The sequence below is a fragment of the Ostrea edulis genome, chromosome 1 (assembly GCF_947568905.1).
Source record: "Ostrea edulis chromosome 1, xbOstEdul1.1, whole genome shotgun sequence".
Taxonomy (NCBI): domain Eukaryota; kingdom Metazoa; phylum Mollusca; class Bivalvia; order Ostreida; family Ostreidae; genus Ostrea; species Ostrea edulis.
The window spans coordinates 66,966,630-67,105,575 of NC_079164.1; the positions used below are offsets into that span (position 1 = coordinate 66,966,630).

General features: G+C 36.2%; 6 protein-coding genes across 9 annotated transcripts in view; all 6 read right to left on the bottom strand.

Annotated features, from left to right (window-relative positions):
• Nucleotides 1–3,814, bottom strand: part of LOC125646609 (carbohydrate sulfotransferase 5-like) — an 11,440-nt gene extending 7,626 nt beyond the window's left edge. The window contains exon 1 of the mRNA XM_048873013.2: nt 3,765–3,814. The gene's annotated coding sequence lies outside the window, so the exon portion shown is untranslated. The remainder of the gene's footprint in view (nt 1–3,764) is intronic.
• Nucleotides 3,815–18,373: 14,559 nt separating this feature from the next.
• On the bottom strand, nt 18,374–31,201 carry LOC125646588 (cytochrome P450 1A1-like). Its single transcript, XM_056157463.1, has 7 exons — nt 30,625–31,201; nt 25,962–26,171; nt 25,639–25,768; nt 24,701–24,963; nt 19,862–19,989; nt 19,514–19,700; nt 18,374–18,900 (listed from the first exon to the last, which is right to left on the bottom strand). The coding sequence occupies exons 1-7, from the start codon at nt 31,177–31,179 to the stop codon at nt 18,892–18,894; spliced, it is 1,482 nt and encodes a 493-aa protein (XP_056013438.1). The 5' UTR covers nt 31,180–31,201; the 3' UTR covers nt 18,374–18,891.
• A 9,269-nt stretch (nt 31,202–40,470) lies between these two features.
• LOC125646578 (steroid 17-alpha-hydroxylase/17,20 lyase-like) lies at nt 40,471–54,205 on the bottom strand. 2 transcript variants are annotated; one of them, XM_056157458.1, is made up of 7 exons: nt 53,876–54,205; nt 52,892–53,381; nt 47,350–47,559; nt 47,047–47,176; nt 45,941–46,203; nt 43,482–43,609; nt 40,471–43,333 (listed from the first exon to the last, which is right to left on the bottom strand). In XM_056157458.1, the coding sequence occupies exons 2-7, from the start codon at nt 53,057–53,059 to the stop codon at nt 43,120–43,122; spliced, it is 1,113 nt and encodes a 370-aa protein (XP_056013433.1). In that variant the 5' UTR covers nt 53,060–53,381; nt 53,876–54,205; the 3' UTR covers nt 40,471–43,119. The 2 variants fall into 2 exon arrangements, with proteins under 2 accessions (XP_056013433.1, XP_048728923.2); XM_048872966.2 differs by lacking the exon at nt 53,876–54,205 and having other exon boundaries at nt 52,892–53,620.
• Nucleotides 54,206–58,112: 3,907 nt separating this feature from the next.
• LOC125646576 (steroid 17-alpha-hydroxylase/17,20 lyase-like) lies at nt 58,113–89,389 on the bottom strand. 3 transcript variants are annotated; one of them, XM_056157448.1, is made up of 6 exons: nt 88,820–89,389; nt 65,819–66,028; nt 65,496–65,625; nt 64,296–64,558; nt 59,182–59,309; nt 58,113–59,019 (listed from the first exon to the last, which is right to left on the bottom strand). In XM_056157448.1, the coding sequence occupies exons 1-6, from the start codon at nt 89,372–89,374 to the stop codon at nt 58,806–58,808; spliced, it is 1,500 nt and encodes a 499-aa protein (XP_056013423.1). In that variant the 5' UTR covers nt 89,375–89,389; the 3' UTR covers nt 58,113–58,805. The 3 variants fall into 3 exon arrangements, with proteins under 3 accessions (XP_056013423.1, XP_048728909.1, XP_056013416.1); XM_048872952.2 differs by lacking the exon at nt 88,820–89,389 and adding an exon at nt 69,451–70,051; XM_056157441.1 differs by lacking the exon at nt 88,820–89,389 and adding an exon at nt 69,442–70,030.
• Nucleotides 89,390–115,392: 26,003 nt separating this feature from the next.
• Nucleotides 115,393–123,557, bottom strand: LOC125646575 (steroid 17-alpha-hydroxylase/17,20 lyase-like). The gene is made up of 6 exons (XM_048872936.2): nt 122,905–123,557; nt 120,845–121,054; nt 120,521–120,650; nt 119,023–119,285; nt 115,832–115,959; nt 115,393–115,688 (listed from the first exon to the last, which is right to left on the bottom strand). The coding sequence occupies exons 1-6, from the start codon at nt 123,070–123,072 to the stop codon at nt 115,469–115,471; spliced, it is 1,119 nt and encodes a 372-aa protein (XP_048728893.2). The 5' UTR covers nt 123,073–123,557; the 3' UTR covers nt 115,393–115,468.
• A 2,683-nt stretch (nt 123,558–126,240) lies between these two features.
• On the bottom strand, nt 126,241–131,127 carry LOC125678193 (carbohydrate sulfotransferase 4-like). Its single transcript, XM_056157516.1, has 2 exons — nt 130,297–131,127; nt 126,241–127,259 (listed from the first exon to the last, which is right to left on the bottom strand). The coding sequence occupies exons 1-2, from the start codon at nt 130,371–130,373 to the stop codon at nt 126,458–126,460; spliced, it is 879 nt and encodes a 292-aa protein (XP_056013491.1). The 5' UTR covers nt 130,374–131,127; the 3' UTR covers nt 126,241–126,457.
• Nucleotides 131,128–138,946: the final 7,819 nt, after the last annotated feature.

Sequence of the window (138,946 nt, forward strand, 5' to 3'; positions counted from 1 at the left end):
GATCAGGTGCCTAAAAGGAGTAAGCATCCCCTATCAACCGGTCACACCCGCCGTGAGCCCTATATCTTGATCAGGCAAACGGAGTAATCCGCAGTCAAAATCAGAGTATAAAGAAATATCACTTCATTACAATATATCCCTTTGTAAACAATATTTCTCGTGTATACTATTTTTAAGCTATGTGCTCTGTATCATCTCTATCTCTCTCTCTCTCTCTCTCTCTCTCTCTCTCTCTCTCTCTCTCTCTCTCTCTCCTGGATTTAAACACTGATCATACGCAGTACAAGCTCTTGCATGACGAATCAATTGACAGATGCAGGTGACAATAGAATATCGCTACATAAATTTGGGAAGTTGATCATGCAGAAGCTGTTCAAAGTCATCCCATTTGTCACGAAGTTGAGTTGTTAGTTTGCCGTTAACATCCACATGTATGTTCAATAAATATCTTAAGTACGAAGCAGATGTGGAAGACTCTGTTGTGCCTTTTATTTCGAGTTCACTGGGATATATCGAATCGACATATGAATAAAAATTATCATTGTTAATAGATAAAACGCCGCTGATATATCTAAATGTCGAGTTGAAGGCCACACTAAAGGATTTTTTCTTCTCAAGTAGAAGCTTTTAGATAAATTCGGCCCCGTAAGAGTATAAAACAGGTCTGCTAATAAAGGAGCACAATTTGTGCCCATGGAATTCTACACCAGACTTTTGGAAGACCTGATCATCAAAGAATACGAATATATTGTCATTGAGGAACTCCAGCATCTTCTTAATGAAAGATGAAGATAACAAACAGTGATGAATCTCATAACTCCCACGAAGAATACAAAATAAAGAGTTTGACAAACACGAGCCCTTGGGTATATAAGAGGTGAGATCAGGTGCCTAGGAGAAGTAAGCATATCGACTTTAGAGTACTTATACGTATAATCTGAGTGTTTTTTAACAAAGTAATCTTTTGAATAGTTGATCACTAGATATGAATATTTCCCTTTTTACCATTTTTGTTGAAATGTCTATGGTGTCATAATGCTATCGTGAGGAATGGCCGTACAAAGTGTTGAAAAGTCATACGTTTTGATGTCGTTGATTTGAGTTTAATTTGATAACAAAGAGCTTTCTATTTAACAAATAGGACACTGCTACATGTAGTATCTTAAAACAATTAGAGAACTCTACAGAATATTCATCAATACGCCGGTTTCGAGAGACGTCCGAGTTATTTCCCTGTGGAGAACTCTCGTACATAGTAAGGCGCGAAACAATTTGTTTACACGAGGAAGTGGGACAAATATTCATCACTGCGTAAGTGGATGTACTCAGTAAGTTTCCCATACGTTGTTTGATCACCCGAATTCGACTGATACACAAACTAAGTAAGAGATAAGTATTTAGTTAGTAATTAAATACATATAATTCTTATCATATTACGTTATTTCGTTGGTCATAAGTACCATATCTAAGATATTACTTGCAATTTTTTTCCGCTTTAGTAAAACATTTCTTTCGATAGTATTTTGTGTATCCCACATTTACATATTTAAGGAGAAGCCGCTTTTAATACTTTTCATCGTCTTCCTCGTTGACTGTAGGTCCACTCTGTCCCACTTAGGCATTCAAAGTTCCACTAAATGCACCTCCTATACAGAAGAGTTCGTATCTCAAAACTGGCGTATTAGGCATTCCAAATGCGTAATTGATTGTTCTCTTTAGTTGAATTACAAGGATTTCCCAAGAAAATTACATACGAGTACTTTCCATTCTACATAAAATCTACTGAACGCAAATGAGTATTAATTGTAAAAGAAAATGAGATAAAATTTATTTTTGAATATTTACATTTTCAATATTTTGGCCTTTGATATCTTTATGAATTGTTATGATTTCTCCATAAATGCCATGCAGTTGAGAACAATTTACGTATAAATCTGATTAAATATAATGCATCTATATTGACAGCTGCGAGTTCTGCAGAAATGAAGATAAACATTTGATTGGAAACACTGTTGCACCCTTATGGCATATTTCATTCAACTTTTAACCATTGCACCTTTACTTTGGCGTATAATCCATTTAAATCTGCACAGTAACGGTTCCTGACCAAAACGCACAGCCATGCCGTTTTGTTGTTGTTTCATTCTTACATATATGTATTCCTACGCCCCATTTCAAAAACGTTAATTCAAGCTTTTTGATGGGAGAAACTATTTGTTTTTCTATCTTAAAAACATAATTAAATGATAAGAAATAAAACTTATAATTCTTTGTTTGATGGATGTATCAAACGAAACATTGGACGGAAATTTTTTTCATCAATGCGCTACATTTGATATTATAATTTCACGTAGAGTGATGTGGAATAAGTAAACTTTCTACACCTACCACTAAGTGATGTCAAATAAATCAAATTTCTATATTCTATATTTTAGACACCATATATAAACATCCCTATCTCTGAGTGATGTGAACTAAGTCAAATTTCTATATTCTATATTTTGTACACCGTACATATACCTGCCTACTCCTGGGTGATGTGAAATCAGCTGAATTTTTATAAATACATCTGAATGATGTGAAGTAAGTTAAATTTCTATATTCTGTATTTTAGACACCGTATATCGACCAAACTACCTCGGAGTTGTGTGAAATAATTCAAATGTGTATATTCTATATGCAAGGTGAAGATAACGAACAGTGATCAATCTCATAACTCCTACAAGCAATACAAAATAGATAGTTGGGCAAACACGGACCCCTGGACACACCAGAGGTGGGATCAGGTGCCTAGGAGGAGTAAGCATCTCCTGTTGACACTATATTTTAGACATCGTGAAGATACCTGCCTACCCCTGGGTGATGTAAAATCAGCCAAATTTCTATACCTACCTCCGAGTGATGTGAAATAAGTCAAATTTCTATACTCTGTATTTAAGACACCGTAGATCGATCAAAATACCTCTGAGTGGTGTGAAATAAATTTCTATATTCTATATTTTAGACACCGTATATGGACATACATACCTTTGAGTGATGTGAAATAAGTCTAATTTCTATACCTACCTCTGAGTGACGTGAAATAAGTCAAATTCTATATTCTACATTCAAGACACCGTACACATACCTGCCTACCCTTGGGTGACCTGAAATAAGTCTAATTTCTATACCTACCCCTGAATGATGTGAAATAAGTTAATTTTCTATATTCCATATATTTTAGACACCGCATATAGACCTACCTACCTACCTCTGAGTGATGTGAAATAAATCATATTTCTATATTTTAGACACCGTATATAAACTTAAGGTTCTATATTCTATATTTCAGACACCGCTTATAATAGGCCAACCTCCCTCTGTGTGATGTGAAAAAAGTCAAAATTCGTACATTATAGTAGACGTGATTAACTGTACTTTAATGAGAAAAGAGTAATAACTACTATTTTCTGTTGTTATGTGTGAGATTGAATTTCGGTAAAATGAATTAACCAAAACTAATTTCGTCTTCCTCAATACAGTTAAGATATTCATGTATGAAGGTACAATTAAGCTATATTTAGTACTTATGACAGCGACTCGTTGCGCCACGAGTCCTAACGAAAATGAAAAATAGAGGGCATTCCGAACTCCACCTACTTCTACGTAATCTGAACTAGCATTAGTCCTCTGGGGACTTGCAGATTCCTGAATATTAGATGGAAGAATATGTAGAAATTTACAAAACAACACTTAAAACATTGTAGATATTGTTACGACTGTACTTGTAAAGGTGACTACCATGCGCCCAGGCTCTCTGGTGCACTTCTGAACTTCGAGCTGCCAAGAGAGAACGAAAAAAAAGCATAAAGGCAGATGTGTTGAACTGAATTGACTCTCCATAAGATTTTTTCTCAGTCATTGCGTCTGAGTGTCTAAACTTGCTGTACAGTGTAAGAAGAATTAATATTCGAGCACAATTGAGGAATGGGTAAGGATTAGAAACAGTTACATCGTATTCCAAACAGACTATTACGAGCAAAGCCCGATGCAGTAATTTCGGAACATCAGTGTGAGGAAGTGCTGGAATATCAACGAAAAATATATCTGGTTTGGAATAAGCAGAAATTTAAAATCTTATGTCATGTTTTGTCCCATAAGCAATACCAACAGGAAACATTAGGCAAATACTCATTCAAGAGTAAACCTTGGTGAATACCATGCCGGGGTCCCTCTGGAAAGAATGTATATTGATTTTATTGGTCCATTTGTAAAATGTAAAAACAGAAATAAATATATACTTAAGATGATTGACCAATTTACAAAGTGGTTTTAAGTTTACTCTGGAAATCCAGTTGCTCCTAGATATTTGATTAAACAAAAATCCGACCAACTCCATAAAAGGTGAAGATAACGAATGTCAACTCCCATAAACAATACAAAATAGATAGTTATATCCAGGGGTTCGTGTTTGCCCAACTCTCTGTTTTGTATTGCTTATAAGAGTTATGAAATTGATCACTGTTCGTTATCTTCGCTTTTCATAGTTGGGCAAACACGGTCCCTTGGATACACCAGAGGTGGGATCAGGTGCCCAGGAGCAGTAAGCATTCCCTGTCGACCGGTCACATCCACAGTGAGCTTTATATCCTTATCAGGTAAACGGAATTATCCGTAGTCAAAATCAGTGCGAGAAACACTGATATTTGTAGATACATTTGTTAGTTGAAATTTTCATTTGCCCGGAGTCAAAATAAGTGTGCCAAGAACGGTCTAACAATCGGTATGAAATACGTCAGACAGTATTTGATCCAATGATAGGTTGTATTGGTAAACTAGATCGTTTTAACGACCATAGAATTTGCAAAATGCTGACTTTAATCGAGAATGTTAAAACCCCTGTACCATCAACTTGTTTGTCAGTAGCTTGCCTAGATTCAAAATCTGAGCACATGCAGAACAAACTCTTGCGTATCGAATCAGTTGAGAGATATAAACACCATATGCAGGTGATAATGGAATATTGCTACATGAATATGGGAAGTTGACGATGGAAAAGCTGAAATCATCCCGTTTGTCATACTGTTGAGTTGTTAGTTTGCTGTTAACGTCTACTTTCAGTAAAATATCTAAGTATGAATCAGAAGTGGACGACTCTGTGGTGTCTTTTATTTCGAGCTCACGGGGATATATCAAATCAGCATATGAATGAAAGTTATTATTGTTGATAGACAAAACGTCGTCGATATATCTAAATGTTGAATTGAAGGACACAGCAATAGATTTTTTCTTCTCACGTAGAAGTTTTTGAATGAATTTTGCTTCAAATGAATATAAAAACCAGGTCAGCTAACAAAGGAGCACAATTCGTGCCCAAGGAAATTCCAACAGACTGTTGGAAGACCTGATCACCAAGGACCACGAAGATATTGTCAATGAGAAACTATCATATTTTTTATTTCAACTTGATCGTACTTGTGCGTGGAATCAGAGTGGTGTTTAACAAAGTAATATGAATATTTTCGTTTTCCATTTTTGTTGAAGAACGAACTGTCTATGATGTCAAAAAGTCTAGTCTTTAATTTACCGTGAGAATGGTCGTGTAAAGTGTTGAAAAGTCATAGGTTTTGATGTTATTGATTGGGAAAAGTTTTTCGATTTCAAGTTTACTAAAAGGTCTCTAGATTTTTTTTAGAATCCACATATGATCAACACCACTTCTGGCATATGTAGTCGCACTGTAAGGTTGCAGTTTCTCCTTCAGAGCTGTTAATATTTTTGTGATGAGCAAAGATAGGGGCTAGGTAGAGCAAATACTAGATCCAGCAATGTATCTTTGTTGGTAATGGTTTTTATGTAGTTTAGGAATCCAGTATAGGTACGGTAACTCATATCCATTCAAACCATTGACTGGGATATTAAATGTGCCTAAAACTGATGCATGGTTTTGAAGAATTTCATCTTTTGAAAGGGCAGTTGGAGTATAAGTAGAATTACCAAAAGTGAAAATAATGCCATGTTCGTTTAAAATACAGTTGTAATAATGAGCCTTACAAACAAAGACAATGTTGTTACAAGCTTTGTCAGGTGGAACCAAAACATATTCCTTGTGTAACCTATCTAATTCTTTTATAACTTCTGGTTTACTAAACACAGAAGGATAGATGGTACGTACTTTAGTTTTAATATGTCTACTGTGGGATTTTAACATTCCTCTTATGCTTTTTACCCATTCTGACAATGTATTTTGGCTATATTTAGCTCCAAAACTTCATAGTTATTTTAGATTTCAAACATTTCGTTGAGCATCACTGAAGAGATATTATTTGTCGAAATGCGCATCTGGTGCATCAAAATTGGTACCGTATACGTTTTACATAAGTTCTTTTTCATATTTAGCCCATAGTTTGGCATAATCTTCGACAGAATTCATAATAGAGATAAAGTTCTATCGCCAACTGAAAGATCTAGGTTCTCTATATTTAGGACCTTTTTAGAATAAGTGATTTGATGTCTTCATTTTCAACTATATCAACGTCATCAGCAATGACATGTCCAGCTGGACTATAGTTGAAAGAAGATGATGAAGAAGAACACGTAGGTCAATTAAGTATGATATCGTGTATATCTAGGCACTGCAAAGTTTGTTTATAATTAAAAAGTTTGGATGCAATAGTAGAAGTATATTTGTAGGAGATACAGGGTGTAGAATTAAACTTGAAATAAGTTAGAATACACGATTGAACATTTTTATGACGAAGAATGTTGCTTATGTTGACGGCATCTATTCCTTTGTTTGTAAATTTGAGCTTAAGGAACTGACGGCATGATTTGGAAGGAAGATCATTCATCACCCGTGGTGGTTTAAAGAGCATGTGATTGGCAACATTCATAATCATAGAGTTCAGTCTATATTCAGGTGTTGAAAAATCTAAGTATAGACTAGCTGTGGCTTTTTGAAAGAACGTATGTAAAACTTTCAATGGAACAGAGTAAAGTTTTGTACGAATATGATGTGGACCTAATTGTCTGTTGACGTAAGATAAAAGTGAATCAAACGTGACATCATTTATACTTGGTCTTTTATATGAACGATGTCCATGACTGGGTTTCCGTCGTTGAGTATTGGGAAATAATCCCATCACATTCACATTATTTCCTTGTGGACAAGTCAAATTTCCCACATCATATACATATCGCCCTTGGTCTGGTTAAGCGATACAATGGAGTGATGCTTTCAGCCATTCGCTGCTTCATATCCAAGGAAGAAGACTGGGGCGGGAATTTATAACACACAGGTGAAACAATCATTGTCACTGTGAAACTGGTTCTACTCCCATTGGAAAGATGCTTGTAGAGGAAATTAACCAACCCTTTAACATCATGCAAGGAATATCGCAACAAAGAGCCCCTCCGAATATGTAGAAAATTAGAGGTGATTCTATCTAGTTGTCATCAAGGAGCAAGGCAAAATCTCAAAGATCCTCATACACGCCATAAGAAGAGATACAATATAAACACAAATGTTTGCCAACGTAACAAACATTAGGGAGAGGACTGAAATAGGTTATGCCTGCTGCCCAATCCCATTCACTTATTAGTGAATAAAATATTGTTTAAATTAATAACATTGATTCCAACAACTCCATATAGGTTTTGCTCCATTGATGGTTGAGCGATACAATCGAGTGATTCTTCAAGTGATCCGTTCTTATATATCCCAGCAGAAGAAAAGACTGGGAATAACATGTACAATTGATAACTGATGCAATCTATGCCTCTGACAATTGGTTGTATTTCCAATGGGATGATGCTTGATATGGAAATTAACCAACCTGTTAATTTGTCATGCTAGAAAGGTTTCAGCAAACAAAGACCCCTTCCGAAAATATGGAAAAATTAGAGGGGATTCTATTTACTTGTCATCAAGCAGCAATCTGAAAGATGCTTATATAAGAAGGCGTACAATAAAAAAACCCAATTTTTTTACAACTATGAAGTAGGAGACATATGAGAGTCAACGAAGCTCAGGAACCCATGGCTAGGACCTTTCCCCAATGCCTAAAAAAGCTGTACTATATAGAATACAGGATAGAAGAGGAACAAATTGATAGTCCTGACAGACGTAAACTAACAGGAAATATACCTGTCTATATGGCTTAAACGGTTCACACATTCAGCCCTTCAACCGACTGAAGTTAATCTGGAGACCAGGAGCAGGGGATTAAGCCGGAATCACAGATTATGTTGTCTGGTAGTGATGTAAAAGCTAGTGAAGACAAACGGGATGTTGATTCACCGAACGGTAGTACAGAAACTCAATATCCTCCAGATGATGGCAGACGAGCAGCTCTGTCTTCGCTAACCTCCAACATGGTTGGCTGATTTGTATACCTGAATACGTTCTACAAGTATCTGTATATGAAACTATGATTGACACATTCCTATATGTTTCTTTTTCATTTTTACTTTATTTTCTGAATTTTAATGTTTTGTGTCAAACAGGGTTGATTTTTCAACCATCATCCAATGTAGAATGGCCAAGTGACATGTTTTTCTGTTATCTTTTTGAAGTCAGCCGTTATTTTTATTTTACTTTTTGTTTTATAACTATCATCTTAAAAATAAAAGGGAGGAGGAGTGTTGCGCAATATTTAAAAAAATGTATACGCTTTTGAGTAATTCTGTAACACGTTAATAGACAACGATTGGGTTTTCATAAGGAAGACTTTTAGCTCAGAAGAGCTTAAAACTATCTGATCATGCACATTGACCATTAATATTTATACTGATCACATACATTATTGAATATTAGAGCAACATAAAATTCACTTTTTATGTTTAAATTAAAAACCCAAACTTACCAGAATACCAGGCAGTGTTATCATACATATGTTTGAAACTCCAAGAATTTAAATATTTATGCAGTGCAATTCTTGTGGATACCAAATATTATTTTGGCAACACTGCCATGATTGAATTCCAAATATTTTAGTTATGGGCGGGGGGGGGGGACATTAGAATTGTTTAAATGTTTTATCCAAAATATCAACAAAATTGGTAAATATCTCTATAATTGTTAAAGATTTAATAGAGTTTTAGCGGTCTTAAGAAGAAAATGTTACAATGAAGTTACCGAGGCACGATTTGTCTTAAAACAACACGGTGTATGGATTATGTACGCATACATATGAATCGATTTCTCTCTCATTATCACCAGTATGTGATCATCTTCACCCATATGAGACTAATAGAATCCTTCATTAGCTCGAGTGTGGGATAGGGAAATTCCACCGAGGGGACAAGATTCGCAGCCTAGGACTAGGCTTTGCCGAGTCCTGGACAGTGAACCTTGTTCCAGAGGTGGAATTTCCCTATCCCACACGAGTAAATAATGAAGGATTATTTTTCTCACATTTTACCTACAGTTTAGTGCATACATGTATATGTAGGAGCTTTGAGAAAATTCTAAATTATCAAAATCCTCATTTGAACTTCAATGCAAAAATTAGATAGGCAGAAAGAGCATACCCGAAAATGGTTTACACTGTAAGAAAGCTATACTACATTAAAATTTAAAGATAACAATGCAAAATATTTTTACTTTACTGTATACTGAAGTTTCAATTTCTGATTGTTATTTGCATATGCCATAAAAGGTAATATTTAAAGGTAGCTATCTTTTAATCAGGTAAATGGAGTAATCCGTAGTCAAAATCAGTGTTATAACTCTCAAAAAACCAAATCTTTAAAATGTTTATTACCTGAAATTGTCATTAAATTAAGAATATATTTCAAAACAATCACCCGGTCGTGGGTTGAGCTCACTACTTCTCAGTTCTCAATTGATGATTTGATTTTTAAATTTTAGTCATGAAAGGTGAAGATAACCAACACTGATCCATCTCATCAATCCCATAAGCAATACAAAAATGAGAGTTGGGCAAACACTGATCCTTGGACACATCAGAGGTGGGATCAGGTGCCTAGGAGGAATAAGCATCCCCTGTCGACCGGTCACACCCGCCGCGAGCCCTATATCTTGATCGGGTAAACGGAGTTATCCGTTGTCAAGATCACTGTATCAAGAACGGCTTAACAATCGGTTTGAAATTCGTCAGACAGCATTTGACCCAGTAATAGGTTGTATTGGCAAATTAGATCGTTGTAACGACCATATAATTTGCGAAATGCAGGTAAACGAAGTTGTCCGTAGTCAATATGATATGTTTACCTGTATCTATAAATCTACTTCTTCCTCTTAACTGCATCGGTGGGGAATCTATACATGATGCAGGTTCGTTTTGACTATGTCATTTGAGTGTAATCGAAAGCAAAACAAAACGGCATCTTTGATTACAGCTCGGAAGTAGTAAATGCAAGGTGAAGATAACGAACAGTGATCAATCTCATAACTCCTACAAGCAATACAAAATAGATAGTTGGGCAAACACGGACCCCTGGACACACCAGAGGTGGGATCAGGTGCCTAGGAGGAGTAAGCATCCCCTGTTGACCGGTCACACCCACCGTGACCTTCATATCCTGATCAGGTAAACGGAGTTATCCGCAGTCAAAATCAGTGTGCCAAGAACGGCTTAACAATCGGTATGAAACACGTCAGACAGCATTTGACCCAATGCGAGGTTGTATTGACGAACTAGATCGTTATAACGACCATAGAATTTGCGAAATGCTGACTTCAATCGAGACTGTTGAAATCCCGGTACCGTTTGTCATACAGTTGAGTTGTCAGTTTGCCGTTAATGTCTACTTTCAATAAAATATCTAAGTATGAAGCAGAAGTGGACGACTCTGTGGTGTCCTTTATTTCGAGCTCACAGGGATATATCAAATCGACATATGAATAAAAGCTATCATTGTTAATAGACAAAACGTCATCGATATATCTAAAAGTCGAATTGAAGGTCACAGCGAGAGATTTTTTCTTCTCACGTAGAAGTTTTTGAATAAATTCTGCTTCATATGAATATAAAAACAGGTCAGCTAACAAAGGAGCACAATTCGTGCCCATGGGAATTGCAACAGACTATAGTGAATCTATAGTGAAAGTAAGCTAGACTTTCCGATCCCATTCAGGTGTAAACATGATCCAGTAAAAGATCTGTAGCTGAGAGGGGAAGTGGATGGCCCCAGATGAAGGGTAGATTTTAGGAAGGGCAGACTTTTTGGATTTTGTACAATGTTTAAATCCCTTCGCACGGTACTCTGATGGTGTTTGGGTGGTGCAGATTTAGCCCACAGGAGAGAAAATCAAAACGATAGAAGGTTCTCTGGTCAGAGCCTGATTTATATGCCAGTATACATGGCTAATATGTAATTTAGAGTAATAATTTTTTTAGCTATACCTATATGAAATACAATTTTGACATAAAATGGAAATAAGATTTTTTACTAGTATGTCATAATCAACTTTGATGAATAACCTTACCCGCATGCTTCAAACAAAAAAGCTGTTAGCTGTCACCTTTGGTATCTTGCACGAACAATTTAGTCATTTCGTAGGTACGACTTCGTTTTCTCATACATACTAATTACTAAAGTCTTATGAACGACATAGTTATCGTGCACGCACGACTTGGTTATGTCGCATATACGACTTCAATCTGTAACACGTATGATTTACTATGTCGTATGTACGATTTAATATCTGTACTTACGTCTTAGTACCTCATACGTACATGTACGACTTAGCAAAAATATTTTCATCTCTGATCTTACCAAACTTTCAATAGTGTTCAGGATAAATTCTTCCACAAGATCGCTTGGATCAACAGTTTAACGAATGAACCACTGAATTTCATTCTTCATAGTAATCAAGTTTTGTGTGATTTGTCTTTCTCTGTCCATAAGCCCCTCTCCATAAGCATTTAAAGTCTTGTACATCATCTTTTTCCTTTTTGTCCACATTTGGTCCGGCGATGTGACAAAAAGAACATCATTATTCGGCCGAAAAAAATATCGACCAATAAACGTGGCAGGTCGACTAGCCGTCGTACTTGCAGTTGGCTCTTTTAGAAAGATATCTCGAACGAGTTCCGATGAGCTGACGATAAGAAATGTTTTCCCTAGACATGTAAACTGAAATAGATCCCCGTATTTTTAACTCCATTTATCGAACATAAGGTGGACTTTCCCCAAATCCAAATCACACAGCACACCAAGAAAAGGTTTACCCGGGGGACCAGGACATTTCTTATCTTTTTGCCATCTTTTCAAAACCGAAAACATAACGTATAGACTCCCTATAATAAATATCATGTACAAAACGATCATTTTTGTATTATCTTCCTGTGCCCTATATTCGAGGTAGTAGGTAACATTCTCCATATTCATTATAGCACATAAATTCATTCACCATGTAATATCAGTTATGGAATATCTCTGGTTGATTTGGAAAGATGGACAATTATGTTCTACGTATCTATGATTGATTTGTGTTTTGTCACGTATTCAATATAACTACCTTTCATTGATTTTGATGAGCGCACCACTCTCATAAAATACAACACATCATAGATTATTTGAAGACAAGATCTATCACTGTGCTCATCGATGCAAATAAATATATATGTATCATTTTCAAATTACCAGCCTAATGAATATCTGATTTTGACACCGAAATCAGTGCTTTAAAGTTCCACAGAAGGGTTGTCTACAAAAAATGCATTTACTATTGAAATATTTTTATACAGGATATAATATTATGTGCAAAACGGCCATTATCGTGTTATCTTCCTGTGTGATATATTCGAGTTAGCTGGTAAGATTTCCCATATTCATTGTAGCTCAGAAATTCTTTCACCACGTACTACCAGTTATGGAATGCTCTGATTGATTTGGAAAGATGGAAAATTATATTCTACGTATCTATGCGAGCAGCGAAGTGAATAAATACATCATTTTCAAATTACTAGCCGAAGTTGTAATAAATACCTCTGATAGAAAGCTAAATTTGACATCGAAGTCAGAGTTACAATGTTCCACAGAACAAAAATTGTTTCCTATTGAATTACTGTTAGTATATAACATATCGATCAATACATATAATTATTCTGTAATTCAGTCATCTCTAACAATTTTGTGACCTGGGAGAAATTACGATCCCGAAGGATTTTCTTGACATAATTACACTATTGGAATAACATTTTCATGCCAGTAATTTTTTTTTTAGATTGTTTACTAAGGAGATGATCAAGCTCATCTACATAAGGTGAATTGCCATCACAAAATAATTAAAGCCTCTTTAAAACATTTTATACGAGCTTGGTCTCCGTATGATCAGTTTTGAAAATCATGACAGGCTACTGACAAACAAGTTCAAATTAGTTTTGAGAGTCAGAATACTTTCAAAGTCTTCTACATAAGAAGAAAAATCTCTTTCTGTGACCTTGAACTCGACATTTACATGTATATATACCATGTTTTATCTATCATCAATAATAACTTTTATTCTTATGTCGACTCGATATATCCCAGTGAACTTGGAATAAAAGATAACACAGAATCTTCCTCATCTGTTTAGTACTTATGCAAGGTGAAGATAACGAACAGTGATCAATCTCATAACTCCTACAAGCAATACAAATTAGATAGTTGGGCAAACACGGACCCCTGGACCAGAGGTGGGATCAGGTGCCTAGGAGGAGTAAGCATCCCCTGTTGACCGGTCACACCCACCGTGAGCCCCATATCCTGATCAGGTAAACGGAGTTATCCGCAGTCAAAATCAGTGTGCCAAGAACGGCTTAACAATCGGTATGAAACACGTCAGACAGCATTTGACCCAATGCGAGGTTGTATTGACGAACTAGATCGTTATAACGACCATAGAATTTGCGAAATGCTGACTTCAATCGAGAATGTTAAAACCCCTGTACCATCAACTTGTTTGTCAGTAGCTTACCTCGATTTAAAAACTGACTATACCCAGAACAAGCTCTTGCATATCGAATCAGTTGAGATATATAAACACCATATGCAGGTGATAATGGAATATTGCTACATAAATGTGGGAAGTTGACGATGGAGAAGCTGAAATCATCCCGTTTGTCATACAGTTGAGTTGTTAGTTTGCCGTTAATGTCTACTTTCAATAAAATATCCAAGTATGAAGCAGAAGTGGACGACTCTGTGGTGTCCTTTATTTCGAGCTCACAGGGATATATCAAATCGAATATGAATGAAAGCTATCATTGTTAATAGACAAAACGTCATCGATATATCTAAAAGTCGAATTGAAGGTCACAGCGAGAGATTTTTTCTTCTCACGTAGAAGTTTTTGAATAAATTCTGCTTCATATGAATATAAAAACAGGTCAGCTAACAAAGGAGCACAATTCGTGCCCATGGGAATTCCAACAGACTGTTGGAAGACCTGATCACCAAAGACCACGAAGATATTGTCAATGAGGAACTCTAGCATATTTTTTATTTCAACTTCAGAGTATTTGTGCGTGGAATCAGAGTGGTGTTTAACAAAGTAAGTTTTTGAATGACTGATCACTAGATATGAATATTTCCGTTTTCCGTTTTTGTTGAAGAAGCAACTGTCTATGATGTCAAAAAGTCTAGTCTTTAATTTATCGTGAGGAATGGTCGTGTATAGTGTTGAAAAGTCATAGGTTTTAATGCTATTGATTTGGGAAAAATTCTGTGATTTGAAGTTTACTAAAAGTTCTTTAGAATTTTTTAGAATCCACATTTGATTAACACCACTTCTGGCATATGTAGTCGCACAGTAAGTTTGAAGTTTCTCCTTCACAGCTGTTAACATTTTCGTGAGGAGCAAAGATAGGGGCTTAGTAGAGCACTTACTGGATCCAGCAATGTATCTTTGTTTGTAAGGGTTTTTATGTAGTTTAGGAATCCAGTATAGGTACGGTAACTCATAGTCATTCGACCCATTGACTGGAATATTAAATGTGTCTAAAACTGAAGCATGGTTTTGAAGAATTTCGTCTTTTGAAAGGGCAGTTGGAGTATAAGTATGATTACCAAAAGTGGAATTAATGCCAAGTTCGTTTAAAATACAGTTGTAATAATGAGCCTTACAAACAAAGACAATGTTGTTACTAGCTTTGTCAGCTGGAACCAAAACATATTCCTCATGTAACCTATCTAATTCTTTTATCACTTCTGGTTTACTAAACACAGAAGGATAGATGGTACGTACTTTTGTTTTCATGTGTCTAATGCGGGATTTTAATATCCCTCTTATGCTTTTAACCCATTCTGACAATGTATCAAGTTCTTCTTTTTCATATTTAGCCCATCGTCTGGCATAATCTTCGACAGAACTCATAATAGAGATGAAGTTCTGTCGCCAATTAAAAGACCGAGGTTCTCTGTATTTAGGACCTTTAAGAATAAGTGATTTGAGGTCCTCATTTTCAACTATATCAACATCACCAGTAATAACATGTCCAGCTGGACTGTAGTTGAAAGAAGATGAAGAACAAGAACATGTTGGTGGATTACGTATAAGATGGTCTATATCTAAGCACTGCAAAGTTTGTTTATAATTAAAAAGTTTGGATGCAATAGTAGAAGTATAGCTGTAGGAAATACAGGGTGTAGACTTGAACTTGAAATAAGTTGGAATACACGACTGAACCCTTTTATGACGAAGAATGTTGCTTATGTTGACGGCATCTATTCCTTTGTTTGTAAATTTGAGCTTAAGGAACTGACGGCATGATTTGGAAGGAATATCATCCATGGTCCGTGCTGGTTTATAGAGCCTGTGGTAGGCAACATCCATAATCATAGAGTTAAGTCTATATTCAGGTGTTGAAAAATCCAAGTATAGACTAGCCATAGCTTCTTCAAATAACGTATGTAAAACCCTCAATGGAAAGTTTTGTACGAATATGATGTGGACCCAATTGTCTGTTGACGTGAGGCAAAAGTGAATCAAACGTGACATCATTTATACTTGGTCTTTTATATGAACGATCTCCGTGACTGCGTTTTCGTCTTTGGGTATTGGGAAAGAGTCCCATCACATTAACGTTATTTCCTTGTGGACTAGTCAAATTTCCCACATCATATACATTATCATTGCATCCATATGGAAATGCAGTGCCTAGGGTCCTGATCCAGTGATCTTCTCGTTGTCTACGAAAATGGGTGCTTAATGTAGGATTGTTTGTGTGATGGTAATTTTTTTTCTAAAATCCTTACCCTCATGGACAAGATGGAGTGGTCCGGTGCATTAAAATGCTTGTAAAGAAGTTGGTTACCACCATTATTAATTTGAAATCTGTGCCCCGATATTCTTTTATTAAGTGAACCCTTGGTTTCTCCCACATAAATTAAGCCACACAGGTTACACTCAATGGCGTAGACAACGTTAGAAGATTTACAAGTCAGATTATCAAACGTTTTGGTACAGAAACTACGTCCAGTTAAATTACTACTAAATGAATTTTTAGTGATCAGTATATCACAAGTTTTGCAATTTTTTGCAGAACATTTTGAGGTTGAACACATGAGGTCTGAAAAGGAATTATCAAATATATCTCTTAAAGGAACATAACAGTCTTTAATTTGGGTATAAGAATTTTGGTTTCTGTACCAAAGCTGACAATCTGACGATTGTACATACGACAAATCTTTGATATCTCGAAGGATAATCCGAGGGACACCAACCGATCTGTAGGAGCTTATATATTTTATTGAACATAGATGTTTATAGAAAACTAACAACTTAACTTCATGACAAACGGGATTACCTTAGCTTCATTGTTTTGGGTCTCGGTCCCTGTTTTTGATCATGACATACAAGTAACAATAACCTGTCTTGATCCCTGGGTTCATAATATTTTAACAAATTGCTATCTACACTACACAGATATGCTTGCATATATGATTTGTTTGAAGGGTAAATTGTTAAGTCGTTCTTTGTATACGGGTTTTGACTGCGGATTGCTCCGTTTATGTGATCAAGGTATAGGGAAAACGGCGGATAAGACTGGTCGACAGGGAATGCTTCCTCCTCCTAGACACCTCTCTTTTCTGGCATATCTAGGGTTACAACTCTTGCCCAACTCTTATTATTGCATTCCTTATAGGAGTCATCTTCACCTTTCACACCTACTTTGCTGAGACAAAATTTGTCTGATTTACATGGTGTGCGGATTGTGTACGCATAAGTGTGTAACGAGCTTTCTCACATTATCACCAGTGTGAGAATTTTTCACTCATTCTGAGACGTCAACAGTTCCACAAATTTAGACCTATGCTTACCGCCCATGGCCGTATCAGTGAGGGTTCGTTATCGTGCCAACGTCTGTCATGACATGGGACCTCCGTTTTTAAGGTCATATCCGAACGACTCGTAATTCTCAATTCTAAATGCCGAGCTTTTGGCAAAGGAACAATCATTACCTATTTTAACATCTTAGATTTGACGTGGCCATGGCACGAGCGGGGCTCAAACTCACGACCTCGCGGTTACGAATGGAAAACTCTACTTCTGAACTACCGCGACCGGTTTTTTTGCCTTATACTGATGCAACGTCATTGATTGTGACGTCATATATTTTCTATGATTTACGGTACACACAATCGAATCGCGATCGTCCTTTTCCGTAATGGGAAGGAAGACACGCAGTAAATTGATACATTTATTCGCCGGAAGCGTGCATGTGGATGATATTAAAAAGCTTGAACCGAATCCCTAAATAATGTGATATTTAGAAGAAAGATTCACCATATATTCAGTTTTGATATCATTAAAGTTTAATTCTCTCTAATACAAAACATATAAGTGAAATTGATAGTAGTAGAATTCACTATGAATTTGTTTTAGCCCCAAAGCTTGAGTTCCGTATTGTAACGTATATCTGTAAAGTTTATTGTTATTTCGGATTTCCAAAATTTCGACTTGAGCATTACTGAACAGACATTATTTGTCGAAATGCGCATCTAGTGCATCAAAATTGGTACCGTATAAGTTTTACATTCATGTACACACAGCAACTAACTCTGATGGTGTCAATCTACAAACGAGGTTTATTGTGGTTACGGAAAAAAGCCGAATAGTTACGATTGGCGTTGGTTACACAGTGACGTAAGATATTTGGTATTGTTTTCTTTAAATTCAATTTGATAGAGCTTTCTGGTGGACAATTTTGCGTTTTTAAGGTTACACTTACAGAAGTTCAATTCAGGATTTTGATAGTTTTGAATTTTCTAAAAGCACCTGAATTTATCACTAAATTGTAGTTTTAACTAAAAATGTGAGAAATCCTTTATTTACTCGTGTGGAATATGGACATTCCTATTCCACACTCGTACTAATGAAGGGTTTTATTATTCTAATACAGTTGAACCGTGTTTGATTACGTGAAATATAAATATACATATATTGTAGAATAAGATTTAATATTGCGGTGACCAGAGACATATACCATGGTGTGCTATGGTATGAAATATATATGGCTCTGCAATGATTTTATGGAAATTTGAAATTCAAAGCAAAATTGATCGTTCTTCTATACAAATGTTTCCAATTGATACAATTTATCAAGCAGATTATTATTTATTACACTGATCATGACCACATTCTTCACATTTAATTATATGGTCTTTATAGCTATCTAGTTCGTCAATACAACCTATCATTGGGTCAAATGCTGTCTGATATGTTTCATACCGATTGTTAGGCCGTTCTTGGCACACTCATTTTAACTACGGATAACTCCGTTTACCCGATCAGGATATAGGGCTCACGGCGGGTGTGACCGGTCAACAGGGGATGCTTACTCCTCCTAGGCACCTGAACCCACCTCTGGTGTGTCCGGGGCCCGTGTTTGCCCAACTATCTAGTTTGTATTGCTTATAGGAGTTATGAGATTGAGCACTGTTCATTGTCTTCACCTTTCATTAGACAAACTATAAAATACAAAATCTAAGAAAATATCAGTTCGCTATATATCAATACAATACACAACAGTAATTGATTTGAAAATTTACCACTATATTTATTTTATGAATACAAAATTCTACTATTCCTTACGTCAATAAACAATTGGGTTTAAGAAAATATCAAAAATATAGAGGACATACATGTAATTTAGAGATACACTGTGTAGATGTTTTATTTGTTATCTGTAAACTTCTTATGAATATGGATATTTGTATATACATTTGTTAGTTGATATTTGTATTTTCCCAGTATATATTTTCTTTGGTAGCAGATGAATTAATATTGGTAACCTATACCTGTATTCACAACAAATATTCATATACATATTGGTAATACTTGGAATAGAAAGGATCTTTTCAAGTTATTTTTTTCTTCCTTTGTCGTAACTGCCAGTGATGGAGTACAGGATTTCGGATTATTAGAAAAAGGGTTAAATTAGATTATGATATACATTGTATATCAGTAAGTTTCCCATTATTTCTCCGGCAGTCAAAAATTGTAAATAATATCTAAAGCATTTTGTCAATTATAATTCTAATAAATCATTTTGACCTATTTCCCCCTTTGAACGAAACGAACTTTGTACGGCTTGGGTTGCAGAAGCAGTCCCGGCTCCATATCCTTTGGCAGAAAGTCTGGAAGTTCACAACCCTCAGGCTCCAAGATTGTGAAACTCTGCATAAGAGTAGCCAGGAAGAGAAAAATTCTGGACTTTGCGAACACCTCACCGATACAACTTCGTTTTCCGATTCCGAAGGCAAGCATTCTGAGTTAAAATAGATTAGAAATATTGACATTCAAAGTATGCCAAACACTGTTTTCGGTATGGTTGTGTTTTTTTCCATGAAAATCTTTAGTTTACTTTTATTGTTGCTATTCTTTCGATAATATACAGTGTATATATGAGTTACAGTAGTTCACATGTACCTTTTTCTGACAGGGTCAGTAGACGGCCTTAAGCTGCCATCAGGCTGTAGAAATCTCCCAGGCTTAAATGAGAAAGGCTCGTTCCATTCCCTATCGCTATGATGGATAGCCCATGCATTGACGGTAATCTACGAAGAAACATAATTGGAGTTATGAATGATTGATTTTAAAATGTTGTGGAAAGCCTCAGTCACACTGGCTCGCACGTATTTTGAATCGTGCGATTGATGGCAAATTTGCCGAGGCACGATTAGTTTGCAATGTTTGCCACGATATCCACCTGCAATGGTATACTGCGATGTGGTAAAAGCTCATCGTACGATAGGTACTTGATAACCGTATGACTGGTAGTAAGAATGGTCGCGCAATCACGTATGATTGGAGAAGAACAACCACAAGTTCAGTCATTGGTATCGTACCACAAGTGGTTACGATCAGCGAATGACCCTACGATCAACTGAGGCCACCTGCTACGGCTTGCATGATCGATCACAACAGTCGAGGTGGTTGTTCCATTAGCTTTGCCATCAGTTTTCACCTAGCTCTTGAACAGTAAACACTGTCAAACGCATTCGCCATGCCTCCCAAGAAAGGAAATGATCATAAGAAGAGACAGGCAGATTCAGAGCAAAAACCCAATGTTTTGGAAACTTTGGCAGAGGTTATTCCTGTACCGGCAAAACACGTCGTCATAGAAATAAAGCTGTAACGACAGCATCCTGTTGTTGTTGCTGTATCTGTAGTAGAATCAACATAATACCGTCATAATAATATACGAGCGTTGAAGAAAATGATCAATACTCCAGAAGCCACTCCAGAAATTCTAGACTGCGAGCTACACTGATCGTGAAGTTGTAAAAGAGGTGGCATCATCAATCGCCAGATGCTAAATCAAGTTGTACGACCAATCGAGCGAGTTTTGACCCACGATCCCACGATTGGTAGTGCGTCCATGCACGACTGATGGTACGATCACGCAGGACCTGTTTGCGATTTTAAGTAGTATGTTTGAATTTTCCAACATGACCATTGACCTTCTGCAACTGATTCTCTTCTTGCGATCACCCACGATTATGGGGATCATTCCTGCGCTCTTTCTACGATTTGCCCACGATTCCAAAAAAAACTCGGTCGTACCTAGGTCGTAACCTGGTTGTTAGCTCGGTGTGATTGGGCCATACGTAAATTGACTCAACAACATGAACATTGTATAAAGTGAATTTTCAGGTCGAGATGTCATTTCTTCACTTTTTAAATTTCTTATGACAAATTTATGTCTATGTTGAAAGATAGGATTGATCGTGTTCTGTCATAATGTATGGAACTATCAATACAGACAAATTGATAAATGGAGAAACGCAAATTTACTTTTCTTAACAGGGACGAATTGCTGAAGAATAATGAATGTTCCAGTAGAACGGCATATTTTAATAACTATATATACTATATATCTCAAAATCGAAGGGTTTGACGGTACATCATAATAGTACACATGAATCAGTATAGCATTTCGAGAAAATAGACATGCTTTTTGCGAGATCCTGAATGTTCTTAAAAATAGTGGATAAGTTATAAGCGAACTCAAACTTAAAAAAACACCACAGAGTCATCATCATCTATTTCGTACTTAAATATTCTATTGAGGATAGATATGCTAACGGCAAACTAACAACCCAACTTTATGACAAATGGATGACTTCAGAATCTCCATCGTCAACTTTCCATATCTATGTAGCAATATTCCATTATTACCTGCATACGGTATTTTGTCTCTCAACTGATTTTATTTGCTAGATCTTGTTCTGCGTATGATCAGCTTTTAAATCAGGTCAAACTACTGGAAAAACAAGTTGGTGCTGCAAGGGTTTCAACAGTCTTATTTAAAGCCAGCACTTTGCAAATTCTATGGTCTGTGTAGGAGTTATGATACTGATATCTTCACCTTTTCATAAGAAGTAGAGAAAGGTGAATACCATAGAGAGGTTTACTTTGTTAAACACCACTCTGGTTCAACGCACAAGTATAAAAATATGTTGGAGTTCCTCATTGAAAATATCTAAATAGTCTTTGGTGATCAGGTCTTGCAACTGTCTGTTAAAATTCCCATGGACGCGAATTGTGCTACTTTTTTTCTGACCTGTTTTTATATTGTTATGAAGCAGAATTTATTCTGCAGGGGATGCTTACTCCTCTTAAGCACCTGATTCCACCTTTGGTGTGTCCAGGGATCCGTGTGTGTCCAACCTTTGTATTGCTTATAGGAGTTATGAGATTGATCGCTGTTCGTTATCTTTACCTTTCATTCAAAAACTTCTACGTGAAAAAATCCTTTGCTGTGGTCTTCAATTCGACATTTAGATATATCGACAACATTTTAACCATTAATAATGATAATTTCATTCATATGTCGATTCGATATATACCTGTGAACTCGAAATAAAAGACGTCACAGAGTCGTCCACTTCTGCTTCCTACTTAGATATTTTGTCAGAAATAGATATCAACGGCAACCTAACAACTCAACTTTATGATCAACGTAATGATCTCCGCTTCGACATTTTCATCTTCCCTTATTTATGTAGCTATGTTCCATTATCACCTGCATATGGTATTTATATCTCTCAATTGATTCGATACGTCAGAACTTGTTCTGAGTATGATCAGATTTTCAATTGAGGCAGGCTACTGTTAATGATGCAGTGGTTTAGACAGTCTCGTTCAAAGTCATCATTTCGCAAATTCTATGATCATTATAACGATGTAGTTTGCCAATAGATCCTATCATGGGGCTAAATGCTGTCTGTCGTGTTTCTTACCGATTGTTAGACCGTTCTTGGCACACTGATTTTGACACCGTTTTACTTATCAAGATATAGTGCTCATGGCGGGTATGACCGGTCGACAGGGGATGCTTACTCCTCCTAGGCACCTGATCCTACCTCTGGTATATCCAGGGGTCTGTGTTTGTCTAACTATCTATTTTGTATTGCTTATTGGAGTTATGAGATTGATCAATGATCGTTATCTTCACCTTTCAAGAAAAAACATTCCTTAAGCCTGTTTACATACCAGTTTGACATAGGGTGTAAACTATGGTATATATTCCAATATAATCTTAAGCAGAACTTTGAACTCCTTATGAGGCCCCATCGTAGCCACAAAGATCATGGTGTGAGCAAATATATTACAAAACAATTCTTACATAGTTAATATGACCCTTGTGGTGTTTGACAATATTCTAAAAGAATTTCCTTGACCTTGGAACTCATGGTGTGAACTTGAAGCTTTCAAATTCGTTTTGCTATTATTGATTCAATGGTTCTTGACTAGAATATTTTTAAGCATCCCACCCTACTTTTTATGGAAGAGGACATGATGCTACATTTGAATACACTAAATTCTTTTTCTCAAGGATCTGTTATGTGGTTTGTAATGACGTTGATATCGGATTTGCTGATTCAGCATTTACGTTTTGTTTCATTTTTTACGGGTGAGTGGAGTGAGTTATTTTTTGAGCGAGTATAAAAGTGACCGGTTCGGGCGTTCGTGTTCAGATTGGGTACGGTAACAACATCAGCCAGGTGCAACGTTTGCAATTCTTACTTTTACTGAAAATGGTGATTGCCCAGATTGATATGGACTTGCAGTAAACGGGTAAGAATTGAATAAGGAAGGATTCTCTTAGGTGAGCATGTGTTTATTGCTAGCTGGTAAGTGTATCTTGTAGGTATTTTGGTAGTTCGCGAGTAGTTTAGTTTAGCAAGGTTTTCGATGTTTAGTTTATTGGCAAGTTGTTAGTTTCAAGAAATTAATATCAGTGCACGAGTAAATACAAAAAAGTAATTTAGAAGGACAAGGCATGTGAATAATACGAGAGTCAACTGTATGGAAGACCAAGCGGATATTTGACAGAGTATAAAGGGCGTGGTAAACTTTCATTAAGGATGACCGAGAGTTGGAGACCTTGGAGTCCGAGGCTTACGGTCGGAGTTAGCATCTGGTAGGAAACCTGGCGGAGGAGTGTTCGTGGTTCAGAAAGCATGATTAGCACGGGTTGGTGGGAACCAGAACTCAGTTCCTTTCAGGGTGCATTCAGTGAAATAAAACGAATTTTGAAAGTGACTCAAAATATAGAGACGCATTATTAAAACAAAAATGATTTGTATTTGTAAAAATTGAGTCTGTCGGAATTTTTTCTAAATTTTTGCTACTGTGAATATCGAGTATTACTCAGTGATTTGAAACTTACAAAATTTGATAGTTCTATGTATTATAGATTTTAATAGAGAATTATGACATTAGCCAATAGTTGTAAAAATAGTATCAGATAATAGCAGTGTTATTTGTTTATCATTCAGGCTTGTTTCGTGTATGAATGGAAAGAAGTGAGAGTTAATATTCATCTTTTGTTTCATTTTGTTTAATAAATCAATTCAATTTTGTTTATTCTAAAATTTATTATTTTTCCATATCAGTCTAACAAAATCTAAAAGAAATTATTAAAAGCTGAGAATAAATCAGAAATGCCCGCTTGAGTTTTCAGCTTTCAGCTCGAGTAAGCTACAAAGCGGGTGTTTGAAATATTGTTCTATTCTACGGTAGAAAATATATTCTGAAAACAATTGGAGCACAAAAATGTAATGAATGTTGTATGTGTATTTCAATGAGAAAACAAAATGCTTTCTGAAAAGGGGGCAAATATTACGGTGAAATATCTCATCAATGTCAACCAAAAAATGCTTCGCTTAGAGTGACTTACTTACTCCACATCCCCTATAACATTATGTGTAATGGAATAAATTGTAAATTAGTATCAGTCTGGAAATTTGAATGACGTACAATTGTGTTTTTATCCACAGGAACACCGGCGATATTTGTCATCTCTGTTGTGGTATGGAGAAGAATTGGAGAATGTGATATATAACGAAGTGTTTCCATGGTAACCGATTCCACCAATGCACAGTGCCGCCTGTCGGCCAAATTTGGTTTTCTAGTAGCACCGATCGCATTGTCAACTTCTGTTTGGAGTGACTTCTGAAGATCCGGTCGTTTTGCCAATATATGAATCATGGATAGCAATGTTCCTCTTGTGGTCAAGTGACCTGGAAAAATAAATCAGTCCCTAACTTGTAAATGTATGATAATGTATGGGCTAACCATGACGGTAGTACATGGCAATAACTGGGAGAGTATTGTATGATGATAACTGGGACGGTAGTGTGTGATGATAACTGAGACGGTAGTATATGATGATAACTGGGAGGATAGTGTATGATGATTACTGAGTTGGTAGTTTTTGGTGCTAGCTGGGTCGGTAATGTGTGATGATAACTGAGACGGTAGTATATGATGATAACTGGGACGGTAGTGTATGATGATAACTGGGACGGTAGTGTATGATAACTGGGACGGTAGTGTATGATGATAACTGGGACGGTAGTGTATGATGATAACTGGGACGGTAATGTATGATGATAACTGGGACGGTAGTGTATGGTGATAACTGGGACGGTAATGTATGGTGATAACGGGGTCGGTAATGGATGGTGATAAATGGAACGGTAGAGAACTGTGATAGCTGGTAGTATTGCCCATGTCTGGAATGATTGTTCATGTGCATTAATTGAGATAGTCCAGACCAATCCTGTCACTAGCTTTCGTAAAATCTTCACTTATAATTACTATATTGCACATTTTTCGTAAAAGTTTAATATACATTAATCTTCCTTGTATAAAACCGTTTGCCGAGATAAAAGTTACAATATGATGGCACCTACCAGCCCCGATTAGGTCCACGATCATGGACCAAAGATGGAAGTCGCTAAACCACTGATGTCCGGATGGATCTCGTTCCAAGGTTTTGTTCTTTAGAAATTGATATACGCCTTTGTCCCCTGTTTCTTCTTTCTTTTTAAGGGGAAATTATATTTATTGAATAACAAGAAAACACTCCGTATTCAGATCAATTCGATTTTCATTTCTACGATTCAATTCAAAACATTTTATCTCTCTTGTTAGAACTCATTCTGATGTATGATCAAGCTATCACAAGGCAGGCTGCGCACAAATGAACACAGAACAGATAAGTTTTTCAACTTACCGACATACTGTCTAACATGTCCATTAACTGGTCTTTCATTTTCAACACATTTTTAAGTTTTGCCGAATGTGGGAGCGGTAAAAACCGAAGAAATGGAAGTGCACCGTACACAATATCATGCCCCATGTTTGTGATTTCGTTGAACTTGTGATCGAATCTCTTCATCAAGGATTGAAGTTGACCGTGTCTACCGAAACTTCGTCCAATCAGCTAAGATAAAGATGCATTTATTTCTGCTAAATATATTTCTTGATTTATCAACCTAAGAAATATAGCTTAAACATGGGAAATTGTATTTTTGCATCAAAGACAAATTTTGTTTGGTGTGATAACTAGCTAAGTTAGTAAGTTAAGTAAACAACAAGCTAACGATACTACACTCAACACTCCATGATTTAACCTTACTCAGTAAACAACATGCTAACGGGATTTTGCACAACACTCGATGGTTTAGCGTCACTCAGTAAACAACACGTTAACGGTACTACACTCATCTAATTCGATACGCAAGAGCTTGTTCTGCATCTAGTCAGTTTTTAGATCGAGACAACCTACTGACAAACAAGTTGATGATACAGGGATTTCAACAGTCTCAATTGAAGTCAGGATTTCGCAAATTCTATGGTCGTTATAACGATCTAGTTCGTCAATACAACCTATAATTGGGTCAAATGCTGTCTGACGTGTTTCATACCGATTGTTAGGCCTTTCTTGGCACACTGATTTTGACTACGGATAACTCCGTTTACCTGATCAGGATATAGGGCTCATGGCAGGTGTGACCGGTCGACAGGGAATGCTTACTCCTCCTAGGCACCTGATCCCACCTCTGGTATGTCCTGGGTCCGTGTTTGCCCAACTATCTATATTATATTGCTTATAGGACTTATGAGATTGATCACTGTTCGTTATCTTCACTTTTCACTCAACACTGCATGGTTTAACGTCACTCAGTAAACAACACTCTAATGGTACTACACTCAACATTCGATATTTTAAAGTCACTGTAACAACATGCTAACGGTACTACATACACCATGGCATTCCATAGTTTAACGTCAATCAGTAAACAATACGCTAACGGTACTACAAACAACATTCCATGGTTTAACTGACTGTAAACAACACGCTAACAATGTTACACTCAACACTCGATAGTTTAACGTCACTTTAAACAACACGATAACGGTACTACACACACCAGTCCATGGTTTAACGTTACTCAGTAAGCAACATGCTAACGATACTACACACAATACTCCATGGTTTAACGTCACTCAGTAAACAACACGCTAACGGTACTACAAACAATACCCCATGGTATATTGTCACTGTAAACAACACGCTAACGGTACTACATACACCATGGCATTTCATGGTTTAACGTCAATCAGTAAACAACACGCTAACGATACTACAAACAACACTCCATGGTTTAACGTCACTGTAAACAACACGATAACGGTACTACACACAATACTCCATGGATTAACGTCACTCAGTAAATAACACGCTAATGGTACTACACCCAGCACTTGCTGGTTTAATGTCACTGTAAGTAACACGCTAACGGTACTACAAACACCATGGCATTCCATGGTTTAACGTCACTCAGTAAACAACACGCTAACGGTACTACAAACACCATGGCATTCCATGGTTTAACGTCAATCAGTAAACAACACGCTAACGGTACTACAAACAATACCCCATGGTATATTGTCACTGTAAACAACACGCTAACGGTACTACATACACCATGGCATTTCATGGTTTAACGTCAATCAGTAAACAACACGCTAACGTAACTACACACAACACGCAGTCATTTAACCGAACTCTAAACAACTCGCAGGTAAGCTCTAGATAGAAGTTCTGTCACGTCTAGTCACCCCAACTCAGTGACACAAAAACATTTGGTTAATCGTAAATAAAATTCTTAAAACATCACCGTCAATGATATCATGTCGTTGGTCTAACAATAGCATAAAACAAAAACGCTGTCACGCTAATGGAACTACATATAGCGCGCTCTAAGGCTATTAAAACAAAGCGCGTCGGACACAACTTAACAGAGGATGTAGTAGCTGGTGTAATCAAACGAAGTCATTAACCTGACACAACACGTTTTAAACTAGGTACAGACTCATATAACAAACTGGCACGGCACACTGTTGCGCTGACACAACGTGCAAAGAATATACATGTACATGAAATCTTCGTGAATTCACAAATCATGACGTCGTACCATCCCATTGTGAGACACTGCTATTGAGAACTAGCTGTCGTTTGTCAAAGCGTCATTGTGCCAGCACAGAATTGTTACAATTCGCAGTTGCGTACAACTTTACACATCACACCGTTGTTCAAAACAACAAAATACAACGTTGCGGTAGTACAACTGAACATAACTCACCGTTGTGCTACAACAAACTTACAAAACGCAAAGTTTGGCTGATAATTACTATACGCAACACACCACTACCATAATATATAATGCTCTAATCGTCGTCAGTTCGTGTTTTACCAGCAACCTTTTCAACCACGAGGGGCTTAATAACACATCGTCGCTCCAACAATACACCTCTCCTTTTAACAACGGAACGCTGTCCCACTGATACAAATTTACATAACACAATGTTGCGTATTCTTTTAAATAGAGATAACTTCTAATCACATGTTGCCGGTAAATACAAACTTCATTGAAATCGCTCATGGACTGACAATAATTTCTATAAACAACACACAACATACCAATATCTGTTATACACACAGCATACCTTCACGCTTGTAGAACTCACGCCAAGCTTTTCCCAGCGGTGTTGGCCGGGAAACGCTTGGCGTGAGTTCTACAAGCGTTATCTATCAATAACGCTACAAAAATAAAATTTGCTTTCGAAAATACATATGAGCATGAACGGAGGCTTCACGCCTGCGTATTATGTAATCTGCATATAAGCATGCCGGCGTGAAGCGTTGCTGTTCATATTCTCATGTATTCTCAAACATGAAATCTATTTCTTGTCGTTCCTTTCTGCTTACAATTCTGTAGGATATTCTCAGCCGTTAAAGAATAGTACTATATTGATCAAGATTCATATGCACATTTTTCACAACTACAAATCATTTTAAAATAAGGTAATTGATATTACAGTAGATAAGAATATCAAAGGTAAAACATGGGAAATGTAAATATAAGTACATACTAAAACATGGGAAATGTAAATATAAGTACATACTAATACGGAAACCATGAATGTACATAGCAAAATCTTTGTTTCCATTTCCCAAATTATCCGTTTTGGGCATTTTAAGTCTACCTTGCATATCTATATGTGACAGTAAATCTTTTCACTCCAATATGATATGAAAGTTTGATATCGATATAAGAAAATAACAGAAATGCTAATGACATCACCAAATTCTCGGTAGCCATGCAATGCACAATCACTGCTGCGCAATCAGCTATAAATTATTAAAAGTGATTTATTTAGATACGTGTTGCTGTATAAATATCGAATTCTATCTTTTGTACTGATAGCGCATTCGAAATATTATGTCTTTTACACTAACGTTTTATAGTAATCAAATTCTTGAAAAATATTGTAACAGTTCGTTCAAAAAGTAGGCGGACAAATAGGGACGCTTTGAAAAAGAATTGGGCGGACATATAGTGACAATTTGGTCCAAAATTGGGCGGGCATTTAGTGCATACGGACATATAGTGATAGTTTGGTTCAAAATTGGGCGGACATTTAGTGCAGGCGGACATATAACGACAGTTTGGTCCAAAATTGGGCAGACATTTAGTGCAGGCGGACATATAGTGACAGTTTGGTCCAAAATTGCGGGAACATTTAGTGAAGGCGGACATATTGTGACAGTTTGGTTCAAAATTGGGCGGACATTTAGTGCAGGAGGACATGTAGCACAGGCGGGCATACAAGGACTCAACATCGGGTAGCAAGTGCAGATTGTCATATTGTACTTTGTGTATTACTATCATCCGGTCAATCAAAAAATTACCACATGCCAATATATGAAACGGTTATAATGAAATTGACAATTCAATTACAAGATTATCGCTTATCGCAAGATTTGAATTTCATCGCTTTCAAACTTTAAAAACTACGCAAAATATTTCATTAAAACACATTTTAAGGTAGTTTTATGCACGAAAGGAATTAATTTTGGTGAAAAAATGAAAAAAGTTTACTAACATGAGTTGTGTCCTTTAATAAGTGCGGCTTATTCGAGAAATAAATAAAAAGATACCCAAATAAATGTTTTAATTTCAAAACGTAATATATGAAGTTTCAGTTGTAATGGACCTTGTATATCAAATGATAATCGAAAGGTGAAGATAACGAACAGTGATCAATCTCATAACGTCTATAAGCAATACAAAATAAATAGTTGGGCAAACACGGACACTTGGACACACCAGAGGTGGTATCAGGTGCCAAGGAGGAGTAAGCATCCCCTGTCGACTAAACAAATCTTGAGAGATAAATAATCTATTTACGTCGTCTAAGAATATATTCATTCTTATCCTTTTAGGAAAAGGTTAAAGAAAGCATTTTTCATTCGGCAACGATGCGCTTCCGTAGATCAGAAAATCAAAAACTGAACAGCAAAATATTATTAGTAAGACTTTTCTTACCAAATCTTCAATAGTGTTTAGGATAAATTCTTCCACAATATCGCTCGGATCAACAGTTTGACCAATGAACGACTGGATCTCATTCTTCATAGTAATCAAGTTTTGTGTGATTTGTCTTTCTCTGTCCATAAGCCCCTCTCCATATGCATTCAAAGTCTTGTACATCATCTTCCTCCTCTTTGTCCAATTTTTGTCCGGCGTTGTGACAAAAACAACATCACTATTAGGCCGAAAAAAATATTGACCAATAAACGTCGCAGGTCGACCAGCCGTCGTAGTTGCTGTAGGCTCTTTCAGAAAGAGATCTCGAGCGAGTTCCGATGAGCTGACGACAAGAAACTTTTTACCTACACATGTAAACTGAAATAGATCCCCGTATTGTTTACTCCATTTATGGAGTACAACGTAGAGTTTATCCAAATCCAAATCAAACAACACACCTAGAAAAGGTTTACCTGGGGGGCCAGGAAATTTCTTTTCTTTCTGTCTTTTTTTCAAAACCGAACACACAAAGTACGAAATCACTATAATGAATAATATATACAAAGCAGCCATTTTTGTATGATCTTCCGGTGCCCTATATTCGAGTTAGCAGGTGAAATTCTGCATATTCATTGTAGCACAGAAATCCATTCCCCATGAACTACGCATATATGGAGTGCTTAGATTGATTTCCATAGATGGACGATTATATTTTACGTATCTATGATTAATTTGATTGATCAATTTTCAAATTACTAATATATGTTGTACTAAATATCTTTAATAGAAAAGTTAAAATATGACACCGGAGTTAGTGCTTCAATGTGCACCTATGGGTCGTCTGCAAGCCGATACTTCTGAATACAGTCTGTATTATCTTTATAAACCTGGTGAAATCGTCTACTAATGGATTATTTTTAGCATATAAGAGATCGACGAACACACAATTATTCAGTAACTAAGTCGTCTCTATCCATTTTGCGATCTTGGTAAGAATGTAACCCCCTATGTATTTCCCTGACCTACATATAAATACGCTATTTGAATAGTATTTTTTTAGACCATTGAATTTAAAGATTGGTTTTGTTTAGTAATGAGATAATCAAGCTCTGCTGCATAAGGTGGAATGCTACACCAATCTTTCATATAAATCAAGGTACTAGCTCTGAATTTTGTGGATATTTTTAGGAGTAATAAACAATAACAAACGTTTTGTTTGCAGATAGGTACAAATTTCGCTTTGATCTGATGCATGATAGGAATATGTAGTAAAACATTGAAAAACTCATAAAGATATAGTATTTTTAAATGAAAAAAATATCTATGAAAATTAAAAAGGTTTATTACTTTTTGATTCACTAGCTAAAATCAAGAAACATAGCAATTGAAAACGATGTATTAGACAGACATATTTCAAACATAGATTAAGACTAAATGGACAAAATTCATGATAGTGTTACCAGAATAATAATAAAAGCCCAATCAGGAAAAAAAAGATGATCAATAACACTTTAAATAGAAAACTGCATTCCATATTGTGACAAAGGTATGATATCTCAGGGCAGCATGTGTACTCTACAGGGTCTTTGCGTTTATTTAGGTACCACTAGAGGTAAACACGGTGGCATCAAAACTGGAAACACATACCAAGTCGTATCAATACACATGTAAACTCCGACAATGTTGATAGACGGCAATTTCTCCCAACCAACCTAATTGAAATAGCTTCACAAATCGAAATTCGCATCGCTCCCTGTGCAAGACCCGCGTTTCTATGCTCCCCGAACTGCAGATCAGAGAGAAATAAGACCTATTCTATCTGAGATCTTATAATGTAAAATTTATACAGTACCAATTTTGATGCACCAGATGCGCATTTCGACAAATAATGTCTCTTCAGTGATGTTCAACCGAAATGTTTGAAATACGAAATAACAATGAAGTTTTAGAGCTATTATAGGGAAAAACAGTGTGCCAAAAAAGTGAAGTCAAATTCGTCTAAGGATAAGAGATATGCGTGAGGGAGATAATCCTTAATTTTGAAATGAATTTCTAAATTTTATAACAGCAATTAAATATTCATCCGTATTTTCAAGCTGGTAACGAAGTACTTAGCTACTGGGCTATATATCAAATTACATATCAGTGTGTCATATTGTAACTCTTGCCATACCGTTACAAATTCATCCATAAACTAAGATATAATGGTCGGAGGCAGACTGGCTTTCATTTACAAGAGCACCATATATATTAAATTTGTGAGTAGATATGGTGGTTATATGGACTGGAACACCAAGAATGAATTTTAAATTCCACTCAGTTATGTATCATATATGGTAGAGGGGTTTAAACAGTCTCATGAAAGGTGAATATAGCGAACAGTGATTAATCTCACAACTCCTATCAGCAATACAAAATATACAGTTGGGCAAACACGGACCCCTGGACACACCAGAGGTGGGATCAGGTGCCTAGGAGGAGTAAGCATCCCTTGTTGACCGGTCACACCTGCCGTGAGCCCTATATCCTGATCAATTTATCCGTAGTCAATATCAGTGTGCCAAGAACGGCCTGACAATCGGTATGAAACACGTCAGACCAGCAGTTGACCCAATGATAGCATATCGCAAATCATATGGTCGTTATAACGATCTAGATTGTCAATACAACCTACATGTATCATTGGGTCAGCTTTTGAAAGCCGGTTGCTCCAAGGTGTTTGATATAAGAAAGATCCATATCGGTCTTGTTCAAATGATGAGGCTGAACGATACATTAGAATGATTCTTCAAGCCATCTGCTACTATATATCCCAGGAAGAAGACTGGGACCGACATCTACAACAGATAGCTGATGCAATTCTGTACTATAGAGAATGTAGTTTAAAAAGAGGAACTAAAGAGGTTAGTCCTGCCAAACGTAAAGTTTTCCCGGACATAGTCCTGTCAATATGGCTCACACATTCAGCCCTGCAACTGACTGAGTTTAATCTGGAAAACAGGAACAGCGTATTAAACCGAAATCACATATGTTGTTGTCTGACAGGAGGGGTGTGGTTCAATATCAAAATAAAGAACTCTATATATTGCTATTGAATAACAATGAGCGATAACATATAGAATAACGACTTAATATAGAGGTGGTTGGTTACTTGATACCGGACTGTGGACATTTGTTCCGTCTCAGTTGGTTGCCCTCAACCGGTGATATACACGTCACCTCAACCTGTCTTGACCCCTGGGCAATGATATTTCAACAAATCGCTATCTACACTACTAAGATATGCTTGCATATGATTTTGATTCGTAATTTCTTTTGTTCCATTACTTAATTTGGACTTTTAATCCTTAAAATTCACTATAGAAAGAAGCTTTAATTCAAGTATTGGTATTTCTGATCTAGCAATTCTTGAGAAGTTTTTAAACTCTCCACCCTATTTCTTAATTATCCCCCTTCAGAATGGGTATGATCTTAAAAACTCTTATTTCCTTAACACAAGAATGCTTTTTAACATGTTTTGTTGAAATCATTCTGTGGTTCTGAAGAAATCAAAGATTAGAAGTTAATAGACAACGAATGGATTTTCATAAGAAAGACTTTGAGATCAAAAGAGCTTAAACTATCTGATCATGCACATCGACCATTAATTATTGAAGATACCAGTTAGCGCAACATTGAATTCGATCACTTTTCATTTTTAAATCAAAACCCACACCCGCCCGAATGTCAGGTGGTGTTCTCCTCATCAACTATGTTTGAAACTTGAGAACATTAAAATGTTTATGCAGTGCAATTCTTGTGCATACCAAATATTATTCTGGCAACACTACCATGATTTAATTCCAAGTATTTTATCTATCGGTAGTGGAGGGTAAGAGAACATTAAAATTCTGTCAACTTTTTATCCAAAATATCAACAAAATTGGTAAATGTCGCTTTAATTGGTAAATGTCGCTTTAATTGTTAAAGAACGTCTCCATATGAGTGAAATATTGTCGAGAGGGACGTTAAACAATATTCAATCAATCAATCGATTGTTAAAGATTTTAAAAAGGTTTATTGCTGCCTTAAGAACAAAATCTGACACCGAGGTTGATGAGGCACGGTTTGTCTGAAAACAACAAGGTCTATGGAATGTGTACGCATACGTGTGTATCGATTTTTCTCACATCATCACCAGTGTGTGATTGACTTTACTCATGTGAGACAACCATGTGATATTCTTCTGTCTTTTACTGCTGTGACGTCATTGTAACGCCATATATTCTCTATGATCACGGTGATGTAAAATATTTTGCATTTTTCAAAATTTGAATTTGATATAGCTTTCTGGTGGACAACCTTGGGTTTTTGGTTTACACTTACAGTTTAAACCATTTCGTGTATGCTTTTCTGGCTATATAATTAGATTTTGCATTGAAGTTCAATTGAGGATTTAGAATTTTGTGAAAGCTTCTGAATTTATCACTAAACTGTGGAAATATCAAAAAATGATTCTTCAGTATTTACTCGTGTTAGATAAGGAAATTCCACCTGTAGAATAGGATTCACTGTCTAGGAGTCGACAAAGCCTTTTCCTACATTGCGAAGCTATCTTTGAGATAATTTCTCTATCCCACACTCGTACTAATGAAGGATTCTATTATTCTCATACAGTTGAACTATGTTTCATGAAGTGAATTATGAAGGTATATTGTAGAATAAAATTTGATATTGTTGTGACCATAGACATATAAAAGGTGAAAATAACGAACAATGATCAATCTCATAACTCCTACAACCAATCCAAAACAGATAATTTGGCAAAAACGGACCACTGGACACACCAGAGGTTGGATCAGGTGCCTAGGAGGAGTTAGGATCCCCTGTCGAATAATTAGGGAAATGCTGATTTTAAACGAGACGATTGGAACCTCTGCACTATCAACTTGTTTGTCAGTAGACTGCTTTGATTGAAAAAAACAACTTACCATAAGCAAAACAAGCCCTTGCCTATCGAATCAGTTGAGAGATATAAACACCATATGCAGGTGATAGTGGACTATTGCTACATAAATATGGGAAGTTGAAAATGGAGAAGCTGAAATCATCCCGTTTGTCATAAAGTTGAAATGTTAGTTTGCCGTTAATATCTACTTTCAATAAAATATCTAAGTATGAAGCAGAAGTGGTGCCTTTTATTTCGAGTTCACTGGGACATATCGAATCGACATATGAATAAGAATTATTATTGTTGATAGATGATACGTTGTCGATATATGAGTATCTAAATGTCGAATTGAACGTCATGGCAAGAGATTTTTTCTTCTCACGTAGAAATGTTTGAATAAATTATGCTTCATGTGAATATAAAAACAGGTCAGGTAACAAAGGAGCACAATTCGCTCCCATGGGGAATCGAACAGACTGTTGGAAGACCTGGTCACAAAAGACTGCGAATATATTGTCAATGAGGAACTCCAGCATATGTTTTTTCGGAGTACTTGTGCATGGAATCAGAGTGATGTTTAACAAAGTAAGTTTTTGGATGACTGATCACTAGATAGGAAGATTTGCGTTTTCCGTTTTTGCTGAAGAAGCAGCTGTCAATGATGTCAAAAAGTCTAGTGTTTAATTTATCGTGGGGAATGGTCGTGTAAAGTGTTCAAAAGTCATGCGTTTGATGTTGTTGATTGGAGAAAACTTCAGCGATTTCAAGTTTACTAAAAGTTCTTACTGGATCTAGCAATGTATCTTTGTAAGGGTTTTTACGAAGTTTAGGAATCCAGTACAGTTACGGCAACTTATATTCATCCGACCTATTGAGTAAAACTTATTATTGTTAATAGATAAAACGTCGTCGATATATCTAAATATTGAATTGAAGGCCACAGCAAGATATTGTTTCTTTTCACGTATATATATATATATATATATATATATATATATATATATATATATATATATAATAATAATAATAATAATAATAACTAGTGATCCTAATTGTTCGCGAACAATTAGAGGGCTTTCTACCTTCTAGCGCTTTTCAGTAGTCTTCAAATGCTAAAAGCCCCCCCACCCCACCCCACGCACAAATTAAAAAATGAAAAAAAAAATTGATTTGGCTAGAAAAGAAATTCAAATTTGCCGCCTAAATTTGAGTGTTGAAGTGTGTTCAATGCTTGGTTTCGCATTAAGTACCCGTCAAATTTTGGGGGGAAAAGGGGTGTGGGTGTTGGGTAGCCAGCACATATGCACATATCAGGTAAAAGTGTAATAGGACTTGTGCAGGTGTTTGGGGTGACTTTGGACCTGTTAGATAGGATATTTGGAGGTGCAAAGAAACCGTATGTACCATTTTCCTAGATTGTAGTAACTGCTGGTGCATGCTGGGAGTCTACAAGCCTCATGTTGATGTTGTGAAGATGCACTGGATTTTACCGTGTGTGTTGTGGATTGTGGAATTGAATATACAGTTTGTAATGGCTCATCCTATGTGTTCTAATTCACGGAGACAATGTCTTTCAGTCATTTCACCCAAGGAGGCATGCATACGGATTTAGGCTTTGAAAACAAACAGCCAAAATGGCGGCCGGTGAATTAGAAAGTGTCTGAGTGCATGTAGGATATCTGAACGGAGAATAGGAGTACTGCATCCCATCTGATCCTGCAGGTAAGTGTTTATTTGTTTACAATGATAGTGGGGATGGAATGTCAATGAGTTCAACTGTGGAGTAAAGTTGCATCATCATTTATCATAAAAAAAAAACCCAACAACTGAACTTAGTCTTTATTTTGATGCACTAGCTGGCAGAAATATTGATGTCTTTTCTTGAATGCAAATGCAATTAATGTTTGATTTACAAGGAAGTCAAGAAATGAAAGAAATTGCTGTAGGTCAGATGTGTAGGTGTAGGTCAGATTAGCTAGAATCCTGTTGTTGGGCATGAGACCGGTCAAAATAGTGTATTTAAACAGCTGATCACAGACAGATCACTTGAAGGGTGGGGGATTTCTTCCTTGGGGACGACAGGCGTGATGGGTGGGTTTGCCTTACTCGTGGAGACTGGCCCCTGGATGCGTGACCTTGACCTTTGACCTTGACCCACTTTCAAGGTCAAACTTTAAAAAACCATGGGAGAGAAAGTGTGACCTTGACCTTTGACCTTGACCTCATTTTGAAGGTCAGAGAGGTCACGGGGCTTCGTGCCAGTGGTCCTGCATCTCTATCTCCATCCGTGAAAAAGTTGTGGGCTCGAACGACGACGTCGGAGACTTTCGGGGGGCGAGAACCGTGCTTCGGGGTTCTCGGTTTCCCTCGGTCGACTTCTCTGTGCGAGGGTCTTTCATGGTGAAATCGGCGGCGAAGGTCTCGCGTCTCCACGACTTGCGGTCTAGCAGGAATAGCGATAACGGGGTTTTCGACCTTAAGTCGCCGACGTTCGCAGAGCGGTCAAAGTTCAGAGTTGTAATTCGTGATTCCGAGACCGGTCCAGAATTCCGTGCCGACTCATGTGATATTTCGATGCTATCTGAAGCGTGAAAGAGCGTATAAAAAGTGCCATTTTCTGGCCATTCTGGATGACCTTGACCTTTGACCTTGACCTACTTTTTCAAGGTCAAGGTCACCTAACCCGTCCCAGTGGATTCCGTCTCTCTACGACGAATGCTTTAGGAGTCGTCAATTTCTGACGTAGAAATCGTAAAACACGAGGGGTAATAACTTCCTTAAAGGGTCTTCAAATCAGTTTGTTTAATGCCCATGTGAATTCCACTAAGTCACCTCTATGTTTTAGAAAAGGTTTTATGCTCCTATCTCTTACGATTGAAGAAGAGTAGCGATAACGAAGGATTTTGTGTGAAATCCAATAGCTCCGTAAAAGGTCAAAGGTCAGTTACGCAGGGTCACATGTGATCATGTTTCGAGATGTTGAATAGGATGGGTTATAAAACTTTTCGATAAGTCGAAAGACGTCAAATTACTTTTTGGCGGAAAGAAAAGAAGGAAGAAAATAATAAACAGAACAATATCAATAGGACTTTCCACAGGAAGATGGAAAGCCCTAATAATAATAACAGGTGAGACAAAAGAAGCACAATTCGTGCCCATGGGAATCACAACATAGTGTTGGAAGACATGATCGCCAAAGATCACGAAGATATTGTCAATAAAGAATTCTAGCATATTTTTTATTTCAACTTCAAAGTACTTGTGCGTGGAATTAGTGTGGTGTTTACAAAGTAATTTATGGATGACTGATCAATTAGACATGAATATTTCCGTTTTCCATTTTTGTTGAAAAAAGCAACTGTCTACGATGTTGTTGATTGGAGAAAACTTCTGCGATTTCAAGTTTACTAAAAGTTCTTTAGAATTTTTTTTTTAGAATCCACACTTGATTTCCACCACTTCTGGCACATGTAGTCGCACAACTATATCAACATCACCAATAATGACCTGTCCAGCGGGAATATAGTTGGAAGAAGATGAAGAATAAGAACACGTAGGTGGATTAAGTATAAGATGGTCTATATTTAGGCACTGCAAATTATGTTTATAATTATAAAGTTTGGATGCAATAGTAGACGTATATTTGTATAAAATACAGGTTTTAGACTTTAACTTGGAATAAGTTGAAATTCATGACTGAACTGTTTTATTACGAAGAATATTGCTTATGTTGACGGGATCGATTTGTTTATAAATTTGAGCTTATATACATGTACCTCTGTGTGTCATGCTATAAATTATCTATGGCTCTGGAGTGATTTTATGGAAATTTTAAATTCAAAGCAAACTTGATCGTTCTTGTATGTAAATGTGTCCGAATTGATACATTCATCAAGCAGATTATCATTTATTACACAGATCATAACCATAATATTCACATTAGACAATCTATAAACTACAAAATCTAAGAAAACATCAATATTAGTTCGCACTATTTCAATACAATACACAGAGAATATCACCTGCTACAACCCATATTATATGTCATATCAGTCCTGGTGATCCCGTATCAGCCGGAGAACTGAAGGCCCGAGGTCCGAGGGCTGATAAGATATATAATATTATGGATTTTAGCATGTAATATTCTAGGCCTATTTATCATATGCAAGGCGAAGATAACGAACAGTGATCAATCTCATAACTCCCATAAGCAACACAAAATAAATAGTTGGGAAAACACAGACCCCTGGACACACCAGAGGTGGGATCAGGTGCACTCTTCCATACTTACATATTGTATACTTACGTGCGGTATAGTGTTTTGAGGGTTTGTTTTTAATTTGATGTGGAGTCCCAGAGCTGCATTTATAAATTTGAATAGTAATCTTTTATGATATGCCGGTTATTTTTTAAAACTAATTTTCATTTAAAAGATAGATCAAGGAATATTTGATACATTACTTTACTATGGTAAAAACTTATACTATGATTTACCCTGGTAAAAGCCTTGGTGCCTTGATTTACTATGGTAAATCTTTAATACGTCGATTGATTATGGGGATGCTTACTCCTCCTAGGCACCTGATCCCACCTCTGGTGTGTCCAGGGGTCCGTATTTGCCCAACTATCTATTTTGTATTGCTTGTAGGAGTTATGAGATTGATCACTGTTCGTTATCTTCACCTTGCATATTGATTATGATAGTTTTGATACATTGATTTACTACAGTAAATACTTTTAATACATTGATTGCTTCAGTAAAGACTTTGATAGATTGATTGTTACGAGCGGATGGATATGCATTTTTGGACGCTGGTTTGATATGTTATATCGGTTTTCGGACCAGTCGTTGATATCGTCTATTGTGATGTCATCTGTATCGCATAGTGAAGAATCGGCATAATCATTACAAAGTATATGATAAACAACAGTAACTGATTTGAACATTTACTATTATATTCATTTTGTCAACAGAACATACAACTATTCCTTACATCAATAAAAAAATCTGGTTCAAGAACACATTACACTTGTATAGGACAATGCGGCTCGACATGAAGCATTTACAGATATATACGAGGGCTGTTCGATATGTAATGTGTATTGTACCACAGCGCCATAACGCTTTGCACGATTTCGTGGATGATAATACTAAAATAGCTCTATTCAATACCTTTCCAACAGTATAAACACAAGCCTTCAGCTCCACATATTTTAAACTTATAGTAATTTCAATAGAGCCAGTCCTTGACCACTGTTGTAAAAATGGTTGGGAAACGAGTTGATAATAATGAAGAAATTAGAGGTTATATAAAGTTCGCACAAAACTCGGTCATTCGGTAATGAAGATTTTAACTGAATTGGGGAAATTTATGGTCTGATAAGGTGACACAATTCGTAGGTGGAGAAAGAAATTTCTGACTGGGACCGAATCCGTCAAAGATGCAGCAAAATTTGGCTGATCTGTAACTGTAACAGGCATGGCAAATGTCTCAAAAGTCAGAGAAATAATTGAAAGTGATGGCAGATACACGATTCGTGATATTGCCAGAGCTGTTGTCATATCACTATTGCGGGTGTATTTCATTCTGAAGCGTATTTTGAAAGTACGAAAGATTTCTGCCCGATGGATACTGCGTATATTGACAGATGACCAAAAACGGGTACGAAGAGAAACCGCTAAGCATTGCTCAAAATGTTTCCCAAATTCAATCAAAGACAATTTGCAAACAAAGCTACTGGTGACGAAACATGGGTTCACTATTTCGAACCAGTAAGAAAAATTTTGGTCTAAATCCAAGATGTATTAGCAAAAATTAATAAATTTTTTATAGATAGTATATACATCACAGACAAAAAGACATGTTCACATAAACACCGAACTTCGTGTCTTTTTATGCAAAACGAACATTTTTAGTGAAGATGTATTAACAAAAATTAATAAATTTCTTATAGATAGTATATACATCACAGACAAAAAGACATGTTCACATAAACACCGAACTTCGTTTCTTTTTATGCAAGACGAACATTTTTAGTGAAAATCCAATGTTTGGGTCCAGTAAATTCATCATCACTTTTATGTATATGTAAAATTTATAATTTCAGCGGAAGCAAGTTAGCGTTTGGTAGGGAGAGTATTAGCTTGATCTACAACTCACGTAGTATAATTATCAATAATCCGAAATAACGATAAATTTGCTAGAGATATTTTAGGGAAAAACATATAATTCTATTAGAATTTACCATTCTTGTTAAAGTATGAAATAAAAAGACGTATCTTTATAGGGAAAAAAGTGTAAATATTTGTACAATTACACACACACACACACACACACACACACACACACACACACACACACAGAGAGAGAGAGAGAGAGAGAGAGAGAGAGAATTTAAAAAAAAGAGATATATTTAAATATGATATTGGGGGCGAGTTGTCTCAAGAGAAGGAGTGATTTGTCCTGAGAGAGGGCGAGTTGTCCTGAGAGGGGGCGAGTTGTCTTGGGGACAAGTTGTTCAGCATTCCATGATAATCCTCCACACATACATCTGAGCTTGCGAAGCAATTTTTTGAAGTCGGAGAAAGTTACCGTCTTGCCACACCCACAATACTCTCCAGATCTAGCCCCATGAGACTTTTTCCTTTTTCCAAAACTCAAAAAGTTTTTATCTGGTCGTCGTTACAAGTCCCGACAAGCCCTTGGATCAGCCATCATGCAGTGCCTCAGAGGTCTACCTAAATCAGCGTACCGTGACGCATTTCAGAAATGGATTCAGAGATTGAAATTATGTATTTCAAACTGCGGAGATTCCTTTGAAGGGATGTAATGTTTATTTCACTATTTGAGTCGAATGCTTTTGAGATATTTTACAATATACATTACATATCAAACAGCCCTCGTACTCTGTGTACATTTTTGTAACTAATATCTGTAGACATATTATGAATGGAAGGTGAAGAAAACAAACAGTGATCAATCTCATAACTCCTATCAGGAATACAAATTAGAGTTAGGCAAACACGGACAACTGGTTATACCAAATGTGGGATGAGGTGCCTTGGAGGACTAAGCATTCCCTGTTGACCGGTCACACCTGCCGTGAGTCCTACGAGTATATCTTGATCAGGTAAAAGGAGTTATCCGTAGTCAAAGACAGTGTATCAAGAAAGGCCTAACAATCGGTATGAAACATCGATATTTGGATATACATTTGTTAGTTGATATTTTTATTTTCCTGGAATCTATTTTCCTTGGTAATATATCTGAATAAATATTGGTAACATATATATGTATAGATAATGTAACAAATATTCATATACACATTTGAAATGCATATTGTACACAAATTAGAATACAAAAGGTTTTTCCCCAGTTATTCTTTTCTTTTTTGTCGTAACTTCCGGTGATGAAGTACAGGATTTCGGAGTATTTGCGTAAGTTAAAAGATTCAAATAGATTTAAATTAGCTTATTATTTATATCAGCAATTTTCCCATCATTTCTACGGTAAACAAAACATGTATATAATACAGGTATCTAAAGCATTGTGTCATATATAACTCTAATAAATCCCTTTAACCTATTTTCCCCTCTGAACAAAGCGAATTTTGTACGGCTTGGGTTGCAGAAGCAGTCCCGGTTCCATATCCTTCGGCCGAAATTCTGGAAGTTCGCAATCCTCAGGCTCCAAGATTGTGAAACTCTGCATAAGTGTAGCCACGAAGAGAAAAATTCTGGACTTTGCGAACACCTCACCGAGACAATTTCGTTTTCCGAGTCCAAAGGCAAGCATCCTGAGTTAAAATAGATTAGAAATATTGACATACAAAGTACGCCAAACACTGTGTCTTTGTTTTCATGAAGATCTTTAGTTTACTTTTATTATAGCTATTCTTTCGATAATATTCAGCGTATATACGAGTTACAGTAGTTCACGTGTACCTTTTCCTGACAGGATCAATAGACGTCATCAAGCTGCCATCAGGCTGTAGAAATCTCTCAGGCTTAAATAAGAAAGGATCGTTCCATTCCTTATCACTGTGATGTATAGTCCATGCATTGATGACAATCTACGTAGAAATAAAATTGGATTTGTTAACGATTTATTTTTAAATATTGGGTGATGTAACTCAACACACACACACACACACACACACACACACACACCGCACGCGCACGCACGCACGTGCGCACAGGGAGTGCGAGAGTATCTAAAACTACTCCACAACATAAATAATGTATACAATCAAATTGTCCTTTCTTCAGTACAAACAGGGTTTTTTTAAATTTCTTATGATTAATGTCAGTTTATAATCAAGGCTTTTGCGGTTTGGTGTAAAATGAGTTACGACATAAGATAACGTTGAAATTTGGGATTGGTCATGTTTTGTCCTAACTTAGGGAAATATCAATACTGACTCATTGATAAATAGAAAAATCCAAACTTATTTTTCTGAACAGGGAATAATCCGTGAAGAATGATGAATGTTCCAGCTGAACTTCATTTATATATATATATATATATATATATAGGTAAAAAATAAAAAAGATACACGAAGACGTTTAGTAAAGCTTTAGCGCTTTCATTTCAAATCTTTAGGAGCTTTACATTTAGTAACATAGTGACGTTACGTCACAAACAGCGGAACGTTAAAAACTAGATATACTTTATCTATCTATCTTTCTATATATATATATACACATATACATATTGCCTAAATGGTCGAGCGGTTTAGCGCACTGGTAACATGCTGCTAGAAGATTTGGTTCCGCAGGTCGTGAGTTCAACCCCGGATAGGAGCGGAAGTGGGTATCGAAATAATGTGAAATATTCTGTGCTTTATATTAAATATTTTTTCACTTAGGGCAGTTATGTTTATTTAAAAGTTCAATATATATAAGGGTTCGAACGGTGTGCTGGTACTTCATAATACTGCGCATGCGTAGGTAAATCATGTGGAGAAAATAGACATGCTGCATATTTGTAGGTGGTTCACAAGAATGACGTTTTGTGACGCTATGTCGACCGTGAGGTTATTTAGAGTAATGTATAATTGCTATAAAAAGACACACATAGGTTATGAGAAAGTAGTCTCCCCATTGATATTTTATGACCTACAAGATTAACACTTTCGCAAATATTCATGAAGGTTCTTGATAATAGTAGATAAGTCATCAGCGAACTCAAACTAAAATACACCACTGCCTTCCACATCTGCTTCGTACTTAGATATTTATTGAATACACATGTTATTAACGGCAAACTAACAACTCAACTTTATGACAAACGGGATGATTTAAACTTCTCCAGAGTCAGCTTCCCATATTTATGTAGTAATATTCCATTATCACCTGTATATGGTGTTTATATCTCTCAACTGATTAGATACGCAAGAACTTGTTCTGCGTATAGTCAGTTTTTAAATCGAAGCAGTCTACTGACAAACAAGTTGTTGGTGCAGGGCTTCCAACAATCTCGTTTAAAGTCAGCATTTTGCAAATTCTATGGTCGTTTTAACGATCTAGTTTGTTAATACAACTTATCATTGGATCAAATGCTGTCTGGCTTGTTTCATACCGATTTTTAGGCCGTTCTTGGCACACTGATTTTGACTACGGATAACTCCGTTTACCTGATCAAGATATAGGGCTCACGGTGGGTGTGACCGGTCGACAGGGGATGCTTACTCCTCCTAGGCACCTGATCCCACCTCTGGTGTGTCCAGGGGTCCGTGTTTCCCCAACTCTCTATTTTGTATAGCTTGTGAGAGTAATGAGAATGATCACTGTTCATTATCTTCACGTTTCATGACAGATCCCGTTTGTCATCAAGATGAATTGCTAGTTTGTCGTTAATATCTACTTTCAATAAAATATCTAAGTATGAAGCAAAAGTGGACGACTCTGTGATGTTTTTTTTATATCGAGTTCACTGGGATATATCGAATCGACATATGAATGAAAATTATTATTGTTAATAGATAATAGATAATACATCGCCGATATATCTTAATGTCGAATTGAAAGTCACAGCAAGAGATCTTTTCTTCTCATGTGGTTTTTAAGGAGAAATTGAAAATATCTGAGATTAATTTAATGCTAGACGACAAAAAGACTTTGATGGGAAATATTCAGCTTAAGTAAGCTAAAAAGCAAGTGTTTGAAATGCTGTTCTATTCTACGACAGAAGATATATTCTGAAGCCAATTGAAGCATCAAAATGTAATGAATGCTGTATGGGTACTTGAATTAGAAAAAGGCTTTCCAAAAAGGAGCAAAAATTATAAAGAAATATCTCATTAATGCCAACGAAAATAATGTTTCGCGTATATCCCCTACAACATTATGTGTAATGGAATAAGCTATACATTAGTATCAGTGTGGATATTTGAATTACGTACACTTGTGTTTTGATCGACAGGAACACCGGCGATGTTTGACATCTCTGTTGTCTTATGGAGAAGGATTGGAACATGTGATATATAACGAATTGTTTCCATGGTAAAAGATTCCACCAATGGGCAGTGCTGTCTGTCTGTCAAATTTGGTTTTCTGGTAACACCGATCGCATTGTCGATTTCTGTTTGGAGTGACTTCTGAAGATCCGGTCGTTTTGCCAATATATGAATCATGGATAGCAATGTTCCTCTTGTAGTCAGATGGCCTGAAAAAAGCACCTCAGTTCCTCACGTTGATGGTAGGTTATGCGCTAACCGTGACAATAATGTATGATGAAAACTGGGACGGTAGTGTACGTGATAAGTTAACAACTGGGAAGATAGTGTATGGTGATAACTGGGACGGTAGTGTATGATGATAACTGGGACGGTAGTGTATGGTGATAACTGGGACGGTAGTGTATGGTGATAACTGGGACGGTAGTGTATGATGATAACTGAGACGGTAGTGTATGGTGATAACTGGGACAGTAGTGTATGATGATAACTGGGACAGTAATGTTTGGTGATAACTGGGACGGTAGTGTATGATGATAACTGGGATGATAGTGTATGATGATAACTGTGACAGTAATGTTTGGTGATAACTGGGACGATAGTGTATGATGATAATTGGGACGGTAGTGTATGATGATAACTGGGACGGTAGTGTATGGTGATAACTGGGACAGTAGTGTATGATGATAACTGTGACAGTAATGTTTGGTGATAACTGGGACGGTAGTGTACGTTATTATTTGGGTAAGGGTTCAGGAGAATACAAACCTTGAGAGGGAATGTGAGTCCATATACCCTGTCAAGATCCCATATGACGAATATGTTCTATTGCAGAGTGGTCATTGTAATTTTGATTTACAAAGCAGTTAAGTACTGTAGAATCCTTATTTTAGGCGAGTACTTAATACCCCGAGAGGACTCATATGCGTAAAATCGCGAGAACATAAATTCCTCAGTGCTCTGTTGGTCAAAAGTCTTTTTATTTATTTTAGCAATATAAAAATAAAAGCGATTAAATTTAATACGCGAAGTTACAATATGATGGCACTTACCAGCCCCGATTAGGTTCACGATCATGGACCAAAGATGGAGGTCGGTAAACCACTGATGCCCGGAGGTATCTCGTTCTAAGGTGGTTTTCTTCAGAAATTGATATACGCCTTTGTCCCCTATTTCTTCTCTCTTTTTGAGGAACAATAATATATTTTCGGTATAACAAGAGTTCAGATCAATTCTATTTTCATTTCTGCGATTCATTTCATTTTTTTTATCGCTCTCGTTAACGCCCATGTCTGATATATGATAAAAGCAGGCTGTGCACAAACTAACAGACAATAAATGAATTTTCAGCTTACCGATATACTGTCTAACATGTGAATCAACTGATCTTTCATTTCTATCACATGTTGAAGTTTTTTCGAATGTGGGAGCGGTAAAAATCGAAGAAATGGAAATGCATTGTACACGATATCATGCCCTTGGTTTGTGACTTCGTTCATCTCGTGATCGAATCTGTTCATTAAGGATTGCAGTTGACCATGTCTACCAAAACTTCTTCCAATCAGCTTTAAAGATAAAGATATATGTACATATAACAATATATTTTGACTACGAATAATTCCGTTTACCTGATCAAGATATAGGGCTCGTGGTGGGTGTGACCGGTCGACAGGGGATGATTGCTCATCCTAGATACCTGATATCACCTCTGGTGTGTCCAGGAGTCTGCGTTTGCCCAACTCTCTATTTTATATTGCTGATAGGAGTTATGAGATTGATCTCTGTTCGTTATTTTCACCTTTCATTTATAGACCTAACAAATACAGTTTAAAGACGCAAAATTGTATTTTGCATCAAACACAGATTTTCTTGGTTGATCATTAGGGAAGGGCATTACAACCAAACGAAAAATACGTTTTGTTATGTTGTACATACGACTTATCAAGTCTTGCGTACGAGATAACCAAGTCGTAATTATAAGATACTAAGTCGTACATTTGACATACTAAATCGGACATTTGACATAACTTAGTCATACGTATGACATAACAAAGTTATATGCACGATATAAAGTAAGTCGCACGCATGAGATGATAACAAAGTTGTATGTACAGAGGTAAACCACCCCTAAGAATTTATATCGAACAGAACACCAGATCACTAGAAGTGAATGAAAAAATCTTGTTCTTGTTATGTATAACATGGAGATATTGTCATATACATGTACTTCAATCTGTTTTTGAACTTTTCATAGTTTCATTCATAAAATCTAACTTTGATTTCATAATGATTTCTGGTAAATAAAAACAGTACTGATACCACCATATCAACGACATATGAAGAGCCCATGGATCAGGTTTGCACCTCCCAAAGCTATTTTTAACACCAATGACAGTAATATATCCACCCAGACAACTAGAATATAGTTAACTCACTACAGCTCTTCACAATGTATACTCGTCAAAATATCAATCTGTAATGAATACTTGCATACATTGTACATGTAAATCCAGGTGATCCAAAACACATAAAGGCCCATCTTCAAGTAAAAGGATGCCTGTGCAAACTTAAATTTAATTTTTTCTAGGTAATTACAGAGGTAATTATAAGGTTTTCTTAACAAATTCTGTCAGACAGAGGTATATGCAAACAAGTTTTTATTATGCTATGAGAAAATATTGAATGCCCAGATAAGAATTATCCTGATTGTACTTGAGTAAAGAATATAGTGGATGAAAGGTGAAGATAACGAACAGTGGTCAATCTCATAACTCCTATAAGTAATACAAAATAGAGAGTTGGGCAAACACGGACCCCTGGATATACCAGAGGTGGGATCAGGTACCTAGTAGGAGTAAGCATCCCCTGTCGACCGCTCACACCTGCAGTGAGCCATATATCTTGATCAGGTAAACGGAGTTATCTGTAGTCAAAATGAGTGTGCCAAAACGGCCTAATAATCGGTATGAAACACATCAAACAGTATTTGACCCAGTGAAAGTTTTTTTTTAGATATTAATTTTGGTTATGGAATCTATATTCTGATTTACAGAATGTTACTTGGAAGGTATGCTGCATTTGAAAGAGAGCCAAAATTATTGACTTCAAGTTCAGCTTTAAGTCACAGGCACACCTCGTGATTTCGTGGCTTGTTCACCAATAAAAATGGGAGTGATTCATATCCTTCGCGACGAATTATGGGGATCACACTTGGCAAAAATGATTGAATTCTATTTCAATGTCTTTTTGCCCTCTCTGCAATAGCAATAACCAGCTAAAATACGTGTGAAAAGTCACTAGTAACCTTACATGTTTAGTGTATCATTGACTTGATTACATGCAATGCAAGTTGACAATGCGGAATAATGTGAGTCAGAAGTTTTACATGTATATGCTTACTCCTCCTAGGCACCTTATTCCACCTTTAATATATTCAGGGGTCCGTGCTTGCCCAATTTTGTATTTTGTAATGATTACTGGAGATATGAGATTGATCACCGTTCGTTCTCATAACCTTTCATGTACAGTATCTAGTCTCTGAAAGTAAATCTAATAAATCAAATCTTGTTAGTTGTGAATTTCATGCTTGTCAGCTATTTCCTTCAGAAGAGGAATTGCCAATATACAAAGGCCACACACAGCTGAAAAATCTTATTGGATTGATTTGTCTGTATTGCGAGGGTACATTATTGTTCCTAATTGTCTCATTTACACGCTCCCCATGAATTTGACTGATGTCGATCTTGTAACAAAGTTGTACTTCCTTGATGAAAGGAAAGGTGGTATGTTCAATGTCACACCTGGCGGAAGTTTATCGTTTATTGAATCCTTTATCTGCAAGATTCACATACCACCTGGCTTCAATACACCACAGTGATCGACAATGTTAACATCAGAGGTGGATATAGGATAGCGTTCAAAACAATACTCAATGGTACACAAGTGATAGCCTTTCTTGTGTTAGGACTTTTGTAGTTGCTGTAAGATAACGACTAATTATTCATTTTTGAAGGTACATCCTGTGTTATGTCTGTAGCATCCAAAACAATTCTTACAGAGGAAACCTCATCAATGATTTCGGCATTGACCCTTTGCATTTTATCTTAGAGGGTATCCCTAGAGTTTTCAACACTCCTTCGAATAACATATCTAGATCCCATAGATTAAGATGTGATTTCATGAGAATCCTGAGATATTGGTCGCTGGTACAGAATTCTTGTACTGTCCATTAACAGAAGTAGTTAAATGGGCCAGATTGAATATCGTTATAGTACTTCAGGGGTGGATCAAAATAATATTCAAAGGGGTGGGGTGGGGTGGCGTCGGGTCGGGTGAGTGTAACCCATGTTTTATCATCCCCCTAAAAGGTGTGTATGTGTGTGTGTGTATGTACCCCCCCCCCCCAACTACAATCAAAACCCCATTTTTGGTACAGATGTTCAGCCAGCCAGAAGGGGGATTGCAACCCCTCTCTTATTTTGTCACAGTGAATAAACATATTGTATCATTTTTATTCAAATTTTCATGATTATTTGATCTTCGTGTATGTGCATGTTTATTATTTCTTTGTTGCCATTAAGAGCATAGTGTTTTACAAACACATCTTTTTAAAAAGATGTTTTCAAAAATTTGATACTGAAATGAAATCCATATGTATCAAAACCTTGTATGGGTTATGTGTTATGTTGCTTAGTGTACATCTTGTAAAGGCTTGTCATTTCAGTTTCAGTGAACCTAATTTTCTTTGTAGAACTTTTATTTCTATTTTCGGTTGCAAATCAATAACATTTTCTGTAAGGGTTACAAAACAACATAAGCAATATCATGATTAAAACATAATGAAATTGAAAAACTCTAGAAAATATGCATTGTTTGTCTCTTTTCTTTCTTGTAATCGGCACCACACAAAATATGTGTAATTACTAGTGTATAGGATTAACGATTAATCAGGAAGAATGAGAAATGGTGATACAAATAGATATTTGTAATGTTCACCCAGATAACTGTTTTATTTACTCCGCCCCTCCCCAACCTACATGCAGATGGCCTCGTCTTGTTTTGATCAATTTCATAACTCCTATAAGGAATACAAAAGTAAGAGTTTAGCAAATATGGACACCAGATGCCTAGAAGGAGTAAGCATCCCATGTAGACCGGTCACACCCGCCGTGGGACCTATATCAATTAAATGGAGTAATCCATAGTCAAATCAGTGTTAAAATTAATAGAAAAACAGATCTTTAAAATGTTTATTACCTGAAATTGTCAGTAAATTAGGAATATATTTGAATCAATCACCCGGTTGGGGATTGAGCTCACTACTTCCCAGTTCTCAATCGATGATTTGAGTTTTAAATTTAAGTAATATGATTTATTTACCTGCATCTATAAATCTACTTCTACCTCATATTTGCATCGATAGGGAGTCTATACAAGTTGCAGGTTCGTTTCGACTATGTCATGTGAGTGCAATCGAAGGCAAAACAAAGCGGCATCTTCGATTGCAGCCCAGAAGTTGTAAATCTTTAGTGAAAGTAAACTAGACTTTCCGATCCTATTCAGGTGAAAACATGATCCAGCAAAAGGTCTGTAGCTGAAAGGGAAAGTGGATGGCCCCAGATGAAGGGTATATTTTAGGAAGGGCAGACAGGGTTTGATTTTGTACAATGTCTCAATCCCCTCCACGGTACTCTGATGGTGTTTGGGTGGTGCCCACAGGAGAGAAAATCAAAGGGAGAAAGCTTGTTTTATGCGCCAGTATGCATGGATAATATGTAATTTAGAGTAAACATTTATTAACTATACCTATATGAAATACATGTACAAGTTTTGACATAAAATGGAAATACGATTTGTCAGTAGTATGTCATAATCAACTTTGATGAATAACCTTAGCCACGTGCTTCAGAACAAAAAAGATGTCACCTGTCACCTTTGGTATCTTGCACATACAATTCAGTTATTTCCTAAGTACGACTTCTTTTTCTCATACGTACTACTTAATTAAATCTTATGAACGACATAGTTATCGTTCACGCACGACTTGGTTATGTCGTACATACGATTTAATTGTGTCATACGAATGATTGACTATGTCATACGTACGACTTAATATCTGTACGTGCATCTGAGGTGGCAGGGGACAGTTTCTTTGGTTTTGAAACATGTGGATAGGGGGTATACACCAAAGTCAGATTATGACAGACTAATGAAAAATCACATTTCCCTTTTATGTCAATACTTGTATTTCATATTAGTGTAGTTCATAAATTATGACCCTAAATTACATGTAATCTATAAATACTGGTGCTGGTGCACAAAACATGCTCTGAGCAGGTTCCCCTTTTTTGCTTTGATTGTCCCTCATTTGGGCTAATCCGCACCACCCCCACACCATCACAGTACCAAACATGGGGATTTACACACTGTGCACAATCAAGAACCCTGTCTGCCCTTCTTAAAAATCTACCTCTCATATGGGGCCATCCACTTTCCCTCACAGCTACAGACCTTTTGCTAGACCCTGCATGTTTTCACCGGAATTTCTTCAGCAACTGACCACGTGTCTTAGTTTCGTATTTGCACCCATCTATATGCTAGGAATCATGGTGACACCTACATGTTGTATATCAACATTTTTATTTAGCATTCAGCTACATTTGACATGCATCCTAAAATTATTGTATACATTTTTACACATGTAATATCACATCAAATATGGGGTATTTCCATTTTTTGAAAAAGTTGGCTGGGCCTATAGTGCGAAACTGTCCCCTGCTACCTGAGTACCTCGTACGTACATGTACGACTTAGAAAAACATATTTTCATTCGGCAGTGATATGCTTCCGTAGATATCAAAATTAATAACAAAATATTATTAGTCAGACTCATCTTACCAAACATTCAATGGTGCTCAGGATAAATTCTTCCACAATATCGCTCGGATCAACAGTTTGACCAATGACCGACTGAATCTCATTCTTCATAGTAATCAAATTTTGTGTGATTTGTCTTTCTCTGTCCATAAGCCCCTCTCCATATGCATTCAAAGTCTGGTACATCATCTTCCTCCTTTTTGTCCAATTTTGGTCCGGCGATGTAGCAAAAACAATATCACTATTAGGCCGAAAAAAATATTGACCAATAAACGTCGCAGGTCGACCAGCCGTCGTAGTTGCTGTAGGCTCTTTCAGTAAGAGATCCCGAGCGAGTTCCGATGAGCTGACGACAAGAAACTTTTTCCCTACACATGTAAACTGATATAGATCCCCATACTGTTTACTCCATTTATCGAAGGTAACGTGGAGTTTCTCCAAATCCAAATCACACAGCACACCAACAACAGGTTTACCCTGAGGCCCAGGGCATTTCTTCTCTTTTCGCCAACTTTTAAAAACCAAAAACGCAAAGTATGAAATCCCTATAATAAATGTTATGCACAAAACGGTCATTTTTGTATTATCTTCCTGTGCCCTATATTCCGAGGTACATGTAGCAAGTGACAATCTCTATGTGCCCTATATTCGAGGTAGCAGGTGACATTCTCCACATTCACAATATCACAGAAATTCAATCACCACGTACTACCAGTCATGGAATGCTCTGGTTGATTTGGAAAAATGGGCAATTATATTTTACATAACTATGATTGATTTGTGTTTTGTCAGGTATTCAATATAACTCTCTTTCATTAATTTTGATTAGCGCATCATAGATTATTTGAAGACAAGATGTATTACTGTGCTCAACAAAGCGAGTAAATGTATAGGTATCATTTTCATTATGTGATGAATATCTGAATTTGGCATTGAAATCAGAGCTTTAATGTTCCACAAAAGGGCTGTCTACAAAAAACTTTTACTATTGAATTATTTTTATACCTGGTATAATATTATGTGCAAAACAGCCATTATTGTATAATCTTCCTGTGTTGTGCATTCGAGTTAGCTGGTAACATTCTCCATATTCATTGTAGCTCAGAAATTCTGTCACCACGTACTACCAGTTATGGAATACTCTGGTTGATTTGGAAAGATGGACAATTATATTCTATGTATCTATGAATTATTTGTTTTCTGTAACGTACTTGATTCATCTATATTTCATTGATTTTGATGAACATCATTTTCATAATTTACAACACAACATAGATTATCTAAAGACAAGATATATCACTGCGCTCAGCCTAGTGAATAAATGTATCATTTTTAAATTACCAGCCGAAGTTGTAATAAATACCTATAGAAATGATAGGAAGCTAAATTTGACTTCTGAAGCAGAGATCCAATATTCCACAGACCAGTCTACAAAAATCGTTTCCTGCTGAATTACTTTTAGTATATAACATATCGATCAACACATATAATTATGCTGTAATTGAATCATCTCTAACAATTTGCGCCCTTAGAGATATTACGATCCCGAAGGAATTTCTTAACATAATTACACTATTGGAATAGCATTTTTATTTTATTATTTAAAAAAAATGTTTACTAAGGAGATGATCAAGCTCATCTACATTAGGTGGATCGCCACCCCAAAATGATTAAAGGTTCTTTATATCATCTTACACGAGCTTGTTCTGCACCTGATCAGTTTTGAAAATCATGGCAGGCTACTGAAAAACAAGTTCATGTTAGTTTTTAAAGTCAGAATATTTTAAAAATATTCTACATAAGAAGAAAAAAAAATTCTTTCTGTGGCCTTGAACTCGACATTTATATATACCGATGGCGTTTTATCTATCAACAATAATCATTTTTATTCATATGTTGATTCGATATATCCCAGTGAACTCAAATAAAAGATAACACAGAATCTTTTACATCTGCTTAGTACTTAGATAATTTATTGAAAATAGATGTTAACAGAAAACTAACAACTTAACTTTATGACAAACGGGATGACTTCAGCTTCTCTATCGTCAACTTCCCATAATTATGTTACGTAGCAATATTCCATAATGATGATTATATTGATAACAATAATACATTATTTCAAGAAGGTGATCTAATTAGTGCACGCACTATTCTTAGACAGGGCCTTGCAATTGATAAATACAATTGTATCAAAGGTGAAGATAACAAACAGTGATCAATCTCATAGCACCTATAAGCAATACAAAATAGAGAGATGGGCAAACACGGACCCCTGGATACATCAAAGGTGGGATCAGGTGCCTAGGAGGAGTAAGCATCCCCTGTTGACCGGTCACACCCGCCGTGAGCCCTATATCTTGATCAGGTAAGCGGAGTTATTCGTAGTTAAAATCAGTGTGGCAAGAAGGGCCTAAAAATCGGCATGGAACCCGTCAGACAGCATTTGACCCAATGATAGGTAGTATTGGTAAACTATATCGGTTTAACGACCATAGAATTGCTTACTTTAAACGAGAGTGTTGGAAGCCCTGCACCATCAACTTGTTTGTCAGTAGCCTGCTTCGATTTAAAAACTAACCATACGCAGAACAAGCTCTTCCGTATCGAATCAGCTGAGAGATATAGACACCATATGCAGGTGATAATGGAATATTGCTACAAAAATATGGGAAGATGACGATGGAGAAACTGAAATCATCCCATTCGTCATAAAGTTGAGTTGTTAGTTTGCCGTTAATATCTACTTTCAATAAAATACCTAAGTATGAAGCAGAAGTGGACGACTCTGAGGAATCTTTTATTTCGAGTTCACAGGGATATATCGAATCGACATATGAATGAAAATTATTATTATAAATAGATAATACGTCGTGTATGATATACATATAAAGGACAGAAATAGCAATGAACTCTTAAATGAACATAACTGCCCTAAGTGAAGAAATGTTTAATATAAAGCACAGAAAATTTCACTTTATTTAGATACCCACTTCCGCCCCTACCCGGGGTTGAGCTCACGACCTGCGGACCCAAATCTCCTAGCAGCATGTAACCAGCGCGCTAGACCGCTCGACCATCTATATATATATACTTGTAAGAGTATTATGTATAAGATTTTTTCGTTGTGTATGATATATGAAGAATGAACTTTCAAGTTACATGACAACAATGGACTCGCCCTTTCATTTCCGCATGTGATTTTCCATACAGTGAAGAATACGGATTGCCACTCCCTGCAGTACCCTATGTCAAATATACAGCCTAAACCCCATGCAGTTCTTTTGCCAGCATCCTCGAAAAAGATATGATGTTTCACAAGATACAATTCTGTCTGTGAGGGGAGCAATGGTAGATCTGTTATAATTCATGTTAGCTGCAGAACTGTAGCTAAATTCATGTTTATAGGTAAAGTTCTACAAATTTCAAAAAGAGTAATTATTTAAATCATCTCTTTAAAAAGTTGATATGGTGTCTTGAAGATATTGACAGAATAGGAAACGAATTATAACAAGACTCAGGTGGAAATCTGAATTTAAGTCAAAACATGTTAGTTAGACCCCCCTCCCCTTTTCGATCCAGTTCGCCTCCCCAATGTCAAATACTTGCGGACGCCCCTGTGCATGCATGTCTATGTAAACTTTTACTATTTCACTCACACAAACTGAATAAATGCGACGCGTGAACAACGAATATTCATACACACCCGCTACATGTGTTTCGTTTTACTACTGCATGCCCGGTGGTTACGCCGCCATGTTGTAAAACATTGTACCTATATCCTTAGTGCAAATTATGATGCAATCAAAACAACAACAAAAAAATGTAGAAAGGTGGGGCTGTCAACAATTTATACTTTCCTTACATTAAAATCGCCCGTCTCAGATCTAATGTTTGTCTATAAAATGTAAATCTATTCGATGCCGCTGTCTCAAAGAAAGAGAAACTGACAATATACGTCTATTGGGAATTTCTCAAGGTACAGTCATATACAAAAGTAAAAACTTCTTCACGCGCTTCAAAACACATTCAAATTACCACATCATATGTGACTGCTGTATTTCAGTTTGAATTTTTTTTATTCACATGACTTTTTTAAACTTGGAAATCGGTTTCTAAGTATTTCAAACGATGTATTGCACAAAAACGGAATGTATTTTTTTTTCAATTTAAAATATATTCTATGGGTATGAACTTTTAGATATAGAAATATTTCTGCACCTCGACACGCAGTTCACCATAAAAGTATAAACCTCACTCGAGAGAATAGCACGTATACCTTCGTGCCGTCCGATGCCTCATGCTCAAACCAACTGTCTCGGGTTCATAAAACCTTAATTGAATTTCTCCCCAAAATTCTAGACAAAAGGAACCCTCTAGTTCAGAACGCCAAGACAATTCACCTTTTCGGGGCATGTATGGAAGGGGCGGTAAAAATAGTACACTCACTACCTGATTGATGAAGACTATAGGATCGGCGTTGATGGTACAAATGCCGTCTCATGGCCCTAACACTGTTTTATTCATGGTACATCATATAGATGTCATATCCATTCGCGATAGTTGTGCAGGTTAAATAATACATACTTTCTCTGTAATTAATTGATAAACACATTTTGTGTTGGATAGCGCTCTTTTGTATCAAGTCTGATTCTTTTATTTTATTAGATCAGAATAGAAATTGCTACGTTATGCCTTACTTTTGATGGTGCATTTTGGTCGGACCATATAAAGATTTCATTAGCCTGACCACATCAGAAAGTCTAGCAGATACTGGATTCTCGTACATTTATTGGTATCTCTCAACGGCAATAGTTTTAATACTTTATTTAGTTAAAATGTAGATAAACAATGATTTTCTTTCAAACCTGGTAAGAACATTGTAAAGTGAAATGCACCGCGTAGTCATCGTTCACAAAACGTTCCTGTAGTGGAACTGGAATACACCAGTTTGTTTCTGAGAAGAGTTGTCATAATATGTCGTGTATTTCAAAGTGTGCTATTTCGAAATTTTCACTTTCATTTCCGGTGAATGACGAAAAGTTGAACCGTGTTTGATGACGTGAAATATAAATATATATATTGTCGAATAAGATTTGATATTGCCGTAACCAGAGACATACATATCATGGTGTGTTATGCTATGAAATATATATATATGGCTCTGCAGTGATTTTATGGAAATTTGAAATTCCAAGCAGAATTGATCGTTTTTGTATACAAATGTTTCCAATGGATACAATTTATCAAGCAGATTATCATTTATTACACTGATCATGACCAGATTCTTCACATTAGACAAACTATAAACTACAAAATCTAAAAAATACCAATATTAGTTCGCTATATATATATATATATATATATATATATATATATACAATGCACAACAGTAATTGATTTCAAAATTTACCACTATATTCATTTTATCAATACAAAATTTTACTATTCCTTATATCGATAAACAATAGGGTTCAAGAAAATATTAAAAATGTAGAGGGCAAAAAAGGTATGACAAAGTTCATTTACAGAGATATACTGTGTATATTTTTGTATTTGTTATCGGTAAACTTCTTATGAATATGGATATCTGTATATACATGTGTTAGTTGATATTTCTATATTTTCCCTGTATCTATTTTCTTTGGTAGTAGATGAATTAATATTGGTAACCTATACCTGTATCCACAACAAATATTCATATACATATTGGTAATACTTGGAATAGAAAGGGTCTTTTCAAGTTATTCTTTTCTTCCTTTGTCGTAACTGCCAGTGATGGAGTACAGGATTTCGGATTATTAGAAAAAGGGTTAAATTAGATTATGTTATACATTGTATATCAGTAAGCTTCCCATTATTTCTCTGGCAGTCAAAAATTGTGAATAATATCTAAAGCATTTTGTCAAATATAAATCTAATAAATCCTTTTGACCTATTTCTCCCTTTGAACGAAACGAACTTTGTACGGCTTTGGTTGCAAAAGCAGTCCCGGCTCCATATCCTTTGGCAGAAAATCTGGAAGTTCACAATCCTCAGGCTCCAAGATTGTGAAACTCTGCATAAGAGTAGCCAAGAAGAGAAAAATTCTGGACTTTGCGAACACCTCGCCGATACAACCTCGTTTTCCGATTCCGAAGGCAAGCAGCCTGAGTTAAAATAGATTAGAAATATGGACATTCAAAGTACGTCAAACAATGTTTTCAGTATGTTTGTGTTTGTTTTCATGAAGATCTTTAGTTTTATTTTTATTATTGCTATTCTTTCGATGCTATTCAGTGTATATATGAGTTACAGTAGTTCACATGTACCTTTTTCTGACAGGATCAGTAGACGACATCAAGCTGCCATCAGGCTGTAGAAATCTCTCAGGCTTAAATGAGAAAGGCTCGTTCCATTCCTTATCACTATGATGGATAGCCCATGCATTGACGGCAATCTACGAAGAAACATAATTGGATTTATGAACGATTGATTCTAAAATGTTGTGGAAAGCCTCAGTCACACTGGATCGCACAGTTTCTGAATCGTGCGATTGATGGCAAATTTGCCGAGGTACGATTAGTCTGCAATGTTTGCCACGATCTCCACCTGCAATCGTATACTGCACTTTGGTGAAAGATCATCGTACGATAGGTGTTCGATGATCGTACGAATGGTGGTACACATGGTCGCGCGAGAATTTTTTTTTAACTCATATGGAGACGTCACCATTGCTGGTGAAGGGCTAGAATTTAGGCCTATGCTCAACGCTTACAGCCTTTGAGCAGGGAGGGATCTTTATCGTGCCACACCTGCTGTGACACGGAACCTCGTTTTTTGCGATCTCATCCGAAGGACCACCCTATTTTGTAACCTCTTACGACAAGCAAGGGGGTACTGAGGACCTATTCTAACTCGGATCCCCACGGGAAAAGGGTTTGACAGTACATTAAGGTTTGACGGTATATCATAATAGTACGCATGCATTAGTATATCATGTCGAGAAAATAGACAGTTTGCTTTTTTGCAAGATGCTGAATGTTCTTCAAAATAGTAGATAAGTTATGAGAGAACTCCAAATAAATAAAAAAAAAAACACCACAGAGGCATTCTCATCTACTTCGTACTTAGATATTCTATTGAAGATAGATGCTAACGGCAAACTAACAACTCAACTTTATGACAAATGGGTGAATTCGGCTTCTCCATCGTCAACTTCCAAATATATGTAGCAATATTCCATTTTGTCTGCATACAGTGGTTTGTCTCTTAAGGTATCCATTGGATAAATGAGGTAAAATTATCGGTAATCATCGGTGAGATCTCGGGAATCTCCGGAATAAAATTCTTTTACAATTTTGATCGCTATTAAAGATGGAAATCTAAATATTAATTTTTAGAATTATAGCAAAACTAAATTAGGTAACTCAGTTTTTTAACACGTTACGAACAAATATGTTTTAATAAATAATGCTGTAATCTTTTTTAAAATCCAAGATGGCGGCAGCCATGAAAGGTCGCACATGAAAGGGTCGTTTCAGAAAAATACGGCGTCCTTCAGTGTTACAGGTTCATACATTAATCACGTTTGTGGTACTTTCAATGGATGTTGTTTTTTTTTCCAATTGTTTTTCAACAAACATTCTGTAAATAGTTCATGGTATATCTTCATAATATACATGTAATAAAGAATTACAGAAGTGTTTATTTCTTTGAGAGAGAGAGAAAAAAAAGAATGAGAGAGAGAAAGAAAGAATGAGAGAGAGAGAGAGAGAGAGAGAGAGAGAGAGAGCTATGAAAATAGTAGGTTCCATCTGTTCCAAAGGGCATCAAATTTTTCAGTATCACCATTTTTATAAGAAATGAATTTTTGTGTTTCATAGAATAACTTTACAAATGATATTGCAAAACGCACACTCAAAATTTTCTCAGAACACCTTGCTGTATAAATATAATACTTTAACCAAAGGATGAGAATATTTTGTATACTCTTGTTTTTCTCAAGGATGCCTACTATAAAAGTCTTTTTTGTAAAGACTAGTTGACATTTTGTTCTCTGTTCTAAGTAAACTTCAAAATCAGCTAGAAATAATTACATTCCCATATTATATGTTCTATTGTTTCCTCCTCATTGTGACAAAAGGTACACATTTTTTAGTTCACTTTTTTATTTTAAATAAAAATGAGTTTGTTGCTAAAATTTTATTAAGTATTCTATATTGGAACCATTGAAGTTTACTACTTTTTGTTATTATGAAAGATATTTTGTTGATTATTTTCCATTCAGTATTACCTATTTCTGAGAGCTCACCCCATCTCGTTTTGCCTGTTGTCACAGAGGAAGTTTTGCTGAGAAGTTCATAAAAGCATTTGGACTTTCTACATTTAAGTCCATTGTATATGTTTGACATAATGAATGGATTTGCCAACTTTTCAAAAGTTATGTTTTTGGAAGACTTTTTTATCCAAGGCTTTATTGCATGAATAATGCTTGCATATTCTAAGAAATTGATTTTCACATTCGGATAAGTATCACAAAAACTTTCACAGCTAAAACAAACTACCATCTTTTCTAATAATATCATTTATGTGTCTAATGTTACTGTCAAAGAGTTGTTTATTAAAAAAAAATTTCCCACCAATATGAATCATGATTATAAAATAGAGGTGTATCTGCAGTAGTATTTGATTTTGTACAAGCATTTTGTAGTTCAATCCAGGATTTGAATACATCTATCCAAAAGTTGTTTTTCAAGGACTTCAAGAGTAATTTGACATATTCAACCCCACAAAAACTGAAGGTAGTTCAAAGTCAGTTATTAAGTTATTCATTGTTTGTAGAAATAAGATGTCGTATTCAGAATAATTTCATTGATGCTATGAAAGATTTTAGATTAATGGATGTGACGAATGATGCCCGGGAATAAGTTAACTTTAGAACAGTAAAAAGATATCGATTGACGGATGGCAGCATGGTAGGCGAGTTATTGAATTTGATGTCCTCGTCAAAGGCCTTAAATCCTGTACCAAATGTCACTTTGGACCGTTGTATTTAACAGGCAGATCCATTAAAGGCGAAATGAAGCTTGGGTTGGGTGGGAATTTGTATATACAGCGTGGAAATTGCTTATTTCTAAACCGAATCCCATACGGAACAACACAAAAGTTGAGACGATCAAAAGGAATGCCGAATTTTAGTGTCAATACCACGACTGGGACAGGTAAGCACCTATAAGCGTTGTTTATAATATGGTCTGATTATTAGTCATTGTAAGTTACAGAATACTCATAATTGAGGAGGTAACTTCATTGATGTATTTCACAATGACAATGTTATTGACATGCTAAATTTTGACAGTTATTTGTTTGTTTCATTAAAAATGGAATAATCAAAAAATAATTATGTGTTTATTGATGAGAATCATTTATGCTGAAACATTGGAGGATGTAATTCTATTTTCATAGCAATGATTGATGGTGTTGGTGGAGGCCCACAGAAAATGAACAATATATTAACAACACTGAACCTACCTTCGATAAATGAAAGGATATTGAAGGTATGACTTTTTAATGAATTTGATAGGTAATTTAAATTATTACCTATAAATATGCTAATAAAAATATGTTATTTAGTGTATGCTTTATGCAATACGTGAGGTGATATTATTCACCATACATGGTGAATCCATAATGCATTGATTTGACGCATGGATTATGATACTAGTAGAAATTATTGTTATTAGCACAGGGTTTGAAATAAACATTTTCAAGCACAAGTATATACGGAGTTCGACTAACAACTATTAATGCTCACTAGTCAGCAAAACATTTTACTAGTCCATCCATTATATCTTATGGAAAAAAACCCAACACAAACACTTCACAGCTAATACAAAATATTAAATCTTTTTAGGGTATAGAAAGGAGAACAGGAGAGTTGATTGAAAATTTTGTTGACGAATGTATGAGAAAAGAGAGCCAATCAGCTTATGAGAAACGAATGTATGAGAAAAGAGAGCCAATCACCTTATGAGAAACGAATGTATGAGAAAAGAGAGCCAATCACCTTATGAGAAAGAAATGGAGTAAGAAGTTTTGATATTTTGGTGTCAGGAAAAACAAGAGGTACTGTGAGCAATGCTCACTAAGAATACCCCCCCCCCCCCGTTTACCCCAATCTCCCAAAGGGTGTTGGTACTAGGTATAAACTACCTCTTTTCTGAGTGTAAAAAACAAATGGCATGACAAACCGAACCATATTGCTACTTCGATGTCCAGTGCGCGTGACCTTTGACCTTTTGACCCCAAAACCGATAGGGAACATCTTCATCCCATGGGTAGTCCATATGTATGATATGGTGACTGTAGGTGGAAAGGATAACGCTTTAGAGCCCGGAAACCATATTGCTACTTCGATGTCCAGTGCACGTGACCTTTGACCCCAAAATCGATAGGGAACATCTTCATCCCATGGGTAGTCCATATATATGATATGGTGACGGTAGGTGGAAAGGATAATGCTTTAGAGTCCGGAAACCATTGCGTCTACAGACGGACGGACGGACGGACAACCTGATTCCAGTATACCCCCCCCCCCCCCCCCCACAACTTGTTGCGGGGGGTATAATAATTATATACAATTATTGACTGAGTTCAAGGACAATGTTCAGCTATTTTATTTCACATTGCTAGAACATGTAGCAGATTGAGGGTTAAACAGAAAAGCTGTTGTCCGAAGACGCAGTCTATAACTGTTGTATCGTACACCTTCAATATTGTACAAGATGCACGTGATTTATTGACTATGAATTTTTAAAACATTACAATTTGATTGCATGTAAAACTTTTACGGTACCAATTTTGATGCACCAGATGCGCATTTCGACAAAGAATGTCTCTTCAGTGATGCTCAACCGAAATGTTTGAAATCCGAAATAATTTATCACTGTATCTGCTAGTTTAAAAGACCCTAATATCCAAAATAAAAATCAATAATTACTTTGTGTTCTACGTAGATAATATAGGTTAACAGGTATATTCTGTATTTGATCATCAGTAAAATCAGTGAATCTTGTCATTGTGTTAAAAAACCACACTGATGGAGAATCATGTGACTTGTGTAGTTGGTTTAACAGTTAAAATATTGCTTCTAAATTGTATTGAATTGGTGTAGGAAAATATTTAAGATATATAACAATAATGGATATCTCAAGATTCATTAAGATTTCTTTTGCAGTGAAGTTTCTTACGAGGAATCCCAAGAAACAAGTGACATATTCCATGAGGAACTAGGTGTTGCTTTCATTGATGGTGAATTTACAGGGTAAATAAATGAAAGGTGAAGATAACGAACAGTAACCAATCTCATAACTCCTATAAGCAATACAAAATAGATAATTGGGCAAACACGGACCCCTGGACACACGAACTTTGAATTACGTACACTTGTGTTTTGATCCACAGGAACACCGGCGATATTTGTCATCTCTGTTGTAGCATGGAGAAGAATTGGAGAATGTGATATAAATCGAAGTGTTTCCATTGTAACCGATTCCACCAATGCACAGTGCCGCCTGTCCGTCAAATTTGGTTTTCTGGCAAAACCAATCACATTGTCGATTTCTGTTTGGAGGGACTTCTGAAGATCCGGTCGTTTTGTCAATATATGAATCATGGAGAGTAATGTTCCTCTCGTGGTCAAGTGGCCTGAAAAAATAAATCAGTCCCTAACTTGTATGATTGTGTATGGGCTAACCATGACGGAAGTACATGGTAATACCTGGAATGGTAATGTAGCGTCATAGCTTGGACGGTAGTGTATAGTATCTGGGACGGTGATGTACGGTGATAACTGGTACGGTAGTGTGTAATGATAACTGGGACGGTAGTGTATGATGATAACTAGGACGGTAGTGTATGATAACTGGGACGGTAGTGTATGATGATAACTAGGACGGTAGTGTATGATAACTGGGACGGTAGTGTATGGTGATAACTGGGACAGTAGTGTATGATGATAACTGGGACGGTAGTGTATGATGATAACTGGGATGGTAGTGTATGATGATAGCTGGGACGGTAGTGTATGATGATAGCTGGGACGGTAGTGTATGGTGATAACTGGGACGGTAGTGTATCGTGCTAGCTAGATTGGTGTGTGATGATAACTGGGATGGTAGTGTGTGGTGCTAGTTGGGACGGTAATGTATGATGATAACTAGGACGGTAGTGTATGATGATAATTGGGACGGTAGTGTATGGTGATAACTGTGACGATAGTGTATGGTGATAACTGGGACGGTAGTGTATGATGATAACTGGGACGGTAGTGTATGATGATAACTGTGACGATAGTGTATGGTGATAACTGGGACGGTAATGTATGGTGCTAGCTGGGTCGGTAATGTATGGTGATAAATGGAACGGTAGAGAACTGTGATAGCTGGTAGTATTGCCCATGTCTGGAATGATTGTTCATGTCCATTAATTGAGACAGTCCACACCAATCTTGTCACTAGCTTTCGTAAAATTTTCATTTATAATAACAATATTGCACATTTTTTTGTAAAAAGTTTTAAAAAGACCAACCTTCTTTGTATAAAACCGTTTGCTGAGGTAAAAGTTACAATATGATGGCACCTACCAGCCACGATTAGGTCCACGATCATGGACCAAAGATGGAGGTCGGTAAACCACTGATGTCCGGATGGATCTCGTTCTAAGGTTTTGTTCTTTAGAAATTGATATACGCCTTTGTCCCCTGTTTCTTCTTTCTTTTTTATGGAAAATTATATTTATTGAATAACAAGAATAAACTCCGTATTTAGATCAATTCGATTTTCATTTCTACGATTCAATTCAAAACATTTTATCTCTCTTGTTAGAACTCATTCTGATGTATGATCAAGCTATCACAAGGCAGGCTGTGCACAAATGAACACAGAACAGATAAGTTTTTCAACTTACCGACATACTGTCTAACATGTCCATTAACTGGTCCTTCATTTTCAACACATTTTGAACGTTTGTTGAATGTGGGAGCGGTAAAAACCGAAGAAATGGAAGTGCACTGTACACAATATCATGTCCCATGTTTGTGATTTCGTTGAAATCGTGATCGAATCTCTTCATCAAGGATTGAAGTTGACCGTGTCTACCGAAACTTCGTCCAATCAGCTAAGATAAAGACATGTATAAACATAACAATAAAGCATACCCTAGTTTACCCTTGAATCAATGTATACCAAGTCTGAATTAAACTTGGCCGTTGAAGATGAATTTATTTCTGCTAAATACATTTCTAGATTTATCAACTTATACCAAATATAGCTTTAAAATGGGAAATTGTATTTTTGCATCAAAGACATTTTGGGGTGTGATTACTAACCAAGTCATATGTACGTCATAATTAAGTTGTATATAACTTAGTCATGCGTACGAGATAACTGAATCGTAGGTGCGAGATATAAAAAGTAGAACAGCCTTGGAATATCTCCATAAGAATAAGTAATATTGTACATAATTCACTTAAAATTTTCACGAGTTTATTATATAGAAATAGTGAACATTGATAACGGATAAATGGAGAACATTTTTCTCATCTTTGCAGTGATTTATACATTTTACTTTAATGATATAGGTTGTGAGGAAAATGAATATCAGATTGTTGGTACATGAGCACTTTTAATTGGCAAAATATTGCAGTAAAATGAAAGGTAAAGATAACAAACAGTGATCAATCTCTTAACTCCTATAAGCAATGCAAAATAGAGAGTTGGGCAAACACGGACTACTGGATATACCAGAGGTGAGATCAGGTGCCAAGGAGGAGTAAGCATCCCCTGACGACCGGTCACGGAGTTATCCGTACTCAGAATCAGTGTGCCAAGAACGTTCTAACAATCGGTTTGAAACAAGCCAGACAACATTAAACCCAATGATAGGTTGTGTTGACAAATTAGATTGTTATAACGACCATAGGATTTGTGAAATTCTGACTTTAAACGATATTGTTGAAACCCCTGCACCATCAACTTCTTTTGTCAGTAGCCTGCGATTGGAATCAGTTGAGAGATATAAACACCATATGCAAGTAATAATGGAATATTGCTACATAAGTATGGGAAGGTGACGATGGAGAAGCTGAAATCATTCCGTTTATCATAAGGTTGAGTTGTTAGTTTGCTGTTAATATCTATTTTCAATAAAATATCGAAGCAGAAGTGGACAACTCTGTGGGGTCTTTTATTTCGAGTCCACAGGGATATATCGAATTGACAGATGAATGAAAGTTATCATTGTTAAAAGTCGTCGATATATCTAAATGTCGGATTGAAGGCCACAGCAAGAAATTATTTCTCACGTAGAAAGTTTTTTGAATAAGTTCTGCTTCATGAAAATATAAAAACAGGTGAGCAAACAAAGGAGCACGATCGGTGCCCTTAGGAATTCCAACAAACTGTTGGAAGACCTGATCACCAAAGACTACGAAGATATTGTCAATGAGGAACTCCAGCAGATTTTTAATTTTAACTTCAGAGTACTTGTGCGTGGAATCAGAGTGGTATGGTCAGGTAACGTGTTGAAAAGTAATATGTTTTGATATTATTGATTTAAGAAAAGTTGTGCTATTTCAAATGTACTAAAAGTTCTTTAGAATTTTTTTAGCATCCACATTTGATCTACCACTTCTGGCATGTGTAGTGGCATAGTACGCTTGAAGTTTCTCCTTCACAGCTGTTGATATTCGCGGCAACTCATATTCATCCGACCCATTGACTCGGATATTAAATGTGTCTAAAACTGAAGCAGGATTTTGAAGAATTTCAGTTTTTGAAATGGCAGTTGGAGTATAAGTACGCTTACTAAATGTGGAATTGATACCAAGTTCGTTTAAAATACAGTTGTATTAATAAGTCTTATAAACAAAGACAATGTTGTTACACGCATTTTCAGCTTGAACCGAAACATAATCTTTATGTAACCTATCTAATTCATTCATCGATTTCATATTCTTCATGTAATCTATCTAATGCATTTATGACTTCTTGTTTACTAAACAAAGAAGGATAGATGGTAGGTACTTTTTTCTTCATGCGTCTAATACGTCTAATATCTTGCATGACATGACAGGCAGGAAAAACGTTGTTCCCTTTCCCCAATCTACGATTTTGAAATTTTGGGAAATGAATATCTTTAGTATTCCTCTTATACTTGTAATCGATTCTGACAATGTATAAAGTTGTCTTTAGTGTTCAGATATGAGTTTGTAACGTTTTTACAATGTTAATATTTCATTATTATTGCATGATATGACAGGCAGGAAAAACGTTGTTCCCTTTCCCCAATCTACGATTTTGAAATTTTGGGAAATGAATATCTTTTAGGTTTTATTTTTTAAGCTTGTCAAGAATTTTTTAAAACAATTATTTGAAATAAAAATCTCTGTATGCCCCCGTAAACTTTGTAGAACGATGCTATGATCCTATACATAATCCTACTTTTTCTTCTAAACAGCAAATTAATAAAATTGATATATATTTTTCGATATATAAATATTAGATCTCACCTGTGGTATATCCAGGGGTCCGTGTTTGCCCAACTCTTTTTTTTTTATATCGCTTACAGGAGTTATGAGATTGATCACTGTTCGTTATCTTCACCTTTCATCTATGAATACTGTCACGTTGCATTTCGTTTTAATCTATTGGATGGTTGTTTAAGTTGTCACGATGTGAGGTTTTTTTCTTTTACCGGGTAGCAAGTGCAGGCTGTCATAGTGTATTTTGTATATTTACTATCATCCGATCAATCAAAAAATTACCACATGCCAATATATGAAACGTTTATAATGAAATTGATAATTCAGTTACAATATTATCGCAAGATTTGAATTTCATCGATTTCAAACTTTAAAAACTACGAAAAATATTTCATTATAACCACATTTAAAGTAGATTTAGAAATGAAAGGAACCAATTTTGCTGAAAAAATGAAAAAGTTTAGTAACATCCGTTGTGTCCTTTAACAAATGCGGCTTATTCGACAAATAAATAAAGATACCTAGATAAATGTTTAAATTTCAAAACGTAAAATATGAAGTTTAAGTTGTAATGGACCTTGTATATCAAATGATAATCGACTAAACAAATATGAAGATTGATTGACTGTATATTGTTTAACGTCCCTCTCGAGTTTGTGCCACTCATATGGAGACGCCACCATTACCGGTGAAAGCCTGCAAAATTTAGGCCTATGCTCGGCGTTTACAGCCTTTGAGCAGGGAGGAATATTTATCGTACCACACCTACTGTGACACGGGACCTCGGTTTTTGCGGTATCATCCGAAGGACAGTCCCATTTACTCGTTCTTAAGACAAGGAAGGGGTACTGAGGACCTATTCTAACCCGGATCCCCGCGGGACCAAATATAAAGAAATAAATCTTCTATTACATGTAAGTCGTCTAAGAATATATTCATTTTTATCCTTTTAGGAAAAGGTTAGCAGAAAACATTTTTCATTTGGCAGTAATGCGCTTTCGTAGACCAGAAAATCAAGAATTTATCAACAAAATATTATTAGTCACACTTTTCTTACTAAATCTTCAATGGTGTTCAGGATAAATTCTTCAACAATATCGCTCGGATCAACAGTTTGACCGATAAACAACTGGATCTCATTCTTCATAGTAATCAAGTTTTGTGTGATTTGTCTTTCTCTGTCCATAAGCCCCTCTCCGTAGGCATTTAAAGTCTGGTACATCATCTTCCTCCTCTTTGTCCAATTTTGGTCCGGCGATTCAGCAAAAACAATATCACTATTATTTCGATAAAAATATTGACCAATAAACGTCGGAGGTCGACCAGCCGTCGTAGTTGCATTAGGCTCTTTCAGAAAGAGATCTCGAGCGAGTTCCGATGAGCTGACGACAAGAAACTTTTTACCTAGACATGTGAACTGAAATAGATCCCCATATTGTTTACTCCATTTATCGAGCACAACATAGAGTTTCTCCAATTCCAAATCAAACAACACACCAAGAACAGGTTTACCCGGGGGACCAGGAAATCTCTTCTCTTTCTGCCATCTTTTCAAAACCGAAAAGGCGAAGTACAAGATCATTATAATGAATAATATGTACAAAGCAGCCATTTTCGTATGATCTTCCGGTGCCCTATATTCGAGCTAAAGGTGAAATTATGCATATTCATTGCAGCACTGAAATTCATTCCCCATGCATTATGCATGTATAGAATGCTTAGATTGATTTGCATAGATGGACAATTATATTTTTCGTATTTATGATTAATTTGATCGATCAATTTTCAGATTACTAGCATATGTTGTACTAAATATCGTTAATAGAAAAAATAAATATGACACCGGAGTGAGTGCTTCAATGTGCACCGACAGGTCGTCTGCAAACCAAGACTTCTAAATACAGTCTGTATTATTTCTGTAAACTTTGGGAAATCGTCTACTAATGAATTATTTTTAGCATATAATAGATCGATGAATTCACAATTATTCAGTAATTAAGTCGCCCGTATCCATATTGCGACCGTGTAAGAATGTAACTCGGGTGTATTTCCCTGACCTACATGTAATTACGCTATTTGAATTTAAAGATTTAATTTGTTTTCGAATGAGATAATCGAGCTCTGTTACGTAAGGTGGAATGCTACATTTAAATTTAAATACTAGCTCTGAATTTTGTGGAGTAATAAGCAAGAACAAGTGTTTTGTTTGCGGATAGGTCCAAATTTCGCTTTGATCTGATGCATGATATGATTAATAAAAGAATTGGCTTTATGACCATGACCTGACCTAGGGTATGTTAAATTTACCTAGAGAAGCCATTGTGCTAAAATAAACTTAATATACAGCACAACCAGCCGCAAGACATCTGACCTACTACCCGAATTGAATAGTGACCTTAACCTAATATCTGAATAGACCAGTAGGTGTGTCGAAGCTTAACTGGCTGCCCTGTAATCCCTCATAGCTGCTTAGCAGCTGCAATGACAAGAGTGATACAAGTTTAATATTTATTAATTGGATCAGAAACAGGATGCAAATTTGCATACATGGTGGAAAGGGTCGCATGTAAACTTTTTGTGGGGAACTGGGGAGGCGGCCAGTGTGCCAGTTTGACTACCAAAGTAGGGGCAATATAGGGGGCCCTATGTGGACATAGGTGCCCGAGCCTGAACGAGTCCCCACGTTCTAAGGGAGGTAGAGATCTCTGCGCATCTCACCGGTCTCCTGCGTGCTACCTGGTTTAATTAGCAAGTGCGGAGCAAGCTTGTAGACCCTCCTACAGTTGTCGCAACATGCACCAGCCTGTAGCATCCCCTCCCTTAGTAGGAGGTGGATGTGGCCCCAGCTATGAACTAGATGAGAGCCCCACGAATAAAACTTTAGCAACTTATGCAAGAAATTAGTATTTTCTATGAATATCCACTGACCCTTGACCTAGTTTAATGGTCGTCTGGAGGGTACACGTGAAATAACTGCCCCCTGCTTTAGTAGTAGGTGGGAGGAGAGCCGGTTTTGGCGCAGAATTAGTGATCAACTACCCAGACGCACTCCCCAGTCCGCCACAGACATTGGAACAATGTCCCCCACAAAAATTGATATTTGTATGTTTGTTTCCTTTTTTCTTCATGCATACTTGAAATTGGAGGCACTTAAACAGTGGGGTGGGCGACGTGCACCCTCGTCGTCGCCCAGGGCCCGCAGGCGCGAGGGGAGAGCATTTATCTCTACGCTCCCCTCTCCCAACCCCCTGTGCACTCTCAAGCAATTGTTACTAAGACCAAGTTATCACCAAATTGACACATTTCGGTAATCGCTCTCAACTTGATGATTACCTGCATTTCCTGTAATTTTCGTGGGAATATTTAAAACTTTCAGGATTTCCGACCAGTAATTAGATTGAATTCTGAAGTTGATCATTGCAAAAAGTGTAACCTCGAAGGTAATAAATTAACAACAAGGTCATCTCAATTCTGCGGGGTGGGCGACGTGCAATCTCGTCCGTCACCCAGGCCCCCTGGAGGCACAATGGGAGAGCGTTTATCTCTATGCTACCCCCTTCGAACCCCCTTGCGTACTCTCAAGCAATGATGACTTAACCAAGAGGTCACTGGTATCACCAAATTGACACATTTTGATAGTGATTATAAAAGTTGTAAATTATTTGAATTTCCTGGATTTTTCAAGGGAATAGCTAAAACTTCAGGATTCCTGACCAAAATTAGACTGAATTCTGAAATGACCATTTCAAAATGTGTAATCTCAAAGGTGACGTAAGATTAACAATAAAGTGGTCGCAGTTCAGGCGGACTATAAGACTTGTCAGCTCTGAATAACTCCTATGATGGAAAGCAAAAATTGGACAAAATTTCCAAACACCAATTTAGCAAACCATCTCCCAGTCCTACTGGAGGAAAATTACGCCCCATAACTGAAACTGGTATACCTCTAAAGGATTCCGATTGATTCTGAAGAGTGTCAGCAAAAAATTCTAGAATAATTTTGAAGTCTGAATTCCGTCAAAAAAGATCTAACTACAAGTCCCAAATACTTCCGTAAAAACTAAGGTAATGATAGCAGAATGGCACATTGCTAAATACCATTTTCGACGATTTCTAAGATAAAACAATAAACTGTAATGGATCAAACTTTTCCTCGACCGGAAATTCCTCATAAATTCGTCAAACTAATTAGCAACCACCATCCATTTTTTAAAAATTACCCAAAACAATAAAAATAAGGTGTAATTACCAATTTTGAGTATGCTGATTTCAAATTTGGATTCCTTTTACTCCAATTTCTTATAGAAAATGAGGTATAGTGTCTTAAACACCCCTACCGTCAGGTTGCCTAAAACGGAAAATGTTTCATTTCGCATCAAAAAGTGACCCAACTTTATTTCTTGAAACACCATTACCCAAAACAATAAAAAGCAGGTGTAATTACCAATTTTGAGTATGCTGAATCCAATTCTGAATTCCTTTTACTCCACTTCCTTACAGAAAATGAGGTATAGTGTCTTAAACACCCCTACCGTCAGGTTGTCAAAAATTGAAAATGTTCCATTTCACATTAAAAAGTGACCTGAAAGTTATTTCTTGAAATAACGCATACAACAGAAAAGGAAAACAATTAATACTGAATTGTTCCATGAACATTCTTAGTTGTTTTGGAAAGAATATATCTCACCTCTGGACTTCACAGATACAGGAAAGGAATAGGAATACGGAGCGGATCAACGATCTTAAATTTAATCAGATTGGGCCATAGCCTAATGAACTGATGAACAGGAGCAAAAGTAAAATTAATAGGAAAACTGATTTATCAAACATCAGCAAGTCTTTTCCGAGAACTTCTGGTAGAGCTGTCGGGGGGGGGGGGGAGGGGGGGGGGCTGAGTTGCATCATTATCAGAATTTACCGAAACAGTGGACTCTCTGGCCAGTCTGGGGGCTGAGCTAGTTGCATCAGAACTGACAGAAGCAGAACTCTCTGGCCAGTCGGGGGGCTGAGTGGTATCAGAATCTATTATTTATTTATTTTTATTTTTTCAAAATTCAGAAATTTAAAAACTGCATGATCAGATTTTTTTGGAACACTAATAATTAATGTCCCTTTATTGCGATGACTCTTCAAGTACAAACCATGATACTAAAAAACAAATGAAATGAAATGATAGATAAATAAATAAATAAAATATTTGTAAGTTACTTTATTTATCTGTAAGTAAGTCACTAATTATGTGTAACTGGTGGCAATACAACTTGCAAGTGAAAATTGCATCATCTGTATTTTATGACCCCCTTTTGCCTTGCCTTGTAATTAATATTGTTGAAAATTTAGCAAATAGCATTTTTAACCCCCCAGTCCATACCCCACTTTTCTTTAAACGTTAAAAATCCAGCTAATTCATCGAGGAAGAAATGTCACTACCATATTTCGAATTTCCTCTAGACTATATCAAATTAAATACCGCACTGCTATCAGTCACAGATTGACACTGGTAGGGGTATGGGGACCTGGTCTGTGAGTGTGATGGAAAAGATTCTGATGAAAATAAAGATTCACTCATCATTCAGAAATGTATAAACATTGTATTATTGTATACCACCGGTACGTTGTGAGTACGTTAATAATGGGAGTTATCTTTCCTTGGATATCTAAATCAATCAAATACTATATGAACACGGGCAATTATCGTCCATGTTTGACCTCAGTATAATTTGTTTATGCATAAAATGTATTAATATGTCACTCTTTGTTGCGTATTTCACCGTTAAGTAAATGTTTACTTATACTTGCTCTGCTTAATCGCTTCAATCTCAAAGGGGTTTTCTGGAATGTGCGTAATGACGTGAGATACGCTAAATATAGCTATTTTAGATCCGAACGATCAACTTCGCATCATTCGTAGGATCTAGGTTTATCGATACTAGCCCGTAAAAAATAGGGTGGAACCTCGTCCCACTTTTCCTGTAGAAATAAAAATAGAACATGACGCGCCACCTAGCGAGCGTGGTTGTTGCTAAACTAATCCAAACGTTCCAGAGCCAGTGAGAATTAACCCAAACTCAGCTAAGAATTAAGATTAAGACCGATTACTCGAGCCAAAATACGAAAATTACCCAGCCCATTAACACCCCTAAGCCTCTACCCTCAAAGCCACGCCTCCTCGGAAAAAGTTGGATAACAAAACATGACACTTCCTGACGTGGTTTCTCGACTGCTGGAAGCATACAAACTCCAATAAATGCCTATTGAATGAATTATGGAAAGAAAAATTCAACGCCGAATACATCTGAGACAAAACCAGTCAATTATTTACATGAAAATGAAATGGAGTGTGATTGACTTAAAGTTAACCAAACAATAACTTTTGGTTAGGCTTGACATTGAGAATAAACAACAACGAACCGATCAACAATCTGCAAGTCCGAACTTAAATTGAGATTGTGGACAATTATCGGAAACAAAAAACTGCAATTAAATGCAAGTAATGATATGGAACTAGGGTCTCTGTGCTATGGAAATTGCTAAATATCCAGAGAACGACAAGGTGAGAATATACTGCGACTCGTACGCTGTGATGCTGGTTCTAGCACAGACCTGAAACGTGTGTACGAAATAGCATATAGCGCTCCACGTCACGTACGTTGTCGGAATCATCTGTAAACTACATATTAAAATAAAAAGAGGCAAATTGCTGAAATAGCAAGAATACCATGTAAGTGCATAGAGATGTTAATAATAGATAAATACTATGGGGTTAATAACTCTGCATAAATTGACCGGTGAGGTCCTTGGTACCTAAAATTGTGATCGTGCGTAGTAAAAACCTGTGAACCCCTGTGGCCGTGAATAGCAATGCCTACCCTGAAACTTGGGCCCAATAATGCCTAGCAAGTAAACCTAGCGAGATAATGTAGTGGTTGGCCACATTGCAAATTGAACCTCGTGGTAGGTTGAGGTCCGAGCCCCTGGTCTATGCAGTGCCGATATGGCACAATCAGGTATTCCTGAACGTTATCCAGGTTCATCTGTGTATGACATGTAATTGAATAAATACAAGTAACGCGACATAATGAACTGATTACAGAATGGGACGAATTAAGAGTAAGCAAGCCTTGGAATTTGTAGCATGATCTGACTATCTGGTGCCGTTTGCTTGACCGACTCGCTAGCCATGCCTACGAAAGGTCATGAAACCTACGTTAACCAAGTACCTTGAATCATGAATGGCATTTTGGCCAAATAGATACAATAAAATTGTGCCATAGGTTTGCCATTAGGATACATAATAATAGAGCACCGGCAATGCTAGGTATATTAGGTGGTGTAGGACATGGCCAGGATATGAATTTACATATGGCGGCTGCCAGAAGATACATACAAACTAAGTCTGAGTATGGTATCGCCCTATGGGCTATGTTGTGCGAGTGCTTTACGACAGCCGGTAGAATTTGAACTAAGTGAATATTAAGGAATATCAAATAAATGCAGCGACTCACCATGTTGACCTTGAGAAGGGATGGTAGCCTTCGTCGGAGATTAGACGACTATCGCCGACTGAATAGGTACCTCCTGCCTTCAGGTGAGGGGGGAGGACCAGCGTTGTCGTGCTTCACTGCCTGGCTGGTATGCCGTCCTTGTTTCGAGCTCCAGTCCCGTGGAGATCCCGGTTAGAAAGGTCCGTGTGTGGTGGCACGATAAAAATCGCTCCCCGCAAAGCGGTCGAGCACAGGCCAAAATTTGGAAACCCATCACCGACAGTGGTGACGATTCTATTCAGGTTGACCTTGAGAAAGGCGAGTAGCGTTCGCCCGGGATTAAACCTCCATCACCGGCTGAATGGGTACCTCCTGCATTTAAAAGAGGGGGGGGGGGTACCATAACGTTGCCGTGCTTCACTTCCTTGCCCTCCTAGTCTCGGACTCAAGTCCCGTGGGGATCCAGGATAGAAAGGTCCACAGCACCCATCGCAGTTGTAACAGGTCGTCAAATTAAACCGCGGGTCCGAGTCACAGGTGGCACGATAAAAATCGCTGAGGCTGAGGCTCCCCGCTAAGTGGCCAAGAAAACGCCTAACTCAGGCCAAAGTTTAGCAACCCATCGCCGACAGTGGTGACGATTCCATTGTTGAAAGAGATGTTTTATTGTATTGCTTATAGGAATTAGATAGGTCATAGTTCGTTATCTTCACCATGGACAAAACAAAACAAAAACCAATCGATCGGTATTGCTTCTATCTGTCCCCTTTTTTTGGCTTCATCCTGTTGCTGCACTGGTAAAGAATTGTTTGGCTGCGTATACGATTGCACGATGTTAATAAATTAGCTTGATGGCAATGGATTGTCATTAAGAAAATCATTTTTCACAATGTGTTGAATCTAAGGTTTGAGCAGAATGAAAAGTTAACTCGTTCCCCGTTAGGCGGAATTGTAAGAGGCAAGATAGTTCGAACCAGGTTTATTTCGTAAACGGTACGAACTGTATTAGCCAATCTTAATTAATTGTGGACTATTTGATATGTATCAAATAATCTTGAATATGTAATAAAACATTCAAAGACTCATATAGACATAGTATTTTTAAATGAAAAAAAAATATCTATGAAAATTAATGAGGTTCTCGTTTATTACTTTTTAATTCACTAGCTAAAATCAGGAAACATAGCCGTTGAAAACGATGTATTAGACAGACATATTTCAAACATAAATTAAGATCAAATGACCAACATTCAGAAATATTGCGAGTTTTCAATTATGACCCAAGCCTAATCGGAAAGATAAAAAAAAAATGATGATAGATAACACTTTAAGAAGATAACTGTATTCCATGCTGTGAGAAAGGTACGATATCTCAGTGCAGCATGTGTACACTACAGGGTCTTGGCGTTTATTTAAGTACCATTAGAGGTAAACACCGTGTCCGTAAACACATATAAAGTCGTATCACTACACATATAAACTCCGACGATATTAATAGAGGGCAATTTCTCCCAACCAACATAATTGAAATAACTTCACAAATCGAAGGACACACCGCTCCCTGTGCGAGACCCGTGCTTCTATGCTCTCCGAACTGCAGATCCGAGAGAAATAAGACCTATTCTGAGATCTTATAATATTAAATGATATGGACCTACATGTATTGGTAGAGAAACATATCAGTGTGTCATATTGGAACTCTTACAAATTCATCCATAAACCAAGAAATAATGGTCGATGAGTAAGAATGGCTCTCATTTACAAGAGTGCCATGAACGTTAAAGTAGATATGGCAGTTACATGCATTTGACCACCAGCGTGTGATATACCAACCATCTCCATTTTTTAAGGGGAATTCTGTCCTCTTCGATGAATTGTCCCACTTCCTGGACAGTGTAGTGATTGATCAAAAGGAGTTTATTATTACTGGGGATTCCAATTTCCATTTGGATAATGCGCAGAATCGTGATGCTGTCAAATTTCTATGGATCTGAATTGGTGCAGAAAGTAAAGATCGACGCACGACGAAGGTATATCCTGGAGGTTGTAATAGTGAGGGATTGCAGCTCTATCCTTAATGGTGAACCGGGTCTAAAGTACTCAGAGCTGCATGGTAAAAATGGTAATCCTGCTGGTGACCATCTCGTCATCTCCTTAATATCAGACCCAGCAAGGGAGAGTAAACTGTTAGGTTTAGAAAATTACGAGGCATTGTTATTAGTGACCTTGGTGATACCATCCATTCCTCTGTAGAGTTGCATACTCGTGAATGTTTAAGAATCTATAAAACTTAAAAAATATACAACGCAACACTTAAACCATTCTAGATACTGTTGCGACTGTACTTTTAAAGGTCACTACCATGTGCCCAGGCTGTCTGGTACACTTTTGTACTTTGAGCTGTCAATAGGGGGCTGGGAAATGCGTAAAGACAGATACATTGAACTGAATAGACTCTGCATATGGAAAGTTTTCGCAGTCATTGTGCCTGATTATCTAAACTTGTTTTTCAGTGGAAGACGTATTATTTGAGGACAATTGAGGAATGGGTAAGGATTAGAGACAGTTGTATCATCTTACAAACAGAGTATTTGGAGCCAAGTCTGATGCAGTACTGCCGGTACATCAGTGTGAGGAAGTGTTGGAACATCAAAGAAAAATACATCTAATTTGGAATAAGCACAGATTATAAATCTTGTGTCAGGTTTTGTCCCATAAGCAATATCAACAAGAAACATTAGGTAAATACTCATGCAAGAGCAAAATTTGGTCAATATCATACCGGGGTACCGGAAAGAATGTATATTGATTTTATTGGTCCATTTGTAAAATGTAGGAAAAGAAATGAATATACATTTACGGTGATTTAATAATTTACAAAGTGGTTTGAGATTTACCGTTTGCCTGACCAAGAGGTAGAAATAGTAGTAGCAGCGTTAGTAGAATATTTTGTGTCTATAATGGGCTACCCTTTTCAGATACCTTCTGATAGGGTCGGATTTTGAAACCCGTTGCTCCAAGATGTTTGATATAACAAAGACCCGAATAACTCCATATCGGCCTTTCCTCAATGCTTCAAAATAAATTTTATACTATACAGAATGCAGGATAAAAAGAGGAACAAATTGATAGTCCTAATAACCGTAAACGCTAACAGGACAAAGACGTGCAACTATGACATAAATGGTTCAGCCCTCCAACCGACTGAAGTTAATCTGGAAAACAGAAACAGCGAATTAAACCGATTTTGTTGTGTGACGGTGATGGAAAAGCTAGTGAAGAAAAACGTGATGTTGATTCATGGAACGGTAGTACAGAGACTCGGTAACCTCCTGATGACGGTAAACGAGCTTCGCTGACCTCCCAATAAAAGGAAATTTAATAAATCAAAAGATTTTGCCTTTTATTCCTCTGAGAGTGGAAGAAATGATTGCCTCTTTTATCGTTTACATTTTTCTAAACAAGAAATCACGATTTATCTTAAATTTGAAACGTTTAGGGGAGGGTCGTTTTTGTATGCAAATGTTTGCAACTGATACTATTTATCAAGCAGATTATCATTTATAACACAGATCTGGACCACATTGTTCAGATGAGACAAGCAGATCATCATTTATAACACAGATCAGGACCACATTGTTCAGATGAGACATTTATAACACAGATCAGGACCACATTGTTCAGATGAGACAAGCAGATCATCATTTATAACACAGACCAGGACCACATTGTTCAGATGAGACAAATGATAAACAACCATCATTTATAACACAGATCAGGACCACATTGTTCAGATTATCATTTATAACACAGATCAGGACCACATTGTTCAGATGAGACAAATGATAAACAACCAACAGCGAATGATGTGACATATTAATTTTATCAACAGAACATTCGACTATTTCTTATATCAATAGACAATTGGGTTCAAGAACACATTACAAATGTAGAGGGCAATAAGGCTCGACATGATACATTTACAGAGATATATTATGTGTACATGTTTATAACTGCTATCTGTAGGCGTCTTATCAATATACATATCTGTACATATTTTGTTAGTTGATATTTGTATTTTCCCGTTATATGTTTTCATTTGTAACATATCTCATTGAAGTGTATTCCCCATCTTGGCCATTAAGATCTGAAACATCACCGAGACTCACTGTACCAAAAATTCGCACAAAGTATTTTGGAGAACGCACATTTAGTTGGGTTACAGCCAGTTTGTGGAATGACCTTCCGAAACATATCAAAGTTGCCAAAAACATTAAAGTTTTCAAAAAACTGTTAAAACCCCACTTTATAAAAAAAATTGCTTTCCCTGTTTTTAAGCTTCTTATACAGTACAAGTTTTTTTAAATTACCGTTTTAATGCAAATTTCTAAATCTTCTTAATGTTTTATTTCGTTGATTTCTAATACTTTGCATAGTGGTCGACATAAAAAAAAATCCAAAAAAAATAAAAAAATTTAGCTATTGATATTAATTATAATGTTTTATTTTGGTAATTTTACAGATATAATATCTTATATCAATTAATTTCATTTAACTGTGTTTTATTGTTTTATTCCTCTTCTTACCCTTGTAAAGCACTTTAGAGTAATTGGTTTTATATAAGGCGCTATATAAATTTTATTGTTATTATCATTATCTGAATAAATATTGGTAACATATATCAGTATAAATAATGTAACACATACATATTAGTATCTACATATTGTATATAGATTGGGATACACTGGGTCTTTTCAAGTTATTCATTTCTTCCTTTGTCATAGTTTCTGGTGGTGGAGCGCAGAGGTTTTTAGAAAGTTAAAAGATATAAAAAGATGTTTAGATTTTGATACATCAATAGGTTTCCTATCATTTCTCCAGCAATCAAAAACATTTAAATAATCTCGAAATCACTTTATCAAATGTAACTGTAATAAATCCTAAATTTAACCTATTTTCCCCTTTGAACGAAGCGAATTTTGTAGGGCTTAGGTTGCATTAGCAGTCCTGGTTCCATATCATTCGGCAGAAGATCTGGAAGGTCACAATCCTCAGGCTCCAAGATTGTGAAACTCTGCATAAGTGTAGCCACGAAGAGAAACATTCTGGACTTTGCGAACACCTCACCGATACAGCCTCGCTTTCCGATTCCGAAGGGGATTACCCTAAGTTAAGATAGAATACAAATTGGATATTCAAATTACGTCAAACATTGTCTTCAGTACGCTTGTGTTCTTTTCATGAACATCTTTAGTAAAAATCTTTAGTGTATGTTTATTTCTATTTTTCGATGCTATTCAGTGTATATATGAGTTCCAGTAGTTCACATGTACCTTTTTCTGACAGGATCAGTAGATGACATCAAGCTGCCATCAGGCTGTAGAAATCTCTCTGGCTTAAATGAGAAAGGGTCGTTCCATTCCTTATCACTATGATGGATAGTCCATGCATTGACGATAATCTACGAAGAAACATTATTTGTTTGTTGTTTTTTAAAAATACTAAAGATAATGTAATGCAATAAGTCAAGATTTCATTTCACCTAACACACACGTAGAGAGAGAGAGAGAGAGAGAGAGAGAGAGAGAGAGAGAGTACTATGACTCATCGATTATGAATAATCTAAATTATCAAATTTTAAGCCTTCCTCGGGACAAACACTTTTTAAAGTCCTTATGTGAAATATATCGTGGGCAGAAAGGTAAAAAAAAACTGTATAAGAGAAAATAAACACTTAATATAATTTCAATGAGCATGGAAACTTAATACATAACATCAAATGCTTAATCAAAGGACCTTTTTGAGAACAAATATACATAAAGGAAAATTAACGATCTGGAACGTAACAAACGAACGTTATTGCAAAACGATCGGTTATCTTTGCAAAACGAACAATATTTTTTTTTTTAAAAATGCAAACCACTAAGATGCGAAGCATTTGATTTTATGCACAACAGTGTTACGAGCGCGAGTCAATAAGTAACCAGCCTATTCCATATCCGATTGACCGAAACGGTCACGATTTTCATGTCTTGTTTCAATATATGTTTTATACTCGGGTACAAAATTGCACTCGTATCGAGTCATTCTTTAATACGATATTGAATGTCAAACATGTCTAGTGATGCAAAGGCATGCTTTTCATCTAAAGTTGAGTACTGTGCTATAATTCGGTACTTGTATTTAAAAGGTAAAACAGGCAAGGAAAAAGATGAAGCCAGGTATGGATGCCCACTGGATGCCACTGACGAAGAAATGTGTAAGAAAGTTCGGGATCTGGTATACTCTGATAGACGAATTCAGGTGGAAGAAATAGCGCAGGCATTAGGAATTTCACATGGTAGCTTTCAACAATCTTACATGATCGTTTAGGTATGCGCAAGCTAACAGTCCGTTGGGTCCCCAAATCCCTTAGCGATGAACAAATGGCAACCAGAGCATCAGTATGCAGCGCCTTGTTGAAGCGTTTTAGGTCAAAAGATGATTTTCGTTTGCGTCTGGTGACTGTAGATGAGACTTTGTGTTCATTATTATGAGCCAGAGAATAAAACTCAGAGTTGTCAGTGGGTAGGGCCTGGGTCACAGAGGCCAAAGAAGTTGAAGACGTAACCATCTGCTGGCAAGGTGATGGCCACAGTATTTTGGGACGCAAAAGGCGTTATTATGTTGGACTTTTTACCCAGGAGAAGTACAATAACTGGAGTGTACTATGCAAACTTGCTAGATCAGCTGAGAACCGCCATCCGTGAAAAACGGCGAGGTAAACTCTCTAAAGGTGTTTCGCTGCAACAAGACAAACTGGAGCCAAGTTTGTCCAAGGATCAGAGATATGCATGAGGGAGATAATCTAATATATCCTAAAAACATTACAAAATAAAGAGTTGGACAAACAGGAACCCCTGGATATACCAGAGGTGGGATCAGGTGCCTAGGAGGAGTAAGCATCATCCGTCGACCGGCCACACCCGCCGTGAGCACCACATCTTGACCAGGGAAAAGGAGCCATCCGTGGTCAAAACCAGTGCGCCGAGAACGACCCAACAATCGGCATGAAATACGTCAGACAGCATCTGACCCAATGTCAGGCTGTATTGGTAAACCAGATCGTCACAACGGCCATAGAATTTGTTAAATTCTGATTGTAAACGAGACTGTTGGAACCCCTGCACCATCAACTTGTTTGCCAGTAGCCTGTTTCGGTTAAAAAAAACTGACCATAGCAGAACAAGCTCTTGCGCATCGAATCAGTTGATAGATGTAAACACCATATGCAGGTGATCATGGAATATTGCTATATAAATATGGGAAGTTGACGATGGAGAAGTTGATATCATCATCATTTTAGTGTAATGAGCTACCTTAAGGTTTTTTAATAGACCAGACTTTATAGTAATGAATCCATCAAAGAAACAAAATGCTCACAGAACACATTACTTTCCTGAGCATCTACATTTCCTCACTTTAATCATCCATCTCTGTGGACCCACCTTTATCTTGCTGTAATGGCGTTAACAAACTCGTGAACTAATTTGAAACGAAATTTTTTAATAGTCCTTTAAAATAAACCCGTTGTGGCCTCAGGGGTTAGAGTGTGGAATTTTTTAAAAGTTAGACTATGTAAGTATGCATGTGTATTAATTTAATAAATTGTATATGATGATACTTTCATATCAATTTTAGTAAGTGCACCCATATGGTTCTTCAAAAAACAAGAGGATTATTCCTATGTAAACATTATTATCCTATCTATGGTCCTTTCCCAACCAGGGGTCAAAATGTGATCAAATCTAAATTGAGACTGCATTAAATATGGATGCTTGCACATTAATATGATGTTTTCTGGAGAAGGTTTTAAAGACCTCGCATCAAATCCCATGTAAAACATTTCATAAGGATGTTTACATGTTATATTGCTATATAATCCAACGTAGAACTTTGGACCGTTCGTGATGCCCCAGCGTAGCCCCAAGAGTCATGGTGCAAACAAATATATTACAAAACAATTTTTACATATAGCACTCTTGTGTTGCTTGAGGAGAATATCTTAAAAGAATTTCCTTGACCTTGGAATTCATGATGTAAATTTGAATATTCATTATATAAGGAAACTGTCTTTGTTTTACCAACATTGGTTCAGTGGTCCTTAAATAGAGTATTTATAACCAACCCATCCTATTTCCATTATTTATTGAAGAAGGCATGATACTACATTTAAATACACTTGATTTTTTTTCTTAAGGATCTATTATATGGTTTTTGAGAAAATAAATGTGAGGTTGAAATTGTACTACACGACAAATAGACTTCGATTATAAATGCCTGCTTCAGCGTTTAGAACTTGGAACCCATGGTGTGAACTTGAATCTTCATTATATCAGGAAACTGTCAAATACGTTTTACCATTATTGGTTTAGTTGTCTTTACATAGATAATTTGTAAGCAACCCACCCTATTTCCACTTTTTATGGAAGAAAACATGATGCTACGTTTGAATACACGTTATTCTTTTTTAAGGATCTTTCATGTGGTTGTTGAGAAGAAATTGAAAATATGCGAGGTTAACCTAAAGCTAGACGACAAAAAGAGGTTTTAGCTCAGATAAGCTAGAAAGCAAGTGTTTGGAATGCTGTTCAGCTCAGATAAGCTAGAAAGCAAGTGTTTGGAATGCTGTTCTATTCTACGACAGACACATATTCTGAAACCAATTGGAGCATAAAAATGTAATGAATGGTGTATGTAAACTTGAATTAGAATTAAAAAAATGTGTTTTCCGAAATAGGGCTAAATCATTATAAAATATCTCATCAATGCCAACTAAAACATGAATCGCTTGAAGTGACTAACTTACTCACATCATTCCCCTATAATATTATGTGTAATGGAATAAACTGTATATCAGTATCAGCAGGGATATTCTAATGACTTACAGCTGTGTTTTGATCCACAGGAACACCGGCGATATTTGTCATCTCTGTTGTGCTATGTAGAAGAATCGGAGCATGTGATATATAACGAAGTGTTTCTGTGGTAACCGATTCAATCAAGGGACAGTGCTGTCTGTCTGTCAAATTTGGATTTCTGGTAACACCGGTCACATTGTCGATTTCTGTTTGGAGTGACTTCTGAAGATCCGGTCGTTTTGCCAATATATGAATCATGGATAGCAATGTTCCTCTTGTGGTCAAGTGGCCTGAAAAAATAAAACCAGTTCATAAGATGGATGGTAATTTATGTGATAACTGGGACGGTAGTGTGTGATCATAAATGGGACGGTAGTGTATGATAACTGGGACGATAGTGTATGTTGATATATGGGACAGTAGTGTATGTTGATAACTGGGACAGTAGTGTATGATGATAATTGGGACGGTAGTGTATGATGATAACTGGCACGGTAGTGTATGTTGATAACTGGGACGGTAGTGTATGATGATAACTGGGACGGTAGTGTGTAATGATAACTGGGACGGTAGTGTATGTTGATAACTGAGATGGTAGTGTACATGTATGATGATAACTGGGACGGTAGTGTGTGACAACTATATTGCACATTTTTCATCAAAGTTTGATAAAGATCACCCTTCCAAGTATAAATCCCTCTGTACTTTTAACATAAAAATGTAGATATATATCATCCGTTTTGTATCAACTCTTTTGCGTAGGTGAAAGTTACAATATGATGGCACCTACCAGCACCGATTATGTTCACGATCATGGACCAAAGATGGAGGTCGGTAAACCACTGATGTCCAGATGGTTCTCGTTCTAAGGTGTTCTTCTTCAGAGATTGATATACGCCTTTGTCCCGTGTTTCATCTTTCTTTTTTTTTTATAGGGAAAATAGTACTTTTGTGAATCACAAGAATGGAGTCTGTATTGAGATCAATTTAATTTTCATTTCTGCCATTCATTTCAAAATATTTTATTTCTCTCGTTAAAATCCATGCCTGATGTCTGATGTCTGCTAAAGTTTTATTACAAGGCAGACTTTGCACGAACAGATTTGTTTTGCAACTTACCGATAAATTGTCTAATATTTCAATTAACTGGTCTTTCATTTTTATCACATCTTGGATTTTTTTGGAATGTGGGAGTGGTAAGAATCGAAGGAAAGGAAAAGCATAATACACGATATCTGTTCCTGAGTTTGCGACTTCGTTGAACCCGTGATCCAATCTCTTCATCAAGGATTGCAGTTGACCATGTCTACCAAAACTTCTTCCAATCAGCTTAGATAAAGAGATATATGTATATACATTTAAAGATATATAATCCAAATAGAAAGAGTTGATATAACACAGTTAGAATAATTAAAATCTTCCTCAGGTGAATACAAATATTGAATATTCAATATTAGTATTCACCTGAGGAGGAATGTTAAAATCCAAGAAGCGCGAGTGATTGAATATACTTGTATTTTGGAACTGCATATTTTCCTGCTTTTTTATTTTATATATATATATATATATATGTGTGTGTGTGTGTGTGTGTGTGTGTGTGTGTGTTGCACTAAAATGAACAACGACAGGAAAGCCACTGAATTGTCAAATTTTCGGGTCGTCCTTTCCTCAGGACGATAGAATATTTACATAGAAAAGAAAACTAAATAGAAAAGCAAACTAACACTAAAACTAAACTACAAAAGCTGATAACAAACAAAACTTCTACATATTGAAACTATCGAGTTTAATATGGGGCAGGTCTGTTCTGATCGAGCTTCACGACTTACGCTAGATAAGGTTTAAAAAACTAAGAACGAGTTAACTAATCAGTGTACTGAAGCGGAATGTTAACTCGTTCTTATGACAGCTTATATATATAATGAGTATTTCGTATCTGGAGGTGAAAAGCTATATATCTTATGTTGAACTGTGATGAAAAATAAAATAATATAAAGATTAAATAGAATAATAAATCAATACAATCTGGTATTGGAGTATAGAATAACGTGAGAAAAAAATTTACATGTAAATAGAAGGACTAAGTAAAGACATCATAAATAATAATGAATAAATGATAAAAAATAAATAAATCTAAAATTATAAAATTGACTGCTAATGATGATACGGTCACAAGAAGTGGCCGGCAAAAAGAAAGTGAAAAACAAACAGAACAACACTGAATATTAACTGGAGGAAGCTAGGCCACAGTCATTGAGTTTGTTCATGCCATTGGGGCGGAATGACCTCAGTCTATGCATCCAGAATTTCTCCTTGCTTTTTCTCTTCATATCGATCCAGTGAGTATTAAAGTCAATAACCACTACTGTCATGTCTTCCCATTTGTGTTCTGCGAGATTGAAATGTTCGGCAACGGGTTCTTTGACCCTTTTGGTTTTAATGGTAGACCGGTGGTTATTGATCCATCAACGTAGGTCCCCGGTTTCACCTACGTATTGTTGGTCACAGACCTTACAGTTTATGAGACAGATGCAGTTGTCCGTGCGACAGGATGTGTCCCCAAGAATTCGGTAGCATCGGCCGGTGACAAGGCTCTTAAAACTGTCTGTGTTCGCGCTGTTTTTGCACATCAGGCATCTGATATCAGAATGTGTTTTAAAAACCCCATTGGGCAAAGGATTATCCAATTTGGTTCACATCACCATGTCTTTCAGATTTCTGGGACGTCTGAAGACAGCCATTGGAGGTTCCTTGAAGACCTCGGCCATTCTTGGGTTAGTATGAAGAATGAGAATATGCTTCTTCAGAAGTTTGTTTAGGTCTTTCAACACAGGTTGGTACGTTGTAACCATTAAAACTCTGTCACCAACCGATTTGTCTTTATATTGTAGTAGGGATTGCCTATCATGTTTTGACATATTATATTGCACTCTTGGGGCTTTATAGCCTCTCTTGCACAGATGGTTTTTCAAATGAGTGCTCTGTTCATGATAAAGTGCAGGAGTGGAACAGATACAACGGACTCTGGTGGCTAAACCCTTAGGTACTCCTTTGAACGTATGGCGGGTGGATGGCAGCTTGACGGCGTGATATACTGATGGGAGTCCGTTGGTTTGGTGTGGCGACTGAACTCGACATTTCCGTCAACAATCTTGGACGTAGTGTTCGTGTCGTTGGTCATTTTAGTGCTTTAGTCAAACAGGCTGGAGAGTTTCTAGCTTTAGTCAAACAGGCTGGAGAGTTTCTAGTAAATGTTTTGCTAATCTTTACTTTAAATCATAAATTTAGTACAATTATCGCCATACGAAATTAAAATGTTTTAATTATATGCAAACATAGTCTACATGATTTAACTGTAATTCCTCTCGTAAAAGCATGGGCGGGGCCAAATGCCAATGGGAATTTCGGCTAATGAGGAAACCCCAAGCTTAAACTCACACACACACACACACACACACACACACACACACACACACACACACACACACACATATATATATATATATATATATACGGTTTAGCTACCAGAGTTCGTTGTATTTGTTCCACTCCTGCACGTTATATATATAACGTTTGTGACGAATTCATGCGCCGTGAAACATTTAAATGATAAAAGCACAAATGTTAATGAGTTGAATCATGTAAATTTTAACCTGAAACAAGAACATTTATTTATCTAAATGTATTGGGGGCCATTTCACTTCCTCCTTTGTTTCTGTTGGACAAACGCATCATCTTTCTCTTGTTTTCAGTCTACCTGTAGACATCTAATATGTTAAGTTTATTTGACACCGTCCAACAAGTTGACATATTACTGTTCATTAATTTTGATAATGGAGGTATCCGTCCTTTATTAAAATCACGGACTGTAATTGTTAACTTATTGGAAACCTACAGGGAACTTTATACATACAAGTGAACTCTATTCTACATAAAAGCCTAAAATAACGAAGGTTTAAACTACAAAAATGTTTTAAGCTTCCATAGATTACAAAATTAAAATTCATCAACAAAATAATATTATTAGTCAGACATTTCTTACCAAATCTTCAATGGTGTTCAGGATAAATTCTTCCACAACATCGTTTGGATCAACAGTTTGACCAATGAAAGACTGGATCTCATTCTTCATAGTAATCAAGTTTTGTGTGATTTGTCTTTCTCTGTCCATAAGCCCTTCTCCGTATGCATTCAAAATCTGGTACACCATCTTTCTCCTCTTTGTCCAATTTTGGTCCGGCGATGTAGCAAAAACAACATCACTATTAGGCCGAAAAAAATATCGACCAGCAAACGTTGCAAGTCGACCAGCCGTCGTAGTTGCTGTAGGCTCTTTCAGAAAGAGATCTCGAACGAGTTCCGATGAACTGACGACAAGAAACTTTTTCCCTAGACATGTAAACTGAAATAGATCCCCGTACTGTTTACTCCATTTATTGAACGTAACGTGGAGTTTCTCCAAATCCAAATCACACAACACACCAAGAACAGGTTTACCCGGGGGCCCAGGGAATTTCTTATCTTTCTGACATCTTTTCAAAACCGAAAACGCGAAGTACGAAATCACTATAATGAGTATTATGTACAAAGCGGCCATTTTGGTATGATCTCTCGGTGTCCTATATTAGCATGTACCATTCTCCACATTCACTGTAGCGCAGAAATTCATTCACCATGTACTACCGGTATCCATTATGAAATGCTCTGATTGTTTGGAAAGATGGGCAATTATATTTTACATACTGTATCTATGATTGATTCGTTTTTTGTAACGTACTTAAATTTACCTATCGTTCATTGATTTTGATGAGCGCATCACTCTCAAGAATTACAACACATCATATATTATTTGAAGACCAGATCTATCACAGCGCGCAGAGGGAATATACCTGCAGATAAGCGAATAAATATATCATTTTCAAATTACTAGCATAAGTTGTAATAAATATATTTAATAGAAAAATAAATTTGACACCGGAAGTAGTGCTTCGATGTTCTACAAACCGATTACAGTGCACTATTTTTGTAAACTTTGTGAAATCGTATAGTATTTAATATTTTTAGTATATAACATATATCGATCAATACATATAATTATTACGGGCCGCCAAGAGGGGGGTCTTTATTTGATATACATTTAAAGATTTACGCTGTGTTTCTGCGGTATGAAAATGTTTTGATGTAAAAGGAATTTCTATTTCATCTGACTAACGTCCAAATTAGATATCAACAGTGCTCCGTGTAAATGTTAAATAGATCTTTATCGTGTAATAAAATGTTACAATAATTTTGTATACACAATTCTCAACACTGCGCCTGATACATGTAAACCCACGTGGCACAACAAAGTGGGATTCAAAGCTGCCGCCATATAGAGTTTGATGTGCTTTATCGCGACTAGCATCTGCATTACAAGGCAGAAATGAGTATTGATTGAATATTGTTTAACGTCCCTCTCGAGAATATTTCACTCATGAAGGGCTGCAAAATTTAGGCATATGCTCGGCGCTTATGGCCTTTGCGCAATGGGATCTTTATCGTGCCACAGCTACTTCGGTTTTTGCTGTCTCATCCGAAGGATCACCCCATTTAGTCGCCTTTTACGACAAGCAAGGGGGTACTGAGGACCTATTCTAACCTGGATCCCCACGGGACTAAATGAATACTGAGTTAATTTACCTAGCCAATCAAATAATAGGATCAGCCATTTGACGCTTGCGACAATGTGTTCTTGTGTTGATTCATCTCTATCGAAAACATGACCCCTCCCCCCGGATTTTTTTTAATATAGGCCTAAATACGCTATTTGAATATTACTGTATACCATTGAAATTGGCTTTATAAGATAGATTAATACATGGACATTGAATAATATATACGTTGGCATGCTATTTATATCGTCAACGTTCGCGTACTGTAGAACGGTCACGAGTTAGAGCCCCACTCGTGCCATGGTCGCGTCAAACCTACATGTAAGACGATGGTGATTGCTCCTTCGCCAAACGCTAGGCATTTATAAGAGATCAGATATTACGAAAGCTTCTCATTTTACCTTTATTCAACCATACATTCCTTATAAGGGTAGATTACTATATACCATCGTCGGAAGATGTGTGTGCATATATACGCTTTACCCGCAAAACAACAAAAGTAACTTCACGAAAATTGATTATCCCTGTCAGTATCAATCACATATTGGTGGTTTCATAAATTATTTTTCAGGAATTTAATTCTATACATGTTTTTGTACAAATATTTAAAAAAAACAAAACATGTACATAACACAAATATTAAAGTAGGAAAAAGATCAAAGCCTTGCATTAGCAAACTCTTTATAAAATTTGAGAGAGAGAGAGAGAGAGAGAGAGAGAGAGAGTACTATCTATGGTTAACGCTCAGGGCCGTTGCAGTGAAAGTTCTTTATCACACCAACACCTACCGCGACACAGGACCTCCATTTTACCGAAAGACTTCTAAATGCCGAGCGTTTGGCGAAGGAGCAATCACTACTTATTTTAACGTCTTAGGTTTGACTCGGCCATGGCACAGGGCTCGAACTCACGATCTCCTGGTTACGAAGCGAACGCTCCATCACTGCGCTACCGCGACTGGTGGCAACTTGGATGATAAATCCAACTATGCTAATCTATAACAATTATTAGATACATGTGGTTTGCAATTAAATTTTACATTTTCCCCAAACAAAATTCTAGAGAAGGCTACTCACAATGTAAATGTAAAACAAATGTAACAAACTGAATTTGGATGTTCGTTACCCACATACATAGTTTAATGCATGTGTGTAATGTATGTTCTAAGCTGAGACAAAGTTTTATATGAATATCTACTGGTCATGAAAACATTTCTAAACATGTACATAAACTGGATACATGTATACCACTCACGCCGATCTAAGTAGATGTAATCTCAATAACGAACTAATCGCATTATGCAGATGCCGTCCCAATAATTTTGAAAAAAGGTTAAAGTTCAAGTTCTTTATTATCCTTGAGTCGATTGATTGATTGTATATTGTTTAACGCCCCTCTGGAGAATATTTCACTCATATTGAGACGTCGCCATTGCCGGTGAAGGGCTGCAAAATTTAGGCCTATGTTCGGCGCTTACGATCTTTGAGCAGGGAGGGATCTTTATCGTGCCACACCTGCTGTGACACGGGACCTAAGATTTTGCGGACTCATCCGAAGGAACGCCCCATTTAGTCGCCTCTTACGACAAGCGAGGGTTACTGAGGACCTATTCTAACCCGGATCCCCACGGGCTTCCTTGAGTCTAACGAGTCATCAGAAACAGAATAACATAAGCATGATATATATAGAAACATCACACAGGAGAGTATACATAAATTAAACAAAAGCTGAATTAAGCATCTCTTATTAAGGTATTCATGTGTAATAGCCATATTTCATATCTAGTAAATGGATGATGGAAGTTTTGTAATCATGGTATCATTTTGAAGGGTTCATCAAATAAAAATAATCCATCGTAGGATTTTTCAAAATTTTGTTTACTGCTTCATTTATTTCACCTAGAATTTAAACATTGAAGTCTATGGGAAAAGCATGTTTTATTAAGATATTCTTTAAAAAGAAATTATATTTTTATACAAATCTCTTGGTAGAAAGGTCCCGTGGGAATCCAAATTAGAATAGATCCTCAGTACCCCTTGCTTGTCGTAAAAGGCGATTAAATGGAGCGGTCCTTCGGATGAGACCGCAAAAACCGAGGTACCGTGTCACAGCAAGTGTGTCACGATAAATATATCTCCCTGCTCAAAGGCCGTAAGCGTCGAGCATAGTGCCAAATTTTGCAGCCCTTCACCGACAGTGGTGACGTCTTCATCTTCTCGAGATGGATGTTAAACAAGATACAATCAACCAATCTTGGTAGAAAGTTATATACACTTCCTCTTTATGAAAATATGAAATAAAATTAATCATTTACCAAATTAGATTTTTCTTATTTTTATAAAGGGCAGATAACTCTTCATAAAAGTCTCAAGTGCAAAAAGGTCAGCTTCTAATCATTGAAGATGACAAACCTCTAAGCAATATACATGTAAAATAGAGTGTTAGGCAAACACGGACCCCTGGATATACCAGAGGTGGGTTAAGGTGCCTAGGAGGAGTAAGCATCCCCTGTTGACCGGTCACACCCACCGTGAGCCCTATATCTTGATCAGGTAAACGGAGCCACCCTCAGTCAAAACCAATGCGCCAAGAACGGCCCAACAATCGGCATGAAACAAGTCAGACAGCATTTGACCCAATGATTTAAATCCTCCAAAATTGTTCATTACCCTTTCGTTATACATGGCCGTTCTTGTGTCCAGGAGTCCGTGTTTGCCGAACTCTCTATTTTGTATTGCTTATAGGAGTTATGAGATTGATCACTGTTCTTTATCTTCACCTTTCATTGAATACCTTAAGCATGCTAAATACAAGTATTTGCCTAAACTAACCAAAGAATGGTGATCTCAGCATTTGTGATAACTACAGGGGAATAATGCTTCTGTCAGTACCGGGAAAGGTGTTATTTAGAATCATGTTGGAAAGAAAGCTGTTGACCAAATACTGCGAGACAACCAGGCAGGATTCCGTCAAAATAGATCGTGTGCGGATCAAATAGCCACACTGCGTATGGTTATCGAGCAATCACTTGAATTTAACTTGGCATTGTATATAGTGTTTGTAGACTTCCAGAAAGCCTTCGACAACCTTGATAGAAATGTACTTTGGAAACTCATGAGACACTATGGAATACCTGAAAAGTTCATCACCATCATCAAGAACACATATACAGGTATGAAGAGCAGAATATTGCATGAAGGTCAGCTCACAGACCCCTTTGACATCACGACAGGGGTACGTCAGGGATGCTTGCTGTCACCTTTCCTGTTCCTCCTAGCGGTAGACGGGATAATGAGACAAACTACTAACAACAAAAGAAATGTCATCCAGTGGACACTAATGTCACAACTTGACGACTTAGATTTTGCTGATGACATTGCCCTTCTGTCTCATAATCACCAACAGATGGAAGACAAAATATACCGGTTAGAAGAACGAGCAGCTGAGACTGGCCTTATCATCAGTACAAGAAAGACCAAAGTACTCAAGGCAAATACAAACAACCAGACCAGTCTCAAAGTAAAATCAACTCCCCTGGAAGAAGTCGACTCCTTCACATATCTTGGCAGTATCATGGACGGTCAGGGAGGCTCTGAACAAGACATCAAAAGCCGAATAGGAAAAGCAAGAACAGCCTTCAGAATGATGATAACTATCTGGAGAGCAGGCAATATTACTTTGAACACCAAAATCAGGTTATTCAACTCCAATGTCAAGACGATCCTATTGTACGGCCGCGAGGCTTGGAAAACCACCAAACACCTTATTAACAAGCTACAAGTCTTTATCAACAAATACCTTAGACAAAAACTGAATATTATATGGCCTGAAAAGATAACCAACGTGGATGTATGGGAGAAGACCAAACAGCACCCCATAGAGTCGGAGCTTAAAAAACGGAAATGGAGCTGGATAGGCCACACTTTACGAAAGCCAGCTAACTGTATCACCAGATAAGCGTTACAGTGGAACCCTCAGGGGAAAAGGAAAGTAGGAAGGCCAAGAAACACCTGGAGACGAAATGTCCATGCAGAAATGGAGTCTGAGGGATATAGGTGGCAAGACCTGGCCAGACTGGCACAAAACAACCAGATGGAGGAGTGTTGTTGGTGGCCTATGTACCACACTGGTACCACAGGCATAAGCAAGTAAGCAACCAATTCTTTGACATTTTGAACGCTTACATGTAGTAATTGAACCAGTTTGGCACTTTGCCTTTTATAATAATATCCTTTTATGTATTTTGATCTCAGTTCATTATAGTATAGGGAGTTAAGTATGAAATGGAATTCATCTTCTACATCGCACAAGCTACATTTTTCACAATACCTACATGTATTGTTTTGTTTTTTTTGCAATGCCATAATGTCTTCCTTTTTCAATATTTTTGAAAAAAAGGAGACAGGATGAGGAAAAATGACAGTTTATGGTGGTTGGTGAAATGAAAGAAATTATTTGCAGCCGTTCTTTGAAGCTTGCGTCGGTATCTGTAACAGCGATCTGTGTTTAATGGAGCAGCGAATACTTTTATTGTTGATAACTAGTTAGTCTATATGAATTTGAAGGGCTTTTTTTTTAGTAATAAATAAAAGTGTTTTGTATGCAGAAAAATAGATTTAGAGTACAAATTTTGCTGTGATTTGATGCATGATATGAATATGTAATAAAATATTCATAGAAGACTCTTATAAACTTACTTTTTGTCAAATGAAATAAATCTATATAAATTAAATGGTTCTTTGTCATTTTTTTTCCCATTTTCTAGCTAAACTCTTCAAGAAACATATCAATTGACAAAACATGAATTAGTCATGTTAGATCTGCTATAAAGGCAAATTAAATTTATACATATTTGTAATTATTTGTTTGTAAATTCTTTTATATTTACTTGTGTTTATTCGACGTCACACGGCTTTACGAGACGTCGAACGTGCATGTCTATTGTGACGTAAAATGACAACTCAGAAAAACAACAATTTGATTTACTAGTTACCAGTAGTTTACAGTTGTAGTCGGCAGTGTAATAAGTTAGAGACACTATATTTTGGTAAGCATACTTTTATTATTTGATAATTTACAGTTCAATTAATACAAATAATCATTATTTCAGTAATTTAGCAGTTCATATTTAGATATCAATAATTGTCCGTATTCTTACGTAATATTGTACTTAGTTTAAAGTTTTATACTAATGATTTGTAATCATATTGCATTGCTATTGTATTGTTTGTTTATTCTCTCTTACAGAGAATCGTTTCATTATAACAGAAAATAAAGACATGTAAATATGGAACGCATATCTCTTCATTCTAACATCGAACGAGCCGACGGCAACAAGTCAAATATATTTTAAACAAAAATTAAGATGAAATGAACAAAATTAAAAAATATTGCGATTTTTTTCAATTTTCATCCTCGTCTCATCGGCAAGATTATAATATATAACACTTTAGGTATCATTCCATGTTGTGATGAAGGTATGGTATCTCCGGGCAGCATGTATACACTACATGATCTTGGCATTTAATGAGGTACCACTAGAAGTAAACAAGATGTCACAAAAAACCGGAAACACATACCAAGCCGTATCACTACACATACATGTATAAACTCCAACAATATTATTGGAGGATAATTTCTCCCGACCAACCTAATTAAGATACTTCACAATTCGAAAAACACATTACTCCCTGTGCAAGGCCCGTGCTTCTATGCACACTGAACTGAAAGTCAGAGGGAAATAAAACCTATTATATCTGAGATCTTATAGGAGTTATGAGATTGATCACTGTTTGTTATCTTCGCCTTTCATCTTATAATATCAAATGACATGGACCTACTTGTATTGGTAGAGAAACATATCGGTGTGTTAGAATGGAACTCTTACAAATTCATCCATAAACCAAGAAATAATGGTCGATGAGACACAATGGCCCTCATTTACAAGAGTACCATGAACGTTAAAGTTGTGAGTAGATATGATAGTTACACGTGTTTTTTTACACCAAGAATGAATTCAAAACTGTACTCGGTTATGTATCATGTGTACATACCTTCTCCATGTAAAAAAAAAAAAAAAAAAAGAAGCAAATTAGGAATTCTGTCCTCTTCGACAAATTGTCCCACTTTCTAGACAGTGTAGTGATCGATGAAAGGGAGTTAATTATTATTGGGAATTCCAATTTCCATTTAGATAATGCGCAGGATCCTGATGCTGTCAAATTTCTAAGGATTTTAGACGACCATAGACTGGTGCAGAAAGTAAAGAAATCGACGCACTCAGAAGACATCCTGGAAGTTGTAATAGTGAGGGATTGCAGCTGTATCCTTAATGGTGAACCGGGTATAAAGTACCCAGCGCTGCATGATAAAAAAGGTAACCCTGTTGGTGACCATCGTCATCTTCTCAAGACTTGTACTATCAGGACCAGCAAGGGAGCGTAACCTGTTAGATTTAGAAAGTTACTAGATGGTGGTATCAGTGAGCTAAGATATACCATCAATTCCTCTGTGGAGTTGCAGATTCGTGAATATTCCATGGATCTGTACAGTTTTACATAACAACACTTAAAAACATTCTAGATGCTGTTGCACCTGTATATTTAAAGGTCACTAACATGCGGCCAGACTGTCCGTGGTACAATTTCGAGCTTCCAAGAAACAGTTGTATCATCTTACAAACAGACCTTTGGGAGCCAAGTCTGATGCAGTTCTACTGGTACATCATTGTGAGGATGTGCTGGTCAACTCCTGTGCGTTAATTCTTGTAATTCAAAATTTGAAAAATCAGAAAGAAACTGTAACACACTAAACTCGGCATTGATCCTCAACAGGCAAGTAAAAAGTTTATTGCGGTTTATTTGCGTATCTTTGAAGGAACATCTCAAGACGAGATTCGTGTTGTAATCTTGTCACCATCTCCTGAATCCTGTGAACTCGATCCCAGAGAAACATTGGGAGAGGGCGTACATAGGATATGCCTGTTGCCCGATCCTATTGAGTTTCTCAATAAAATATGTTTAAATTAAAAAAAATCACTGCTCAGTCTATTGTTCCATTATCCTTTACGCAAGATGTTCTTCTTCTCAACAAGACAACCGGTCTAGACCCGGCGGAGTAATGTAACTACAGATCTATCTCCAACTCAAGATTCCGAAAATGTAGTCGCGAAACGTCTGGATCGTCACTTGGACTCAAATAACCTCCACAACAATATACAGTCGGCTTACCATGCCCATTACCGAACTGAAACAGCTTTACTTCGGGTCAATCATGACATTATCGCAGCATTAGTTGCCAGCTTTAGAGTTGCATTAATCATGTTCGACCTTTCTGCAGCCTTTGATGTCATTAATCATTCCATTCTGATGAGATGCCTAGAACTTTTTTCCATGGCCTAGCATTTTAAATGTGGCGTACCACCAAGGGTCTGTCCTGAAACCAAGATTGTGTTCAATCTTTCCCAGATCTATCGGTAACATCTGTTCTGAAAACAACATTCAACATCACTGTTACGCTGATGACACATACGCGTACCTAGTCTTTAAACTCAGGAACTCGAATAACACCGCTATGAGACTGGAGGCATGCATGAAACGAATAAAGCAGTGGATGTGCGATAACATGCTAACATGAAATCAGGATAAAACGGTCATATTCTCTGTGTGCTACTGGTATTTTTCAAGTCATTAACATATATAGCAAATTTAACTATATACATCATGGTGTGCTAAGTTACATCTTGCTCTCCTGTTATTGTACGGAAATTTGAAATTTAAATCGGCATTGCGCGTATTTGTATACAAAATAAAATCTTTTCAGAAAGTTTTATTCGTCATAAAGATTTTCATTTATTATACAGAACATGAAAAATTCTTCAAATTAGACAATCTATAATATATGCCATCTATGAAAATCTCATCAGTCCGATATCAATCAGTAATTGATGTGAAAATTTACATGCCTATGCATTGTATCAATGCAACACACATTCATTGATTGAATATTGTTTAACGTCCCTCTCGAGAATATTTCACTCATAATTGAAGAAAATCACGCGACTATACGTTATATCAAAAGACAAATCAGTTCAAGAAACATTGAGAATTAAGAGTGCAAGCAGATCCATTATGACACGTTATATATATATATATATATATATATATATATATATATATATATATATATATATATATATATTATTATTATTATTATTACATATTGGTAAGTGATATATGTAGGCATCTTTTGAATATAGATATATGTACAGATATTGGTAACCGTATATGTAGATAATGTATATGACATGATAAAAATATTGTGTAGCTATCTATCTAACAAATATTCATATACAAATTGGTGACAAATATCCGTATACACATTGGTGACAAATATCCGTATACACATTGGTGACAAATATCCGTATACACATTGGTGACAAATATCCGTATACACATTGGTGACAATATTAGTTACACAGTTAGTTAGTGACCTGATACGGAAAAATACATGGTGTCGCCGAGCCCGATACGGGTTTTCTTTTCACACCATGTATTTTTCCGTATCAGGTCACTAACTAACTGTGTAACGAATTTATCACGTCGAAGACCTCTAATATGTGGGGGGTCTATATCATACAACTTAGTCAAATGTCTTTCCTTTTGACACGGCTGCAAGTCGAACCCGACGATAAATAAAATTACTCGCCCAATACGGATTTTACTCGCATGATACGGTTTTTTTCACGGCGTCATGTGACCAAGATCTGACCAATTAGATTTCAACAATTTTGTCTGAGGCGTGATAAATATCCGTATACACATTGGAATATCTACAAAGAGTCTCCATCTTTTCTGTTCCTTCTGTTTTCGTAAGCCCCGGTGATGGAGTACAGGATTTCGAATTAGTTGGTATAGTTAAAAGATAAAATAGGATATGAATTAGATTCTGATATATCAGTACATTTCCCATATTTGTCCGACAATTAAATGAAATGATATTTAAATTTGCATATTGTTAGATTTAACTTCAAAAATTGAATTATTTTTTTCTTGGAATGAAGAGAATTTTGTAGGGCTTGGGTTGCATAAGCAGTCCAGATTCCATATCCTTCGGCAGAAGATCCGGAAGTTCACAATCCTCAGGCTCCAAGATTGTGAAACTCTGCAAAAGAGAAGCCAGGAAGAGAAAAATTCTGGATCTAGCAAACTCCTCACCGATACAACTTCGTTTTCCGATTCCAAAGGCAAGGACCCTGAATTAAGAGATAATACAAATATGGACACTCAAAGTACGTCAAACGTTGTCTTGGGTATGCAATAAAGATCTTTAGCATACTTTTATTATTTATATTCTTTGTAGTCTGTTTTTCGATACTGTTTACTATGCGATAGAGTTACAGTAGTTCACATGTACCTTTTCCTGACAGGATCAGTAGACGACATCAAGCTGCCATCAGGCTGTAGAAATCTCTCTGGCTTAAATGAGAAAGGGTCGTTCCATTCCTTATCACTATGATGTATAGTCCATAGATTGACGACAATCTATAAAGAAAATTGGATTTGTGAACGATTTATCTTTAACTGATGCATAATGTAAAGGTTTGAATTGAGATTTTATTTCACTTTTAAAAACACGCATGAATATACTGAAAAACTGGAATCCTTTTAAAAACTTCAATTGTGGCACATCACAGCCCCAGGATCCTGCTATATACAAGCTTAAATTTTTTTTATATAAGGATACAAGCGCATTATTTGTACCCTTGATTTCCGAGGAATCCTTCTATTAGACTAGTATGTAAGACTTGCAGTCCATATTATAGCCCATCACGAGCAGTATTCATAATATGATCAGATTTCATTTTATAAATTGCATTATAATGATGAATTTTTCATATCAATTGAAAGAAGTTCACTCTTATGATATTTTTTCTCATAACTCGTAATTATTCCTATGTAAAGCTGTTACCCTTTTTTGGCTCTGTCCTATTCATGGGGGATACGATGTGATCAAATTTGAATTGAAACTGCACTGAATAAGCTTGCATATTAATTTGATAAATTGCACTCTTGTGGTTCTGAAGATTTTAAAGACTTTCCCTACAACATTCTATGTAAAATATTACATGATATCTATTAATGCATATCAATGTGACATATTTTACACCCATAGTTCTTCAGAAAATTAACAGTTATTGAAAATTCCTATATAGAATTTAACCTCCTAGCAGTGCCGACCTGACGTGATCGAGTGAATCCTACATCTACACTAAATGTGGATGCTTGCATATCAATATGACACAATGTACATTCTGTGGTTCTGTGTATTCCTATGTAAAACTTTAAACCCCACTTGCGATCCCCACCTGACCCTACATTGTATATGTCAAGATGTAACACTTAAATCTACACCGAGTAAGGATAAAAACACATTAATTTGATATATTGTACTCCTATTGTTTTTTAAAAAAGAAAGATTTTAAAAGAATTTTCCTATACTAGTATGCTCCTACATAATGTAAAACTTATTCGGTACCAATTTTGATGCACCAGATGCGCATTTCGACAAATAATGTCTCTTCAGTGATGCTCAACCGAAATGTTTGAAATCCGAAATAACAATGAAGTATTAGAGCTATTATAGGGAAAAACAGTGTGCCAAAAAAGTGGAGTCAAATTCGTCTAAGGATAAGAGCTATGCGTGAGGGAGATAATCCTTAATTTTGAAAAGAATTTCTAAATTTTATAACAGCAATTAAATATACACCCGTATTTTCAAGCTAGTAACGAAGTACTTGGCTAATGGGCTGTAGAGACTGCGAGATTCACGTTGTGAACTTGAAGAAATTGGTGTGTTTATATCTCAACTGACTCGATACACAAGAGCTTGTTCTGCGCATGATCGGTTTTTCAATCGAAATAGACTACTAGCAAACAATTTGAAGGTGCAGAGGTTTCAAGAGTCTCGTTTAAAGTCAGCATTTTGCAAATTCTATAGTCGTTATAACGATCTAGTTTGCCAATACAACCTATCATTAGGTAAAATACTGTCTGGCGTGTTTCATACAGATTGTTAGGCCGTTCTTGACACCTTTATTTTGACTATGGATGACTCCGTTTACCATATCAAAAATATAGGGCTCACGGGGGCGCGACCGGTAGACAAGGGATGCTTACTCCTCCTAGGCACCTGCTCCCACCTCTGGTATATCCAGGGGTCCGTGTTTGCCTAATATTCTATTTGATGTTGATTATGGGAGTTATGCGATTCGTAATTTTAGCCTTTCATTTTAGATGAGCAAATATATTTTCAAGCCAATTGGATCATAAATATGTAATCAATGTAGTACATCTATGATTAGAATTCTAATGTGCTTGAATTAGAAGGGAAGTTGCATTCAGAAACAGGGACAAAACATGAGACTTGAAATATTTATCATCGCCAACCAAAAACTGCTTACCTTCAAACTGACTTACTCAATTCACATCATTCCCCAATAAAATATATAATTCAATACACTGTACAATAGTATAAATAGGGAAATTTTGAATGCTTACAGTTGTGCTTTGATCCACAGGAATACCGGCAACATTTGTCACATCTGTGGTATTACGAAAAAGAGCTGGAACATGCGATATATAACGAAGAATTTCTATCGTAACTGATTCAACCAATGGACAGTGTTGTCTGTCCTTCATATTAGGTTGTCTTGTAACACCGATCACATTGTCGAGTTCTGTTTGGAGAGACATCTGAAGATCCGGTCGTTTTGCCAATATATGTATCATGGATAGCAATATTGTTCTTGTGGTCAAGTGGCCTAAAATAATTATTAAGTTATATGGTAGTCAATGGTGATAACCTGGACGAAAGTGTATGGTGCTAGGAAGGACGGTAGTGTGTGGTTCTAATATGGATGGTAGTGTGTTTTGCTAACTAAGACGGTTACGTGCGGTAGCAACTGGAGTATTTGTGAATGCTAATTACTGGAACGATAATCTACGGTGCGAAATGAGTTGGTGACCTAAACGATGGTAACACCATACACTACCGTTCGAATAAGTACTGTACATTACGTACAGTACTTATTCGAACGGTAGTGTATGGTGTTAAATGGAACAACATTGTATGGAGCTACCTTGGGCGAAAGTGTACGGTGTTTACTTTGGTGGTTGTGTATGGTGATAACTGGGACGATAGTGTATAACGATAATTGGGACGGTAGTGTATGATGATAACTGGGACGGTAGTGTATGGTGATAACTGGGTCAGTAGTGTATGATGATAACTGGGTCAGTAGTGTATGATGATAACTGGGTCAGTAGTGTATGATGATAACTGGGTCAGTAGTGTATGATGATAACTGGGTCAGTAGTGTATGATGATAACTGGGTCAGTAGTGTATGGTGATAACTGGGACGGTAGTGTATGGTGATAACTGGGACGGTAGTGGTTATGATAACTCGGATGGTAGGTTGTGGTAGCTGGCGTTGTTGCTCACGGTTGGGATGATTTTGCATCGTGTATTTATTGATATAGTCCACAACAGACTTGTTGCCAACTTTTCTGATATCTTCACTTGTAATAACTATATTGTACTTTTAACATAGAAAACTTTAATAGATATCAAACTTTTCCTTAAACTGTTTTATGCAGGTGACATTTACAATATGATGATGCCTACCTCCCACGATTAGGTTCACAATTATAGCCCATATATGGAGGTCTGTAAACCACTGATGCCCGGATGAATCTCGTTCTAGGGTGATTTTCTTGATAAATTGATACACACTTTTGTCCCCTGTTTGTCCTTTCTTCATGGGAAAATAATATTATTCTGAATATTAAGATTAAAATCTGTATTCAAATCAATTCAATTCTGTGATCTAATCAAAACAGCTTATCTCTATTGTTAACCCCTATGTCTGATGTATGATAAAGTTTTATCACAAGGTAGTCTGTGCACAAACCAGCAGATGATATTTTCAACTTACCGATAAACTGTCTAACATTTCAATTAACTGGTCTTTCATTTTTATCACATCTTGAATTCTTTTTGAATGTGGGAGTGGTAAGAATTGAAGAAAAGGAAATGCATAATACACCATATCTGTTCCTAAGTTTGTGACTTCGTTCAACCCGTGATCCAATCTCTTCATCAAGGATTGCAGTTGACCATGTCTACCAAAACTTCTTCCAATCAGCTTAGATAAAACATTTGTAAATGTAACAATACATTATACCCTAGTTTACAATTGAATGAATGTGTAACAAGTCTAAATTATATGTTATAAAAATACAACCTTTTCGTCTAATTTAACAGAGTCACTACTAATTTGTAACGTGTAGCCGTCACCAGCCAAATGCTGATCACGCTCACCATTGCTTAACTTGCGTGATCAAGAGAGACTCTACCACATCACTGGAAAAGCTAGCTCACTAGCGAGACAATGTAAGTTCTCTATACTGTCCGCTACAGTATAAATTAGTGCGTAATGAAGATTTGCCTAGATGCCATTGGGTATCGTTAGCACAATAAAAGTAAAAATAAACATCTAAGTCCTTTTCCCACATTACAGTGAGCACTGAATAATATTACGAGCTCTATTGACGATTTAAAAGCGCGCGAAAATGTTCGAGCTGAAACTGTACATTATGTAGAAAAATTCTTTGACGTTACCCCAGAAGTCCTTCAATCCTCGGGTATTCCATTATGTTTCACACAAAGCGTACGAGTTACAAACCACGCTCCGAGTAGTCTCGATTATCCAGACGTTTGTGTAATACTCCCACTTGATCAGTATTTTTTCTAAACTCCAAGCGAAGCTTATCAAAATTAGGATAAAGACATTGATTGATTAGTTCAGAAAGGTAATACCTGTACCCATAGAAACTACTTTGAATCGAACTCTAGAGAGTTGAAAGTTGAAGCAAAAAGTTTTCACTAAAAGATTAATAGATTAAAAAATAAGAACATTTTTTTTCCGGAGATCATTTTGGATACTTCCTTGCGTAACTATTATGCAAGCTGAATGTGACACATGAGATGAAGTTGGTTTAAAATACATCAATTAATCCTGACAAATTATCGTTTGTTTGAGTTCATACAAGGAACCAACACGTTAATTAGGCAATATTGCAAACACATTTTCATTCAATAATGTTTTTAATTTTTATAGAAAGTGTTCAGACGTTTGTTGGGAGTATACACTGGATGATCTAAAATAAGCTCCGAGTGGAAGTCCTTCATAACAAGCTGTGGAGATCTCGAAAATTCACATCTAGTTAATCGTAAATAACAAAATTATGTAGATTATCTCAATTCCATTCTAGTCATGTGTGGGTGCGTTCAGAGTACTAATTCTAGTTGACAAAAGTTACCATTGGCAGAATTTTTTACCATTAATTGGTACGACAGTGTTACCAATGTTTCCCAGTAAAAAAATATCGATGGTAAACATTTCTGCAGACAACCTAGAGCTCTGTTAGCGTTGGTAATTATCATTTATCAAAAATGGCGTTGCGTACAGACTGAAAGCAACTGCTTTTATATTAAAGCTTTTACCTTAAATCTTCGTAGACATCAACTAAAGAGGATTTCAAATTTGTTGTTTCAAATATTTCCCTGGACAGACGGAGATTGGTTTTCAATTAATAAAATGTATATGATGGTATAGTAATCATGCAGTCTTCTAGCCATTTCGTCCAATATTCTACTCATGATTTGCAGGAGAGAAAATGCACAACCCACTCCGCTCTCTTTTTATGGACCGAGAACTTTTAGAATGAAGATGGGAAACATAATCTACAGAAGAAAGTAATTAGCAGTACTTAAAAACATTTCTAAGCAAATCTTCTTCATTCAAAATTAAACGCGTATATCTTTGACATTTAGTGCTAACTGACCAGCCACTGTTATACCAATGATACCACTGTTGAAATTCTCATCAAACTCATTCAGAGTACACGGGATCCAGTGGTACGAACGATTCATATTTTCATCATTGGCAAATCGGTAATAATAGCATTGGATTTATTCTGAACGCATCCATTTATGTATTGCACCACATTAGGCCTAAATGTGTGATATCACGGTATATGTTTTGACATCCTAATACAACTAAACAGTGGCAGATCTAAATTCGGCATTCTTTCCGTATCTGAAAATAGCAACGTTAACCGATCACGTCTAGTTGATAATTTCAACTCCTTGGTATGCCCAGTGATGCAAACTTCGATGACATTGATGGTTACTTTAGCATGTACACACAGTATGGAAATCAACCACTTACCATGACAGAGAGGATCATTGTTGTATTTCTGTGTATGAAAATATGAAACTTTCTGCTTGACATATTCATATTAATTCTGAACTTGTGAATGGATCGCAAAGAATCCTCACAACAAGCACAAAAGGTTAGTCAAACATTTGACAATGTATTTACTAAATGTGGATGTTGGAAATACCTAATCATTGTTTTTAATATTAGGATTCTGCATATCATTATGGAATGTGAAGATAACGAACTATGATCAATCTTATAAATTCCATGAAGAGTAATATTGTTTTAATTTTCTCTTTTAAATTTTGCCAGTGCTTCATGAGGATTATAATTTTAATCTTAATCACAGACTGGCTATTACATGGATATCTTTGAAGATTTTTATTATCCTATTATGCGATTTTCATTACACTACAAATTTCCCATTTTCTTTTAGATTCAATATCTTAAATCCATCGATCCACTGATAAAGGCTATTTCAGGCGTGATATGGGTAAATTGAGGGACGGAACCAACCACTCCTTGAGCTTAGTAGAAATACATTTGCCTATTTTTATGCACTTCCAGTCGTAACATACTAATTGTTAGTCCCTAGTTTCAGTTAATAAAATGTTGCATGGCGTAGAACCAACTTTCCTGGGGAACATTTCTAAATCCGCAAATATCAATCTGTATGTAGCTGCTCTCGCTTTAACATATTGTGATTTTTTTTAAACGTATAAATCTTAAATACCATTTCTAAGATTTCTCCTTATTTGTCAGTCAATAGAATAGAACAGTGAATGACGAACACTGCGTTATTTCTTCAAACTAATTGGTAGGAAGGTTAATGTTATGATTTAGTGTGGCATTCTGACGTCATTTTGATTCGATGTCATATGAACAGTAACATATTTGAAAGGTTTTTTTTTTATAACAAAATCATATTAGGATACTTTTAATCTAAATTCTTATTATTTCTATCGAACTTGTTAATTGCGAGCAATTAGGTCAGCCTCTACTATTTTACTGCGTAACTGATCTTACCAAATCTTCGATAGTGTTCAGAATAAATTCTTCCACGATATCGATCGGATCAACAGTTTGACCAATGAACGACTGGATCTCATTCTTCATAGTAATCAAGTTTTGTGTGATTTGTCTTTCTCTGTCCATAAGCCCCTCTCCATAGGCATTTAAAGTCTTGTACATCATCTTCCTCCTCTTTGTCCAATTTTGGTCCGGCGATGTAGCAAAAACAACATCACTATTAAGCCGAAAAAAATATTGACCAATAAACGTCGCAGGTCGACCAGCCATCGTAGTTGCAGTGGGCTCTTTTAGTAAGAGATTTCGAGCGAGTTCCGATGAGCTGACGACAAGAAACTTTTTACCTAGACATGTAAACTGAAATAGATCCCCGTACTGTTTACTCCATTTATTGAATGTTACATGGAGTTTTTCCAAATCCAAATCACACAACACACCAAGAACAGGTTTACCCGGGGGCCCAGGGAATTTCTTATCTTTTCGCCATCTTTTAAAAACCGAACACGCAAAGTATGAAATCACTATAATGATTGCTATGTACAAAACATCCATTTTACAACCTCTATGAGTCCTACATTCATCGAAGAGGTAAACCGCGTGATGAAATATTTTTATAATCATTGCAGCGCAGTCATTCAGTCATTGCGAGGAGGAGCTTTTTAGCGGGGTCATTCACTGAGTAGAGGTATAAACGAAACTTCTGATGGCAAGAAATCAACAATCTTAACACTTTGATTTTCTTTTCTAATTCATCCAATCAAACTACAAATAAAACAGTACTACCATTCAGTAGTGATGTTTATTAATGTTTTTGTAAAAAGAAAATTGTGTTTATAAATACAGCTGTGATTACATTTGTCATTACCGCAACATCGTTTTTTTAAAAATAAAACTTCATTTTATTTGACTGAAAAAAGTGAAAATAACGAACAATGATCATTGTCACAATTCCTATGAAGAATACAAAATTAGGAGTAGAGCAAACACGTACTACTGAACACACCAGAGGTGAGACCATGTGCCTTGGCGGAGTAAGCATCCCCTAATATTTAGTCCCCGTGATGACTATTTTTATACAATCTTCCTGTATCCTATATTCGAGGTAGGAGGTCACATTCTTCATAATAACTTTATTAATTTAACGCAGAAATTCAATTATTTGGTTCGGCGCAATGTGGAATGCTCCGATTTATTTGAACAGGGTATTGTTCGAGGAGTGCTGCACTTTTGTCATTACAATATCATTTAGCTATTATTTTTGGGATTTAAGAAATGAAACTTATAATTCTTTGTTTGATGCATGTATCAAACGAAACATTGGACGGAAAACTTCATCAATGCGCGTAGCACATTGATGAAAAAGTTTTCCGTCCAATGTTTCGTTTGATACATGCATCAAACAAAGAATTATAAGTTTTATTTCTTATCATTTAGTTATGTTTTTAAGATAGAAAAACAAATAGTTTCTCCCATCAAAAAGCTTGAATTAACGTTTCTGAAATGGTGCGTAGGAATACATATAGGTAAGAATGAAAACAACAACAAAACGGTATGGCTGTGCGTTCTGGTCAGGAATAGTTACTGTGCAGATTTAAATGGATTATACGCCAAATTAAAGGTGCATTGGTTAAAAGCTGAATTAAATATAAAGGAATATAACAAGTGGTGACTGGATTTATGCTGCATCGTGTTGGAGGATACGTTGAACACTGGTTGTGTCGTTGGTACGGTGGAATGCAATTCGGCTCCATTTCAATATCGAGGGAAAAGTTCAAAACGCACTCGTTGACTGAGCCCCATATAACGCAGTTCAATTTCATTGATATTTACCAGATCAGAAGTCGCCACTTCCTCCGTCATGTTATCGATCTCGTAAAACAGACGATTCATACCGGGAACTCGTGTAATCTGTCTACTTCTACCAGTAAGTGGTCTACGTCATCAAGTTGACTATTCTGCCACGTCATCGCCTATGCATGTTCTTTCTCTAAATTAATTTGTATTTTATTCATATCTTTAGTTGTGCTTATTTTTGATAGCAATGAAAAACAAAAATCAAACAAATGCATTTCGTTATATATGCTTGTGTGGAAAATCCCGTTCTATAAATAACGCTAGAATTAGAACGGGGAAGGCGCATTCCAGAGAAAAGTAGTCCCGCGTGCTTAGTGCAGATGAACTCCGAACGAACTTTTGACAGAGAAATCAAACGAATTTTTCAACCAATCAGCATCGTTGATAAGCCATCACTTTAAAAGTTATTATATGATTAAGAAATGAAACTTATAATTTTTTATTTGATGCATGTATCAAACGAAAAATTGGACAAAAAACTTCATCAATGCGCGTAAAAGAATTATAAGTTTTATTTCTTATCATTTAATTATGTTTTTAAAATAGAAAAAGAAATAGTTTCTCTCATCAAAAAGCGTGAATTAACGTTTTTGAAATGGCGCGTAGGAATACCTATACGTAACAATGAACACAACAACAAAACTGGCTGTGCGTTCAGGTTAGGTAGAGTTACTGTGCAGAATTGATTGGTTTATACGCCAAATTAAAAGGTGCAATGGTTAAGAGCTGAAGTGGATATAATTGAAGAGAACAAGTGGTGACTGGATGTATGCTGCATTGCGTTCGAGGAGACGTTGAAGACTGGTTGTGTCGTAGGAGCGGGGGAATTTCAATATCAAGTAAAAAGCTCAACACCTCTTCATCTAAATTGTCCTCGTTGACTGAGTCCCATATAACGCAGTTCAGTTTCATTAATATCTCCTAGATCAAAAGTCGCTGCTTGCTCCGTCATGTTATCGAACTCGTAAAGCAGACGATACATACCGGGAACTCGTGTTTACAATCTGTCTACTTCTACCAGTCAGTGTCCTACGTCATCAAGTTGACTATTCTGCCACGTCATCACTAGGCCTATCTGTGTTGTTTCTTTGAATTAATTGAATTTTATTCATATCTTTGGTTTTGTTTATTTTTGGTAGCATCTTGTTCAAACGCATCGTCGCAAACCACGGAATATTGTTTCATTCTATTTTTTTCATCCATGGTAATACATTTCGTTTATACTGCCTGTGTGGAAATTCCCGTTCTATAAATAGCGCTAAAATTAGAACGGAGAAGACGCATTCCAGAGAAAAGTAGCCCCGCGTGCTTATACATCGAGGGTCAAACACGTGCACTGAGAAAACAGTTAAGGTAGGGCAAACAAACCGCCATTTTCTGAAACCGTCTCGATGTTTTAACTCTAACTTTAAACTTTTGAACAAAATGAATGGGATACCTCAATGCACTGACCCAGTAGACCCTATAATATCACATGCAAGTCGTCAGTTATATGTGTACTTACTATAAACAAAGGTTAAGTAGTTTCCTGTTTAGATCAGACTTTAAGGAGGAATGTTCCAACAGAAACATTTGATGTGGATGAAAGGTGAAGATAATGAACAGCTGGGCAAACACGGAGCCCTTGATATACCAGAGGTGGGATCAGGTGTCTAGGAGGTGTAAGCATCTCCTGTCGACCGGACATAGCCGCCGTGAGCCCTGTATCTTGATCAGGTAAACGGAAAAGTGGAGGATATGTACATCAATATTTTAAAATTTAAAACTTCCACATTTATTTCATTTAGTCAAAAGATGCAGTTTTAGTAGAAAGCAATCTGAAAAATTGAATCCCCCTGATATACTCAAACCCGCGATCTACACTTCAGCAGCTGATGTGAAAACCTATACTACTGAGTACTGAGCTAGGCAATGATATTTGAAATTGATAGACAAACATTGATGATATTTTTATTTTCATGATACCGATGTACATGTATCAATGACTTTCATAATGGAACGGAGTGGGTTTAAATGCTAGGATAGTAATCAGAAACAATCTGATGGGTATTTTATTCTATCTCTTAACTACGCAAACAATTTGAAACTATTTTTCATGTGTTACGTGTTCTAAAATCAGAAAAAAAATATATGATATTCTAGTTGAAACATCTTAAGCCAGCCTAATTAGTTTGCGGGGCTTTGAAGAAACAAGTACATGAAATAATAGAACGTCTTATATGTGGTATATTATGTATATATAGGGGTCCGTGTTTGCCCAACACTCCATTTCGTACATGCATTCCTTATAGGAGTTATGAGATTAATCACTGTTCGTTATCTTCACCTTTCATCGCTTTGTCTAATGTCTGTAAGTTGTAGCAAGTATATATAATTGACATTTAATTTACATTGCGATGTATTTCTACCATTCAGCAACATTGCAAACGGGTTTTTTTTTTCATTGAATAAACGTGAAAGTATTTATGTTTCTGTTCTCCCTTGCGGGTCTTAACACTGCATAGTCACAGGGTCTGTGGTACACAGCAGACTTAGACAGCTGTTGCTGGTTTGTTAATTTCACATACAAATACGGAGTGAGGATCTTACATGTATATCATTTTATTGGGGAAATGATTTGTTCATGAATATAAATTGAAAAAGTAAATCAATATTTGATTTAATCTTAATGTCTGAAGTGTCTGAAGATTAGTTTCTAGGCATAAATATGCAGATACCCAACATCTGTTTTGAAAGGTATAGATAGCGTATGAAGGATTCATGTTTGCCAAGCTTTTTGTTTTATGTTCCTTGTGGGAGTTGTAAGATTGATCATTATCTTCATCGTTCATAAGAATGATAAGAGATTGCTCTGAAGAGAAAAGATGGATGAAAATCACTTCTAATTCGGTATATAATTTGATGTTTGTTATTAGTACATGATACCAATGCTATAAAATTCCATCATATTGCAAATTCAAGTTTGTACCCAGTAGTTCCTACAAATATACGTCTACTATTGCGTCAAAACTTTTTAATTACCAGTAAACTTTGCAGTGCCTAAATATAGGCCATCTTAAACATTACCCTCCTATATGTTCTTCTTTCAACTATAATCTAGCTAGACATGTCATTACTGGTGATGTCGATATAGTTGTAATTATGACCTGGAGTTGGTTATTCTAAAAAGTCTGAAATTTAGAGAGCAACAATCTTTCACTTGCTGAAATGTAACGAATTTTGCTAAAGCTTTTGTCAGATGATGGGCTAAATATTAAAAAGAAGACTTGATACCTTGTCAGAATGGACAAAAAGTATACGAAAAATGTTTAAATCTCGTATTAATTAGACAAATCAAAACAAATGTTTGTACCATTTATATGCCTCTGTGGTTACATGTAATACACCAGAAGTGATAGAAGAATTAGATAGGTTACACGAGGAATATGTTTCAGTTCCAGTTGACATAAAAGAATTAGATAGGTTACACGAGGAATATGTTTCAGTTCCAGCTGACATAAAAGAATTAGATAGGTTACACGAGGAATATGTTTCAGGTACAGCTGACATAAAAGAATTAGATAGGTTACACGAGGAATATGTTTCAGTTCCAGCTGACATAACTTGTTACAACATTGTCTTTTTTGTATAGCTCATTATAACAAGTGTACTTATAACTCAATTTCCCTTTCAAAAGATGAAATTCTTTAGTTTTAAACACATTTAATATCTCATATATGACGGACATGTATTAGTCAACGTACCTATACTGGATTCCAAAAGTTCACAAAACTGTTACAAACTGAGATACATTGTTTTATCCAGTAAATATTCTACCAAGTCCCTCTCTTTGTTTATCATGGAAATATTTGCTTCGAAGGTGAAACTGCAGACGTATTGTACTACAACATACGCGAGAAGTGTAAATTAAATGTGCACTCTAAAACTTTCCGAAGAAAATTTAGTAAATTTGAAATCACAAACCTTTTCCCAAATCAACAACATCAAAACGTATGACTTTTCACCTGTTTACACAACCATTTCTTACGACATTATGGACAGCTGCTTTACAAACATTGAATGAAAAACGGAAATATTCATATTTTGTGATTTGTCATTCAAACAATTACATTAAACACCCTTCTGATACTACACACACGTACTCTGGGGTTGATGTTGGTACTTTATTAGCTGACCTGTTTATTATATTCTTATGCTACAGAATTTATCCAAAAGCTTCTATATGAGAAGAATAATTCTTTTGCTATACTTTTAACTCGACATATGGATATTTGGAGGACGTTTCGTGTATTAACAATATTCATTTTCATTCATATGTTGATTCGATATATCACAATGAACTCGAAATAAGTCACCACAGAGTCTTCTATATCTGCTTGGTACTTAGATATTTTATTGACGATAGATATTAACGGCAAACTGGCAGCTCAACTTGATGACAAACGGAATGACTCGAAATAAAAATACCATAGAGTATTTATTATGTACTTCATATTTGGATATACTGGGCATTGAAGTTAACGGCAAACTAACAGCTCAACATTGTGACAAATGGGATGACTTCAGCTTCTCCACCGTTAATTTCCCATATTTATGTAGCAATATTCCATTATCATCTGCATATGATGTTTATGTTTCTCAACTGATTCGATACACGAGAGCATATTCTGCCTATGATTAATTCTCAAAGCAAGGCAAGCTACTGACAGAAAAGTTGATGTTGTAGGGGTTTCAACAATCTCGTTTGATATGTCAGCAATTCGCGAATTCTATGGTCGTTATGATGATCTCATTTGTAAATACAACTTATCGCAAAGTCGAATGTTGTCTGGAGTGGTTCATACCAATTGTATATATTTAAAAAGTGCTCAGCTAACAAAAGAGCACAATTCGAGCCCATGGGAATTCTAACAGACTGTTGGAAGAACTGAGTTCCAAAAACCACGAAGACATTGTCAATGAGGAACTCCGGCATATTTCAATTTCGACTTTAGAGTATTGTGCGTGGAATTAGAGTGGTGTTTAACAAAGAAATTTATTGGATGATGAACATGTGTATGATGTCTATTACATTGGAACTAAAGCCAAAGCAATGTAATAAAACCAAAGACATAAGTGTATAAACATATTAATAAAAATGGTATTTTCAAGTTATCAGTTTCTTTTGTCGTCGTAACCTCAGGGCAATGGAGTATAGGATTTTGGATTAGCGGTGTATTTGAGATATACATTAAGAAATTAATACTTGAAATTTTTCTCCAACGAAATTAAATACGACTACAGTAGATTCAGTTAGTTTCATTTTCCCGGCAAATAAAATCATGTCGATACAATTTAAAAATTCCATGTGATGGACTTAACCAAAAAATCTTGAAAATTTTTTTTTATTTATAATTTATTATTTTTTATTTCACAAATATTAACATATTTTATTATGATTTTATTACATGGAGCATATAATTAAAAACATCTTGCCAAAAAATATTGTTTTCTGGAATGACACATTCAGAGATAAATGCATCTCCAAAATCAAGTAATTTGTGAACAAAATCATGACCATTAATTTCTTCAAAAATATCTACCCAGAATTTATTTCCCATCAATAACCTTTTCAACCATGGACATTTTAAAGACATGATAAAATTGTTTATGTCCACCATTTTTAGACCTCCATGTTGGTGGTCTTGAGTTACAAAAGAACGTTTTATTTTGTCACATTTTCCATTCCAAATAAATTCAAAAATAGCTTTACTCAATGAATTAATTATCTCCTTTTTCGGTGTTGGTAGTGATAGAAATAAATTTATATTCGGAATAATTAATGTTTTAACCACTGTAACCCGACCAATTGGTGTTAGAACGCGCCTTTTCCAATGTTGTAGCATGATCTTTATTTTAGGAATATGTATGTTGTAGTTTAAATCTGTAATTTGTAATAAGTCTACTGAAAAGTTAATACCTAGTAAATTAAAAGTTGTTGAACCCCAGTCAAGTTTCCATCTAGTGTGATGATATATCTGATTGGAAAACCTTTTAGATCCTATCCAGAAAATTTTGTTTTTGAGTTGTTTACCTTTAAACCAGAAAGTTTAGAGAAAAAATCTAAGGTATCTAATGCTGTAAAAAGTGACTTAGGTGTCCCATCAAGAGAAAGTGATGTATCATCTGCATATTGACTTATTTTGTGTTCCTTATCACATATCACAATACCTTTTATATCCTTATTTTGTTTAATTAAAATTTCAAGAATTTCTCCACAAAGGAGGAACAAATAAGGTGCAACAGGGTCGCCTTGTCCACAGCCCCTCTCAATATTGAATTGAGCAGATAAAAACCCACTCTGTAACACTGCAGCCCTAAAATTTGTATTAAGAATCTTCACCCATTCAATAATGTATTCACCAAAGCCGAAATATCTTAATACTTTATATATAAATGACCATGAAATGGAGTCAAAACCTTTTTCAAAATCAATTAAAATGCATAAGATCATAGATAAATCTGGTATTTTCTCCAATACTTCCCCTTATGAATCCAGACTGGGTGTCTGAAATAAGATGATCTAAAGTAGACTTAATTCTGTTACTAAGACAACCTGAAATAAGTTTATACAAGACATTTAACAATGTAATAGGTCACCAGTTTTTTTTAAATTGTCTAGATTTATCACCTTTAGGCAAACATGAAATAATCCCCAATTGCTGAGAGATGGGAAGCTTTTTTTTTTTGAGAAAATACAGTTAACAGATTTTAATATGAGTTCTTTCAGATCTGTCAAAAAAAAATTTGAAAAATTCTACACTATATCCATCACTACCTGGAGATTTATTGTTTTTCATATTTTTTAATACTTCAAACACAAAAATCTTGAATTTAACCTAATTGTTTTCTTCGAACAAAACGAACTTTGTACGGCTTGGGTTGCATAAGCAGTCCCGATTCCATATTCTTCGGCAGAAAATCTGGAAGTTCACAATCCTCAGGTTCCAAGATTGTGAAACTCTGCATAAGTGTAGACAGGAAGAGAAAAATTCTGGACTTTGCGAACACCTCACCGATACAACTTCGTTTTCCAATTCCAAAGGCAAGCATCCTGAATCAAAACACAAGACAAATGCAGGCGAATGAACATTCAACGTACGGCAAACGCTCTCTTGAGTATCCTGATATCACTTTTCTACAATTAAAGATTTATCGTATTCAATATGCAGTAGAGTTTTAGTCATTCATGTGTACCTCTTTCTGACAGGATCAGTAGACGACATCAAGCTGCCATCAGGCTGTAGAAATCTTTCGGGTTTGAATGAAAAAGGCTCGTCCCATTCCTTATCACTATGATGAATAGTCCATAGATTGACGACAACCTAAGAATAATAATACGTTGAACATATTTATAATAATTAATCTGCAATGGGATTGGACACAAGGTTTACAATTAAACACCGCCTTTCTCACATTTTGATTTGTTAACGATTCATCTATAACTGTTGATATTAAATTTGAAGATTCAATTTCACTTTAAAACACGTTTCAGCATCGACAAAATATATGTTACTATCTAGATTTATAAGATATGATTCTCTGCTGTAATTGTTCAGAAACTAGACAAATGAAAATTCTAGAAATGTGATGTTAAGATAATGCATTGAACAGAAGATACAAGATTTAAAAGGGTTGTAAAGTTGATAGTTCTTATGCACTCAACAAGATGCATCTCGTTGTGAATTTCAATGAATGAAAAAGCTAAGATAACAAATAGTGATCAATCTTGTAAACCCTGTAAAGTATACCAAATTAGGACTATAAATAGGCAAACACGGACTCCTGGGCACATAAGAGGTGGAAGCCAAGTAGGAGTAAACATCCCCTCTTGACCTATCTTCATCAAGTAAACGATTGTCCGTAGTCAAAATCAGTCTGTAAAGAATGGCTTAAGAATTGGTACGATATACTTATATCAGACAACATTTTACCTATTGACAGGTTGTATTTGCAAATTATATCAATTCAACGACCATAGAAATTGCAAAATGCTGACTTCAAAGACTTAAAACGAGACTGTTGAAACTCCTGTGTCATCAACTTCTTTGACAGCCGTCTGCCTTGAATGCATTCTCAATATATGTCAAAAATTAGCAAAATTGAAAATTCAAAAACTAGAGGGAAAGGTCGTATAGAAGGTCAAATTAACAACGAATCGAGCATGTGTGTTATTCTCTCAACAATACTAAAGGTGAAGTTAACGAACAGTGATCAATCTCATAATGCAAAATAGAGAGTTGGGCAAACAAGACCCCCTGGACATGCCAGAGTATGTGTATCTTTATGGAGTTTGATGAAGGCATCCACAATACATAAGTCAGAAATGAGGTACCTGAGGAATCCAGAAATGTCGAAGGTCATGCAGTAAGTAAAAAGCTGGACAGAGTGGTCAAGTCTCTCTAAAATGTAACTGCTTACAATGATTGAACTAAATGCATGTTTTGTACACTTTTCTAATAACTATATTTCATATATTAGAAATTCTTCATATCTCTCTACATTATGGATGTCTCAGATCTACAGATATGCAATATACTTGAACGTGAAAGTTTTCCATAGAGAGCAAGTCTGCGGCAGGCTTGGACGTTAAACGTAACGTAACAATCTCTTACGTCAGATATGTTATTTGCTAACTGACTAATACGAACTATTCGAATTTCAATTTTGACAACATAATAAAAACGTCCTATAGACAATGCCAAGTTTATACTGGAGTTTGTTGCTAAAACGAGTTATACTATTGGACAACATTTAAATTGATTCAAGTTCTGTCAAAATCTAGGGACAGGCCGTCACAAACCCATTGATCAATAGAATAGTGCAATAGACAATACTGTGAAATCATTTTAATTCACAGGGGCCAATGTTCATGGGTAAGCAAAATTTTGCTGGTTCGTGGAGACGTAATTTCGTGGGTAAGCGATACGATGTCACCAGGAGAGATAACTCTACTTGGTTACAAAAAATGTTCGAGGACACGTAAATTCGTGGGTAAGAGTGACCCATGAAATCCACGAACATCAATCCCCCACGAACAATGATGATTCCACAGTATGTTCTTTTCCTCCCTCGATTCGTGTGAATGATGTCGTGTAAAGCTATGAAGGCACTGGGTTGTTAAACAAGGCTTCAGTTGAAATAATGAAGTGTCCCTATAAATTAACGTACATTGGTATACAATACTAAAGAATGTCGTCCTCCTATGCAGAAAGTGTATGAACAGTTGGATGAAAACTCGTATGAAGATGGATGAAGGGGTTCGCAATGGATTAGTCAGAAGCGAGCTATATACCAAGTCCAGAAGTTTAAAGTCAAGATAATGGTAAAATAGTTATAGACATTATAATTTATCTTAAATGTATATTTATAAAGACATCTTCAATGTGTTACTCAGATGTAAGGTTATCGTCATATGGAAGGTCAAAGTCTACAAATGTGTACATAGTTGTATTGTCATTATATAGAGAAGCTTTGATACAAGTTTTGCCTTAATTCATTCTGTTTGTTTTACGTCCCGACGAGAAATTTTCACTCATATTGAGACGTCGCCACTTGTAGGTGAAGTACCACAAATTAGACCTTTGCTTTGCGCTTACGGCCCTTGTATTGATGGTCATTTAACGTGTCAACGCCTGTCGCGACACGGGACCTCCGTTTTTTATGGTCTTATTCGAAAGACCCGTGATTCTCATTTTTAAATACCGAGCGTTTGGTGAAGGAGGAAACACTACCTATGTTTACGTCTAAAGTTTGACGCAGCCAATGGCACCATCACGACCTTTGGTTACCAAGAGCACGCTCTACCAATGAGCTACTACGACCGGTTTCTTAGTTTTTAAATTCAGTAGTTGTCAAAAGAGTTTAATCGTTCTACTATATTCACAATCTATTTCATTTATGTCCCTTGAAAGAAGGCACAACCCTTCATTTGAACAAAGTAGAATTCTCTTTACCAAAGGTTTCTTCGTTCCAAATTTTGTTAAAATTGGTTCTGTACATATGGTTCTTACGTTAAAGGACACACAGACTATCGACAAACTTTTACCTCAGGTACGTTAAATAGGAAAGCTTTGAAATAGTGTTTACTTTTACAAGATTGAATATATATTCAATCCGATCACACACTAAGAAATGTAACGAATGTCATATGATTCGAATTTTCCTTCTAGATATTACGTAATGAACATGTCTATACATTGAATTAGAAAAAGTGCATCTTAAAAACGGAGACAAACATTCAGGTTAATGAATGTCAGAGATATTTACAAAATTATCCCTCGCTAAATTTTTTTTTTAGAAATTTACAAAACATCGTTCACTTTTAAAGTTATATGTAATGGAATATATTGCATATTAGTACAGATATGAAAATAAAAATGGCATACAGTTGTGTTTTGGTCCACAGGAATACCAGCGATATTTGTTCCCTCTGTGGTATTATGGAAAAGAGTTGGAAGGTGGGATATGAAACGAAGTGTTTCAATGATAACCGCGTCCACAAAAGGACAGTGTTGCCTGTCCGTCAAATTTGGTTTTCTGTCAACACCAACCACATTGTCGATTTCAGTGTGCAGAGACTTCTGAAGGTCTGGTCGTTTGGCCAAAATATGAATTATGGATAACAACGTTCCTCTTGTGGTTAAGTAGCCTGCAAAAATCCAGTGTGAACATAAATGGTAGTGTATAGTGCTATGGTGGTTGTTAATGCTCAGTGCTTTCTTGGATGGTAATTTATGGTGCTAACAGGCCTAGGAATGGTAGTACATTGAGCGGAGATGATTTTGTACGGTACAGTGTTCTTTACGAACTTGCAGGGTGGTAGTAACTGGGATGGTAGTGTACGGTCGGTTGGTTGTATATTGATTAACGTCGAGCTCGAGAATCTCTCACTCGTATGGCGACGTCACCATTGCCGGTGAAGAGTGGAAGAATTTAGGCCTATATTCGGCACCTACGGCCTTTGAGCAAGGAGGAATCTTTATCGTGGCACATCTGCTGTGACATGGGGTTTCGGTTTTTGCAGTCTCGTCCAAAGGACCGATAGTACACGGTAGTTTGTATTCATTTGCTTTACGTCCTTTCGAAAAGATTTCACTCATGTTGAGACAGCATTATAGTGTACGGTGTTCACTGGGATGGTAGTGTATAATACTGACTGGGATGGTAGTGTATAATACTGACTGGGATGGTAGTGTATAATACTGACTGGGATGGTAGTGTATAATACTGACTGGGATGGTAGTGTTATAATACTGACTGGGATGGTAGTGTTATAATACTGACTGGGATGGTAGTGTTATAATACTGACTGGGATGGTAGTGTATAATACTGACTGGGATGGTAGTGTATAATACTGACTGGGATGGTAGTGTATAATACTGACTGGGATGGTAGTGTTATAATACTGACTGGGATGGTAGTGTTATAATACTGACTGGGATGGTAGTGTATAATACTGACTGGGGTGGTAGATAGTTTGGTTATGTACTGTGCTAATGGGATGGTTGTGCATTGTTCATTTATTCATATAGTCCACAACATTTTGCAATATTTACTTTCACTGCCATTTTGTAAATTTTAGATTAAAGAATAATAGCGATCAGCCTTCCTTGTTACAATATGATTACTACTGAGAGGTCGTGCCATGGAGGTCAACCAAAGACGTTAACATAAGTAGTGATTACTTCTTTGTCAAAAGCTAGGCATTTAGAAGTCAGAATCACGGGTCTTAAAGATATGATCTTAAAAAGGATGTCCCAAGCCATGGTAGACGTTGGCTCGTTAAAGAATCCCCACTGAGTGCTAAGCATAGATCTACATTTGTGGTATTTAACCTACAACATGTGACGTTTCGATATGAGTGAAATATGGATTGCACCTACCGCCTGCGATCAGGTTCACGATCATGGACCAGAGATGGAGGTCAGTAAACCACTGCTTCCCAAATGTATCTCGTTCTAGGGTGATTTCCTTCAGAGATTGATACACACCTTTGTCCCCTGTTTCCTCTCTCTTTGTGGGGGAAAATGATATCATTGCGAATATCGAAAATGTAAACCGTTTTCAAATCAATTCATTTCTTGTTATTACGATTTAATTCAAAACCATACAATATTCTCGTTAAATCCATTTCTAAGGTATGTTCAAGCTTCATCAAAAGGCAAGCTGCGTATGTAAGTTTTCACCTGCTAAAAATCTTAACTTACCGATAAACTGTCTAACATGTCCATTAACTGATCTTTCATTTTTATCGCATCTTGGAATTTTTTCGAATGTGGGAGTGGTAAGAATCGAAGAAAAGGAAATGCAGAATACACCATATCTGTTCCTAAGTTGGTGACTTCATTCAACCCGTGATCCAATTTCTTTATCAAGGGTTGCAATTGACCATGTCTGCCAAAATTTCTACCAATCAGCTTTGATAAGAAAAATATACATATAACAATATCTTATACCGTAGTTCTGAATCAATCCATACCATTTCTAAACTATACCTGTTCGTGAAAATTGGGGAAAAAAACCCACCCAGAATTTCTGTTTAATACAGTTTTGAGATTGATTAAATCAATCAATTTTAGATATACTATATAAGAAGGAATTCTATTTATATCCAAAGGGAACATATTTATCATTGTGTAATCTCAACATTTAGAAAAGGAAAATTCGCACCCAGCAACAAAATACTTTCGTTGACATGTAATAGCATAATGATGGTTGAAATAAGAGAAAACAAGATGTGTTTGTAAAACACTGATGCCCCCGAATTACAACAAAGTGGAAGCAGACCTCAGGATCATAAATTGAGAATAGACTCGAGTCAAAATTTTGATTACTTATATCTTAAGATTTATCTAGTACAGTTTTAAAAAATTCAAATGCAAACATATACTGAAAATTTTATTTGCTTCTGAAATTTATTTCAAAAGTTAACTGGATTTGAAATTTAGGCTTAAGAATATTTCAGTTTATGGTCTTGAGGCCAGTTTGTTTTAATCTTCTGTGTTTCAGGATTATTTTCATAAGTTTTTTTCCCAGGTCTTTGTTTTGGGGTGTTTAGTCTGAATTCGTCAGGGTGCAGTTGATGTCAATTTGACTATGTCAGTTCTGACTGACTGACAATTTTCATCTTTAAGTAAGGTAATGGCTTAATTACTAATATAGATTCTAAAAATGTAAGATAATAGTTAAATCTTTACATTTTATCCCTTTGTAGTATTTTATTTTATTCTTGTAGTAAATGATCCATGAGAATAGAACCTTTGTGAATAATGTGAAATGTCATGTTATTAGGTAGGTAGTGATTTGATTCTTAAGATCACAATAAAAGTACACACAGCATCTATGTTGAATCTACATGTAGAAATTGGTCTTTAATTAATTTACAGTTGGTACACATGGTTGCATATACATTCATGTGCAATGTTTAGATATGAAACGATTCCCATGAAATATGGCACTGCATTGAGTCGAGTTATCAGATCTCGTCCTATATACTTCAGATTGAATATCGTACTCATCAATGCAGCATTGTTTTGGAGAAGGACTTGCTGATATCAACATGTTAGAAAGAAAGATGGCGAATTTGAAATCATCTTTACAAGTCAAGGGTTATTGATTCGTTACCTCGCACTAACGTGCGAAGTAACGAACCAATAACCCTTGACTTGTGAAGATGATTTGAAATTAGATGTACAATTTCTTCTAACTTTTAATATATATGTGTATATATATTATGTATATTATAGATATTTATAAATATTAGTCGGTAAAAATCAAATGGTTTGTTGCTTCCATCGCATAAATGTAATACTGTATCTCACCAACTTGTATAAAGCCATATTTGAGTAGCTGAATTGGTCAACAGTTAGGTTTAACCTGTAGAGGACAGACATATTTCATGGACGACCCATGCTGAGTGCATTGGGCATTGTCTTCATGCATCCTTTGCAGCATGTTCTGAGGGGAAAGTTTCTTATCATATGTGGATACCAGTCATTCGTGTACATGGACGTGTATATGTAAGGCATGATCTCCTTTAGGTCAGTACGATTTGCTTTCTTATACAATTATTATGCTGTTGGGTATGTTATAAAACTATATGGTACTTTTAAATACATTCAGATACACGTATATGTACTATGGGAGCTTATGTTATAAATCCATCAATACGACGTCAGAACATTTGTTTGAAACCATGACCCGACGATTCTGATTGCTTGATAAATGCGAAAGGTGTCTTATTTTGGAGAATTTAGGCATATCTTACCAAATCTTCAATGGTGTTCAGAATAAATTCTTCCACAATATTGCTTGGGTCAACAGTTTGACCAATGGACGACTGGATCTCATTCTTCATAGTAATCAAGTTTTGTGTAATTTGTCTTTCTCTGCCTATAAGCCCCTCTCCATATGCATTTAAAATCTGGTACATCATCTTCCTTCTCTTTGTCCACGTTTGGTCCGTCGATGTGGCAAAAAAAACATCACTATTATTTCGAAAAAAATATTGACCAGTAAACGTCGTAGGTCGACCAGCCGTCGTAGTTGCATTAGGCTCTTTCAGAAAGAGATCTCGAATGCGTTTTGATGAGCTGACGACAATGAACTTTTTCCCTAGACATGTGAACTGAAATAGATCCCCGTATTGTTTGCTCCACTTATCGAACGTTACATGGAGTTTCGCTAAATCCAAAATCGCTAAGCACACCAAGAACAGGTTTGCCAGAAGGCCCTGGGAATTTCCCTCTTCGCCATCTTTTCAAAACCGAAAACGCAATATATAAAATCACTACAATAAACCCTATGTATAAAACAGCCATTTTTTATGACCTTTCTGTGTCCTACATTCGTGTTTATCGAGAAGGTAGAATTCATGATAACATATTTCCATAATCATTGTAGCGCAGTCACTCAGTCATTGCGAGAAGGATCACCCAGGGTTTTTATTACATTTAACACGCAAATGTTAGCGATCCCCTCTCACATTGCGGGGTCATTTAACGAATAGAGGCATAAAAGAAACTTCAACGTTTGATTTCCCCTTCTAATTAATTCATTCAAAGTACAAAGAAAACAATATTATTACTCAGTATATAAATATTTTAATTTTTTTTAAAAATGTTTATGAATATAGCTGTGATAAAATTAGTCATTACCGCAACATCAGATAATGTTGTAATGCACTGAAAATGGGTAAAATTAAACATTTTACGATGTTTGTTGATAAAACTAATCGTTTTATATGACTGGTGAAAACCTGAAGATATCATTCAAGCAGTGATCAATCTTATAATTCCTATGAAGAATACAAATTAATAGTAGGGCAAACATAAACCCCTGACCACAGCAGAGGTGAGAGCAGGTGCCTTGGAGTAGCAAGTATCACCTGTTGTCCGGTCACACCTGTCGTGAGTCCTATCTCTAGATCAGGTAAACGTAGTAATCTGTATTCAAAATTAATATGTAAAGAACTAACTCAGACAGTATTGCGTGTTTCCGAAGAATGCAAAATTATATGCATTTTGTCTTTCTTAGGCGTATAGTAATTAATTCTAATATTCAGTTTGCCAAAATATTGCGATAATTAGTCACAATACGGATTTAGATCGAAGTCCCCATTGAAAAACTCTCGTTAAATAGGTAGGTAGTCACGTGGTACTGTGACGTCAAATGCGACCGTCTGATGATTGTGAAAGTAAGTAGTGTTATATGTATACATGTATATATGTTTAAGAACTTGACTTTTATTCACCATTGCTCACTATGTTCACAAACCAGTTTTAAAATTCAAACCGTATATGTTTTAGCCATCAATGCATACAAATAGTGATGTTCTACATAAATACTCTAACATGCCTACTGTCACGGGTGCATTACAAAAAAACTAATAAGGATAAAAAAAAATTAAGTAGAAATTATAATACTTCATTTTGAGACACCAATATTATTTTCTTTCGTTTTTTTTTTTGTGTTTATTTGTTATCCACACGTTGTTAGGAAGTGGGAGCATGCGCGGCGTTATACTGTGTTCGATGTTGTAAGTTCTTTTATTTAATTTGAAAGCACTATAATTCAATTAAAAGTTAGGAATTACATAATTTTATTATATATCATTGCAAATTCAATTATATCTTAATCTTTAGAATTTTTAAAAATCTACGTGTAGGAATTGGGAGCACAAGAACACGTTGTTACAAGGTCAGTTTTTATTCCAAAGGTGCGAGTGTTTTGTGAAATGATACAGACCAGAACAAAGGGCATATGATATAGGCCTAGCTGTGCTTTGCTTCTATATAACCATTCTCTCACAGTTAAAATGGGTGTCTATTTAATTGCTTTTTGGAAAAGTACATCGACAAACGCGACTGGTTTTCATAACAAAGTCCATGTGCTGACAGAAAAACTACCCACGTCTTTTCCCTCATATCTCCCTTTGAAAATTTGAAATTCAAAACTAAGTCTACATCCCTAAAATCTTCTAATAGATAATTCACCCGTAAGCGGCATAGAACATCCTAATGCAATGTTACTTGTATCTGTAAACTGTTAACGTGATAATTGGATTTCGTCGATTAAATGAAAGGTGAAGACAAAGAAAAGTGATCAATCTCATCACTCCTATAAGCAATACAAAATAGAGAGTTGGGCAAACACAAACCCCTAGATATACCAGAGGTGGGATCAGGTGCCTAGGAGGAGTAAGCAACCCCTGTCGACCGGTCACACCCAACGTGAGCCCTATATCTTGATCAGGTAAACGGAGTTATCCGTAGTCAAAATCAGTGTGTCACGAAAGGTCTAACAATCGGTATGAAACACGTCTGCCAGCATTTGACCTAATGATAGACAAACTAGATCGTTATAACGACCATATTTGCGAAATGCTGACTTTAAACGAGACTGTTGGAACCCCTGCGCCATCAACTTGTTTGTCAGTAGCCTGCTTCGATTTCAAAACTGACCATAATCAGAACAAGCTCTTGCGTTGATATCAATAGAAAAACATATTTGAATAAAAATAAAATGCCATAAAAGCTTTCCGAAAACCAAAATGCGTGTTTATTAATTTTCCAACACATAATTCAAATTCGGGACAGAGAACATGATTTCCTTATCACAGACGCATGCAATAGTGTTACAAATTTGGAAATAGCTGGTCTGTTACGTACATCCAAGCATATTTGAGTCGAAAAATCGATCTAAACGTAAACTGTCACCGATCCCAGCAATTACACGTTTTCCAGAATCAAAACACGAAGGCTTGAGAAGAGAAGTGGATGTAGGCTATTCCCGACCACTTCTCTAAAGAGAATACTACCAGTCACACGATAATCTCCGAGGTATTTTTTTCCATTCCCCACTTCACCAAAACATTATGGGAGCTCCCCGATTGGTTAATGTATGAACATAAATATTCAAAGCGTCTAGGGCTTTCTTATTCATTCAACCATGACTATGACGTAGTGAGAACGGAAACAATAGGCGTGGTTTACAACGATATATAGTCTGTTGATACAAGTACGTTTGATATAAATTTAATCTCGTGAACTTGTCACTGCTCTCTTTCGCATCTTATGATACACTTGACGAAATGCACTCTGACTTTACCATTTAGACATAATATAATTCAAGCGGAGAAAATAGTACAATAGAAAATTATACAATACACTACATGAAAATATGAGATACAATTTTGCTTCAGTTGTAATCTTTTAAAAGCGTTTCATCTCTATTACAGATAAAATGTATATCGAATCTATGCTTTTTTTGTTGTTTCTTTTTACACTTGTATACTGAGATTTCTAAGTTCCTTCTCTCCATTAAAACACTTGTATACTGAGATTTCTAAGCTCCTTTTCTCCATTAAAAACACACAAACCTAAAACATTCAAAACCTTTTCACAAGCGTCTTGGATAATTTCATTTGATTTTAATAATATTCTTTTTCTCCAGCTTCTGGAAACTTCGAATGAATGTTTTGGATGTGAAGAAAACTTGCCAAAATGTTCTGATGGGATTTTGTCTTTGGAGTCTTCCATCCTTGATGTTTTTGTATTTCGTAGTAACCACTCAGAAGTGACCAAAGTAAAGTTCAGTCCAGTGAACTTAAACAGGCGTTTAACAATTCTCTCTGGTTCTTTCACCAACTGCTCGTACAATAACGTGTGGATATCTGCTTTTCGTGCGACTTCCATTATGTTTTCATACATTATTGAGCACAATGCCTTGGACTGGACGTCAATGGGGTCCTTTGTAAGTGCCCCGACTTTAGCCCTTGTATGAAGTACAGCCCTGGGATCTCTGACCAGGTGAATAATATGCAAGTTATCCAATGAGGCTTTCAATACTTTAGCTAACTTAATGTCAATGCGATGTGTCTTGATAATGATGACGGATGAGGACTCACAAATACGCGCTAGCTTTTGGTTACAACTGTAAGATAAATTCTGATGCACTATAGCTGTATTGTGGAAGCACTTTGTGATATACATGTGGCCTGTGCTGGGGAAAGCCACAAATGATTTTAACACTTCAAAAGGTAAGGCGTTGAAATTGCACGCATATATTGATCGAAACACTGACAATGTTATGTTGATTTCTTCATAGGGATGGAGAGGTGATCTGAAAGTAGATCCAGAAGTACATTAGGAGAAAGGTCGCAGGGCCCAGAATTATAAACTGGATGGTAATGAGTAACAGGAACCTTTCTCTTGCTGACAATTTACCTTATACATTTGAATTTTCATCCTGTTTTTCAACCTTATTCGGCTATATGTATTGGCATTCAAAGAAATACGCACTCCATAAGGATAACAATTGACATCCACTTTATACTATTAGTTTAAAAATTGCAGTTGGTCTCGTGATTGAAGTGCATAATACTCGTGCCTACTACAGTTTTCATTGCAATGCATTTGAAGTAAAAAAAAAAAACCAAACAGATGGAATTAATTACTTGCATTCACATTTGAAGCTGATCTGGAACGATATATAGCTTATAAGATGCTAAGAACTTTATGATTTGAATCTGAAAATGATGATCAATAGCGTCACTTTATGTTGGTGTCACAATTATAAACATCTGTTTAGATATCGGATCTTGATTTCAATCCTAATACACGTTGTAAAGAATGACAATTTATCCAACTACTCTACTTACCCAGTAAAGGTAACCAAATGATCCCTATATAAGATATAGCCTTGTCCGTTCTAAATGTTGTGTACCAGGGTATACAAAATACATAGTAACTGCCTTGAAATATTGGTGATATTTAGGCTCGGATCAAAAGCATAAAGAGGGCTCGGCAAACTTCGCCTATTTTCAGGTTTCCTTTCCTTTGTTCAAATGTAATTTATATCTAAAGACAATGACCATACCGGTATGTTTCCCAAAGAAGTAAGTACAGTTTCTAAAGTCATTTGGCCCAAAATATCAATGATTTCACTTGGAGTTCAAACCCTGGCATTCAAATAGGAATAGTTTAGCAAACCCAAAATCCGCTCAGTTTGATCAGCAAAATAATTTGTGTCATATGACGAGAGCTAGACGTTGGCATAAAATTGCAAAAATGCCATTTTCAATGAAAATATCCACAAATTCGGGTGGTTTTCCTTTCAGAAAACACAAAGCACATGCATCGAGCAAATTCAAGTATGTTTTTCATCTTAAAATAATACACAATAAATATAATTTTCATTTTGCTCGACAAATGCGCACATCTTTTCCTGGGCAATAATCTGTATGGCATTTGACAGTTTTCAGGTTTATTTTGAAAAAAAAAAGGCGGGGGATGTCTTATTCATGATGTCATAATGCTATCCAATTAGGAATATCATTCTGATTTTGTTGACATAGTATACCTGGCATATATTTTACTTTCTTAAAATGCTGAATAAGGTTAATTCCAGACACATTTCATAGAGAGAAATTTTTTGGGCCTTTCTATGTATACAATCGTACCTTGTTCTTACCTTCTTTATAAACCAAACTATAGGTACTTTAAGAAACCAGATAAAGGTATTCTAATAAACCAGATAAAGGTATTCTAATAAACCAAATAAAGGTATTCTAATAAACCAAATAAAGGTGTTCTAACAAACCAAATAAAGGTATTCTAATACAACAAATAAAGGTATTCTAATAAACCAAATAAAGGTATTCTAACAAACCAAATAAAGATATTCTAATAAAACAAATAAAGGTATTCTGATAAAAACAAATAAAGGTGTTCTAATAAAACAGATAAAGGTATTCTAATAAACCAAATAAAGGTATTCTAATAAACCAAATAAAGGTATTCTAACAAACCAAATAAAGGTATTCTAATAAAACAAATAAAGTTCTTCTGATAAAAACAAATAAAGGTATTCTAATAAAACAAATAAAGGTATTCTGATAAAAACAAATAAAGGTGTTCTAATAAAACAAATTAAGGTATTCTAATAAAACAAATTAAGGTATTCTAATAAAACATGCTATATCGATGCCACAATAATGTGTTGTATGTTCTACTTCACTACCACGTGCTCATGATCTCTGTGACGTCAGAGACAACCGCCGAGGGATTTTTCTAGATGATAATTTTATAACGAAGAAAGAGAGGAAGACCAAGAGTGACATGGCGTCGTACAACAGAAAAAGAAATGAAGGAACAGGGATGAACATGGGGACAGATTCAGCGTTGGTCCCAAGTGGAGAGCTCTGGTGACGGCCTTATGTGCAAACCAGTACGAAGAGGTCTAAGTAAGTAATTTTATAACGTAAAATGAAACATATTCGGGAAGTAAAATGTTAGGAGACTTGATAGTGTGTTGCTGGATAAACAAATCACAAAGTAAATTTCTTCAAATATGATAAGTGATATCTGGGTCGGGTGGAAAACGTGAAGATTAGTCTTGTATTTGTATTGACTGAAAATAATGGACCATGATGTCCAAATAAAACATTTGACGCACTATAAATTATATCCATTAGACGTATCTATTATGAGTGAAAAATTCTCGAAAGGGACGATAGACAATATACAATCAATCAATCACTAAACTGTCTAGCTAATCAAGTACATAGCGCATTCATTCAGACCAAAGGGTAAATAGACGAAGGAAATGAACAGTGATCAATCTCCTAACTTCTATAAAGGAAAAGAATTTAAGAGTAGGGCAAACAGGGATCCCTGAACATACCAGAGGTGGGATCAGATGTATAGGAGGAGTAAGCATACCCTATCGACTGGTCACATCCGCCGTGAGCTCTATATATCGATTGGTTAAACGGAATAATCTGTAGTCAAAATCAGTGTGTAATCAACCTCAATTGATATGAAACATGTCAGATAGCATTTTACCCAATGACAGGTTGCATTGGCAAATTAGATCGTAACAGAGATGGTTAATGGCAAAACGTATTTGTAAGTGTAAGTCTTTGAAAAACACTATGCACAGTTCCTTATTATACAACACAGGCATGGATGCATCCTGTTTTTATATATCGTCTACAGAGAACGATTCCCTTGTCAACTCTCAAAGTTTTTGCAAATGTTCATGATCATTTGGCTCCAAGAATTGTGCAATCTATCATTTCGTCTGCATGCATGTTTCTTATCTCTGTTATAAATACTTACAATATATCTGTCTATGCACATACTGATATTGTACTCACCTACACTTGTTGTTGGGACAACATATGCCCTCGCTCCGTCTATAACAAGTCCTATAAATCTGCCACAGTGGTTCCATGCTGAAGAATGTCCGGTTTCCTCCGTGTTGAAGGATTTCTGATGTGAAAGTCGATCCACTCCTCTGGTACGCCACTACCAAAATCTTCTTTACCCTCTTGTTCTCTGGTATAATGGGCACCTCATCAGTTTTGTGTATATTATTACTCCACGAAATAAGTTGTAATCTTTGTCATAAACAGAAGAAACTGGGACAACATAATTCGAAAATTATATCAAGTAAAATTTGATCCCCGAATCTTCTAGTCTCATCCTATCTCCAGGGCATGGTACGCCATATTTATTCCTCTATAAAGATATCTTATTTAATCCATGATATATCTTCTATTTTCGATAAGATATCCAATAATTCTATAAGATATCTCATATAATTTACAGTTATAACATATCTCATAAAATATATAAGGTATATTATAAACTATGTAAGATATCTTATAAACTTTGATAGATATCTTGTACATTAAAGAGACACTACAGCTCATTTTGCGCAAAAAGTATGAAATGACAATTTTCCCAGCGCTTTCTCAATTTTTGTTGCATTATTGAAAGTATGAACTTTGCGAAAATAACACTTACCTAAAGTTAAAAATTATCGTTTTAACGTATAAATTAATACTTTTTGATGGCCTATACAAAAAATATCGAGTTTCCTCCTTTCGGTCTTCATACGCATGCGCATAGACAGTAAACAGCGCAGCATGTCGTCCAATGAGAGAAAGTGTACTGTAATGGATAGATCCAGAATTTTGACAGATTCTGTGAGAAAAGAGGTAAAAATAGAATGAGATAAAACTTATACGGGAAATAAAATTTACCTTGGGATCAGTATGACCGTTGGAAAACAAATAGCTCGGAGAAACGCATGTAACTCAGTGGCGGATCTAGGATTTCCGAAGGGGGATGTGAAAGTCAAAGATTAGCCAAAGTAATCGGCCATTCTGGGTGAAAAATTTGGATTTTCACTCACAATGTGTGGCGAAAAAAGGGAGGGGGGATCCTACCCCCCTCCCCCTAAATCTGTCATTGGGACTAGCTGCGAAGACACTACTTTTAAAAGCAAGTGCTATTTTTATCAGAACATCGATCAATGGGAACATGGAAGGGTTTCTGTTGAAATAATGACTTATATAATTACTCATATAAGGAGCAGGGAATAATCTTATACTTGAAAGGTGAGTGTGGACCCCCTTGAAGAGGAATTTAAATAATTTCCTACACAACACCTTTGCTGTCATTCAAAACCACGTGATGTAAATAAGCATTCAAAAGTCCGAGTCAGCATGAATTCCGGACGATCTTCAAAGCGCAGTTGAGAGTAAATTCATGCATCCCAATTGTTCAAAATTGTCAGTATCGATATGCATTTTATCAATACGTGTTTTAAATCACACTTTATTAAAATGTGGAAAATGAGCTGTAGTGTCTCTTTAAACAAGATATTTTATAAAGTTTATGAAATATCTTATAAAAGATATCTTATGAATTTATTTTTATAAGATATCTTATAAATCATATGAGATATATTATATGTTTTAAAAGATATCTCATAAACTTTATAAGATATCTATATTTTATATATTATATATCTTGTAAAATATACCATCAATGAAATATATAAGATATCTCATAAACTTTATCAGATATCTTATAATACACACACAGTATATAGTATGATTTATATATATCTTATAAAAGTAAATTAATATGATACTTTACAAAGTTTATAAGATATCTGATAAAGTTAAATTAGTTAATGCACTTTGTGAGGATGCTTGGATATTTTATATGAATGATCGTGACCCTGTTGCTCTTGAGAAACGATTTTTAAAGTTTTCCCTATATACTAGTAATTTCATATAAAACTTTGTTCCCCTATTGTGGCCCTACCCTATCTGGGGGAGGGGGGAGGGGGGAGGGGGGGGCATGATTTTAATAATGTTGAATATCCGCCCAGATTTTATATAAGTTTTGTCTTCTTTTTTTTTTTTTTTGGTTCAGTGGTTCTTGAGAAGATCTTTTTAAAATGCTACCATATTTTCACTATTTCTTAATAATCTCCCATTTGAAAGGGGTATGGTCCGTAAACATCCTTCGTTTGAACAACTTTGAATCTAAAGATATTTTTATGGCAAGTTGGGTGAAATTGGCCCTGTGATTTTGGAGTAGAATTTAAAAATGTGTAAAGTTTACAGGTGAGCGAAGAATTCTTAGGACAAGTTCTTCAAAGTAGATACTGACGGCTAGTATCCAGGTCAATCACCAAAGACAACAGAGTGGCCAACGTGTAAAGAAGGTACAAAAATACAGTGGTATGTAAGAGTTTTGACTGATGTATATTTTCATGAGCGATTGTGCATGTCTATAATGTTTTAATGATACTAACGTATTCTGGCATTCGTCGTTGTTAATTTGTTGTTCCAAAACATATGCATCCTAGGTTTTCTGTATAAATGTATACATACCATATCTGTAAAAGAATATTGACAGAAAGTATGAATAAAAGAAAATAACGAACACTGATCAATCTCATAATTCCTATAAAAGATACAAAAATTAAGAGAAGGGCAAACACGGACCCCTGGACACACCAGAGATGGGATCAGGCGCCTAGGAGAAATAAGCATCCCCTGTTGACCAATTATACTCACACGAGTCCTCTATCTAGCAGGTAAACGGAGTAATATGTAGACAAAATCAGTATGTAAAGGACAGCACAATTTGGTATGAAAAACATCAGACAGTATTCAACCCAATGAGAGCAATTGCAAATTTAGATCATTCAAAGACCATAGAATTTGTGAAATGTTGCCTTTAAACGAGACTATTGAAATCCCTGTGACATTAAATCATTTTTCAATAGTCTGTCTCAATTTAAAAATTGATGATACGTATAACATGTTCTCGCATATCGAATAAGTTGTGAGACAAAAACACCATCTGCAGGTGATAATGGTATATTGCTACATAAATATGGGAGTTGACGATGGAGAAGCTGAAGTCATCTCGTTTGTCATAAAAGTGTGTTGTCAGTTTGCCGTTCACATCCGTGTTCAACAAATCATCCAAATATGAAGAAGATATGGTAAACTTTGTGGTGCCTTTATATTGAGTTAACTGGGATATACCGAATCAACGTATGAATTAAAATGAGCATTATTAATAGATAAAACGTCGTCGATTTTTCTAAATGTCGAGTTGAGGAACACAGCAACTTGTTTCTTCTCTGGTATAAGCTTTTGAATAAATTCTACCTCATGAGAATATAAAAGCAGGTCAGCTAATAATGAAGCACAATTTGTGCCCATGTGAATACCAAAAAATTGTTGGAAGACCTATCATCAAAGATTACGTACCAGGTAAATATTGGCAATGAGCAACGCCAGCAATTTTTCGAGATCGACTTTAGAGTACTTGTGCTTGGAATCAGAGTGGTGTTAAAAAAGTAATTCTTTGAAAGACAGGGCACAAAATGAAAGATGAAGATAACGAACAGTGATCAATCTCATAACTCCTATAAGCAATACAAAATTGAGAGTTGGGCAAACACGGACCCTGGACACACCAGAGGTGGGATCAGATGCCTAGGAAGAATAAGCATCCCCTGTCGACCGGTCACACCCGCCGTTAGCCCTATATCTTATAGGAATATTTCCATCTTCCATTTATATTGCAAAAACAGCTGGTCTATGATGCCAAAAATCCTGCCCTTTAGTATATCGTGAGGAATGGTCGTGTAAACTGTTGAGAAGTCGTACGTTTTGATGTTGTTGATTTTGGAAAAAAGCTTTGTGAATTGAAATTTACGAAAAGTTCGTTAGAATTTTTGAGAATCCATATTTGATTTACACCGCTTCTGGCACATGTGGCATTATACGTCTGAAGTTTCCCCTTCACAGCAGTAACGGGTAATATTGAAGAGTAAAGATAGAGGCTTGTATCCATTTCTATTGAACTAAGTTATCATTTATAAAGCATTTCAAAATTCTATAATTCATATTTCATTTTTCTATAAATTTTAGTTCATTTTAATTCCAATGAAAATATTGTGATTTACGATTTATATGATTTTGGATTATGTGTCAAATGGGGAATTTTGACATATCTTGTACTCAATGAAATAACTTTGATGTAGATTAAAGGGTAAAGGTAAGGGCTGTATTTGCCCACCAAAATCAATATTCGTGCTGTTGTTTCAAAATTTAACAATTTTCAATAAGATTTTACAGAAATGAAAAACGTGAAGACAACGAACGGTAATCAAATTTATATATAACCTACGAATTATACAAAATTAAAAACATGGCAAACACAGACCTTTACAAGCACCAGATATGCAATAAGGTGTCTAGAAGGAGTAAGCATCCCCTGTTGACTGATCGCACCCGCCCGGAGCCCTCTGTCAGAGTAGTCCGTAGTATGCAAATTATGTCAAACCGCCTAACAATTGATATATATCAGACAACATTCGATATATGTTGCATTTGAAAACAAGATCATTATCAAAACGACTATAGTGAAATGCTTAGTGTCTAGAAAATTCGTATTGTGTGGGGTACATTAATATTGGAAAGATACTATAATTTGTTTAATCAGCGAAGCAGACTACAGAAAATGTCCCATGCTTCCATTGTTTAAACATCCGCCATGATACAAACAACCTACATCATTTAGCTTATCTTGTAAAATGAAATAAATATATTTTATGCTTTGAATAGCATTCCATAAAAGCAAGCCTCTTTGTAACGTATGCTTGAATTTCTATCATTCTCTTCCACAGAGTTATCGGTCCTTTCTCTCCCTTATACGGGAGAGAAAGGACCGATAACTCTGTGGAGAGAATGGAATTTCTATATGGGGCTATACGAATAGAATTATTATGGAAAGAAGACTGATGAATATGACGTTGGGTTGGTTGGTTGTATAGTGTTTAACGTCCCGCTCGAGAATTTTTCACTCATATGGAGACATCACCATTGCCAGAGAAGGGCTGCAAAATTTAGGCCTATGTTCGGCGCTTACGGCCTTTGAGCAGGGATGGATCTTTATCGTGCCACATCTGCTGTGACATGGGCATCGATTTTTACGGTCTCATCCGAAGGACCGCCCCATTTAGTCGCTTCTTACGACAAGCAAGGGGTACTGAGGACTAATTCTAACCCAGATTATGACAATTAGAATCGGGGATTCGTAGATATAACATAAAATAGAATAACTGGTTTAAAGTCTAAAATGTGCATAGTTGTTGCCAATTGATATTTGATTATAACGAGCAACCTCATAACTCCTATAAAGAGTACAAAATAGAGAGTAGGGCAAACACGGACCCCTGGACATACAAGATGTGGGATCAGACAAACACGGACTTCTGGACATACAAGATGTGGGATCAGACAAACACGGCCCCTGGACATACAAGATGTGGGATCAGACAAACACGGACTTCTGGACATACCAGATGTGGGATCAGACAAGCACGGACCCCTGGACACACCAGATGTGGGATCAGACAAACACGGAACCCTGGACACACCAGATGTGGGATCAGACAAACACGGCCCCTGGACACACCAGAGGTGGGATCAGACAAACACGGACTTCTGGACACACCAGATGTGGGATCAGACAAACACGGACCCCTGGACACACCAGAGGTGGGATCAGACAAACATGGACCCCTGGACACACCAGAGGTGGGATCAGACAAACACGGACCCCTGGACACAATAGATGTGGGATCAGGTGTCTAGCAGAAGTAAGCATTCCCTAATGACCAGATACATCCGCCGTGAGCCATATCTCATGTTCAGGTAAACGGAATAGTCTGTAGTCAAAATCAGTATGTAAAGAACAGGTAGTCAAAATCAGTATGTAAAGAACGGCCTACCCATTGGTATAAAACTTGGTAGACAGCACACGACCTAACGCAGGTTGTATTTGTAAGATAGATTATTTTAACGGCCATAAAATTTTGCGAAATTTTGACTCTAAAACTAGAACGTTGAAACCCTTGTAACATCATCTTGTTTGTCAGTAGCCAGCCTCCGTTTAACAAGAGGCCCATGGGCCACATCGCTTACCTGAGTCACCGTGGTTCATATTTAAAGATTTTTCCTATATATTCGCATGTAAAACTTCGATTTCTATTGTGGCCCTAACCTACTCTGGGAGCCATGATTTTTACAAAATTGAATCTGCACTACGCCCAGTGATTTTTCAGAAGATTATTTTTAATGATTTTGCCAATGTATTTGTATGTAAAATTTTGATCCCCCGGGGACCATGATTTTTACAAATGTAAATCTGCACTATGTCAGGAAGCTTTCGTGCAAATGTAAACTTCTTTGGCCCAATGGTTCTTAAAGAGAAAATTTTTAAAGATTTTTTTTCTATTTATTAGTTATGTAAAACTTTGATCCCCTATTGTGGCCCCATCCAAGCCCTAAGGGTAATGAGTTTAACAAACTTGAATCTGCACTACGTCAGAAACCTTTCATGTAAATCTCAGCTTTTCTGGCTCAGTGTTTCTTGAGAAAATTTTCCCTATATGTAAAACTTTGATCACCTATTGTCGCCTCATCTTACCCCCGGGGGTCATGATTTTAACAAACTTGAATCTGCACTATGTCAGGAAGCTTTCATGTAAATCTAAGCTTTTCTGGCTCAGTGGTTCTTGAGAAGAAATTTTTAAAAGATTTTTCCTATATATTTGTATGCAAAACTTTGATCCCCTATTGTCGCCTCATCTTACCCCCGGGGGCCATGATTTGAACAGACCTGAATTTGCACTATGTCAGGAACCTTTCATTTAAATCTCAGCTTTTCTGGCTTAGTAGTTCTTGAGAAGATCTTTAAAGATTTTTCCTATATATTTGTATGTAAAACTTTGATCCCCTATTGTGGCCCCATCCAACCCCCTGGGCCATGATTTTAACAAACTTGAATCTGCACTATGTCAGGAAGCTTTCATGTAAATCTAAGCTTTTCTGGCTCAGTGGTTCTTGAGAAGAAATTTTTAAAAAGATTTTTCCTATATATTTGTATGCAAAACTTTGATCCCCTATTGTCGCCTCATCTTACCCCCGGGGGTCATGATTTTATCAAACTTGAATCTGCACTATGTAAGGAAGCTTTCATGTAAATTTCAGCTCTTCTGGTCCAGTGGTTCTTGAGAAGAAGATTTTTAAATGACTCCACCCTATTTTTGCGATTATCTCCCCTCTGAAGGGGGCATGGCCCTTCATTTGAACAAACTTGAAAGCCCTTCACCCAAGGATGCTTTTGGCCAAGTTTTGGTTATAATTGGCCCAGTGGTTCTGGAGAAGAAGTCGAAAATGCAAAAAGTTTACAGACAGGACGGACGGAGACGGGCAACTGGCGATCAGAAAAACTCACTTGAGCTAAAATTTATCATACGCCAAAAATGTGCTAACTAGGTATCCCATCAGCCGAGAGATACAAACACCATATGCAGGAGATAAGGAAATATTGTTAGATAAATGTGGAAAAGCTGGCGACGTTTGTAAAAAAAAAATTCAGTGTCAACACAGCGAGTTTAGAGTATAATGTGATATCAGATGATACCGTCGGTATATTATGCAAGAATAAAATTACAAATTATACTCTTTCATTGACACAAAGATTTTCAAAATTGGTCTGTGTAGTGGAAAAATAAATAAAATGATAGCCTGTTTTCTTAAAAAGCTATCCATATCCATCTAAATTGAACGATCGCATTATATTTAAAGAATGTGCATACAAATACATGTACCCCCCCCCCCCCCCCCAAACCCACTATAACTAGAGATCCCCCCTCCTTTTAACATTTGCAGTACAATAATTTATATGCTAATTCCATACTTACACCTTCGATGGTTTTAAAAATTTGATAATTTTATCAATATCTTTTGATTGAATTACATGTAAGTCACAGAACATGAACTGCAGATTTAAATACACGTATACTTACAAACAACAAACAGTGAGAAGACCACAATAATAAACTTCAGGTGCTTCTGTAACTTCATATTCCTAGTGTCGTGTTACATCCATTAACAAGGATCACTACACGTGACGGTAAACAGACTGTCCATATTGGCCCTCATGGGAGTATAATGCCTTCAGTCTTATTAGAAGTCAATATGTTGTGTGGGTTTTTATATGTGTGTGTTTTAATTTAGGAGTGGGGATTTTACTTCCCTTTTTAAAATATTAATTCTTGTTTTATTATTATAAGATTTTTTTTTAAAAATCATTTTGTTTGATTTTTCGTAATCAGAAGACAAGTAGAGATGGGTAAAAATTTCATGACTGTTGAAATAACAATAAAAAATATGGAGATTACCCGATGAATGCTTCATATTGTCGACAAAGATAAAAATAATATATGATAAAGAAGAGGTACCAGAGATCTAGGTACAAATCTTAAAACTTGCCTAAATGGTCAAGCGGTCCATCACGCTGCACTGCCAGATTGCAAGTTCAAACCTATCTGGGGCAGAAGTGAGTATCTTTATACAATCTTTGCTTTGTATACAATATTTCTTTCAATGACAGCAGTTATGTGTAGTGAAGTCT

Excerpts from the sequence above, each read along its gene's own strand:
- LOC125646588 (XM_056157463.1), bottom strand. The coding sequence starts at position 31,179 with ATGGCTGCTTTGTATATATTATTCATTATAGTGATTTCGTACTTTGTG. Across the intron at positions 26,172-30,624 it reads TAAACACTATTGAAGATTTG|CTGATTGGACGAAGTTTCGG; the intron begins GTAAGAAAAGTC and ends TCTTTATCTTAG. Across the intron at positions 25,769-25,961 it reads ACATGTTAGACAGTATGTCG|AAAGAAGAAACAGGGGACAA; the intron begins GTAAGTTGAAAA and ends CCCCTTAAAAAG.
- LOC125646578 (XM_048872966.2), bottom strand. The coding sequence starts at position 53,446 with ATGACCGTTTTGTGCATAACATTTATTATAGGGATTTCATACTTTGCG. Across the intron at positions 47,560-52,891 it reads TGAGCACCATTGAATGTTTG|CTGATTGGAAGAAGTTTTGG; the intron begins GTAAGATGAGTC and ends TTATCTTTAAAG. Across the intron at positions 47,177-47,349 it reads ACATGTTAGACAGTATATCG|AGAGAAGAAATAGGGGACAA; the intron begins GTAAGCTGAAAA and ends TTCCTCAAAAAG.
- LOC125646576 (XM_056157441.1), bottom strand. The coding sequence starts at position 70,005 with ATGGCTGCTTTGTACATATTATTCATTATAATGATCTTGTACTTCGCC. Across the intron at positions 66,029-69,441 it reads TTGAAGATTTAGTAAGAAAA|CTGATTGGACGAAGTTTCGG; the intron begins GTGTGACTAATA and ends TCTTTATCTTAG. Across the intron at positions 59,020-59,181 it reads ACTGATCCTGTCAGAAAAAG|GCTGCTTGCCTTCGGAATCG; the intron begins GTACATGTGAAC and ends ATTTTAACTCAG.
- LOC125646575 (XM_048872936.2), bottom strand. The coding sequence starts at position 123,072 with ATGATGTACCAGATTTTAAATGCATATGGAGAGGGGCTTATAGGCAGA. Across the intron at positions 120,651-120,844 it reads ACATGTTAGACAGTTTATCG|AGAGAGGAAACAGGGGACAA; the intron begins GTAAGTTAAGAT and ends TCCCCCACAAAG. Across the intron at positions 115,960-119,022 it reads CTGTGGACCAAAACACAACT|GTTGTCGTCAATCTATGGAC; the intron begins GTATGCCATTTT and ends TATTATTCTTAG.
- LOC125678193 (XM_056157516.1), bottom strand. The coding sequence starts at position 130,373 with ATGGAACCACTGTGGCAGATTTATAGGACTTGTTATAGACGGAGCGAG. Across the intron at positions 127,260-130,296 it reads TGTCCCAACAACAAGTGTAG|ATCACCTCTCCATCCCTATG; the intron begins GTGAGTACAATA and ends ATCTACTTTCAG.